Genomic DNA, 132,186 nt, shown 5'->3' with positions numbered 1-132,186 from the left:
ACGATTTGTATAAGGTCTACAAAAAATTAATTCTCCTAAGCGTCTTCGATGTATACCCGATTTTTCACTTTAGATTTAAGGCTCTCCCACGCCCTTCTTCCAAGGCAAAATTCTTAACCCAGCAACAGAAGTCTGTACAAAGGCTCTTGTCCAAAAATAATGTGGTATTGCCTGGTAATTTTTTGAAGTTTTCCCAAAGCCATGTTTTCAAATTCCCATGCAGAATGTAACCTTCCTTAAATGCCTTGTGGCAGAAAACTGATCAAACTTCCACACTCAGTTGTCTTGAAACAAAATTTTGAATTTATTATCTAGGCCTACGCCCCCTTTTCGGTAACTTCCCGGTCCGTCCTTCTTCCGGTTACCATGACAAGCTATTAGGAGCCTATGAAATATTTGGCAGCAAATCAGAAACAAGTTGAATAAAATTACGTTAAAGGCACTACACATGTTTTTTAAATTTTGTCAAATACCAGTATTCTCACCTTGTGTATCCCAACAGTATGAATACAAAACTAACAAACCGGTGAAATTTTTTGCTCAGTAGTTAGTCAACAAATTTGTAAGAGAATAATGTAAGAAAAAAACATCCTCGTTGCATAACTTTGTGTGCTTTCAGATGCATTAGACCCAGCAGTTTACCATTGAGTTAGAAATTACCTCTGTCTCAAAAAAACTACGTGACTTCAGAGGGAGCCGTTTCTCGCAATGTATTACATTGCCAACATCAGCTCTCCATTGCTCGTTACCAAGTACGCTAACAATTATTTTGAGTAATTACCCATTTCGATTTCAATTTCAATTTCAATTCACTTTATTATCCACGATGGGAAATTCATTTCGGCCTTTAATACAACAAATTTACAAAATGTACATAAAATTATTATCTACCATAAAACAGACAAAAAACACTACAAGCCACACAAGTCTATAAAAATATATATATATATATATATATAATGAATAGGGTAGATGGCCTTAGCTTTCGATCCAATCCGGACCTTCTTCAGAGGCATAAAACAAGTACAAACAAATACATATCCATTTATAGAAAGAGAGAGGGGGAAAGGGATTAAGGGAAGGATCCAGAAAGAAGCGGGAAAATAACAGCCAATCAAAGTTTCTATTTCAGAGACAATGTTGGTGGCTATGAACCAATAGGAGTGAAGTGGCGAGGACAAAGGATGTTTAGAATGAAAGGATGGGTTACTGGACCATAAAAGTGGTAAATGTATTGTTCGACAACAATGCAGGGAGACATGAAAGGGTAGGATTAGAGAGCAAGTTGCATCATGATGCAACTAATATATATATATATATATATTACATGAAAAGCTGAATTTTAAAAGATTTATTTTACAAAAATATTACAGAAAATCTAATTATGTAAAAAAATAAACCCCAATTATAGTGTGAAGTGCCTTAAATAGTGTCCAATGCCTTTAGTGTCCAGTGCCTTTAACAGGAAAAGAGTGATAAGGATTCAAGGTTATGCTGAAACATGAACAATGCTTCTACGCTCTGCTAAACATAGCCCTATTCATGTCATTTGTCACGTTTTGGGTGTTTCCGACCCGGATGCCTTTTCTGCCTCAGTAGTGTTAGGCCGTGTCCGAAACGACGACTTCGGCTACATCTACGTCTAGATCAACGCGTCTACCAGTGTTGAAGAATAGGCAGACGCGCGCGATCTAGCCGTAGCTGTAGTTCGCAAAGTCATCAAGAAACTGTGAACTCTTCAAACCATTATTTCTGGATGGGGGAGGTCTGTAGAGCAGGATATAGTAGATCTTGCGTCCTGTGTTTGAAATGATTGTGTACTTAAAAGTAGCGGATTTGAAATTGAATGGTATAATCTGAAAAGTGATTCGTGAGTAAAGTTTTTCCCATAGAAATTGGTGTTCGTGCAATTATTATGTACATGCATAGTTTTGCCTCTTTTGAAACACGATAACCTTTACTTTAAAATTTGACAAAATTGTTCGATGTCAATTTGAATGTAATGATATTGACAACCTCATCATGGGTATTTGTATTTGTTTCATTTCTGACCAAACATGTTCTCTTCAAAATATATGCCTCTTTTGTGTTCATTTTGAAGAGAACATGTTTGGTCAGAAATGAAACAAATACAAATACCCATGATGAGGTTGTCAGTATCGTTACATTTAAATTGACATTGAACAATTTTGTCAACAATGTTAAAGTAAAGGTTATTATGTTTCAAATGTCATTGAATACCGTAGAATGGTGCGTTACAATTCGATTAGCTTCCCTGATGGGTCGACCCGGTCTGCCCCTCAATGTTTGAATAATGTGTAACATCGTTAGGAACAGCAGATATGTTTTTGGTTTGCATTTATGGTTTGCGTTTATGGCTTTCCATAGTAATTTCCAAACTCGGTTGACAGAAACTTGGGCTGGCATGTGACGACACAATGGGGAAAAAAGTTCGGCAACCTATAACGAATCCATTCCAGACGTCAGACACAATTGGGCTTTAACTTACAGTTCCAGACAAAACAACTCTAGCACTTTCCACAATACACAAAACCCTTTTGTGTGTGTAGTCCGGGATTGTAGGAAAACATTTCTGATTTTGTAAAGTTGTTAACAATGGATGGGGTCACAACACTCAGAAAGATCCGGGTTTGTTAAAAAAATAAACCCCAATTATAGTGTGAAGTGCCTTAAATAGTGTCCAATGCCTTTAGTGTCCAGTGCCTTTAACAGGAAAAGAGTGATAAGGATTCAAGGTTATGCTGAAACATGAACAATGCTTCTACGCTCTGCTAAACATAGCCCTATTCATGTCATTTGTCACGTTTTGGGTGTTTCCGACCCGGATGCCTTTTCTGCCTCAGTAGTGTTAGGCCGTGTCCGAAACGACGACTTCGGCTACAGCTACGTCTAGATCAACGCGTCTACCAGTGTTGAAGAATAGGCAGACGCGCGCGATCTAGCCGTAGCTGTAGCCGAATTAGCCGTTTCAGACACGGCCTTAGTTTGGACAACACTGCGCACCTGTGATAGATTAAACCATAAGCCAAGCAACTCTGATGCAAAGTGCTCTGTGTGTGTGCTCACTCAGTGATTGAGCACCAGTTTTCAAACAACTGGAAACTTTTGCGACATTTTGTATTAAATTGGCATTTACACTACACTTATTGTATGCCGTTGTAAAATTTTCTGAAGAAATAACATTTCGAAGACTTTCAAAGCTATACAAAATATTTAAAACATAATGCAGAATCGGGCGCAGTCCACGTTTTCGAGCGAAAAAGTTATCAGCGAGGTCTACGGCAAAGAACTTCTAGGTCGTCTTCTGGGACAGGGCGACGGGCGGGCGAAATGTGTCGTCGTTAACGCCGAGACAAACTGGACTGATCTGGAGGAGCAGAACCCGTGGCTAAATAGCAATGTAAGTCTGTTTGTAGTTACATTTTCTGAGTCACTTATCTAGCTTGTTTGCATTATTTAGCCTAGACCTCCACCTACTCAAGGTTATTTAAAAAAAACTTGTAAAAAACAAATTAATGTTCTCCCATGATGTAAATCCAATAGTATAGAGTATGCTACTTTGTAATGCGCCAAAATCCACCAAAATTAAAGTGCCCCATCAAGGCGCAAAGAGTGCCATCCTCGGCGCACAGTAAAGAATGAGGAAAATTGGACAAAGAATAACCGACTCGGTTTTTAGTAAGTCATATCAAACAAGCAAGTTTTCAAAATAATCTTAAAGGTCTCAACACTAGAAACATTAAGAACTTGAAGTGGTTAAGTCATTCCAGAGTGGGTCCAGTATGCGAAACAGCCCTGTGATGGTCACCAAAACACTATGCCTTTATTGGTGTCGACCTACCAAATAACGACGGTCTACATCGCATTACGGACCACTTGATTTTTTTCTATCTCGACATTTTCCCCGTAAAAATTATTGTGAGATGAAAAGTAAAACAAAATTGCAAAAAGTTCGTCGATGTTCGTCGAAACTCTGCTGATCTACGATCGGTGGGGACGGCACACTCACGGTTATTAAAAAAAATAATAATAATAATAATAACGGGAGGAGGCCAGGGGGATCTAGGCCTATACGGGAAATTGCATTATAATTGCCATCTTCAACAAATTCCAGATGTATTTTTTGTAAGGATTTCCTTTTTTTAAATCGATTTAGAAAACACAAATTCTCCATTGAAAATCACTACGACAGTGACAATCACAGACACAAAATTGCGCTTAGTTAAGGCAGTTTAATAGGTTTTTTTTGGGGGGGGGTGTCAAGCCTGCACAAGCATTTAATTAGATAAATATACAAACTTTAATCCTACAAATCTTATAAGTTGACTGGAAATATTGATGAAACATGATACATAAACGGGCACACAGGACGTACAGATGTCAGGCCCAAATGTCCCTTCTCCCCCGGGACCTTATCCGTTACCTAGCCCCCTCATAAATCATGCGGAGCTAGGATTAGGGCCCGGCGATTGAGTTGAAACTTCATCTGGTAGTGACAGCGCCCTCATTTGACTAAACTCGGCCTAGCCTTGCAACTTCTTATTTTTACGTCGTTTGGTTTGCTCTCGAGTGAGGTGTCACGTCCTTGGGTGAGAAGTCTTTTTTAACTTTTCAGAGGCATTTCATTTCAGGATATGTGCCGTAGGGCCAATCCACTTCTTATCATCGTGGCTCTATTTATGGGCATGTTTGCTTGGGAGTAACTATAGAATACAGGTACACTCGGAGCTCTATCTGTGCCTCTGCGGAGGCGGAGTCGCGGTCACGTACGTTTTAAGTAACTTGGTCGTAGCATGGAGGAAGAAAATAGCTCTTTACTACTTGATTGTATTGAGTGCGATTGATGAATACAGCAGATAAAATGTTAGGGTCGTAGGGAGTCAAAGTGTGACGTGAGTGGTGAGGTAGGTGAAGCAGCCGATAGAGGGTGTTTTAGGAAGACGTGCATAGACCTTATCGCAAACACCAATGCGCAAGCGCAGACTGTTGAATGAGGTGCATTGTGGGATAGATATGCATCAAATTTTGCTACCAGCTAGACCACAATGCACCTAATTCCAAGCTTTACGCGCGCGCCCCGGTATTTGCGAAAAGGTCTATTTGATGCAATCGTGAAGACGCGAAGCTGGAAGCGTGGAGGCGCGGAGTCGCGGAGTCGCGGTGTTGACAATGGCCGATAGAGGGCGTCTTTAGGAAGACGAGCATAGACCTTATCGCAAATACCAATGCGCAAGCGCAGATGGTTGAATGAGGTGCATTGTGGGATAGATATGAATCAAATTTTGCTACCAGCTAGACCACAATGCACCTAATTCAAAGCTTTACGCGCGCGCCCCAGTATTTGCGAAAAGGTCTATATGATGCAATCGTGAAGACGGGGAAGGTGGAGGTGCGGAGTCGCGGTGTTGGCAATGGCCGATAGAGACGTTTTTAGGAAGACGGGCATTTGATGCAATCGTGAAGACGGGGAAGGTGGAGGCGCGGAGGCGCGGAGACGCGGTGTGGACAATGGCCGATAGAGGGCGTCTTTAGGAAGACGAGCATAGACCTTATCGCAAATACCAATGCGCAAGCGCAGACTGTTGAATGAGGTGCATTGTGGGATAGATATTAATCAAATTTTGCTACCAGCTAGACCACAATGCACCTAATTCCAAGCTTTACGCGCGCGCCCCAGTATTTGCGAAAAGGTCTATATGATGCAATCGTGAAGAAGGGGAAGGTGGAGGCGCGGAGGCGCGGTCGGGCTTGCTTTCCCTTTTTTAAACAATCCTCTAATGGGGTCAAGTGTATGAGGGCAATATTAATAATTGTACGGAATTCCGGCTTTCTTTCCCTTTATTAAATAATCCTCTATTGGGGTCAAGTGCATTAGGGCAATGTTAATAATTGTACGGAGTTCGGGCTTTCTTTCCCTTTTTTAAATAATCCTCTAATGGGGTCAAGTGTATTAGGGCAATATTAATTATTGTACGGAATTCGGGCTTTCTTTCCCTTTTTTAAATAATCCTCTATTGGGGTCAAGTGTATTAGGGCAATATTAATTATTGTACGGAATTCGGGCTTTCTTTCCCTTTTCTTAAATAATCCTCTATTGGGGTCAAGTGTATTAGGGCAATATTAATTATTGTACGGAATTCGGGCTTTCTTTCCCTTTTTTAAATAATCCTCTATTGGGGTCAAGTGTATTAGGGCAATATTAATTATTGTACGGAATTCGGGCTTTCTTTCCCTTTTTTAAATAATCCTCTATTGGGGTCAAGTGTATTAGGGCAATATTAATTATTGTACGGAATTCGGGCTTTCTTTCCCTTTTTTAAATAATCCTCTATTGGGGTCAAGTGTATTAGGGCAATATTAATTATTGTACGGAATTCGGGCTTTCTTTCCCTTTTTTAAATAAATCCTCTTATGTATTAGGATTCGGCCTTTAATTTTTTCCCTTTTGGAAATAATCCTCTTTTGGGGTAATATGTAGTACGGCAATATTAAAAGTTATTAATTATTTGTACGGAGTTCCCATAATTATTTAAATAATCATCTAATGGTCTTGTGAGTTATCGTATAAAATAAATTGACATCACAGCGCAGTTGTGTATCTCGAGCCTAATGAGGGCGCTGTTGTGCATCTTTCAGAGTGCCCCCTAGGTTGCCAAATATTTATAGTTAAGCAACAGAGCGCGACCTCAACTCCAGTGTACTGTGTACGTATGAACGTCACCGCGACTCCGTCTCCGCGGAGGCGCAGTGGAAGCTTCGAAGTGTACCTGCATTCTATAGTTGTGCCTTTGCTTGAACACACATAGCCTAAAAAATGACTCAGCAAGTTAACAAAGTTTTCATCATCATTTCAATTTTTTTTTTAACAATAATTTGAATAAAAAGTCATAAATTTATTTATGTTTATTGTTAGTCAGTTTAGTAGGGTTTTTTGAGCCGGCGGACTTACCCTTGCTGTGCTTATCCGTACACTTGTCTATCTTCCATCCGTTGGAATTTATGGAATTTGTTGGGAGAGTTCGCTAACTTTTTGAATGTTTATTTGCAAGAAAATGTGTGAGGATTCCATGTGTGAACCACCAAACGATTTTGCTCTCTGCTATTGACTGACTATTGTTTACAATGTTCTCATTCTCTTGGGATCAAAATAGTACTTTTCCACGTTGTTATATATTGCGGGATCGAACAATGCAGTCACTAACCTGTGTGGGCTCGACACAAAACTTTGTCCGGTTCTTTGACATTGACAGTCCCAGTGCACAATGCATAGCATTAGCAATGTAATTTTTATGTAGGGGACAGTTAATACATTTTTTTAAAGGAATGTCTCTCTTTAGTCATAACCAGAAAGAAACAAGAAAAGTATTAATTGTGTACAAATAAACAAATGCATTGTTAGCATTAATTTAAAGATACTACAGTACAACTTGCAAACTAGAACCGAAGCTTATTAATTTGAACATAATTAAAAACAAATGCACAAAATTAAGTGATTGTATATTATATAAAGGCAGAGTAAAATTAATACCAGTTGATTGTCCGGGTGTTTCCAAACAGGGGGAATGGTGGCCTTTTTATTTTTTATTTCTTTCAAATGGTGACCACCAATTCTTCAGTTTTAAATCACCATTTATGCTCGTTACAACTCTAAAGATTAGTTAGTGTGAAATGAGAAATACACAGAAAATGTGTCTTTTTTAAATTTAAAGTAAGATGTAATGTAAGTTATAAAATAGTTTAAAAAAACATGGATGTGGCCTCAAAAAAGGATTGGGGAGGGGACAATAAACTGGATTTTCTTTAATATATGGCCTTACAGGATTTGATATGATGCTAGTTCAGGGCTTGATTTCACAAAGATTCATCTTTAAAAATTGTACAGGATTGTTAGAGCTGGCAAAATAGTCGCAGACAGTGTTCGTGTTTTGTGTGATCAACCGCATTACATGGAATAAACCAGTGAAAGTTTTGGGCAATCTGCAGGAGAAAATTTAAAAAAAAACATGAAAAACTTTCTGTATTGTATCACCATACATTTTTTATTTTTGTTATTATCTTGCAGGCAGGTTTAGTGGTGAAAACAGACCAATCCATCAAACGAAGGCAGCACCTTGGGCTAATCAAACTCAACGTAGATTACCAGACAGTGAAAAAGTGGATTCAAGAAAGATTGGGCTCTCAGATTGAGGTAAGCAGAGAGTGGGTTAAGTCCAGGTCATGGCAATTGTATCCTTGAGCAAGATACTTTTACTGTAATTGCTTTAGTTTGCTAATGGGAAATTAAGTTGTAGGTCCCCCAGTACATGTACTATGATGATTGTTTTTGACATTGCAGTTAAAGACACTGGACACTATTGGTTGTCAAAGATCAGTCTTCTCACTTGATGTATCTCAACATATGCATAAAATAACAAACTTGTGGAAATTTGAGCTCAATTGGGCTTCGAAGTTGTGAGAAAATAATGAAAGAAAAAAACACCCCTCGTCACATGAATTTGTGTACTTAAAGATGGTTGATTTCGAGACCTTAAATTCTAAATCTGAGGTCTCAAAATCAAATTCGTGGAAAATTACTTCTTTCTCGAACACTATGTCACTTCAGAGGGAGCCGTTTCTCACAATGTTTTATACTATCAACCTCTCCCCATTACTTGTCACCAAGTAAGTTTTATGCTAATCATTGTTTTGAGTAATTACCAATAGTGTCCACTGCCTTTAATGAAGTGTGTAATGAAAGCACAATTCCTTTGTATTTATAATATACCAACAGATTGATGGTGTTAAAGGCATCCTCAAGCAGTTTTTGATCGAGCCGTTCCTCCACCATCAACAAAATGAAGAGTTCTACTTGTGCATCTACTCCAACACAGTTTCCGAGGATCTCATCCTGTTCCATCATGAAGGAGGGGTGGATGTTGGAAATGTGGATGAGAAGGTTTGTGTTTCGAAAACAACGATTTTTTAACCAATCCTATTTAGTTCCTATTAAAGACAGTGGACACTATTGGTAATTGTCAAAGACCAGTCTTCTCACTTGGTGTATCTCAATTCATATACAGAATATATAGCTTCCCTGGGTCGAACCCGGTGTGTGGCGTTTTTTTCTTCCAGGACGAACGTGGGTACCTATCTGCACACGTACGCCCTGGGAAAAGAAACCTCACACACCGGGGTCGACCCAGGGAAGCTAAACGAACGCACCCAAAGCATACATGTCTGTTTTGGGACAGATTTGCTGAGGGTTTGGTGGGAGATGTAGATCAATTAAAGCCAATTTTGAAATTTGAGTTTGACTTTTGATTTCTAGGGTGTTCGTCTACCACTGGGGTTGAAGAACAAGCCAACAGACCAGGTTATCAAAGATGTACTGCTGAAGAGTGTTGACGATGCAAAGAAACAGTGAGTAATTCCAGAAGATGCATTATGACCTCAGAGTTAACTGATGATTGGTAGTGACGATGGTACAGTTATGAAGGAAATTTGATCATTATCGTCATGGTGAAGCCTGTACATGCAGTGCACTTAGTGACTACATGTTTATTGTTCGTTTCCATTGTTCAGCATCTTTAGTGACTTGGTGAATATTTTCTTGTTACCGGTTTGTTTTGTCTCCTTGTCTGTAGTTTGTCTGTTTAGGCTCTCTTTCACAAGTCTTGGCTTAATCTGACAGCCTCATACTCTCTTTATTTTGGTGTACAAAATATTAATAATACATAACCCTTATTTTTGTTATCTTGAATCTTTCAAAATTTATCTTTATCCCAGGATGTTGAGCAATTTCATTCAATCTCTCGTTGAATTTTTCCGAGATCTTCACTTCACTTATTTGGAGATCAACCCATTAGGTAAGATTTTGTTAGCCTTTTTTAGAGACCTCCCAAATAAAATAATAGACTTGCCTGTTTAGCCTCACCCCCTCCTCAAAGGGAAGGTAATCACCCATTGATTAGAAGCCTTCGAAAGTAGAACCTTTTGAGAAACATTTCATTTTAAAATAATGTGGTTATGTAAAAAGATGTCAGTTGTTATGCCCCAAAATTTGAATCTGGATCTATAATTGCTTCGTAAAAAGTTTGAAAGGTAGTGCATTTTCCCATTTTGCTCTACTAGCCGCCCCTCGTGGATGATACACATGCCTACATCCTTATGGACTGTAAAGAGGGTAACTAGAAGTATGTGGCAATGTGCGCATGGTGGTAGATGATTTGGGTTGCAAGCTCAAAATCAGTTAAGTGTAGCCCTCGCCTTTAAATGGTTGTCCGGTCTTGTGATTTGCAATATCTCATTAAAAAAAAAACTAAAAGGTCTATGTCTTTCGTTTATTTGTTAACCTTATATACTTTTGCAACTTTGATTCTTTTTTTTCATGAATATGATAGTGGTGACAGACTCTGCGATCCATGTACTAGATGTTGCAGCCAAGCTGGACGCCAAGGCAGCCCCTCTGTGCAAGAAAGAGTGGGGTCAACCTCAATTTGCTCCAGCACTGTCTCGTGAACTTCTTCCCCAGGTAATCTAAATTTCCACCAAAAAAGAAAAAAGGCCTTCGAGAAAGACTCTCTGCTAGGGTCGAAACATCAGACCATTAATTATTTTTTTCTTTTATACCCTCGGTCCTTTTGGTTTGTAAGTTGTTTGCAACAGCTTATTCTATTTTTCACAAACAAAGACAAAGAAAAGATGAACAAACTTGTGAGTTAAACATCTGGTTTTGACCGTGTAAGAAAGAAAACATAGTTTTCTTCATTCACATTTTCCAAAGCGTGTACCAGTATTCTGACAGTCTTTGAGGATTTAATGCTCAATTTGGATTTGAACTGAAAAAATTGACTGGTGCAAGATTGTTAACCAACAACCTACGGATTAACGTACAGGCGCTCTACCAATTGAGATATCTAGCCCTTTCATGGTTCAAATCTTACCCCAGTCAATTTGTCTTTGTTCAAATCCAAACTATTTTTAAAAAACTTACCCAGTCAGTTTCCGTGGTGGTTTATTATTTGATTTTATGTTCAGTAAGATTTGTATTCCTTGGTTTTTGTTCCGATTACAGGAACTAGAAATCGTGAAGCTCCAAGCTGGCACACCTTGTGCCATGAATCTGACCATCCTGAATAAGGCTGGTCGCATATGGAGTCTCATCTCTGGGGGTGGCACCTCCCTGGTGATTTGGTATGTTGAATCGAGGGCCCAATATCATTGCGCTGCTTAAGCACAAAAAGTAGCTAAGCATATCAAAATAATGCTTACCATAACTTGGTTACGTACCAGCCAAAATGGCATTTCTCATGTACAATCTGTAACTGGTATCCTGCTATGTTTGCTTAAAGCCATTGGACCCTTTCGGTACAGAAAAAAAAAAAATCACAGATTTACAAATAACTTACAGGGTTTACAGAAGGTAGTGGTGAAAGACTTCTCTTGAAATATTATTCCAGGAAATGCTTTAATTTTTGAGAAAAAAAATCAAACAATATCAATTCTCAATTACGAGAATTACGGATTTATTTGAAACACATCTCATGACACGGCGAAACGTGCGGATACAAGGATGGGTTTTCCCGTTTTTTTCTTCCGACTCCAATGACCGATTGAGCCTAAATTTTCACAGGTTTGTTATTTGATATAGAAGTTGTGGTACACAAAGTGTGGGCCTTGGACAACACTGTTTACTGAAAGGGTTCAATGGCTTTAAGCACAAACAGTAGCTAAGCATATCACAATAATGCTTACCAGAACTTGGTTACCAGCCAAAATGGCATTTCTCATGTACAATCTGTAACTGGTATCCTGCTATGTTTGCTTAACAGAAACTTTGTAAGCAATGTTTCTCATCAGGCAGCTCTTTGAAATTGAGCCCAGTTCTTCTTCTTCCTTTCTAGTACACATGATTGAAGATAGTCGCACTGCCAGGCCAAACACCCAAGGCAAATCCCTTCTTTGCGATAAGTGTGTACTGGGTCTTTTACATGTGTTGATAGATTTGTTTTTACACACGAGACCTACATTTGTTAGTGAGCAATTAACAACAGTCCGTTAACAATCACTGATTTTAATTGTAATACAAGAATAATGAAATTGGTTTGTTTGGTTGACTTTTGTTTTCTTAAGCGCTTTGTATCGATTTTGTAAAAACAAATTCAAAAATAGTTGATATTGTTATTATCAATTGATGCAGCATATGTTCAAAGTATTCTGCACCAAAATAGTCGCTTTTCAAGATGCCACTGCAAAAAAAAGATAGTTAGGCTGTGCTACCTTAATTAGTACATTGGAAAGTCATGCCAAACGATTTACATTCATCTACGATAGGACCATGTATGCTAAATTTTGTGGGAATTTGTTGGATATGCCTCATTTAATCTTGTAAATATTTCTTTCAATCTTACAGCGATATAGCAGCAAAGTTAGATGTTTTGGATGAGTATGCTTGCTATACACAGATCTCAGGGAAACCCACAGCCGACCAGTTATACAAACTCAGCAGGACTCTGATCGATCTGATGTTGGAAGTGCCACACCCTGATGGCAAGACGCTGATCCTCAGCAGCGTTAATGTCGACCTTATTGTCATGATTAAACTCAAGATTGGACCTGTCGTGGTAAGGCAAACCTCCAGTATTTCCATTTCCATCTTGAACACAATTCTACATGAAAACAAATGAAATGAGAAAATAGAATTAGCTGTTGCAAACAACTTGCCAACCAAAAGGACAGACCTACCAAGTCTCACGCATTAGGCGTGAGACTCACGCATTTGGGCTCTGTCTCACACTCACAAGCACAGCAACCATTTTCTCACGCATAAGGGCCAGACCGGGAAAAAAAAAAAAAATTAGCGTCATGCATTGCCAAATGGCGCTCGTGTGTACAAAAAAACGCAATCTACAATGTTTGCACAATCTTCAGATTGCACGCAGTTTATCAGAATCATTATTTTTTTTGTACAAACTTTGTACAAACAGAGCACAAATTAGTAGATTGCGCACGCTTTTGCTCTTCCAGCAGGTTCAACTAAAATTCGGCAGAGCGCAAAACGCTTATTGCGCATAAGTTTTTCCCGATTCACTTAGGAAACTCGTTAAATGCGCTACACTAGCGAAGACACAACAGGCAGAGGAAGTGAGCGGAGGATTTTGGACATCCTTTTTAGTCAATTTATTTTTAGTTTGGAAGGAAATAATCTGACACAATCGTACCTCCACAATAACCATCAACATATTCTGTGTACCTCATTTTAGTTTTAATTATTATGAAGAGGTTCTTGATGCATTTCTGATTATTTAAAAAAAAAAAAAGAAAGTTGGGCGGCGATTTCGAATGGCCTTCTAAAACTGGCAATTTTTTTTTTTCGGGGGGGGGGGGGGGTTGAGCTTTGAAAAATCTCACGCATAGCTGGCCTCTGGACTTGGCATCTCTGGAATTGTGTATGGTTGTGCATATTCCCATTGACTTGTGTATGATTGTGTAGTTTCCCATTGACTTGTGTATGGTTGTGTAGTTTCCCATTGACTGGTGTATGGTTGTGTCAATTCCCATTGACTTGTGTATGGTTGTGAAGTGTCCCATTGACTTGTGTATAGTTGTGTAGTTTCCCATTGACTTGTGAATGGTTGTGTAGTTTCCCATAGACTTGTGTAAGGTTGTATAGTTTCCCATTGACTGGTGTATGGTTGTGTCAATTCCCATTGACTTGTGTATGGTTGTGAAGTGTCCCATTGACTTGTGTATAGTTGTGTAGTTTCCCATTGACTTGTGTATGGTTGTGTAGTTTCCCATTGACTTGTGTATGGTTGTTTAGTTTCCCATTGCCTTGTGTATGGTCGTGTAGTTTCCCTTTGACTGGTGTATGGTTGTGTAGTTTCCCATTGACTTGTGTATGGTTGTGTAGTTTCCCATTGACTTGTATATGGTTGTGTAGTTTCCCATTGACTTGTGTATGGTTGTGTCAATTCCCATTGACTTGTGTATGGTTGTGAAGTGTCCATTGACTTGTGTATGGTTGTGTAGTTTCCCATTGACATGTGTATGGTTGTATTAAGTGTCCTATTGACTTGTGTATGGTTGTGTAGTTTCCCATTGACTTGTGTATGGTTGTGTAGTTTCCCATTGACTTGTGTATGGTTGTGTCAATTCCCATTGACTTGTATGGTTGTGAAGTGTCCAATGACTTGTGTATGGTTGTGTAGTTTCCAATTGACTTGTGTATGGTTGTGTAGTTTCCCATTGGCATGTGTATGGTTGTGTAGTTTCCCATTGACTTGTGTATGGTTGTGTAGTTTCCCATTGACTTATGTATGGTTGTGTAGTTTCCCATTGACTTGTGCATGGTTGTTTAGTTTCTTATTGACTTGTGTATGGTTGTGTAGTTTCCAATTGACTTTTTTAGTTTGGAAGGAAATAATCTGACACAATCGTACCTCCACATTAACCATGAACATATTCTGTGTACCTCATGTTAGTTTTAATTATTATGAAGAGGTTTCTGATGCATTTTTGGGGGGAGGGGGGTGGGGGGGTTGAGCTTTGAAAAATCTCACGCATAGCTGGCCTCTGGACTTGGCATCTTTGAAAGGACTGAGGGTATTAATGCAATAAAAATCCTTAATGGCATGACGGTCACAACAGCGCCCTCAAGAGTCCTCTATTCTGTTCTGAAAGCTGTGTGGCCGTGCGATCTTTATTTTTTCATTTTACAACTATTTTTGTGAAGGGATTTAGACCGACCGCCAATGACCAGTCAGCTTAAGAAATAATAATGTATTCATAAATACCTCGGACAGTTTCGCTATTCCTATTGGTGGAGAGCATGTCACGGTGTGTATAAACCTTTATGACCAGTAAAAAGGGTTGAAACATGTGCACCTGTGCTTCTTAGACAGTTTGTTCATTCCTATTGGTCGAGAGCAACGGACTGTTGTGCCACATCACGCGTTACGCGTACAGCATTCCCTTATAAGGAGTTGTTTACCCGAGGGCCTTACCATTTCATAGCTGGAGGGTCGTTGTGTTGAAAGAAATCATTGAACAATTATAAATTTTTTGCATTTATTTTACTTTTTGACTAAAAAGTGTTGATGTTTTTTTACTGAAAAGGTTTTTATGAATGGGAATCAAAGTGTGTTGAATCGGTTTTCAACTAGTGGTTTAAACCCGCCGAGGCCTGGTTCTTGATAATTTACCTCAACTTCGTCTTTGTAAAATTATCAAGAACCAGGCCTCGTTGGGATTAAACCACTAGTTGAATACCTCTTCACCACACATTGATTCCCTTATTTATAACACGCCTTTTTGCCAAAGGAGACAAAGGGCCAAATAATTACTGCAAGGTGACTGGGACGAAGTTTTGAGTTATGAAACCTAATCCTTAGCACCATTTAATGGTTTACAAGGTGCTTTCGAACATGCTGCCAATCCATGTGTTTTACAGGTGCAATCCATTTGAGTAAGATAACAAAATGCCTAATGCTTCAAATGCGGGATCCATCAATGGAATTTGATTCTGGAGATTTGGAGTCGTCATTGGAAACTGTAGTTGAATATTGGTTTGTTTTTTCCTCATCCAGGGACTTGTTAAAGCTTTGCTGGAATCCAAAGAAGAACTCAAGGCCAACAAGATATCTTTGGTGATCCGACGAAATACTGTAGCATTTACACCCAAGGGCATCCCCACAGGGCTGGAAGAGCTAGGTAAACACTGAAAAGTGGATTATTTTCCCTGTTTATAGACCGTTTTGATTAACATCTTTGTTGCTATGAAAGTCGCTGTCTTGTAGGGCAAACCGGGCGTCTAAACGCATACATCAATTATGCATGCAGCAGTCTCGGTTTGATTTCTTTGGTGTTGTCTTGTAGGTTGTCTCAGTGCGTGGACTATCAGGCCTGTAATTACACACAGGCCACACGGGCCATGGCCCATGTTGCCCCTGGTCCAGGCTTTGGTGCCCCTTCCAAAGTTTCCAGTTCCAATGGAAGTGCCCTCTGCAAAATGTAAATGGCCTTGCCCTCTTTCAAGGATGAAATTCCAGGCGTGGGCTATGTGCATGTATTTATTTTGTTTATGTTTCGCGATCTAGGATAGCACCTAGCTATATAACAACCTAATTTTGTTACTATCAGTGATTTCAAAGAATTTGTCCACAATCCCGGCCATATCTCGTTGGGCGTCCCGTGCCCCCTTTCAATGTTGGTTCTCATTGTGGCACGGTTTTCTTCTGTGTTCCAGTCAACATTGAGCGGGGGGACGGGAACATAATGTTAATTGTCAGGGGGAAATGAACAGGTAATGTTTATTGTAACGTGGAAAATGGGTGGCCCAAGCATTTTGGCTGGGATTGTAGATCACTGTGTTGAATCTCATCGTGTGTTTGATCTCCATCTCGGACTTCAATGTCTTGTCTACACGAGAGCTTTATGATTCACATTTGCCATTTTGATCATCCTGCAGGTATACCCATTCACGCAGTCTCTCTTGAGGTCAACAAAACCCAAATCATACAATTGGCTCTGGGATTAAAAGCTAATCCAACGCAAGAAGGTGATTCAACTAAGATCGTGTCTCCGCCACACAAGGTAAGTCCACTCACATGTCTGATTCCCCAGTGTTGCTGTAAGGCCACATAAAAAAAACTAGTTTTTCATCCCCTCACTCATCCTTTTTAGAGGCCACATCCTCTTTTTTTTTTTCTTTGTATTTTTCTTTGTTTTCTTTGTTTTCTTTGTATTTCTCATCTTTTAAGAACTTGTAACTACACAAAGTAACTTGACCTTATGTCTAATGGTGAATAAACTGACGAGGAGCCTGGCTGTTTTACCAACCATGGCCCAATTACATACAGCTGCCTAAGCACAGAAAGTATCTAAGCACAACCAAATTATGCTTACCAGAATAAGGTTACCAGCAAAACTGCCGTATCACATCGTCAGCGTTTTCACGAAGTAGCACTCTACGTGCTTAAGTTGTTTTTTTTTACATTTCTTACATTTCTGTTGATAATGCATGAAGACCTACAACTCCATAAAGTTTCAAAGCTCAGACAGCTTTACTTTTTTAATTAAGCTAATTAGTGTTTTCAATTTTTGCACAAATGTGGCATTTTTGTTTTCACGAAGTAGCACCCGAACCTCTGTTTACCAATGTAATGCATGACGCACTCAAGTCAAAGCGAGGTAAAAATGTTTTCACAAAGTAGCACGCAAGTTGTGTGAGTGCACGCGCACTGACCTTGTTTCATAAAGTAACACAACATGCTGTGTTGAAGTATAGGCGCGTGCTACTTCGTGAAAACGCCAAAAAATACATATTTTGCTTTGTTTGTTTTCACGAAGTAGCACGGATCTTCTCTCGTGTCTACTTCATAATTAATTATGCAAATGAGTCAAAATAAGATTAATTGATAAGTTCAAGTCATCAAGTATCTACATTGAGAAATTTAAATGGAAATAGTTTGAAGTTTTAAAGGGAGGCGGGTTTCTAAAAAGTGTTCAACTTCAGAGTCCGTTTTCTCAGATTGTTATTTTTTGCTGGTATAGCAATGAGTGCTACTTCTTGAAACCGCTGATGACATGCGCAGTCTTCGATTGATATCCTGCTGAATCCTTGCCTAGCACAGAATTGTTAGGCAAAATCGTCTGCTTGAGCGGCTCTATGAAATTGGGCTCTGACTTATTTTTGGGGGCTGTCCTTTTATTGTTGGTTTATCACAGCATGCAAAGAAATATCACTTCTTTTTCCTTTGTGCAAAAACTCCTCGAGTCGGGCCTTTTGGTCTTGGTCTTAGACCTTTGGTCTCAGAGCAATGATGTCATTCATTGATAACAAGTTTCTCTTTGTATGTCTTTTGCAGATGGTTGAAGCAAGTGGCATGTGCACCGATCACCATGAGAAAAAGTCAGTAGATGTCAACAAATACAAGGATCTATTCACTTCAGAAACTAGGGTTAGTGAGTTTACAATAAAGTCACCTTTCTTCGCTTTTAATTTTACGTGTTCTTTGAAAAGTTGAACTCGCAGTATGTAAACAAAGAGATTTTCTGAGGTTGTTGCCAATTCCATTCCCCTCGCTACTTCGGCACCAGACAGACCCTAACATTTCACAAATTTTTAAACAAAAGTCGCATAAACTTATGACCAATGAGAGGCTCAATTTACTAGAAAATGCTTGGGGGTTATTACCCATAGGTAGTAACTCTGCTAGAAATTATTTTTCTATCAATGTCCAACTTACGTGGAATATTGGTTATTTGTTTTTTACTGATCTTATTACAGGTGATTGTTACTGGCATGATGGTCCAAGTGGTACAGTCCATGTTGGATTATGACTTTGTCTGCGGACGCAAGACTCCATCAGTTGCTGCTATTGTTGATTCAAGCTGGTAAGAGTCAGGAGTCCAGACCCAATTAAAGTTACTTTATATTGGTAATCTCTGAAGTAACGCAGTTTTCGAGAAAGAAGTACTCTTTGACGAATTTGATTTTGAGACCTTACAGTTAGATTTTGAGGTCCCGAAATCAAGCATCTGAAAGTACACAACTTTTTGTGACAAGGGTGTTTTTTTTCCACCGTAATATTGCAACCTCGACGACCAATTGAGTTCAAAAATTTTCAGGTTTGTTATTTAAGTGCATATGTTGAGATACACCTAGTGAGAGTACTGGTCTTTGACAATTACCAATAGTGTCCGGTTTCTTTGAAGGCAGGGTATACTTTTGGTAATTGTTAAAGACCAGTATCCCCAGTTGCTGTGTCCCGACAATTGCATAAATCAATTAAATTAAATTAAATTTTTAACTTTTTGACTTGCCCATTCACGTGTCAATTTTTTTGTATAATAGTGTTGATGGCCAAGAGGAATGGTTCTTATGGGATGAAGGACGTGTCAGCATTCCAGGTAAATACCTTCAAATGTGTTTTCCTTTTTCTTAGCCCTTTTTTACACTACTCTATTCTCCGGGGTTAATAATGGCCAACCTTTTCACACTATGATCTATTTCGGCGAATGAATAACGCTGGTGTTTTTGTTTTTTAAACAGTTTACAACAACATTGACGCAGCATTGAAGAACCACCCAGACTCCAGCGTGTTCCTCAACTCTGCCTCAGGCAGGGATGCTTTCCACTTTGCAATGGTCGCTCTGAAGTGTAAACAGGTATTAAAATGATTTACCCATCGTTAAAATTTGCTTTGGTGTAATTGTGAGCTTGGGAAGTTGAAATAAAAAGTGTATGTAACAACAAACTACAGTGGGTGCAACACAAGTGTGTAATACCCTTCATGAACAAACGATTATTTTACAGTATAACGTAAGCTGCACTTCCATTATCTATAGGACTTTTCCTGCTTTATTTTCAATGGTCCACTCATAGACAAGTGAGATTTTTGGCGACCAAATCAAGCAAAACTAATAACAGTAAACTAATTATATTCATTTTAGTTGGCTATTTCTCCTAAGTGAAACGAAAACAGTTTGAGCATGTACAATGGATTCACGCGACTCTCCTGAAAACATTGCTTTGTGATTTTCACTTGTTTTTCTTAAAAACTTTATGACTTTAAAAGGCTTTATGAGGCTGAAACTTCTACAGTCAAATTATATTACATACATCTTCATTCACAGTGAGTAGGGATTCATGTCATGGCCAAACACTTGATCTACAAAAGGTAACGAAACCCTTCATCCCAAAGTTTTCCGTTTTAAACCAACCCCGACACAATGACTTTTTTTCAGATTCGCTGCATTTTGATGATGGTAGATCACATTCCAGACCAACAAATAAGAGCTCTGATTCTGATGGCAAAGAACAATGACTCCTTGATGATTGGTCCATGTACGGTAAGCATGCTCAGATCAAACTTCCAAACTTTGGGTCCAGCTGTGAAGAATCCTGGGGAAAATCCTGAAAGCTGCTTGTATGTTTTTTATTAAAATTTTTATTGTGGCTTTCTGTTAAGGTGGTTTTAGGGGAGTGTATATTATCTTGTTTAAATGCTCTACCTACTGTAAATAAGGGAATAAAAGGGTAGCGACGAGTTCTTAAACTGCCGTTTGAAACGGGCAGGGTCGTTGCCATGCGATAAAGGCCCGAGCCTTTATCAGGATGTTTTCTATTGTTTACTTTTTTGTTTAATCTCCCTGCACTTGTTCCTTTGTTACTTTGTTTCGTTTGTCATGGCCAAATAAAGAACAATAAATTAGAATAATAGTGTGATGATCTTGGTACTCTCGGTCCGTTGCTTAGATCGTCTTGACAATCCCTTTGTTTCATACTCTGTCAAGATGGTCAGGTGGTCGTCCATGAGTGTCGGGTCATCCTGTTTCATCTAATTCGTGTTGATGTACTTTGTATTGTAATTATAATATATGTTTGAAGTTTTTGTTTAAATAAATAAATAAATAAATAAACAAAAGACACTGCTCTAGAATTGCAAGGGTCGTGGGTTCGAATCCCACCCGAGTAAAATGCCTGTGATATTTTTTCACAGGACTCGGAAAAGTACTGAGTATACAGTGCTAACACACATCAGTGTATGGGTAAAAACCAAAATTAATATTTTTTATCTCCTATGCAAATTTAACATCTGTTATGAATATCACCTCTGTACACAGCCGGATCATCTAATGCAAGTCAACTTCATCAAGCCGGGCGGTTTCGGCTGCAATAAATTTGGGACTATCGGCGGCAGCTTAGACGATATCTTGTCCATGAAGTTGTATCGACCGGGAAGTGTTGGTCTGGTAACCCGCTCTGGAGGCTTGTTCAGTGAGTTGTTCATGGCCATCGCAAGGAACACAGATGGCCTTTACCAGGGTGTTTCACTGGGTGGTGGCAAGTGAGTTATAGTGTAGGGCTGTGTCCTAAACGGCGACTTCGGCTACAGCTACGACTAGATCACCCGCGTCTGCCTATTCTTCAACACTGGTAGACGCGCTGATCTAGACCTAGCTGTAGCCGAAGTCAGCGTTTCGGACACGGCCTAATAATCTTGGTTAGGTTTGGGGCCTTCTTCCTCACGTACGTAGTAGTAGTAAGTTAATCGGGAGGGCTTGAACTTTAACTTGATGTCGAATAATTAAAGTTCGCCACAGAACAAACAAATGACACAAGTTGAACTCGAAAGTAAGTTGATGTCACAATACACGATTTTATTAAGAGTTCTCTGCTCAAACCCTCCTGTTCTCCAGTCTAGCTCAAAACTAAACTCTTCTTCTTACATTCCTTTTCTTTATTCCAAACCTTGTTATTAATTACCTTCTAAATCACAATATTCTTAATTCCAAACCAACCACGCTCGCGCTTAGTATTTTGCCCGCGCTTTGCAGTTGGTTTAGGGTAGATCACTACAATAATAATAATTTATTGAACTTCTATTGCGCTCTCTCAAAATGAACTGGGTAATGAGCGATGGAGAGTGCATAACAAAAACAATTCCAGTAAGAAAAATGAAATTATAAAAAATTAATCCATCCGAAAACAATTAAACCAATCAAATTCGTAAATCCATCCGAAAACAATCAAATGCGAGTTCCGCTACTATTTCCCTTTGTGTCACTGTAATATTGACTTTCTTGGTTGAAGGCACTGTACACGTTTGGTAATTACTAGCATGAAACTTTACTTGTACGGTATCCAGCAACGGAGAGCTGTGTTGATGGTATAAACAGGCATGCAATACTTCAGCGTTTTCACGTTTTTTGTGTTTTTTTATGTGAAAAGGAAAAAAAAAAGGCAAAAAACACCTTTTTTTTTCTTTCTTTTTTTCCCGTTTTTTTTTTAGCCTTATATATGCCTTGCATTAACAGTGTACAACTACAATCATGTACAATAAGCCTAGTACATGCTAAAAATGCACCTAAGAGCATAATAAACCTCAACATTTTCTAGGGTACCATTGTGGGTATCATGTCCCGTGGCGTTACAGCTGCCTCGCTCCACACTTGCGTTGTGCTTTTGGAAATGTTCCTGTTTAGGGGAGTTGCATGCCTGTATAAAACATAGTGAGAACGACTCCTTTGGAAGTAACATAGTTTTTGAGAAAAATCATCTTTTCGTCTCGTTTAATTAGAGCATTGAGAATATTTATCAACATAATATTGAATGATTTAGGTACATCGGCTCAACCATGATGGATCACCTGATGTTCTTGGAGAACACTCCCGATGTCAAGATTCTGTTGGTCCTTGGAGAGGTATGTTTTTTTTTTAGATGGTGTCCTTCCCGATTTGATTGAAGTTCATAGCTTTAAAGGCATTGGACACGTTTGGTAATTGTCAAAGACCAGTCACCTCATCTATGAATAAAATAACAAATCTGAAAATTTGAACTTACTTGCTCGCACAAGTTGTGTGGTGTCAGATGCTTCACTTCAAATATTTGAGTGATAAATTGTTTTCTTTCTCAAAAAAATATGTCACTTCAGATAGAGCTATTTCTCACACTGTTTTTATACTTCCGACAGCTCTCTGTAGCTCGTTACGAAGTAAGTTTTTATGGCTAACAATTATTTTGAGTAATTGCCAATAGTGTCAATTGCCTTTAAGAACCTGCAGGGTTTGCCTTTTGACTTTCTCAGTGACTAGCCAGAAAGTTGGAAAGGTTTTGCATTCTGCTCTACCAGCAAGGCTTCTAGTGGATGACACCCATGCCTACATCCTTACCGGGTAACCCTGTTTCAGCCCAAGGAGTTGGTGGCAATGTGCCACGGTGACAGTTGATTTAGGTAGACAGCCCAAATTAGTTAATTCGTCGGTCGTACCACAAACTGACCTAACTGACTCAAATCACACATTTTTGCAATTTTTTTTTTTAAAACAAATTATTGACAAACTCAATGCTGTTAACATTATCAGCAAGTTTCAGTGCCTAATATGTAATTACACTAATTAGTAAGAACGACGCATCGCTAGATTTGCCATTTTGTCTTTTACAAAGTGACCTATCTAGATACGTTGATTTACCAATGGTTAAACTATGCGCTACAGCGCGCGCGATTGTGGCGCGCGTGAACATTTTCGTACCACGAAGTGACCTAACTGGGGAGCGTAGTATTTTCACAAAGTGACCGATCTGTTTGGGAATTAATTACTAATTAAAATAGTTGTAGGGATGAAAACACATTGATAGTTCTGTATGAATAAGGTATTCAGCTTTGTTTTTGTCATAAAACAATACACGTCTCGGAACACGTTTTTTAAAACAGTGAACGAGTTAGGTCAGTTCGTGGTACGAACGACGAATTGTAGCCCTCACCTTGAAGTAGCCATCTAGCCTTGTGATGTAAGGCGATCTCTCACCAAAAAAAAATCTTGATGGGTAGTATTTTTCGGAAACAAATCCAAATTGGCCCTTGAATGATGTACACATTTTTAGATTGATTCAAAGTTCAATTTACATCTTTTGACCTCTGTGTTTTTCAAATAGTTCGGAAGCTGTACAGAATATGAGGTTTGCGAGGCCATACGCAGCGGCAAGATCACTAAACCGGTTGTTGCCTTCTGCATCGGGGAAAGTGCAGAATTGATCAAAAATGAAGTAAGTTATGTAAGAGTGAATTGATTTAATTTCAAATAAGGGCCCAATTTCATAGGGTTGCTTTTAAAGCTGGAAATATTGTTTAAAGGGAAGGTACACGTTTTGGTGACACGTTACATTGTGATTTGGCTGGTTACTCTGGTAAGCACAATTTTGTTGTGCTGAGTTATTTTTTGTGCTTTTAAAAGCAGTTCTATGAAATTGGGCCACGAATTGTAGTTTGTCAAAACGACAAATTGAAAATAAAAGAGAACAGCACCAGGCAGTGCAAAACTTTGTGCTGTTTTCCGTTTTCCTTGGCTCAAGGAGAAACTTAGCTCCCTTTTTTTATGTATTTTTCTTGTTTTCTATATTTAGAGATCTTATTGTACCATTTTCTTTGAGTTTAAATGCTAGTTGTATATTTCCAGACTTTTATACAAGCTGCTTTTCCATTGTTTTGTTTGAATATTTCTTTTCTAAATTGTTTAAAGTGTATACAGCAAAATCTTGTGCAATATTTTCTTTGTATAAGTGTATTTAATCCAACTGTTTTTATATTAAGGTTGCAAATAAAACTGCTATTCTATTCTCCCTCATGCCCAGCTCCCCCAATGATCATGAGACAACAAAAAAATGCACAAATGAATAATTTGGTACATTAAAGTTCCCAAATAAGCCATTTGTGTGTTAGATTTTAATATTGTCTGGTGTTGTTTGACTTGCTTAGTCACAATGTACTTGCTCGCCCCCTAGCTGTAGTATATTAGTCTTTTGTAGTTGTGTGTGCTTTGTATAATCGCGCCCTGTCACTGTCTGTGTCTGGACTGCATAATACCTGCTGGTAATAGTAGTTTATTTACTTTTGCAGCCCCCGACCCACATGGCTTTGCTGTTTTGTTGATTGATCCATTTGTTTTCAATCCACAGTTAGTTGCATTAATTGCTGTTTTGTCCCTTTTAAGATGTTTAGACTCTAAGTGTTTCTGTTCATTTTGTTTTTTTCTTTTAGTTTATTTTGTTTGCTTTCTTGCTCATTTTTTGTCTTCAGATTTATTATTATGTGCATCTATTTATTTACTGTACATTTTGTGATGTTTTGGCCAAATGAATATTAATTACAAATGAAAATGAGTGAATATGTCAGACTGTTCTATAGCATGTAACATGTACTAATGCAAGGGATCTTTGAGATTACAAGTCATCTTTAATGGCAAATCAAAGATGTAAGCAGTCTATTCGTTCAAACTAATGATTCTTCCATAAATACTTTTCCCTTTTTTGTCAAATTCTACCAGCCGGGCAATTTTGGTCATTCTGGAGCAGGTTATGATGTTACCATGGAAACGGCAGTTGCTAAAAACCAAGCATTAGCCGAGGCTGGTGCAGTTGTTCCAACATCTTATGATGATATCCCCAAGAAGCTTGCGTAAGTAAAGATGTTAATGAAGGCTCCCGCGGGGGAGTCCCAGGGAAATCTGTCTATATGGGAAATTAACATGGGCTGTAGGAGGATGATTCAAAAGAGGGCGCTATCAGAAGTAGTTTATACTTGTACCCTAGAGTTATATTTAAGAACTAGAGGGCGCACTGGCCTATATACGCGACACGGCATGCCCGCAGGCGGCCATTTTCTAAAATAGGCATTGTTTAGCGCGTGTTTGTGCGGCCATTTTGTAAATTGAAAAAACAGCATCGTGTAGCGATCAATAAACACAAACTTCAACATGTGTTTCTTATTTAACACGCGTGCAGAATGGCGCGCTCATGTCTCCTTGCGGTCCCTTCACGTTTGTGCAAGAAGCATCACCAGTGCGCCCTCTAGTTCTTATATATAACTCTATGGCCTGTACACAGTTTTTTTTTCCGGCCACACCTGGCTTTTAACTGCCACCACAAACAGACCTATACATAATGCATCTTCTTGTATACTATGTACATATACTTTCTTTTTTTTCTACAGCAGAACAGATTATTGATGACTCTCTTTAAAACCAGGGCCCAAGGCCCAATAATGAGCAGTATATTAGTCACAAATTGTACATGTGACATTGTATTTAGGCTATTGTGTTTAGCATAATTTTGTTTTCCTGAGCTTTGCTTAAAGGGATGGTACACATTTGGTAGTTACTCAAAACAAATAGTAACTTAAAAACCTGACTTGGTAACGAGCATTGGAGAGCTGTTGGTAGTATAAAGCATTGTGGGAAACAGCTCCCTCTGAAGTAACGTAGTTTTTGAGAAATAGGTAACTTCTCAATAAAATAATAAAAGACTTCTAGCTAGAATTCTTTTATTCCTATCTGAAGGCACACAAATTTTTCCAACAAGGGTGTTTTTTCATTCATCATTTTCTCGCAACTTCGATGACCAATTGAGCCCAAATTTTCACAGGCTTGTTATTTTATGCTTATGATGGGATACACCAAGTGAGAAGACTTGTTTTTGACAATTCCCAATCGTGTACCTTCCCTTTAAGCGAAAAAAAAGTAGCCAAGTTCAACAAAATTATGCTTGTAAAATAAGGTTACTAACTAGCCAAAATACCATGTCACATGTCCATTTATGACTGCTATTCAGTTCTGCATGATATTTTTGCCTAGCAGAAAATTTTAACGAACGTCTGGATTTTTGTTCTCTTCTTAGCGAGGTGTATGTGCGCCTAGTCTCCGAAGGCAAACTGGTACCCAAACAGGAAGCACCACCACCCAGTATTCCTGCCAATATGAGACCAGTGAAAGGCAAGAAGAAATGAAGTGACAATTGATCTTGGTCAATCTTGCTCCGATGGCTGCCATTTTCTTCCCGGCATGGCTTGTTTTAGATCATAACTCATGTAATTCAAATGTGTACAAATATGACACCGTTTTATATGATGCAGTTAGTAAAGTGTAGGCTGCAATCCAAAGAAATTTCAAGCACCTGTAACTTAAATTAAAACCTTGAAAAACTTGAACCTTTCATACAACTGTGCTTCACTGGGGTTTTGAGTGTCAGTTGGTTTTTGGGTTTTTAATCATAAATCTCGGTCAACTTCTTTTTGACTCGCACTGTAATGTAGAAGTTAATGGTTGTTCTGCCATTATTGCCATATTTGTATTGACGAGTACATTTTGTGTTTTCACATCTAATTTCTCTACCTCTATTGCTGCTCTTAAAGACACTGGACACTATTGGTAATTGTCAAAGAATGAAAATATTAGTCAAAGAATGAAAATATTAATGAAAGTAAAAAACACCCTTGTCGCACCATGGTCACACGAAGTTGTGTGCTTTCAGATGCTAGATTTCCAGACCTCAAATTCTAAATCCGAGGTCTCGAAATTAAATTCGTGGAAAATTACTTCTCTCTCGAAAACTAGGTCACTTCAGAGGGAGCTGTTTCTCACAATGTTTTACACTATCAACCTCTCCCCATTACCCGTAATCAAGAAAGGTTTTACAATAATAGTTATTTTGTGTAATTACCAAAAGTGTCCACTGTCTTTTTAAATGTATTGTAAATGTGTTATTTTGAAAATCTTGGTTTTTTTCTCCTTTTTTTCTGGGTTTTACCCATACACTGATGGATATTACTCTTGTGTGATTCCAACCCGAGACCATTGGTTTTCTAGAGCAGATGTCTACCACTATTAACACTAGACCACTCAGATTGCCTAATTGTTGTAAATTTGTGTGTTTTATGTTAAAAAGGTACCATACTTTGTACGTTTGTATTGTCTATATTTATATTATGTATATTTTAACACAATATGAAATAATGATTTTTTATAATATACGAATTGACTTATATTCAAAGGGTTCCAGTAGTCACGGAGAACTTTATAAATAAATGGGTGTCTTAACTACAACCAAGACATGACACAGTAGGGGGCCTACTGACATGATGATACTTAATATTTTGCTAAGGCAGAATTTCATTTTGCATATCAGCGTACTATTCCTCAAGATGCTTCAGGGCTCAAATTAAATAGGCTTGTAGATGAAAAAGGGGGAAAACATGATCATGCTTGAAGGAAAAATTCCTTTTTTTTTAACCATTCAATTGTTTTAATCCGATATAAGTTATATGAAATCTAACATGATATCACCCAACTTTTTGAAGTGGTTTATAAGCGTCGACGCAGGAATAATCCAAAATTGGAAAACACAGTCTGAGAAGGTTGTAAATAAACCAATATAACTTCTTTTACTTTTTTAATGGTAGGTAATTTGTAAATAGTTTGTTACAGTGTGTGTTTAACTTATTAAATGAATTTCTATGAAAACACAGCCAATACTCACGTAATTTTTGTTTATGTTTCGACTAGTTTCAATAGTCATCCTCAGAACGAGTGTAAGTTTACATGTATTTATTATTTATTTGTCTCTGCCGTGACTGTCAAGCCATACAGTTTGAATTCTTTACAATGTATAGACCTTATGCACATGACGTCATTTCAGTACGGCGCCCCCGCATTGAGGTCAAAAGGATGTTGTTCATTGGCCAATCTATGTGCGTTTCGATTGTTTCGTCACCGTTTGACCTAAAAGATGGCGGCTGGATGACGTCAATGCATAAGGTCTATTGCATGAAATACTGATGACCACAAAACCTTTCATTGAAACCAAGAGGCTTTTATTGTACATTTTTGTATTACAAAACATTCTACCACAATGACTGACCACCAGTGGTGTAACTAGCATGGGGTACATGACACCCCCCCCCCCCCACCCCATTGATGCCCATGCACCTTGGGGGAAAAACCCCACTTTACTTATACATCAGCCTAGTCGTCAGACTCACACTGTATTGTAATACGGTTTGCACCACCCCTTGAAGAAAATGGTTTATTCCTTCAATCATAAAATTGCAAATTAGCTGTAGTCCACAAGGTATAATAAACCCACCATAAAATAGACGAAGTGAACAGTGCTGTTGACCACTTAAAATTGTATATACAATTTACCAGTTAGCAATAAACTGAACATTCACTTGTCATTATTTAAAAAACACAAGACCACTGAACTTCCAAGGGGCAAACTACAAACCGCCCACTGAAATAAAAATAATTGCACAATTTGTAACATGAAGAAGGTGCGTTAAAGCTTTGTTCAACGATTACCTTTGTGCCCCTTGGTTTTTGCCTTGGTGCCCTTGAAATGCTACAGTAGAAATTTACAGATTCCTCTTAGGGTGCCCTTTACCAAGGAGAACATGCCTTGCGACCCTTGAAATGCTCCAGTAAGAGCAAGAGCAAGACCACTTACTTCCAAGGGGCAAACTACAAACTGCCCACCGAGATAAAAATTGCACAATTTGTAACAAAAAGAAGTGTTCAACGATTGCCTCAGTGCCCCTTGGTTTTTCACCTTGGTGCCCTGCAATGCTCCAGTAGAAATTTACAAATTCCTCATAGAGTGTCCTCTACCAAGTAGAAAAAGCCTTGGTGCCCTTGCCCTTCAATTAACGGATCATACAGGCCTGTACACCAATCACCTGTCTTTGTCCTCCTTGCTCAGTCGGTTAAGGGCTTGAGACAACTTAGTTACTCGCTCTAAAATTTTACCCCGGTCGTCCTCCACTAACCTACTGCCACACTTCTGCATGAATTTATCCGGATGCCATAGAAGTTGCTGAGACCTCATGAACCTCTTCATCTCCGTCTCGTTATTCTTGTCCACGTCGCACATGAGAACTTCCATCATTTTATCCGGATCATCATGACGACACGGCCAAGGTAGATTGTCATATCCTATCGAGTCTAAAACCGTATCCTCTCCGTTAAACACTTCCGCACATCTTTGTAGATACTCCTCCTTCTGTCTCAAAAGTTTCTTGTGGAGACGTTCCGAGCGCCTCTGTCGGTACCGCTCGTGCTCCGCCTGCAACTTCTCTTGGAATTTCCGCTTCTCCTCTTTGTGCTGATCCCTTTCCTTGTCTCTTTTGGTACGGTGGGTTCTTCTTGATGGGTTGAATTGTTGCTGCTGTTTCTGATGGTGCTCTGAGGCAATCCTGCTGGCCCATTCATCATATGATTCTTTGCTTTGACCATTATATCCTATAATAATAATAACAATAGTTAATTTTTTATATAGCGCTTTTCACGCCCGAAGGGCATCCCAAAGCGCTTTACATTGTTAACCCTGGTCAGTTGGCCTTAAATCATTCGTTAAACCATCTCAGCTCCATGGGGAGTATACAGCCTTGTGCAATAAATTTGCGCTACGCCACATTTTGCAAGAATTTTCTCATTATTTGTTTTTAATTAAACACTCGCTGAGCTATAAACTCCAAACGGGAAATTAGTTTTTTACTTATTTCTCATTAAATATGACATATCAGACAGAAATATGTCAAGAGATGTTTTCTACTTTCATCTCATTAGACCGTGTAATTCTGTGATCTTAGACAAGTTTTTTCTTACAAATACTGTAAGTAATGTTCCTTTTAGTATCATCATGTAGTTGTCAATACCAAACAACACAGATTCATATTGATTGATTGATTGATGTACCTTGTTCATCCCAAGTGGTGTTTTCTTCCCACATGCCTGCCGTTTCCCACTCTTCCTGTACTCTCGCCCGCCACTCCGCCTCTTCCTTCCTCTTAAGCTCCTCCTCACTTGCCTCTGCAGAATCTTGGCTCAGGTGCTGTTAAGAAAGACAATAGTCATAAACTTTACTATACATACAGTTGAATCAAAATTTTAAAGATGCACATTTTTTCAAGTTGGTTAAAAATTCATAATATTGTTTTTACAAGTAACTGAAAACAAAGGTTAAAAAGTCTTATTCACTGGTTTTCTTTTCTTATTTATTTAAAGTTCTTTTATATTCCATGGTTAAATTTTCTTTTCCCACAAATACTATACAATTTGTATTGCCATAATCTACATTATACTAAAGAACTGGAAGAAACAGAAATGCCCAAAATTAAAACTCAATTATGGTTTGGGTCAACCTGGTCCCGGAGGTTCAATACTATCGCAGTCTTACATTGATGGCCATGAGAGATAGCGAATTGAACATTAATCCCCCTTTGCCCCAACACAACTCAAAAGAAATTTAGAGTTTTCAACCACCGTTTCTTCTCAGAACCAACACTACCCATAAGAGATTAAGACTTGGTGCTGCTGCAAACAACACCTGACTTTGATTTGAACCAGCATGATTTTGATTTTAATTTGATTTTGAATGGAATGTTCACCCAACCAAGGTCACTGACCCTGTTCAAATGGGTATCAAAACCATCGCAAAACTAACAAAAAATGTTCTTTGCAATGCATACTTCACTAGATTCCTGTTGCAGTTGATCAGCATCCCTAAGGAGCTGTCTACAAGTGTGCCCTCGGTTGTTAGCTACATCAAGGATGTTTGGCGGGCAACTTTTCAAAATTGGTATCACCAGGTCTTCGAAAGCTGCAACAAAACAACAACATCATTGTGATTAAGTGAACATTCATCATTGTTTAGGGGCTGGGCAACTAGTATCGAAGTCATGACTTTTGATTTCTATGTCCAGTTGTGACTACCAGTACCACTTTTAGTTAACTAATACAGTTAGTAATTGCACTGCCACTATATTACTAAAAATAATTGCACCGCCACTATATTACTAAAAATAAATGCAGCGCCACTATATTACTGAAAAAAATCGTTGCAATTCTAGTGTCAAAGTCGCAACTATTAAAGGCACTAGATACCTTTGGTAATTGTCAAAAACTCAAAGACCAGTCTTCTCACTAGGTGTATCTCAACATATGAACAAAGTAACAAACCTTTGAAAATTTTAACTAAATTGGTCGTTGAAGTTGCGAGACAATAAATAATGGAAGAAAAAACACCCTTGTCACACGAAGTTGTGTGCTTTCAGATGCTTGATTTCGGGACCTCAAAATCTAATTTTGAGGTCTCGAAATCAAATTCAAATAATATTTTAGTGAAAAAATACTTCTTTCTCGAAAACTAGATAACTTCAGAGGGAGCTGTTTCTCACATGTTTTATACTAACAACTGCTCTCAATTGCTTGTTACCAAGTAAGTTTTAAATGATTTATCCCATCATACAAAAATGACATATAGCAGCTTACCATGTCGGTGGCCATGTAACACTCTTTGCAGAGCCAGATGTAACGGAGTGTCACCCTCGATGTCCTGGACATCCACCCGGGCGCCGTGCTTGAGCAGAACGCGTAACACCGCATCGTCACCGGAGGCACAGGCAACATGAAGAAGCGTTCTCTGTAGCCGAGAAGTAACGACATTCAAGTCAAACCTGTGGTGCCTTTTCAAGAACGATTTCACTTTAATGACTTTGCCTTGAGAGACATAATCAAACAATCTCTCCGCTTTTGTTTTCCCCATTCTAAAAGCGTAGTAATTGTAAGGTGAGACAACCGGTACATACACAATCATGACATCGACAACAAAAACACAGTTCGATATCGTAACTATTGGTGGCGCTCTTCATACACAGCTCTGATTTATCGGTTATCTCCAGTCTGGGGGTTGCGCCCAGGTGTTATATCTTTTAAGTGTCCACGGGGACGAGCCTCCAAGGGAAAACCAATCAGATATATTTTCACACAAGTAAACACAGTTTCCTTTAAATTTGTACATACACATACATCAATAGAGTAAGAACAGATACTCAAGATACATCCAAACAACAAAAATAGTTTGTAAAGCGCCTTCATATCAGATCAAGGGCGCTGAAAAGAGATAGCAGCACATGCACTGGTACACAAGATGACCATGAGGCATTTCTCCCATTCCAAAGCCAAATTAATAGCCTCTATCCTATCAATTCTCAAAAAAGTTTAAAGCCACTGGACACTTTCGGTAAACAGTATTGTCCAAAGGCCCACACTTCGTGTATCACAACTTTATAAAATAACAAACCTGTGAACATTTAGGCTCAATCGGTCATCGGAGTCGGGAGAATGTAACGGGAAAACCCACCCTTGTTTCCGCACGTTTTGCCGTGTCATGACATGTGTTTACTATAATCCGTAATTCTCGTTAATTGTCGAGAATTGATAATTGTTTTAATGTTTTCTCAAAAAGTAAAGCATTTCATGGAATTATATTTCAAGAGAAGTCTTTTACCATTACCTTCTGTAAACCCTGTAAGTTATTTGTAAATCTGTGACCTTTTTTTCTGTTCCGAAAGTGTATAATGGCTTGAAGCTCCAGGTTGTGATACGTTGTTTTAATTACACAGTCTATCTAATAATTGCATGGGGAAACGTTTTAAATTATTCAACAGATTTTGAGGCTATAAAAAGTATGATAAACAGCTTTGCGGCGCGTGAAACTTTATGATTCAGTCAGTGGTGCAATGGAGATCAACTGGTAGTGCACCCTACCCCTGTGTGATACCATAGAGTTTATAGGTCCTTACTCTACATTGTATATGGTGATACGAACATCTGTTTGTAGGCTGCCACACCAAAATAAACTCTACCAATGCTAAATTACTATTAATAAATACTCGCACATTAATAATTAAAAGTTTCTCAGCCTCTTGACAATACTATCAATATTATATTATCAGACCAGTATACTTCAGGCTTCGTTTCAATTTTGTTTGGCAGGACAGCTAGCCGTTTGGGATTTCTGCCGAAGCCTGGTTTGGGTTTTATTAGTTAAAAGTTTAGGCGGTTTCCACAGTAATTAGAGGCCCTATACAGGCAATACATGTTCAAATAATAAAGTATAAGCAAGTTGGGGAAAATACTCTTTTATGAGAATGTATGTGAGCTCACTAAAGAAGCAAAGCTTGTAAGCTTGAGCACCAAACAGGTACACCCGTTGAGCCCAAACCAACCTACTGGTTGGGTAAACAGTAGAAATAAACTGCGCCAATAAAGTATCTAAACACTTACAAATTGTCAGATATATCGGAACCTGAAATAGTATGCCAAAAAATAATTATTCATTTCGAGTCACCGTTAATTTCTGCACATTTCGACACATTTTGTGTTGCGCTACGATGTTGTTTAGTGGATTTATGGACACTTGAGTGGCTTAAGGTCGAATTTCAAAAGTTGTAAAAGCCCCTATTCAAGCTAAATCGTTGTATTGTGACGAGTAAGATCAGCGTTTCTTTTGCCCACCTTTTATAAACGATTTTTTTTGTCGCTTGTTTGATAAATCGGTTGTGATGAACATCAGCAATAATTGTCAGTAACCAAGCAAAGGGGTCAAAGATGGGAGGCATACAACAAAATGGGTTAAGAGCCAGAATCCCTGATTATGATGAGATAGGGAAAGGTGGTTCAAGACAACAGGAAAGATGGCTCAAATGATCAAACAGGAAAGAGGACGGATCGTTGGTTTGATAGAAGCCGGTATGTCGATGCGAGCTGCAGCTCATGGTTACAACGTCACCAGCGACAGTCAGTAAATGATAAAATGACTACCAAGCTCAGGGAAATGGGGACGTTCTGTCAAGGAGTGGCCGTCCGAGGGTGACTTCTGCAGCAGAAGAAAGTGAACAAGTCCATAAAGCCTTACACCACTCTCAAGGGATTGCGACGCTTCTTGATCAGGAAATGGCAGGGAATTGACCAGGTACAGATCAGAGGTCTCATTGGGAGTATGAGAAGACGACTCCTTGGCGTTCAGGACAGTGATAGAGGACACACTAAGAACTGAGGATAGGATATCAGCAGTTTTAGAGTTATAGACACGGTCAATAAATTTCATGGTCAAGTAAACGAAACGAGTTTGTGTCTTTTGTCTTGATTTTGTCTGTGTGTGGTGCTTGTGCGAGTTCCCTTCTGGAATTGGGGTGAATAGGGGCTTTTGCAACTTTTGAAATTCGACCTTAAGCCACTCAAGTGCCCATAAATCCACCCAACAACATCGTAGCGCAACTAAAGATGTGTCAAAATGTGCAGAAGTTAACGGTGAATAGAAATGAATAATTATTTTGTTGTATACTATTTCAGGTTCCGATAAATCTGACCATTAATTTGTAAGTGTTTAGATACTTTATTGGCGCAGTTTAGTACAAGATTGCTGGGCTTAAAGCTAAGGGGTGTGCATGTATTACATTATTACATACATTGTGAACTTCACGGAACCCGGAGGCTCTATTTATTAGAGGTCATTTATTTAGAAAAGAAGACAAATCTTGTATAATAATAATAATAATATTCCGTGAAAAGAAAATCTGATTTATTCCCCAAAAACGAATTAGGCTACTTCACTGAACCTGTGTGAGGTATAACCAATATTTCCAAGTCAGTGCTTTAGCTGAAACCATTAGCCTTTCTCAAATAATGGTGGACACTTTAAGAGTACACTGTTTGTTTAAGGCAGTAAACACTATATTGGTAGTTACTCAAAATAATTATTAGCATAAAACCTTACTCGGACGAGTAATGGAGATCTTTTGATAGTATTAAAAAATATTGTGAGAAACGGATCCCTCTGAAGTAGTGACGTAGTTTTCGAGAAAGAAATAATTTTCCACGAATTTGACATCGGGACCTCAGAATTAGATTTTGAGGTTTCCTCCACGGGGACAGAATCTCCAGCACACGGAATTCTCTGGGACACCCTTGTTAGTTTAGACATTATTCAAATGATTGGCATCAACAAACAAAATTAATGTACATGTATAATAAATGATAAATTTGCATCGGGGAATTAATTTTGTTTTTTACCCATACACATGTGTGTTAGCACTGTATACTCAGAACTTTCCCGAGTCCTGTGAAAAAATATCACAGGCATAATCATCATCTATCATACTGTAATCCACCATGACGTAGAGCCGCCCAACCAAGGCAACGTTTTCCCTTTAAGGAGATAAAGTAAAACCTGCTTTTCTTGTAACAGAAAAGTAGAATGTATCACAAAACGTTCCCAGTGCTTCCAGGTAGCAGAAAAGTAGGCTACTTTTGAATGATAACGTTTTGGTGGTCATGCAATTTCGTGAAAATACTGGCAGCAAGTCGGTTTGGGAAGAAACACATGATTTCAGGGGTGTTTTATTCGTGGGATAATTAGCAAAATTTCAAAACCGCCGATCTGCCAAATAAAAAAGAAGTTTAGTTGTCAAAAACATGATTATTTCGAATAATTGAACCTTCAACGCCCTCTGTTGATGGTGCTATGCCCAAACTGGAGAGAATGTCAGACAACTCGTCCGTCGGACAACTCGTCCGTTCGGACAACTCGACGGTTCAGACAACTCGACAGTTCGGACAACTCGACTTTGAGACAACTCGACGGATGGCCAAGACAAGTCGATAGTTAATGTTGATCATTATTATTTACCAATTATTATTTATCACAAGAAGTGTGGTGTTCCAGTGAAGCCATACTTGCAGAATTATCTGTTAAGTGACTATCTCGAGACTTTGTGTAAAAAACAGATTATGAGATGACCATGGTATGACTCTATGTGTAGCCAGTTAGCAGTTGTCTTCAATTTATTCAAAATAAAAGATTAAAAAAAACACAATTAAAACATTAAATAAGTAAAACATTATACAGCTCTATTATTAGAAGATTTACTTTTATTTACTTTATTACCAACAACAATAACAACTCGATCATTGCTCTATGGTACAAGCAATGAAAATGCAGCGGGTTATGGTAAAAAAAAAAAAACCACCCCATGCCGCTTTTTACCCATCCCGCCCCGTGCTGAGCCCCGTCACGGCCATCCGTCGACTTGTCTTGACCCCAAGTCGAGTTGTCTGACGGTTGAATAAATCATCCGTCGAGTTGTCCGAACCGTCGAGTTGTCTGAACCGTCGAGTTGTCCGAACGGACGAGTTGTCCGACGGACGAGTTGTCTGGTCTCCACTGGAGATTCCCCAAACTAGCCCTGGGAACGAAGGGGATGGGTAGTCGCTAAAAACTTGCAGCTGCAATGTCGAATTTTACAAGAAAATTGTGGTATTTTAAATCTTAAAATCATTATTGAGGTGAGCCGCACTGTTTCAATATGACGTCGACCCCAAGGAGTTGCGTAATGCTCCAACACTTCTTTATTTATAATTCAACTCTTGGGCCGAGAGAAGGCGAGGTGAGATCATTAAAAATGTGTTGCATCTATTTCGTGAAAAAACTTTGAATCGGTGTTTATTCAAATTGTTATGACAGTTCCATGATCAAGTGAGAATGGGGGTTGGAAAAGTTTCCGTATGGCGCCACCACTTTTTCATTCGAAATAAAATAATATAGTATCTAATTTACCTGATTGATATATCCCTTTTTGTAAAAATGAGTGAAAAAGTGGTGGCGCCATACGGAAAGTTATCCTGGGGGTTTCAGGAGAGTGCCATTAATTTACTTACAACCCTTTTTAAACACACTTTGCCTTACTTGTTCAGCAAAACATGCCAAGAAGTTCTTGGCATGTTTTGCTGAAGCCCCAAAAATCGTATGCATTTAATAACGTTACGTAACCCTCCTGCGGGCTGAGCTGCCGATGATGGCGAAGACGAAGGGTTGCTACTACAACGAGCAGACGAGCCAGTTTCGAATCGTGCAGGGCGAAATGGTCAAACACGCTTCCTCCGCTGTCCTGTTTTCATGGTATTAGGCCCCTGGCTTTTTCTTTGAATTGGAAAAAAAAACACACGAAGTGCAAGTGTCTTGTTTAAAGGTTGGATCAATGATTAAAAAAGGAGTTTAGTTTTTGACACAGGATATCATAAACAATGCACTTCTTTACAATTACAAACAGGAAGAGAAGAAGATACTGTACTACTACCCAAGAAACACGTCCATCGATAATCAGATTAAGAACGTTGGCTTATGTGAAGCAGTCATCAAATTCACTGAGTAAGTATAGTTTTAAAGACAATGCTGTCGATTTCATAAAGAGTTAGGACTCGTCTTATCTCGTGTTAGGACGAGTAGAGTAACGCGTCCTAACTTAGGATTAATCTTAAGGTCTGCATGCTACAGTGCAGGGTTGGGACTCGTCCTAAGTCCTAAGATTAGTCTTAAGTTAGGAAGAGTTTTGTGAAATCGACGGCTGGACACTATTGTAGTATTGGTAATTGTTAAAGACCAGTCCTTTCACTTGGTGTATCTCAACATGCTTAAAATAACAAACCTGTGAAAATTTGAGCTCAATTGGTTGTCGAAGTTGCGTGATGATAATGAAAGAGAAACGCCCTTAACACACAAAGTTGTGTGCTTTCAGACGCTTGATTTTGAGACCTCAAAATCTAATTCTGAGGTCTCAAAATCAAATTTGTTGAAAATTACTTCATTTTCAAAAACTATGTGACTTCAGAGGGAGCTGTTTCTCAACCTCTCCCCATTACTCGTAACCAAGTAAGGTTTTATGCGGATAATTATTTTGAGTAATTAAAAATAGTGTCCACTGCCTTTAAATGAGCCAAATTTACTAGCAACCTAGTTCTGCAAATTCTCATTGAGATGTTTACACAAATTGCTTTTTGAGTTACGAAGACGATTGTGTACATTTGTGTCATCAGTGCAAAACATTCTCCTAAAACAGTACTTCCGCTGGGGTGTAAAATTGTCAAAATGTTGTATAGCTTAAAGTAGCCTAGATGTACGGCCATTTTGGTACAAGTCGCCTGTCGCTGCTATGGTCTCGTAATGATTTAAAAATCAATCTTTAATTATTTTCTTTTCATTCAATCTTGCAGGACTTTTGCCGATAATAAGCCGTGCGAGTCAATGCATACACAGAAGACGAGACACCTGTTTCTTCAACCAGAGAGAGACTTCTCAATGGTTATGGTAAGTAAAGCTGTCAAAAACGGCTCCAGAAAATACAGTAAGTCGAAAAAGATCAACTGTTGCAGTCTTTCGGAACGACTCTGGAGCGCCTTGGTTTCAGACGTCGCTCTTGTCATGAGCTGAGCCGATGTAAATGTTATGTTTAGTTCACTTGTCTGAAACCAAAATTTATTTTGGTTGACCTAGAGTCGCTCCTATTTTAATTGGTTTGGCATGACTCTAGCGGGCCTGTCTGGCCCCTACGCTTATATATAGTTTGTGTTTTTTTGTCTGTGTAGGCAATAACTGTCCCTTTCAGTGAGAAGACAAAAGATGGGAAGACATATCACGAGTATCATGAAGAAGACATCCAAGACTCTGTATACTCGGCAGTCCTCAAACATGCATATAACCTCTTCAAGGTAGGAGAACTTAAAGGAACATTACAGAATTGGTTTTGGCTGGCAGTGTAAGCACTTTATGTTATCCACCATATACATAATACTGACAAACCTGTAGAAGTTTGAGATCAATGGGCCATCTTGGTCACAAGAAAATAGTGAAAAAACGATTACACATTTTGCATGACATCAATTTAAAAAAAAAACTGAGCGATAAAACTACATGTACAAGCGGCAAATAAGTTTTATGTATTTCCCATCATGAAATTTCAGAGAGAAATAATTCAAGGGATGTTTTCTAATATCATTATCTGTGTAAGTTGTATATGAATCTGTGATCTTGGACAAGTTTTTTTTCTTACCAATTCTGTAATGTTCCTTCAAATTGAACGATTTGCATTTATAACTTTTATAATGGGTGTTGTAGAATTTATAGAGCACCTGCTACAATTTGCCCAGGAGAGGCTATTGGCAAGATCTTGGTTGTTACATAGTAGTATAGCACCCACTTCATGTACAACGCCTGTCTGTATGATGTTGGTGTGCATGCAGTCAAGATACAGTGAATTACAGTTGTTGTGGTCTGTAAATATGTTTAGTAAAGCTAGGCCGTATTTTTCTCTGACTGTGTTTTGTGCCGTGTCGTGGTTGAGCGGTATAGTTCATTTGAGTGGTCTTGTTCATCGGACCCAAGCTCTGGTGTTGTCAGCAGCGGAGTGTGGGTTCGAATCCCAGTCATTCAACAACATTTTATTTCCATTTCACAAAAATATTACAAGTTTCATACAAAATGGAGAAATCATTTAACACAGAATAAACTAATGATACTTGACGGAAAACTTGTGCCCTTGAGCCAGGCACTTTTCCCCCTTTTTTTGTTTTACCACAGATTACTTACAGGTAAGCAACGGCTCAATTTCTTTAAACTTTGTATTTTTAAGCAGTTTTTGACGGCTAAATATTTTTAAACATTTGTGCTTTTGTTTGCAGCTTTTCATGGGGTCTTTCACAACAATAATGGAGAATAACGGCATCGACCAGTTGAAGCACAGACAAGAGCACTTCTACAGTCGGGTATGGACAGATTCATTTTGAGTAACAACATTTCAGACACCTCAAATATGTTTTCTTAAAAGCTATCTCAATGGTTTATCAATACAAACCGGGACTGTTCTTGCTGAACATAAAACTGTTCATTCTTTAGGCGACAGCCGTTCCCTAATGCAGCTTCCAGACTTTTGAATAAACTGCAATCTCAAGTCAGATTGTTAGACCCTATTCAATCACTCAGGAATGGCTTAAAGACACACTTATTCTCAACCCTGTAGTATTGTTGCGTAATAATATTAGATCATCCTTTTTCTTGAGTGTTCTGTCTATCTGATGAGGTTTGATGCTTGTCACAGCATTGTGATCTACAGGCATGATGTTCTTCCTACTTGTGCTTCAAAAAATTTCCAACTTTGTTGCCTTTGAAGGAAAAAAACAGGACAAAAATGTGATTAAATAGCTTGAAAAGTGTATTGCAGCCTGAACCATGTGTATAAATAGGTCAGGCTTTGGACTCGATAAAATGTCCCTATTTCTCAAAGGACAAAATATCATGCCTGGACGTATATGACATAGTGCTTTTTAAGAAATTGCTATTGTTGAAAAAATTGTTTGGTGTAGAACTCAAACCTTCTTATGTACATCTTACCTTGTTTGTCTTAATAGTACCTGACTACATTGAGGCTGGGACACAGTGACATTCTTGAGATCCATAATGGCATCTTATTCCTCCCGCTTGACAAGAACACCTACTTGAGGATGCAGTGTTTTATCAACCTGGTGGAGGCCTCTTTCAGGTAAAACTTTCTTTATGTAAATTTTTTCACCTTTTGGGGGTGTATTGGTTGACAGAACTAACGTAGGTCAACAACAAAAACAGAAAGAATGAAAGACTCAAAACACGTCTTGCCGCTGTCGCTTCTTGTGCAGGAATGATTTGAGTTAAGCACTACCAATGCAGGATAGCTGCACACCACATCCTTAACGTCTCAGCAAACTGCAATTATTCTTCACAAACTGAAGTTATTCTGAAAGTTGAGAACTTATAAGGAAAGGAATTCGATTAATTAAAATAACTACGTAATCAGTTGACAGGGTACCTCCGAGTCAGTTGGTTACAATATAATTGCTCCAACTCCGCAGAAATACCAGTCACAGAAACCAGTCACAGATGGTACATGTGACATGCCATTTTGGCCGGTAACCTTATTCTGGTAAGCATAATTTTGTTTTGCTTAGCTACCTTTTATACTGATGAAGCAGTTCTATGAAAGTGGGCCTTGGCGGGGATTGATCATGTTTGCCACGTTCCTTCATTTTTTTTAAAGACACTGGACACTATTGGTAATTGTCAAAGACAGGTCTTCTCACTTGCTGTATCTCAACATATGCATGAAATAACAAATCTGTGAAAAATTTGAGCTCAATCGGTCATCGAAGTTGCGAGATAATAATGAAAGAAAAAACACCCTTGTCACCTGAAGTTGTGTGCTTTCTGATGCATGATTTCGAGACCTCAACTTCTAAATCTGAGGTCACAAAATAAAATTCGTGGAAAATTACTTCTTTCTCGAAAACTATGTGACTTCAGAGGGAGCTGTTTCTCACAATGTTTTATACTATCAACCTCTCCCCATTACTCGTTACCTAGTAAGGCTTTATGCTAATTATTATTTTGAGTAATTACCAATAGTGTCCACTGCCTTTAATACCTTGTAAATTGTAAAGTATTTTGTGTTTGCTTGTTTATTTCAGTCAAATCAAGTATACAGCCTTCCTATACAATGACCAATTGGTTTGGTAAGTCTCTTACTTTAAGGGCTTGGGTACTTTTTTGTAGGACACAAAACACAATTTACAAATATTGTTATTAAATTTACACAGATTGAAGTTGATGGTGGTAGATAGCTTGCCTTAAAATATTACTTACTGAGGTGCTGTAGTTTTTGAGAAATTACTCCGACAATGCAAAAAAATCATTAACGTATTTTACTTATACTGGTATTTGAATACCAACACTGGGAAATATGTTTTACATGCTAAAATAGTTTTTGAGTTTTGTGTCCTACAAAAAGCACCCAAACCCTTTGAGTGTTATATGTTAAAGGAACATGTTGCCTTGGATCGGATGAGTAGAATATAATGATCCACACAAGTATCATTCAAAATTGCACGGTTTTCCTTTTACGTCCAGGCATGCAACTCTTTCGCGTTTCCACGTTTTTTGTTTTTATTTTTATTTTTATTTTTTGAATTTTTTTAAATATGCCTGGCAACAACAGTGTACAACTACAATCATGTAAAATAAGCCTAGTAAATGCTAACAATGCACCTAAGAGCATAATAAACCTCAACATTTTCTAGGGTACCATTATGGGTATCATGACACATGGCTTTTCGGCTGCCTCCCTCCGCACTGGTGTTGTGGCCTTGAAAATTTTCCAGTTGCATGCCTGTACGTCACGAACTAACACACTCGGCCATTTATGGGTGTCAAATGGCGGACCGTGTTAGTCATCGAGGTAAAAAGAAACCACGCAATTGCGAGGCATATTTGTGTAGATCATTGTATTCTACTTTTACAACGTCTTTCTAACCATACGCATTTTATAACAATTGGTTACAGAATGCTTTTCAAAGACCAGCTCGACCAATCCAAGGCAATGTGTTCCTTTAAGTTCTAGTAGTGTAACTGGTGGTGGGGGACAGAAATCTAAAGTTACGAGTAATCTAAACACCATATTTTTATGTGCCTTTTAAGTTGTTGCTTTTTGTTTCCGCCACAGGCTAACTAGATTTTGAGCAGTCAATTGACTCGGACGTGTTCCAGTAAAAACACAGACATTACAAGCATGATTTGAACTGCAAATTGGTTAAACATTATGACCAGAACTTGCTCTTTGATAACGCACTATTTTTGAACTTGGTAGTATTATTATTTAGTAAACCATTCACGCTCTGTCTGTGGCAAGATTTGTTCTTTATTTTCTGTTTATGTTTCTTTTCTTTACAGGAGTGGTCTTGAACAGGACGATATGAGGATTTTGTATAAATATCTAACCACTAGTTTATTCCCTTCATCGTTAGACACGGAGGTGAGCATGAAACAATAACACCAGTTTCCAATTATCCCTCTGAAGGCCCGGTCCCAAAGGCCCTGATAACGAGAACGAAAACGAGAACGATAGAAATGCACGCCCTCGATTGGTTGAATAAGCACGGGCAGATTCTGCGTGGAGCAATTCAACCAATCGAGGGCGTGCATTTTTATTGTTCTCATTTTCGTTCTCGTTATCAGGGCCTGTGTGATCAGGCCTTTACTCTTGCTAAGCACATTTCCTGTGAGTAGACCAACCGCTTGAAACCTCTCAATTGTAGGGTCTGTGTTGGGTGGAGTGACTGTGGGCACAGATCTAAGCAGTGTACAACTGCCTGATCAAGATTTTCCATGTCTCTTAAATTTTGAAACAAATTATTTTAGTACTGCCATATAATGCTACCAACAATGTGTTGTGTTTTAAACGAAAATTAATAAATGTGTGTACTCTGTTGGTCGTCACAAGATAGTATCATATAGACGGTGCATGTCTTGCATGTGTTTGAACACTTTTTTGGGGGACCACTTTGGTACTACTTATGTTGCCTCACGCTTAAAGGAAACAACTCATGCATTGACTGGTGCCAATGTTATCTATCATTCAAAATCATAAAGTGGATGATACCAAATTTCCAGACAGAAGGAGGGTTGACTGTGTACTGTGTAGATGCATTCACCACATGATATCATATTGAAGGCTGGCATAATAATAATAATAATAATAATAAGACTTTTAATGCGCACATATCCACCCTGCTGGGTGTTCAAGGCACAGACATAGATGCCCGGTAGGGGACTTGAACCCCTGACCCTCAGATTAAAAATCTGATGCTCTACCAAATGAGCTAACCGGGCAAAAAGATAATCTCTTACTCTAAAGGCTGGGTCACACCAAAGTGTTCACTCCATTTGCACACATTTCAAGCTATGTTCAGCTACGTTTTTTGTGTAAAAATGAGTTTGGTGTGATGGGGCTTTTAACCTCAATGGATGGTATTGAATGGTCAGACAGTTGATCAACTGCGTTTTTTGTTATTTTATTTTCCAGCTTAAAGAATCTGCAATCAAGGCCAATCAGACATTAGGAAGTACTCACTTTGGCAAGTAAGTTAGCCCGTATCCAAATTAGCGGCTACAGCTACAGCTCCAACTGTTGCTAAGGACGTCCTATACCTCAACTCATGATGACGTTGACATCTAGCCGTAGCCGTAGCTGTAGTCGCAATTTGGACTCAGCCTTATTAATTCTAACCTTCTCAAATCCTTCAAAATCCCATTCGGGTCCAGAAAATTAATGTTTTCTGGTTCATGAAATGTCTGTTCTTAAAATCAACCTGAGTTTTTAAGGAGTGCTGGTCTTGTTTTGCACTCCACAGACAAGGTTTATTTTGGAGTTCGCATTAAACAAGTGAACACGTTAATATTATTATTATTAATTGAATTATAAATAATAATTATAATATCGAAGTCTTATATAGCACACGTATCTACCATATAAGGTACTCAAGGCGCTGAGAAAGATAGGTTGTTGCAGTGATGGATTCTGAGACCCAATTATGTAGCATCTTATAAGGGTTTACAAGGTGCTACGGTGCATACAGCAGCCACAGCCAGGAACACTGGGGCGAACCCCTTCTCTTTTTTGATAAGTGCGCTTGGTTCTTTTACATGCATTACACAACACATGGGACCAACGGCTTTACGTCCCATCCGAAGGACGGAGTAATAGTTAAGTGTCTTGCTTAAGTGACACTCCGCTGATCAGAAAACATCAAAGTTTGAATTCGGTGCTCTTAACCTTTCGGCCACAACACTTCCATGTTGGTCTGATGATGGTATCTGTTTTTTTCCGTGATGACAGATTTGTGACGGGGCCAACGGATCCAAATGATCAGCAGTCCTCCAGCCAGGTCAGACCACCCAAAATCTTTGTCAGTAACGGATCGCATGTTGAGGAATTACACCTTGTTGTATATAGGGTACGTAAATATATGATAAAGACAGCTAAATGGGTAAAACCGAAATGAATATTCTTTCTCCTGATGCAAGTTTTACATCCATTAAAATGATAGCTATTTGATGATGTTCTTGGTGTGGTGTGGCCCTGTGTATATCAGGCATGTGAGACTTCCTCTTTTCAGCTGATTTCCTCTTTTTGGGTTTTGACTTTCCTCTTTTTTTCTTCACTTTCTGTGTACAAAAGTGTAGGAAATGTATCTTTTCCTCCTTTTTTTCTTGTCCAGTTTTCTCTTTTCCTCTTTTTTTCATGGATAGTTACTCACATGCCAGGTGTATGATATCCTTATCATCCCATTTTAAGGTGTTTTTCATTTAGGTTTTAACCTTTCTTGTATGCCCTTGTATAGGTATTTTTATGAGTACCGGTATTAAAAAATTTTTAATATATTTTTATAATTTATATTTCAATTTATCGTTGTGCTCTTTATGACCAGCTGGAGAGGAGAGCCACCTGAACAGGATCTGTGTTTCTTTTAGGCAATCCTTCGGGCTCGAGCTGTTTCTTTTTCCTGCCTCTGTACAAACACAAACATTTATACATTTTTGTTTTTCAATTTATTGTTGTATTCTTACGTACCTGGTGGAAAAGAGAGCCTCTAGACAGGAACTGTGTTTCTTTTAGGCAATCCTTTGGGCTCGAGCTGTTTCTTTTTCCTTCCTCTGTACAAACACAAACATTTATACATTTTTGTTTTTCAATTTATTGTTGTATTCTTACGTACCTGGTGGAAAAGAGAGCCTCTAGACAGGAACTGTGTTTCTTTTAGGCAATCCTTCGGGCTCCAGCTGTTTCTTTTTCCTTCCTCTGTATTTGAATTGCTGTTTAATAGCTGTTTCTTTTAATGTTTTTACCTAATTAATGTGCACTATTTTTCTTTTTATCTACCCAAGAAATGAAATAAATATAAGACATAATTATACAGACAGTTTTTTGTTGATGTTGTTGGCGTGTCGTGGCTGAGCAGTCAAGTGCACTGGACTCATGCTCTTGTGTTTCCGATTAGCAAAGTGTGGATTCTAGTCTCCATCTTGATCCAATTGTGTCCTTATAAACCATTGTTGCTTAGTCCTTTGAATCGGATGAAAAGCTGTTAACTCATGTAAAATAACCCAGTTACACTTATTACTATGTGATGAAGGGGTTTGTCCCAGTGTCTCTGGCAGTGGCTGCTGAGTGCGCAAATGTCAAAGGTTTGTGCCCAGTTAGGATTTCTCTCTCAGCTTTAGACAGAGTCTGCAAAACTATAAAGATTTATAAATTCACCATGCAATGTCTCGTGTGTTTTTGTATACAGGCCCTGAGTGCAACTGTGTGTTTAATGGTAGATGGTAAGAACACTTATTTGCTATTATGAAAACTGATCATAACAGTCAAGACCTGGTCTCCAGTTTTTGGAAGGCTTTTTAAAAAGAAAATGAGGTTAAAAAAAAATTGTATCACAAATGACTGATTATTTAGGGTTGATCAAAGAAAAGTTTACTAGAGCAGCATTGGAACCAACAACCTCTGGTTTAACGTGCCAGCGCTCCACCAACTGATGAGCTATCTAGCTATCTATGTTGGACGTCTCGCTATTTTGTCAATATCTTTGTTAGGGGATTCCCCCCAGAAGTCATACAACCATTAAAACTACCATGTAGCCGGGGCGGGGATTATAACTGAAGCGGCAGCCAGGGGGTCACTTTATTTCAGAGTTTAGATAATAAACCACAAGGAAAACTGATATTGACAAAATAGGGAGCATGCCAACATAGCGATAGATTGCTAGGTTGTTAGAGGTTGGCACGTTAGACAAGAGGTCGCTGGTTCAAATCCTGTTGTAGTATTTTATCTTTGTTTAACCTGTAATCATTTAAAATTTACCTAGTGTGATTTTGTTGCAGTAGTTTTCTTGTTTGGAGTTTTGGGTTTTTAAGCACTCGCGTTTTTGTGTTTTTTATATTAGGGTCAACGATACCACCCTTAGATTGGTATAAAAACATTGATGCCTTCATCGGTCCCCAACTCAGTAGTCTAGCGTCAGACATTGGTGAGCAGTATGCAAATAGGAAGGGAACCAGGTAAGAACAAGGTGGTTTGTAAGGAGTAATTGGGTGTCGTGACTGAGCAGATAAGAGCACCAAACACAAGCTCTGGTGATTTTTGTTCAGCAAAGTGTGGGTTCGAGTCCCGGTCATGACACTTGTGTCCCTGAGCAAGATAATTAACTAACTAACTAATCAATTCAAATTGCTTCTCTCCAACCAGGGGTAAATGGGTACCTGTTGGAAGCGTTTTGAGACGCCCTTCGGGCATAAAAAGCACTATATATATATAAAAAAAAATTAGTAGTATAGGAGAAGATATGTGACCATATATACTTTGGGTTTGAGCAAAAGCAAAAAAACTAGAGCAGGATTTGAACAAATGAACTCCATCTTAACTCACCGGGGGTCTATTGGTTGAAACTATGCCCCAGTAACCTTTTCAACTCAAAATTATTCAAAATTTACCCTGTCAGTTTACCTTGTGGTTAATAACTTGACACATTATAATTTGATGCTAATCACCCCTAAGGTCTCTCAAATCGGTCTCATATTTTGAGTAAAATTGAGGAGAATATGGTACTGTACCCCAAAACCACACACTTTTTAGATTCTCCCCTACTGTTTATGCTACTAGATAATAACTTGTAAGAAATGATCTGCATTGTTACATTTTGTAATTGTAATTTTGAGCTCTATTTAGAGATCAAGGTTTCAAAGAGGCCTTAATGATGTTGTTTGTTTCTTCCCAGTAATGCAAATCAAGACTTCAAGTTTGTCTACTTTAATCAGATGAATCTTGCCCAGAAAACCACTGTGCACAATCGCAAGACGGCCAGCGCTACCATCAGCCCAGAGATGGTACGCCTCATAAGCGACATCAACGCAGATTTTACAAGGTAAGGGAACTTAGAGTTGCTTAAGCACATAAAGTAGCTAAGCACAATTAAAACTATGCTTACCAGAATAAAGTTACCAGCCAAAACACCATTCCACATGTGCAATCTGTGAATAGTATCCTCATCATATTCGCTTAGCAGAAACATGTTGCTTAAGCAGCTCTATGAAGGTGGGTCCCTGCTTGTTGCTTTGAACTTAATGATGAGGCTGTCAAGTGTGAGCAGCCCTAGGAAATGGTGTGGTGCTCGTAAACTTGGTCCAATCTCAATTTAACTGAGTTGCTTAAGGGTATATGGACTTTTTCCTAACAAAAAACACAATGTCCACAGATTTACATTAAAACTTACACAGTTTGAAGATTTTGATTGTAGAAAGCTTCCCTTGAAATTTTACTTACTGAGGTGCTGTAGTTTTTGAGAAATGAGTAAGAGTAATAATTTTTGTCTCAGTTTAAGCATGTAAAAACGTATTAACCAGTTATGCTATGGTTTTGGTATAATATCATTACTGGTTAAGGGGATTTTACATGCTAAAATAATTTTGGTCTCATGAGACCAAAATTATTTTGTGACTTGTTTTACTAATTTCTCAAAAACTACACAACCTTAGTTAGTTATATTTGAAGGGAAGCTTTCCACTGTCATTATCTTCAAACCCTGTAAGTTTAATGTAAATCTGTGGACATTTTGAAAAAGTACCCGAATCCTTTAAGCAGAAAATTTTACTATAATAATTTTCTGCTGAGCAAATATGACCATGATACTAGCCACAAATGGCGCATGTGATTTGGTGTTTTGGATGGTTAGCTTATCTCTGTAACAAAATTATGCTTTACCAGCCAAAACACCATACTACATGTGTATTCTGAAACTGGTATCCTGCTCATATTTGCTTAGCAGAAAATCTGTATGCACTATTTTTCGTCGGGCCCTGCTCATTTCCTGGACATGGGGCTGTTCCAATGTGAGCAGCTCTTGGCAATTGTGTAGCGCTTATTAACTTATACTTGTTTTTATGGATTTATTTTGTTTTTATATACTTGCAAATATGGTTGCTTATTTACCTGTTTAGTGATTTTGACTATTTTATTGATTTTTATTGCGTGTCCAGACTGTTTAGCTCCTTTAGGGACTGCTCGCCAGGGCAACTATGATTAATGCAGTCACTGATGATGTGGACAGCTGTTTGGAAAGCAGCTCCACATTTGCAGGCTGCTTGGTAACCGTTGTGGTTGATTGTTTGAAATTGCAGGTTTGAGGAGGATGGGGAAACGTTAATGAAGACGATATCGGACTGTTGGGTCGTAGGGAAGAAATCTGACCAGCGAGAATTCTACGTCGTCATCAATCAAAAGAATGCAAACCTTATAGAAATCAATGGTGAGTTTATATTAGAAGCAATCCTGGATTATTACACAGTAAAACAGTTTTATAATTTGTCCAGCAAACAGGTGTATTGAAGGCAAAGTATACAGGGTTCTGCCCAGGATTTTTTAGTGGTGGAAATGTTTCCCTGAAAACCTTTGCGAGATGAATCAGTTACATGGTAGATCATGGACTCAAATCAAAGAAGTGCTCAAAAAGAATGGCTTCGGGTACCATTTTTACTGGTAAATATCCAATTTTACATTTCGTTTAAAAAAAAATCTTTGTAACGAAATTTGCAAGTGTAATTTAAAAATCTGGAAAATGTGATATTGGGAAACAGGAAATTCTTCCAGTGGTGGTTTGGGAATCCTGAGTGGGAACCCTGAGTATTCCTTATGGTTTTTGGAACCGTTTGATTGTAGTAATCCTATATAGAGGTAGATGTATACAATAAAAACTGACATGTGCAAATTTCATTTCATTAGTGGTTATGTTCTTGAGATACGGCCGGAAATCTGGAGGGATTTATGTCCACTCAGGAAGAATAACCCCTGATAGGAGTATGCAATCTTAGAAACTGCACTGACAGTTTTGTTTCTCACGAACAAATTTTGGTGTGTAACAACTGAAATCTTTACACATAACCACATTAGTTTTTCAATGGTGTAAGCGTATGCATGGTGAGGGTGTTGCTGAAGGTTAGCAGGAAGATTTTTGTCTTGTAAACTATGTTTTAGTTTTAAAGAAACTGGACATGATTGGTAATTGTCAAAGACCAGTCTTTTCACTTGGTGTATCTCAACATATGAATAAAATAACAAACCTGTGAAAATTTGAGCTGAATTGGTCGTCACAGCTTCGAGATCACTATGACAGAAAAAACACCCTTGTCACACGAAGTTGTGTGCTTTCAGATGCTTGATTTCGGGAGCTCAAAATATAATTCTGAGGTGTTGAAATCAAATTCGTGGAAAATTACTTCTTTCTCAAATACTCTGTCACTTCAGAGGGAGCTGTTTCTCACAATGTTTTATACTATCAACCTCTCCCCATTACTCGTTACAATTAAGGTTTTATGCTAATAATTATTTTGAGTATTTACCAATAGTGTTTACTGCCTTTAATTGTGACTTTACTGATATCTATGCATGAGCTTTAATATCATTTTTTTTTCTCTCCCGCACCCCCTCCGCCCCTTTTACAGAGGAAGTGAAGAGATTATGCGCTGCACATTTTACCAACATCTTCTTCCTGGACTAAGGTAACAAATTAAGTACCATGGGACAAGCCTGGTTTGATCTTGTGTTTTTCATTTGAATAAAATACCTCATTGTGTAATATTTTTTGGAATAAATATTTACTGTGAATGTGATGATTATCTGTCAAAAGTATCGAAGTACACTTTACACATCTCCCCGATTGCTTTAAATCAAATCATTTTTAATCTGGTATTGTAAAATAGATTCTGGTCCAGTAAACATTTTGAATAATATATTATTCAAAATATTTACCTCATATAAAGAATCCTCTAATCTGATTGGTTAAAATGGAGTCATGGAAATAGCTGGACCCCCTTTTTCTATCAAGCTGGCGTCATAGTTGACTATGCTTGGGGCATAGCAATCGACTGTGCCCGCCCTGAAAATAACAGTCGCAAATAGGTTGCTCGTGCGTACTGTTTGTACGACTAGCGCTCTGTGTCCATTAGCCAGGGTTTATTATCTTTATTCGGTATATAAAAGAAATATTGACTGCTTAATAATCTGGGCACAGTTAATATTATAGGCCCTCTACTCGGTGATGTCAAGACAATGACTATCGCTCAGCTTAGCATTGGTCATAGTCGTGGTTTTGACATCAACTTGGGCCTATAATTTTAACTGTGCCCCTCAAAGCAGTCAATATTTCTATACTACAAGCCCCTGCAGTCTTGTGGATCTTCACCCACAAGTTCAAGCCCTGAACACCATTAGCAACAGTCAAAGCTGTAGCCATAGCTGCTAATAGACCAACCTTGTTCCTAAGGGGTAATTTATCTCACCGCGCCATTTTTTTCCCAGTATGCCTTGCTCGATCATAACCCCTGGAAGTGTGACTTTAAAATATCTAAATATATTGGATATTACAATTAGTCCTGTGGTTGATATGTTCTGTGTTGGGCGTAATCACGCACAGGCTGGATGCGCTGTGTGGAAAGTTGTAGTATACATACCATGGTAGGTCATAAACTTGGCGAATAGTGTTGCATAACAAAAAAGTGAATACATACATCTTTATACGCACGCGTTTCAGCATATAGAGCTTTTTGAAGACGCACGGCGTTTACAATTTTGCGCAAATATGATAGCCAATCAAAGACACAGATCGGAGTTTCCCTCCCAGGGGTAAGAGATGTGCACAGAGCTAGCGGGTGATACAGAGCGCTGCCCATGGTAGCGAGGTTGCTAATAGACCTTTATCACGCTGCCACCATCTTGGTCATGTTCCCTGTATCCAACATCAGTATTGGGATGCTAATGTACAAAAAGGAACCAGACCAATTTTCCCTTCCAGCCTCAGTTTGCTTAAATTGATTTGATTTGGATTAAAAACAAGATGGCCGCACCATGATAAAGGTCTATTCTTGTTTCCAAACACAAGGCTTGTTTATTGATCGGTCTGTAGAAGTAAACAAATGTGATACAGGCTTTTTACGGATGAACAAAAGTGGACAACCCATTTTCCCCAAAATCTGGTAGAGTAAAAACAGAATTTATTTCCACATACAGTCTCTTTTCAAAATTTTCATTTTCTGCCATCAGATATTTGGATTTTTACACTTCATCGTACACCGGCAGTCCAAAAGTGAACAAATGCAAATTTCCAAATGTCTACTAGCAGAAAATTGTAATAAAATTTTGGTCCAAACCAAGTTTCCAAAATTGGAATATTGGAACGAACATTTCGGTCCACACCAAACTCAAAATTTTGAAAGGGGGCTGTAGTTGAACGTAAATTTAGTTTTTACTCTTCCGGATTTTTGGGGGAAATGAGTTGTCCGCTTTTGGTCCTCCATAGTTTTCTTCTATGTTGATATTGTACATAGTGTACATAATGTATAATACAATTTTTTTATTAAGATATTAATATACGAAGTACAATATGATGTGCAAATATGATAACATCATCAGAAGGTTATATGATGATGGTGAATCAATTACTACATCGAGCCATATTGGCTCTACAATGTGCCGGTTCGCTCACTCACTCGGAAACAAATCTTTGTTTGGTTAAAGGATTTGGATAACACAATGTCCACAGATTCACATTAAACTTACACTGTTTGAAGCTAATGATAGTAGAAAGCGTACCTTAAAATATTAGTTGCGTGAAAATGTGGGCTCAATTTGTCATCGATTAGTAAGAGAATATTTAAAGAGAAAACACCCTTGTTGCACAACTTTGTGTGCTTTCAGATGCATAACAAAAGGCTTCAGCCGAAGTATTTTTTAATTTGAGTGAGAAATTGTCTCTTCCTTAAAACTATGCTACTTCAGAGGGATCCGTTTCTCACAGTGCTACAAAGTTAATTTTTAAATGATTTTTGGGGTTGAACGAAGAATTGACTAGAGTGGGATTCGAACCAAGCAACCTCTGGATTAATTGCATGCGCTCTACCAAGTGAGCTATCTAGCCCTCTGTTGGCGGTGTCCCGTGTGGTTTATATTGATAAGTAAAATGCCAACAATTATTATGAGATATTTCCAATGGTGTTCAGTGTCTTTAAAGATTATCTCAGCCTTTGTCTTCTTTTTTTTTGTCATTAATCAAAAGTCATTGTTTTTTAGGAATGGAGAAAAACTCAATTCTCTTAAAACTTTTTCATTATTTATTGATGATGAACAATTGAATTGAACAGAACAATTGAATTGAAAATACGCTTCTCATAAAATTAACTGTTACATAAAGTTGATTGTCATCCTTTCACTGATGTGTGCTAAGAACGGTACGTGTATACTCGGTGCAGAGTCAAGACATGTAGGAGACGGGATTTGAACCCCTGACCCTCGAGACCACCACAAATTCCCAGTGATGAGAGACCAGCTTGAATCCTGTAAGGTATCATAAAAGATTGGTAGATCTGACAAAATAGTCGCAGACAGTGTTCATGTTTTGTTTGATCAAACAGTATGCATGAAACACAAGGGCCTGTGCAATTTTGTCTAATTGGTTGTGTGAGCCAGGCGAAAAAAAAAAAAAACATGCACAATTTTCAGCGTGAAAGTCATTGTCCTTAATTTTGATTGCAAAGACCAAAATCAGCTGGTGTTTAAAAAGATTTTCAAATAAATTGTTCTTGAATATGATTTTGTTTCTGAGGGAAATATCGACCCATCACAGAAAAAGAGGAACTTTCTAATCAGTAACTTTTAGGCTAAAGTTAAACAATGATGTGTTTTATCCTTACCCATCCTCTACAATACCTTTAAAGACACTGGACACTAATGGTATTTGTCAAATTTTGTACACTTGGTGTATCTCAACATATGCATATAAAAACAAACCTGTGCAAATTTGAGCTCAATTGGTCGTCGAAGTTGCGAGATAATTATATAAAGAACGCCCTTGTCACACGGAGTTGTGTGCTTTCAGTGGCTTGATTTCGAGACCTCAAATTCTAAGCTTGAGGTCTCAAAATCAAATTCGTGGAAAATTACTTCTTTCTCGAAAACTACGTTACTTCAGAGGGTGCCGTTTCTCACAATGCTTTATACTATCAACCTCTCCCCATTACTCGTTACCAAGTAAGGTTTTATGCTGGTTTTTATAGTGTCCACTGCATTGAAGCACCAATTAGTATAGAGTACTAACTACTTATCACACATTGGTATATGGGTAATAATCAAGGTCTTACCAAAGATCCTCGATGCAGCTATAACATGATTACAAAAGAGAAACTCCATCAAAATAGCCAAATATGTTCAGTTATAACAATACAATGGTCAAGTAGGATTTGAAACTTTGCATGGTGGAAATATGATATTTTAAGGTTTGAGGCAACACCATGTAGTGGTATAACTTCTATTCGAGTTGGGGTGGTTCTAAAAAGAACCACAGGTTTCAGAATTGTGTTTATGTCTCTGAAGAAGGTCCGGTTTGAATCGAAAGCTATGGCAATCTATCCTTCTCATTTTATATTGTATTATACATAGTACAATAGTTACTGGATATTATCTGGATATAATTTTGTTTGACATTTTCTTGGGTTTAAAGTGTGCAATAGAGCCTCAAAATGTGAAGACGAACACGATGTATCAATAAAATACTACTTCTCTTTTTATCTGAAGAAAAACAATTGGTGTACCTACTTGTTTTATTTTTCTGCCTGACCATCCATTTTTGTTCAAGAAATAACTATTGCTTTTTAAATCAATTCATTCATTAATTTTATACATCATGTAAGTACAGATAACGTATAATTTGTTCTTTGGTCAATTTATTGTTATGAATAATTAATTTATAATACGTTAGATCCACAGGATAAAAAAAAACATCCTAGCAATAGGAAGATAATGTGTTGTCTAATTAGCATGGATTAATGTTTGGAAGGGGTTGAGGTGTCCAATTAAGTTGATTATTATTCAACTTACGTAACTACTTGTGTTTTGTAATCTATAAATCATGTCACATTATTTACAAATTAAAAGAGACTGGTTAATGACATAGTATGGAAATCTACATAAAAAAAAATCAGCCATTCTTCCAACGAGCTGTGCAGGCCTAATACAACTTGTGCCTGCAGGAAGTCTAGGCTTTGCCTCTTTTGTAAAAATGTCACACACGTAGGTTAAATAGTCCGTTGAAATGACCCTGTATTTTCTTGATAATACAAACAAAATGGAAAACGTTAAATTTTTGAGGCTGGCAATTCTGCACTACAGGAAAAAAATGCGTTCAGACTAGAGCGAAAGTTAAACACCACTTTTGTTAACTTTCGTAAAACACCATTTGATTGTTATCGTCGGGTTCCATTGGTATCGATTCTTGTGCTGATGTGAGTCAGCCAACTATCCATGTTATGGTCGGGCTTCATTGGTATCGATTCTTGTGCTAATGTGAGTCAGCTATCAATTGTCGGGTTCCGTGTATCGACTCTTGTGCTAATACGAGTCAGATATCCATGCTATGGTCGGGTTCCATTGGTATCGATTCTTGTGCTGATGTGAGTCAGGTATCCATTTTCTCTACGTTTCCGTCGCCTCCTCTCGGCCGACGACGGATAGTTACGATACGAACAGAACACAATCACAATCAATACGATAAACACTATCGCCAGAGTGGTACCGACTGTACCGGCAATGATGGCGGTATCGCGGTCCTCTGGACTCAGAAGTGTCACACTTTGAACCGTTGAGGCTTCCCGCCTTTTTCTACTTAACACGAGTTCAATTGTCGTCTGCTCCATGCTTGATACTGCACTGCGTGTTGCGCAGTCTGTACTTTGACGGACTACAGGTGAACGATAATGATGGACGGGTGGCGTAATGCGCACGCTTTATCGCGGCAATGTATATTTACCAGGAGTGGGACCTAGGCGTGCACAATCAGGTGGTCTGCCAATCGGTTCATCTTTACCTTTTTCGTCTTCGTGGAAATTCTTGTGTCTTCAGTGAACCACGGTTTTGCCTTGAGGAGAACAGGAAAAACCAACGTTAAAGTTAGCGTCAGAAATATGGTTATAAGGGTTGTACTCTGGTTAGACTTGACTCAAGTCCCAATCCCGTGCCATCTCCAGAAAACTACTGTTTTGTGATGATCTGCATTCCCAAGCCTGTTCCGCATTCTCGGGACCACATTTTGACCGTGTTGTTTGATAGAAAGTTGGCGTGATATGCTGAGGGACCTCTCACACGATAATAAGACTTGAATCAAGTCTATACTCTGGTGGGGTCGAATCCGCTCAGCCACGACACGCTATCAATTAATCTTGGGTGAAGTTATCTGAGTTTTTGTTACCTTCACTGTAAATTTCCAATGGCGATAAACATACTGTCCTATCAAAGTGAGATGTTATCCTCATTTTATCTTTCAGTCATATCGATATTTTCTCTCTTCTTTTTAACAATCGTTTTTGCTCGAGTTCTCCGGATGGTCAGTGGCACGGTGTTGTTTGTGTAGCTCATAATTCATGTAGGCCTAAATGGGAGGCACTGGACACTATTGGTAATTACTCAAAATAATTGTTGGCATAAAACTTACTTTGTAATCTCTGTAAGTATGATCACAAAATTGTTGTATTCATTGCTTTATTGCCTACCAGTGAGTGTTCTAAAGGTTAACCATGCAAATATAGATCTTAAAAAGAAAAAAAAAAGAAAGAGAAAAAAAAATGTTTTGTTTTTTTTCCACATTAAACTGTCCATATAACTTAATAATGCATTGGGCGACATCTGACTCATTTTCACATAGTGGGTCACAAATACAGTTACAAATAGAGTCGAGGCTTTCATGCAATATGCCGGGTGGTGCGACAAATGTTTTTCCACTTCTAATTCATTTATATGAAGGGGGAACCCCTCCCCATTAAAACTATGCTCATAGATTGGCAATATTCTCAATCAAGTCTTGTTACAACAAATAGTCATTCTTTTGCGTATAGATATGTAGATTCAATAGGGACAGTGAATACCGTCAGTGGAGGTTCCTACTCCATAATACTGGGGTTCCATATAGCTTGTCTTGTACACACAAACTGCCCGTAGCTGCAGCTCGATAAACATCTATTTTGCATATAAATTATACGCGCATCTATAGTTACAATACAATTTCCATGATAGCCATCGCCGTTACCTATATGCAAACACCTTTATATGACTGCATAGCGTAAATGTCAACCACAGAGTATTAAAGTTATATTACAGTATATCTTATAAATTGAACATCTGAATGTGATAAATCAATGATGATATGTTGTGTGGATTTACTGGGATTTAGTCGCCAAACATGAAGACCCCACCACTTAGGTCACTGAGCATCTTTATTTGTCAAGTACTCCTAAGTGCTGCGGTTACAGAAAACTACGTCACTTTTTATCAAACAAAAATAAAATTTGAATATTATAAAAGAAGCGTTATCGGTAGCGTCTAAGAAAATGTTTAGGTGTATAGGGATTATTGTTTCTGTGTTGACATATTCTTGCCGGATATCCGGCGATTTAAAAACGCAACCACCTTTTGAAATCAAATTTCAATGGGTAAGTTTGATTGTATATTGCTAGTTTATTGCTCCATGATGTACATATTTAAAGGATAGAAACATTCGAGGGGTCCAAAAACGTATACAGACCATTTACAGGGAAAGACTTGATAATATACAACGTAAATAACGCATTTTTCAAATGTCATCAAAATTACAGCTCATTGGTACCCGTTGATATTTAAAGCTTGTGACATTTAAAGACTAACAATCGACTTGGTTCAATCTCATCAAACATGAGAAGAAATGGCGATTTCTTTTTATATGGCACTTACAAGCAGAATTTACAGTTTGTATTTGAGGTGCATGCTTTACCGTATAAAGCAAAGCAAAAGGTATAGCGTAGCTTGCAGGCAGTTCTTGTAAGTAATGCAAACAAAACCACTTATGCTTGGCGCATATTTATTTTTTACCACGTCTTGATCCTGGCAGAGTATATCTCACCTTATACGAGAAGGACTCGAGACGTCAGGAAGAATTGTTGAACTATTTATCTCATTCTGGCTCTTAAAGGCAGTGGACACTTTATAGGTTATTACTCAAAATATGTATTAAAACATAAAACCTATACTTGGTAACAAGTCATGGGGAGAGTAAAACATTGTGAGAAACGGCTCCCTCTAAAGTGGAGTAGTTTTCGAGAAAGAAGTAATTTTCCACGAATTTGATTTCGAAACCTCAGGTTTAGAATTTGAGGTCTCGAAAACGCACACAACTTCGTGTAACACGGGTGTTTCTTCTTTCATCATTATCTCGCAACTTCGGCGACCGATTGAGCTCAAACTTTCACAGGTTTGTTATTTTATGCATAATGTTGAGATACAGCAAGTGAGAAGACTGGTCTTTGACAATTACCAATAGTGTCCAGGGTCTTTAAGCAATATAGCTGATTTTCCGACATAAAAATAATGGACAATGTTTTAATGGCTTAAAGATAACATTGTCCTTAGGCGTTTTACACAAAATTAATGTAAACACGTAAATTTTAGTCTGTTTTCAGTAGTGTCGTTTAATTTTTGAGTTGAACAACCCACAGGTTTGTTATTTTATGCATATGTTGAGATACACCAAGTGAGAAGACTGGTCTTTTACAATTACCAATTTTGTCTAGTGGCTTTAAGTAATTAACATCAAAGACCTGCAATATTAAATGTATTCTGTTTCACAGCAAACATTGCTCATTGTAGGCTATTGAATATAGAAATAAGCCGTACAGAAGGGGGAAAAAAATATACAGACCAAATCGACACTTATGTATCTTTTATAGGAGAGGTGTATACTGCTCGAATAGTCAGGGTCAGTGGTTAAGAAAATCATGAAAAATTCACAGAGACTTGTGTTGGTAATAATTTTGTCCTTTTTGTTGGGAAACAACAAACATTGAAATCCAGATAGGCCTACGCCTAAAACAAGCTGTTCATGATGTATGCACATAGTTGACGACCGAATACACTTCCATGGCTACATTTTCTTGGCTTTAAACTAATAAATTATTTAGAATCTATAGACTGTTTCAGAATCTCAATGCTCATGCCTACGCCTACTATAAAGCTACGGCGAGTTTATGTGCACAGCACCATAACTACCACTGACTGTTCACTGAGCATTCCTTTAAAACCGAGGGAGCGCCCCGGGTAATTCGACTTGTTCAAACTCCGTCTGTTCTCAAAATTTAGAAACACGTAAATCACGACTAATTAAAAATGTATTTTTATGATATATGTCTACTTCTTACCTTCGAGGAAAACGTTTCACATACATGAACTGGTTATCGACTTTAGAGCGCTGCTCTTTGTGAATGTTGCAGTGGACCCCTAACCGGTAAACCAGGATACCCAATTGCTATCTTCATAAGATAGCACGTCACAAACAAATGCCGTCATCTCTCCCACTTCATAGCACCTATGAGTCATACTTGCGATGTGATACCGTAGTCACAGTTAAGAGCAGCAAACACACATACACACCATATTATGCACACCGAAGACATGCACAGACGACAATCCTATATCCCACTTAGTGTGAATAATTATTTGGCGCGAATAATACAGTCTTGCAGACCTTTTTTTCTCACGTGTGTGTGGGTGGGTCATGGTACTGATTTAAAGGGGATTTCCGGCTTGAGCGACTTAGAGAAAGAGAAGAAAATGTCAACTCAATGAAGTCACCTTTCTTGAAAACGATCTCACTGACTCAAAGGATTCAGGGTTATATCTACTTTGAACCATGGAGGTAGAAATAATTCTACCTCCATGTTTGAACTGTAAGCATTTCGTTTATGCACCGTGGTCCCTTTTCCCATCCTTAATCACACTGAGTATTCATCGTGATATCTGAAATTGGAAGGATTTTATTTCTGTAACTTGTATTTTTGTTTCCTTTTTGTCTAGAATTTGTTTTGCCTCTCTTGTATGTATTCTCCTTATACACAGGGAAGTCAAGTTTCATGACTTTTATCATGACAATAAATAGTTTTAACCTTGAATTAATATGCATCATAAATAGATATTGACACACTTTGTGCATGTAGGTATTTTATGTAGATTTCTTGGATTATCTTTGTTTACTGATATTTTATTACTATTAAATCATGCCATCTTGTCTTGCTTGAAGAGCAACCGTCCTTTCCTCTTGTCCATCCTGCAAAGAAAATATCTTTTAAAAATAAATTAAAAAAATATCGGTAAAAAGTGAACAGGTTATTCCATTATTAATGACAATCTGTGCGCCTCATCAGTCTGATTATTTAAGGTCACGGATTTTGTTTGTCCGTTGGCATCGCAACCGTTTGGCTATTGTTTGTTTAATTTGGCTCACTTCACTTTTAAACAATACCAACAAATTAGGACACTAAATTATAATAGAAGTAAATGAACACTTTCGGTAAACGTGTCGACGGAAAAAAAACTACTTGCTGTAGGCCTCTTGTTGTTTACTCCACGTACCTCAGTGAAAGACTGGACTTGTAAGTTTTTACATGACATAAAACCAGAGTTACTGTGGAGTGTGGTAACAATGTTTCTTCAAAGCATGATAACTATTCTGTTTCATCTCTTGGTGTTGATGACAATGCAAAGCATTGTTATCGTCCTCTCCTCCTGTCCAACTGGCTGGGTGAAATGGCGCCAGTCTTGCTATATCTTACTCCCTGATAGGATGAACTGGATGCAAGCCGAGGCGGCATGCAAGCGACTAGGGAGCAACCTCATAGTGCCTGATTCAAAAGAAGAAAACGACTTCATCTTCGAGTGGGCAGTGAAAGGGAATGACGGTATGTGGATCGGCTGCACAGATGCTGCTCAAGAAGTAGTTTGGCTGTGTGGAGGTCAGCCTGCAAGATTCACCAACTGGTATCCAAGCCATCCACACAACGACGCAAGTTTGAACTGTGCCCGAATGACTGTATACGATAGTGGGGTTTGGTCTGATGACGTAAAATGCAAGACTGGTAAATTAGCTGCATGTGAGATGCCGGTCCCTATCGTGCCAATCTACCACACCTTGCTAGGTCCCGATGGGCGTGTCTCTCAATACTGCCCCCTCAATCACGTCGTCGACAACCTGGCCGTAGAGGGCGTGATTGCTTGTGGCTGGGCGTGTACATCAGATCCTCGATGCCGCTCCTTTAATGTTTGGCAGAGCAGCGAGAAAGAGAAGAAATGTCAACTCAATGACGTCACCCGTCTTGAGGACGATCACACCGACGACAAAGATATTAAGGGTTGTGTCTACTTTGAACTTTGAACATTTAAAATTTCGTCAACCTTTGTTTCCTCTTCTCAATGACGTCTCATCACTGACATAGAAACATGAAAAGGGACTATCTGCGGTTTGGTTTCTTTGTCTGCGGCTGTAAAATAATATAATAGATAATAATTTGTACAAATGTATAACTTTCTTCGGACATCGCCCTCTTTTGAATCATCCCCCTTCTGCCCATGTTCATTTCCCATGAGGGGCACAGACTCTCGGGGGACGTTATTTCCCTCATGACAGCGGCATTTTAAGAACGCCACTTTCCCAAAAGTACATATGCGGGAATCAACATGTGTTACATTGCAACACGGGGTTTGATAACTCACATAATAATGTGAAGACTCCCTATGTCATGAGACTCCCTATTTGAGATGATGTAGTGAAAGCCGAGGGCCGCTGAACTACTGAAGTGGAGACTAGACCTAACGTCATCTGTGTGATGTCATTGACTGCGTGTCACTCATCGTGCCATTCATCGTACGTGAACGTACAGGGAGACTAGAGACGAGCTACCGTAATTTGAAGTATCAGTAATTTTTATTCGTTAATTGATTGTACATATTTGTTGGGGTTGCTGGATAAGTAAACCCATACACTGAGAAGTGGAGGCTTCGAATGAAGAAACTTAGTTGATGAGGAGCCAAGCAAGTGATATGTGAAGTACTGTTTAAAGATAGGACTATTGCACGATTTTTAGATTGCTTTAGCCAACTGAATTAAGTGATTTAATTGACTGTGGGTTTAAGCAATGATTACTCCGATTTACCCACTGAATGTTGTACAATTGTAAACAATTGTTGTAGTAAATATATTATCTAAATTCAACATGGTCTCATGTAGTCACTTCTTCGTGTATTTTATTTAGTTTACTCGGGGTCATCACTCATTAATACTTTTTATATAATATTGTGGAAAGTGGTGACAAGCGACCAGGGAGCAACCTCATAGTGCCTGACTCAGAAGAAGAAAACAACTTCATCTACGAGTGGGCAGTGAGAGGGAATGAGGGTATGTGGATCGGGTGCACAGATGTTGCTCAAGAAGGAGTTTGGCTGTGTGGAGGTCAGCCTGCAAGATTTACCAACTGGTATCCAAACCATCCACACAGCGACGCAAGTTTGCACTGTGTCCGAATGACTGTATACTATGGTGGGCGTTAGTCTTATAGCTTAACATGCAAGAGTGATAAACTTGCTGCATGTGAGATGCCGGTCTCTATCGTGCCAATCTACCACACCCTGCTAGGTCCCGATGGGCGTGTCTCTCAATTTTGAACTTTGAACATTTATAAATCACGCCAACTTCATTTTTCTTCTCATTGACATCTCATCACAGACAAAGACAGACATTAACCGAGAGAAAGACTATATCAGCGGTTTGGTATCTTTGTCTGCGGCAGTAAAATAATATATAGATAATTGTACAAATGTATAACTTTCTTCGGACATCGCCCTCTTTTGAATCATCCCCCTTCAGCCCATGTTCATTTCCAATGAGGGGGCACAGTCTCTCGGGGACATATTTCCCTATGAACACCCCCTTTCCCCCGAAGTACATCTGGCAATCAACATGTGTAACAATGCAACACACGGGTTTATAAACTCACATAATAATGTGAAGACAAAAAGTCCATTATGCACATGGTGATTATAATTATGCGATAATGCACTCATGCACAAGCATCCAATATTATTGTATTATTCTTCGTAAGAAAGTGAAGAAATTGATTGTTAGTGTTATTATATTTTTAGGCCACTCTCAACAGTATGATTATATCACTTCACTGGTTCTACGCTCCCGTTGGCACAGCAATCGTTAGGTTTTTTTTTTTCTTCAACTTTTAGTCACTTGACTCTAACAAAACCAACATATTCAGAGGCTGACACAGAAGCGGTTGGACTCGATGAAGGTGACGACGGAGGATAAAACTACCTGCTGTAGCCTCGTGTTGTAGAACTACTCGTTGTACCTCGCATGTTTAACTCGATGCGTCAGTTTGTAACATAGAATCACAGAGTTAAGATCGGCGTATAACATTAACAAATTTCTTCAAAGCATGAATACCATTCTGTTTCATCTCTTGATATTGATGACTATGCAAAGCATTGTTATCGTCCTCTCCTCCTGTCCAACTGGCTGGGTGAAATGGCGTCAGTCTTGCTACATCTTACTGCCTGAGAAGATGCACTGGATGCAAGCCGAAGCAGCATGCAAGCGACCAGGGAGCAACCTCATAGTGCCTGACTCAGAAGAAGAAAACAACTTCATCTACGAGTGGGCAGTGAGAGGGAATGAGGGTATGTGGATCGGGTGCACAGATGCTGCTCAAGAAGGAGTTTGGCTGTGTGGAGGTCAGCCTGCAAGATTTACCAACTGGTATCCAAACCATCCAAACAGCGACGCAAATTTGCACTGTGCCCGAATGACTATATACTATGGTGGGGTTTGGTCTTATGGCGTAACATGCGAGAGTGATAAACTTGCTGCATGTGAGATGCCGGTCTCTATCGTGCCAATCTACCACACCCTGCTAGGTCCCGATGGGCGTGTCTCTCAATATTGCCCCCTCAATCACGTCATCGACAACCTGGCTGTAGAGGGTGTGATTGCTTGTGGCTGGGCATGTACATCAGATCCTCGATGCCGCTCCTTTAATGTTTGGCAGAGCAGCAAAAAAGAGAAGAAATGTCAACTCAATGACGTCACCTTTCTTGGGGACGATCACACAGACTACAAAGATATTGAGGGTTGTGTCTACTTTGAACTTTGAACATTTATAAATCACGCCAACTTCATTTTTCTTCTCATTGACATCTCATCACAGACAAAGACAGACATTAACCGAGAGAAAGACTATATCAGCGGTTTGGTATCTTTGTCTGCGGCAGTAAAATAATATATAGATAATTGTACAAATGTATAACTTTCTTCGGACATCGCCCTCTTTTGAATCATCCCCCTTCAGCCCATGTTCATTTCCAATGAGGGGTCACAGTCTCTCGGGGACATATTTCCCTATGAACACCCCCTTTCCCCCGAAGTACATCTGGCAATCAACATGTGTAACAATGCATGCAACACACGGGTTTATAAACTCACATAATAATGTGAAGACAAAAAGTCCATTATGCACATGGTGATTATAATTATGCGATAATGCACTCATGCACAAGCATCCAATATTAATGTATTATTCTTCGTAAGAAAGTGAAGCAATTAACTGTTAGTGTTATTATATTTTTAGGCCACTCTCAACAGTATGATTATATCACTTCACTGGTTCTACGCTCCCGTTGGCATAGCAATCGTTAGGGGGTTTTTTTCTTCAACTTTTAGTCACTTGACTCTTACAAAACCAACATATTCAGAGGCTGACACAGAAGCGGTTGGACTCGATGAAGGTGACGACGGAGGATAAAACTACCTGCTGTAGCCTCGTGTTGTAGAACTACTCGTTGTACCTCGCATGTTTAACTCGATGCGTCAGTTTGTAACATAGAATCACAGAGTTAAGAGCGGCGTATAACATTAACAAATTTCTTCAAAGCATGAATACCATTCTGTTTCATCTCTTGATATTGATGACAATGCAAAGCATTGTTATCGTCTTCTCCTCCTGTCAAACTGGCTGGGTGAAATGGCGTCAGTCTTGCTACATCTTACTGCCTGTGAAGATGAACTGGATGCAAGCCGAAACAGAATGCAAGCGACTAGGGAGCAACCTCATAGTGCCTGACTCAGAAGAAGAAAACAACTTCATCTACGAGTGGGCAGTGAGAGGGAATGAGGGTATGTGGATCGGGTGCACAGATGCTACTCAAGAAGGAGTTTGGCTGTGTGGAGGTCAGCCTGCAAGATTTACCAACTGGTGGTATCCAAACCATCCACACAGCGACGCAAATTTGCACTGTGTCCGAATGACTATATACTATGGTGGGGTTTGGTCTTATGGCGTAACATGCAAGAGTGATAAACTTGCTGCATGTGAGATGCCGGTCTCTATCGTGCCAATCTACCACACCCTGCTAGGTCCCGATGGGCGTGTCTCTCAATAATGCCCCCTCAATCACGTCATCGACAACCTGGCCGTAGAGGGTGTGATTGCTTGTGGCTGGACGTGTACATCAGATCCTCGATGCCGCTCCTTTAATGTTTGGCAGAGCAGCAAGAAAGAGAAGAAATGTCAACTTAACGATGTTACCTTTCTTGAGGACGATCACACCGACTACAAGGATATTGAGGGTTGTGTCTACTTTGAACTTTGAACATTTTGTTATGCAGTGTTCCCTTTCCCATCGTTAATCACAGTCACCTGGAAGTGGTATTTTGTCAAGATAAAGCTTTTGTCACAAAAATATGTGTTTTGATGAGTAGAATATGAATAAACAGTTAACTAAGGTTCTAAAAATTTAGTTTCCATTTTATTAACAAATTTAAAAGTAGGCCCGACCCGAGAGGGCGCTGTTCGTGACGTCAATCGAGACGCGATATTTGAAGCACGGCGGCTCGAAGTGTTTGCGGCACAGTGCTGGAAAAGACGTCGGACCGGACCACTTTGCAAACTGTCCCCATTTTTAGTTGTTTTGCTGCCTCAAGCAGCAATACATCAGCAGCAATACACGTGGTCGACATTGCCGGAAAAATGCAAGAAATAAACCTTTTTTCGAAACGTACAAACTCACGACTAGGACTTGCATGTACTTGCACGTACGTGTTTTCAATGTTCGATCGAGGCAAATTCTGCCTCGATTGACGTCACAAAATGGGTAGGCGGAGTCACCCCAAACAACTTGATCTATTTGTTAAACATATAAATCGTTACAAACAATTACTAAAAAAAAAAATTGTTGTTCATTAACATATACTCTAATGTTTGAAAAAGAAAAAAATCTTTTTCCAAGTGACTTTTTAATCACACTTAAACAAACTAACCATGCAATGCAGTAAACAACCGAGTAAACCTAGTAAAGTATATTCATCGTTATGTCTGAAATTGCATTTTTGAAGGATCATTGTGTCTCATTGATAGATATTGACAGACTTTGAACATGATTATGTAGATTTCTAAGACTCTCTTTGTGTATTGGAAAGTCTCGTAATAGACCACTTTGGTCCCACGTACATTGCTTTAAAATCGCGCACTTTTTGCACTTTAGTTGAATATGAGTGAGACTTGCACAGTTTATTGTGATTATGGTAATTATGATGTGGTTATAAATATTTAAACATTGTTGTTTTTTTTAATAATATTCTGCCCTCTTATAGGGAGAGTACCATGGATATTTCATGAGAAGATAAGCATATTCGAGTTTCAAACTTGAGTAAAAATCACTGCAGCTGTAGTTGGAACATGATTCTGGGTTTATAGCCTATAATACCGTAAAGTGTTATGTAAAACTCTCCCTATAGGATGGATTGAAGATGATAGTTCCGATTTTTGGCTGATTTTAACGGAAAATTTAGGTTAATAAACTGTTGATATATATACTTCAGTTGATTCAAGAAAGTTGCATTTAGTGCCCGTAAAAATCTGTCAACAAAATCTGTTAATGATTTGTGGTAGTCACTTCAAAACTGAAAATGAATTACTGTCAGGAACCTCCATCATCCATTTACAACAAATAGTGTGCATGTTGATTGCACATTGTTAGCGGCATATGCGAAAGTTTAGGTTAATTTTCAATATTTTGAAACAGCGAGCTCCATCTGTCAAAATTCGTTTACAAACATCTTTACCAAAGTTTTCAACTCTGTTGAATGAGCAAAGATAATTATTTAAAGGCAGTGGACACTATTGGTAATTACTCAAAATAATTATTGCCATAAAACCTTTCTTGATTACGAGTAATGGGGAGAGGTTGATGGTATAAAACATTGTGAGAAACGGCTCCCTCTGAAGTGCCGTAGTTTTCGAGAAAGAAGTAATTTTCCATGAATTTGATTTCGAGACCTCAGATTTAGAACTTGGTCTCGAAATCAACCATCTAATTGCACACAACTTCGTGTCACAAGGGTGTTTTTTCTTTCATTATTATCTCGCAAGTTCGATGATCGATTGAGCTCAAATTTTCACAGGTTTGTTATTTTATGCATATGTTGAGATACATCAAGTGAGAAGACTGGTCTTTGACAATTACCAATAGTGTCCACTGACTTTAAGATGTTTATTCACTCGCTGCTCGTCATGACCTAGGGTCAATTTCATGATGAGGGTAGGGGCACAATACCGAGAAATGCGCAAACACAATTCCTTGGAAAGACAAGTTGTGTTTTGTAGGGAGGCTGAATGAAATCTATAGTTTATTGTTACACTGTAATTTACTTTAGTTAAAATCCGTACCAACAAATAATTTGTTTAAAAAATTATCTTCTCTGTAAAAAAAAAATGAAGACAATGCTGTGAAAAAATACAGATAAATACATTCAAAGCATCCCCAAAAAGACATGAATAAATTGTATCATGAACTAATTTCCAAATTACTGTTATCAAGTATCAGATTTCGGACTTAACTATTAACTACGACTTAAGTTAACTATTTTCAGTGAACGATTTCGTGGTATAGCAGAGCAAAATGCTAAGCAAAATGTATCAGTTGCTACTCAAAAATCATCATTTGCTACTCAATATTGGCATTCAGTGTGCACAAAATCTGTTCAATCAAAATATTTTGCTAAGCAAAATTGCCAGATGAAACCGTTCCCTGATTTCATTCGTTTCTCAGAAACTATAGCATTTTGTTTTACCTTAAAAGGTAAAACAATATTTAAAATGTTGCCAACTTGGCAATCTACTTTACTCCATGTAACATTGTGTTAATCTAGGAATACTTCATTTTTACAATCTTTATGTTCTTGTATGCATTCTCCTTTACTTTTAATAATGGGAGACTTTGTGACGCTAGGTGGCAGCAGACTTACCAGGTAAATTTCCATTGTTTACGTAGTTCTGAGCGTGCGCACATGACCGAGAGCAATGGATTTTACCTGGCAAGTCTGCTGCCACCAAGCATCCCAAAAGTCTACCATTGACTCTATCTCTGTTGGCCCACTAGTATATTCCTCATCTAGATTTAGGGTTGTTCATTACAAAATGAAAAGAATATTATTACTTTAACCTGGGTTCTTATTTTATAAAGCTGTTTGCCAGTTAGTAAGCAAATTTTGGAGATTACTTTTAACAGAAAAAACATGTGTAAATGAGATAGTAACATCGTGCTTGTGCGTTCACAGTGGATTTGCAAAGTTACTTCGCTCATCTGGGCCCAATTTCATAAAGCCTGTAAGCAGAGACAAGTATTGCTAAACATAAACAGGTTACCAGCATAAATTACATACTGTTTACAATGAGGTGACTGGTGCCTAACTCAATTTTTGCTAAGCGAAGACATTTCTTAAGCAGTTTTTTCCTGCTTCACAGCTTTATGAATTTGGGCCCTGCTTACAACAACCACTGGCAAGCTAGTGTGTTTTTATTACTTTGCTTACTGTAAATATTGTTTATGAAACAGAAACTCTGGTGAGGGTTGCTCTGTAAGCAGAAATTGTCTGCTTACAATCTTTATAAAAATTGACCTTATTTTTTACCGCAACAGGGCTCTTCATTGGCTATTTGCATTACATCACAATATAGAGTTGTTTATTATTTTGACTGCCTGTATGTTACTTTCTTGTATCCATGGTTGAATTAATAATCATAACAAAGATGGAAGAGCTAGTTCATCTCACTAGTTTTGCATCAAGTATATTTGGTCCACACCTGACCTAGACTTGTGGACAAGTCGTTAATGGTCTGTCGCAGTGAGATAGTCGAGCCGTAGTGGTGGTGTAATGATTCAGGTTTCCGTGATCAAACACTACTTTCGCGCGATCACTGCTCTTGCTCAAAACTGCTGGCTGCTGACTACTTCTCCCCCATTAACCGTAGTCATGAAAGCAGTAGTCTCGCGGGGGCCAGCATTCTCGCGAAAAATACCGCCAGTGTCGCAAAGAATCACGGAGAGAGTCGGAACGTTATCATTTAACGACTTGTCCACAAGTCTACACCTGACCTCACACAGTAAAATCTACTGCGAATTGGGCCCTGTTCACTTCCTGAGCAACACAATCCGTGTTTGGCTGTATTTTTGCTGTCCTCGGTCAGTTATAAGCTTTCTACTTTGTCTAACTGAAGGTCCAGAATGTTGTCGTGACCTTCGAACTTGAAATACCCTTTGAACTTTTTCCCCTTGAGTAACCATGGTATCCACAATTTATCATCTGGCCACATGTCCTTGTATGGAATGCCGTCGTGTGGAAACCATTGAGGCCTCATTTCTGTAATTAAAGGAGAGATGGAATCATAAGTGGATATATTATTGATGACAAAGGATTATTACAGAATTGGTGCGAAAGAAACTCTTCTAAGATCACAGATTCACATAAAACTTACCTGGTCTAATGATGATGATAGTAGAAAAGATCCCTCAAAACATTTCTGTCTGAAATGTCATACTTGATGAGAAATAAATAAAACTAATTTCCCATTTTGAGTTTATTGCTCAGTGAGCAATTTAATCATTTTTGTTTTGAATCGATTAATCTCAAAGTTCTACAGGGTTTGTCAGTTTATGTATATTGTGGATTACATAAAAAGATTACACTGCCAGCAACTGTTTTGTTAGCAAAACCAATTCTGTAATGTTCCTTTACTATGCATTTTTATGCATTTACTATGTGTTTTTATTCCTTCACTGACAAGTGTACTTGCCCGGAAGCTAGAGGCAGTTTCATTTTTTCTTTTAGCAGCGGGCACCTCAACTATTTACTAGATATTATATTGCAACTGTGTATGGGTAAAAACACAAAGAATAGGGTAGACACAGTCCCAAATTTCCACACAAAGTGTAAAGTCGCCATCTTAACGAGAACAGAACCTGCTTCAATAACATCAAACGTTCTAATAATTGTTAAGGGAATAAAAGGGTAGTGATGAGGTCTTTAACAGCCGTTTAAAACCGGCAGGGTCGTGGCCGTGTGATAAGGGCCCGAGCCTTTATGGGCTAATGGCGAGGCCAGATCTGTCACCTCGGGGAACAAGGTTGTGCGCTAAACTGCACAAATGCTATCTGAAAACAATCGGTTGTAAACCGCTCAAGCTGGTCCTTATCAACCGTTTAAACACCCCAACGTGACGCACTCTCCACCAACACGAAGAGCGAAACTGTCCGAGGCATTTATGAATATAAATTTAAAAAGACAGTAAAACAACATCTCTCCTCTCCATCAATGGATACCTTCAGTTTCTCTTGGTTCTCCCTCGTACTTGTCACCTCTGAAGACGTGGACCTCCAAGATCTGTGGCTCTCCAACAAACTCAAAGTCTAGTCTCCCAACTTCCTCAAATTCTGTCAGTATAAGTCCGCATTCCTCCTCTACTTCCCTACAAACAAAAAAAGATTATTTGAGCACTTTCTTCCAAAAAGGGGTTAAGAACCCTCCTACTGATACACCATTCACAACCATTCAAAATTCACTAACTTGTACAACCCCATCAATTTTGTACACACGAGTGACATGGCAGTACCATTTGTGCAGGGTTGATGATAAGCTGTACTACCACTCAAAACCATAGCGTTATGTACCAGCTGCACCACCATTCAATTGAATGGTTTCAAATGGTGTATCAACTTGTTACCAAATGTAAGAGGGTTAGGAATACTATTACTTAGCAGTTAGGCAGTTGGAATGTTCCATTTCGGGAAGGTCTTACCCTCTCTGGTTGCAACCCACAATAATAAAACAAACAAACAAACAAACAAACTTTATGAGTTCTCCCCTGGATCTGATGCGGGTATCCGTTTTTATCGTAGTACAATATATCCAGATATTGCAAAACTGTCGGCATTCTGGACCCAAATTTTGAAGTTTGGCCAAAGCATACTAAATCGAACCAAATGACCTTGCAATGTTTTCTGCTTATTTATATTTGGTTTAAAAGAACCTTCTAAAGAAAGCAATCTTGGGCACTCTTAATGAGTTTATATCTAGAATGGTTTTTGTTAATTTGAACAGACATCTGAAAAATGGTTCAATTATGAACTTTATAATCAGTAAGCTTCCAGACTAAACTTAAACAATTGTTTATGTGTAATCACCATTTCTTTAGAAAAAGTTAACCACTTTCAAAAAAACTTGTCCATGTTTTTAAAGGAAAATTTATTCATACTATATGAAGAGTTTTCCTAAAGTCTTTCAAAACAAGAGGACAATGGGAGGATAAATAGGGAGATGGTCCTCATTCTTAAGATACAAACCTTTTGGCACCTTCTGCAATACTCTCCCCATGCTCAACTTTCCCGCCGAAACCGTTCCAACGATTGACACCAAAGCCTCGTTTCTTCATCCCTAACAAGATACGGGCGTCTTCCCTGATCATTACTAGCGTCAGTACTTTATTAGGCACTGCCATAATGCTCCATCAAAGGGTTGAGGATTACACCATCTGAGAAATTAAGCATTGCATTAGGTTTTATTGATTGATACCCGCATCAATGATGTTAGCTGTTGACAGACAGACAGCGCTGTGACCTTTGTGGGCGTATCGGTCGCACACACACAGCAGACTTGACTGCATGACAGAACCACGACGTCACTACTCAGCAGTATGCCCATAATTAAAGGTCACAGCGCTGTCTGTCATGTCAGCGGCATGTACAACAGCTAAATAAACATCATGAATGCTTGTCGGTACAAATTCTGATCCGTTCCGCCTCTGATTATCTTCATAAATTACACCTAATAAAAGGAGGACACACATTTGCATAATATTGTGCATGTAGTAATGAGGTGAGCATAGTGACTGACATCTGGGGAAAAAAATCTAGGCATAAAAATTGTTGGGTTCTCTTCAAAAAAATGTTTTTACTACCCTGAACTTCCGAATGAAGCTACATCATACATAGGCGTAGTGCCAAGAAGCGGAGGGAGCCAAGCGTATTGGCACATAGGGCTAATGTAGAGAGCATCGGACCAATGACCGACCCCTGTGGCACACCAGATGAAACTGTGCTACTGTTATTAATTAAGTTTATTAAAAAGTAACTGCTCTGTGCCAAGTAACACATGCATCGAAGAGTCGGGTACGTTATCGCAACTACTGCATCATACATACAATTTTGAGCGCGCTTGTTAAATCATATTTTACTTAATTGTACTACATTCTGAAACTCCTACCTATAAAAATGTACATCACTTTGATAAACGAGCAGATCTATCTTGCCTTTCCTTGTGTTGTCAACAACTTTCTCATTTTAAGCGCGACATAAATTTTACAAGGACGCCCTCAAGTTAGACCCAGTAACTGGGGCGCTGTACTCCTTTTCAACAATTTTTGACTTTATCTGTCGTACTAGCGCCCCAGGGAATGGCACAGAATTTTAACGAATACCCAGTTTTTCGCGACACCCAGCCACAAAAAATGCCTCAAAATGACAAAATGACCAAACAAACTAGCTCAAAAATCGCCTACTCTATTCTCGATACGTCTAGGATGTAACATCAGGCATTTAATTGTACTCACGATCATTTTTTAAACTCCAAATCGATGATTTTTAACTCCGCATCGTGGAGCGATCGACAAGTCTGCGATTTTCGGATGTGTATGGTAACGAAACATGGCGTCGCGTTGTGGGTGGATGTCCATCAACGGCTGTTTAATGCTACACTTGTTACAGGCGTTGCAGCGAATGCTATACATTGTACACGGGGATGGGTACAGGCGCTGCAGCTAGCGAGTGCCCACGTGCGTTCAATCATGGGCAACGTAACTTACACGGTGCCGGGTTGTTGGAAAATTATCAGAAAGGGGGTGAAAGGTTCTCAGAAAGGGAATATTGTCTGAAAGAGGGGATTTTTCTGGTCATCGCCCCCCCCAAAAAAAAAAGAAAAAAAAAAAAAAAAAGGGGGAAAAATATGATAAATATGATTTTTCTGGTCTGAAGTCTGCTGGATGAAGCTGGATGGTTCTGGATGAAGTCTGCTGGTCTGGATTTTTCTGGTCATCGCCCCCCCCCCCCAAAAAATAAAAAGGAAAAAAAAAAGGGGGAAAAAAGATGATAAATAAATAAAAAAAAAAAATTCTACAGTGACACTGGCAGCACTAAACATTATAAGAAGCAATTTAACCGTGCACAAAAATCGTAGGCCTAGATGAAGTACAGCGGTTTTTATTTATTTATCATATTTTTCCCCCTTTTTTTTCTGTGCCATTCCCTGGGGCGCTAGTACGACAGATAAAGTCAAAAATTGTTGAAAAGGAGTACAGCGCCCCAGTTACTGGGTCTACCCTCAAGTGATTTCTTTTTGCCTCAAAAAAATGTTCGGTGGAGGGCGCCCTTTAAATGACTGCTCCTAGCTAATTTCACTTCTGTCTCGCTCCGAAACTCAAGTCATATTTGGGAGCAAAAAAAAAGCACATAATTATCTTTTCGGTGGGTTTTAATTCCTCAGAAACTAAGCCAGTCTTCAGCTAGGGTTAAAGTTTGGAGACTGAATATGCCGCTTCCTATCCAAATGTTTGGACCGCAGGTAAGCCGACATCAGTAGTCCATGACTTAAAAAATAAGTTGTCCTTTAAATTTATTTTCTTTCTTCAGTCAGAGGTCCCTTTCGAAACCACGGCTTCGGCTTTGGATTCGGCTCAGGCTAGCTTGGCCCCGCAGTTGTTTTGTGAAAATTTTGCATACGCGCTCGGGTTTCAGACAAGAGGACGGAGCCTGAAGCCGGTCGAATCCAAAGCGGAAGCCGTGGTTTCGAAAAGGGCCAGAGAATCAGAAAACAGGAAAAGAACATGACGATGTTGTGAAGTGAAACGCTGAAGTGAATGACGGCAGTGTGTTGTGAGGAATTCCACGAAGTAGCCCATGAAAACAAAGGGTCCCGGTCAACTCGGTCCCGGAGTAACTATAGAATACAGGTACACTCGGACTCTATCTGTGCCTCCGCGGAGGCGGAGTCGCGGTCACGTACGTTTTAAGTAACTTGGTCGTAGCATGGAGGAAGAAAATAGCTGGTCGTACTATACTACTTGATTGTATTGAGTGCGATTGATGAATACAACAGATAAAATGTTAGGGTCGTAGGGAGTCAAAGTGTGACGTGAGTGGTGAGGTAGGTGAAGCAGCCGATAGAGGGCATTTTAGGAAGACGTGCATTTGATGCAATCGTGAAGACGGGGAAGCTGGAGGCGCGGAGTCGTGGTGTTGACAATGGCCGATAGAGGGCGTCTTTAGGAAGACGAGCATATGATGCAACCGTGCAGACGGGGAAGGTGGAGGTGCGGAGTCGCGGTGTTGGCAATGGCCGATAGAGGGCGTTTTGTAGGAAGACGGGCATTTGATGCAATCGTGAAGACGGGGAAGGTGGAGGCGCGGAGACGCGGTGTGGACAATGGCCGATAGAGGGCGTCTTTAGGAAGACGAGCATATGATGCAATCGTGAAGAAGGGGAAGGTGGAGGCGCAGAGTCGCGGTGTTGGCAATGGCCGATAGAGGGCGTTTTTAGGAAGACGGGCATATGATGCAATCGTGAAGGCTTATTTCCCCTTTTGAAATAATCCTCTAATGGGGTGAAGTGTATTATGGCTATAATAATAAATGTACGGAATTCGGGCTTTCTTTCCCTTTTTTAAATAATCCTCTAATGGGGTCAAGTGTTTGAGAGCAATAATTATTAATAATTGTACGGAATTCGGGCTTTCTTTCCCTTTTACAAATAATCCTTTAATGGGGTCAAGTGTATGAGGGCAATATTAATAATTGTACGGATTCGGGCTTTCTTTCCCTTTTTTAAATAATCCTCTAATGGGGTCAAGTGTATTGGGGCAATATTAATAATTGTACGGAATTCGGGCTTTCCCTTTCCCTTTTGTTTAAATCCTCTAATAAGGTCAAATGTATGAGGGTAATATTAATTATTGTACGGAATTCGGGCTTTCTTTCCCTTTTTTAAATAATCCTCTATTGGGGTCAAGTGTATTAGGGCAATATTAATTATTGCACGGAATTCGGGCTTTCTTTCCCTTTTTTTAAATAATCCTCTAATGGGGTCAAGTGTATGAGGGCAATATTAATAATTGTACGGAATTCGGGCTTTCTTTCAGAGTGCCCCCTAGGTTGCCAAATATTTATAGTTAAGCAACAGAGCGCGACCTCAACTCCAGTGAACTGTGTACGTATGAACGTCACCGCGACTCCGTCTCCGCGGAGGCGCAGTGGAAGCTTCGAAGTGTACCTGCATTCTATAGTTGTGCCTCGGTCCCAAGCCAACTCGGTCCCAGCCCAGTCAACTCGGTCCCAAACAAATCGGTCCCAAGTCAACTCGGTCCCAAGACCGCAACCCAAGTTATTTGAACAATATTATATTCGTTTTTTTTTTTTCGACCAAACATTATTTTTTTTTTTTTTTTTTTTAATAATTATGTAATTCGTACTGTTTTTATATTATTTAATTTTAAATGTAAGTTACTGGAAAAGAAATTAAAGAGGATTCAATTATTAATGTTTGTCAATTAATGAATTGTTGAGAGTCATACAGAAAACAATATTCTGGTTGGAAGCAAAGAGACATTTGAAGACATTTTATTTAGTTGAAAATTATTGGCCAACACAATCGGTAATTTTCAATGTTGAATACAGAAACAAATGTGTTTTGAAGGAATCGACTATTTATACCCTGAACATCGGTGCACACTTATCCCGTTTCATGTACAAAGTCAAAGGACATATTTTTTTCCAATTCAAAGAAAACACAATTACTTCCCGTCAACCATACGGACCGAGTTGACTTGGGACCGAGTTGACTTGGGACCGAGTTGACTGGGACCGAGTTGACTTGGGACCGAGTTGACTCATAAGCAAAACAAACCTTGCCCAATACTGCAATAGAGGCAAAATTTAAAGGGCTAGCTGGGGAGCTGGGGAACTTGACAAGGAGGTCAGGAGAGCGTCGTCTAATTTTTAATTTTTTTTTGCTTAGGTCTCAATTGTGAATGTAATTGCTTTGTTTGTTTGTTTAGATGATCTTCCCATCAAGGGAACTCGGCAAACTCCCACAAGGTGATATAAACACCAAGCTGGCAACAACCAATCTCTCTCACAAACATTGGTTTTAAAACGTCTATGATTATGAGTTGCACAAATCAAGAAATTGTGATTCAGTAACTAGACGACAATAATTATTCTTGTCATTGTGAAATCAGCAGTTAGCTGGGGGATTCGAACCCACAACTTTGTGATTGCAAGTCCTACAGTCTTTTGAAGATTTGGTGGGATTTGGAATCTATGAGGGATTGTTGCAGATTCAGGGATGATGAGATTGTTCAGAATTTTGGCTGAATTCAGACTTTTTGTGTGGGCCCGGTGAAGAAAATCAGACAATATTTTTGTCCACAAATAAATCAATCCTGCTCATTGGTCTACTTCTCTAGTGCTGTGGATACTATTTCCAAAAGCTCCTTTGAAGGAATAACCACAGGGATTACCAAACGGTAGAAATGGCATAATTTCAACATACCTTTGAATTTGTATCAAAGACCAAGTTTCAGACTTTTTCGTTAGTAATGACTCTCACCCCTGCAGATTATTCCATAATTTCAGTGTACTATTATTCCATAATTTCATTTCGTAGATGATGAGATGCATGGTATATTGAGCTGATTGTCGTTGCCCTTTCTTGACCTCTGCGGTTTTGATTCTAAAATGTGGTTTGCAGTAAAACCACATGATTAAAATTCTTTTGAGCTGTGTTAGTTCTGAAAAGAACTGTACATGGCTTGTACACACCTTTGCCAATACATGTACATGTACATCCCGACTTACAGACATTGTTGAGTATCACGTAGAAGTAGAAGTAGTAGAGGACGTAGAAGTGTGACTAACGACTCAACGTTACGATCAGTTTGCTCTGAATCTGATGGCTTCGGGAGAAAAGCTCAGAGCATACAGATCAAAAAGGTTGAGCCATTAAAACCATCCATTCTTTTCAGAGTCAACACTATCTGTTGAGATATTTACAAGGTGTTCAAATCACAAAACTCTTTTATTTCTACTTCATCAATGCAAAGACTAAAATCCTACTTAATTTGAGGACATTTATTAAGTGATCAACTTGTCTTTGTTCAAGTTCAACACTAAATTATGTAAGAATTTACCCAGTTAGTTTCCCTTGTAGTTTATTGCTGGATATTTGAAATAAAAGTTGCATCCATTAACAGTGATCCCTATCTGCTGCTGCTTCACAGGTTGTATCGCAAACTTGGGGTCCTACTACTTGCCGTCAACTTGCTCGTTGCCGTCAACTCAACCAATATTTATTTAAAATCCACAAAAGAGGCATAGAACTGTAAAGTATCAGCTAAAAGATCATTTTCATAAGTTTTAGGTTACAGTTCGGTTATTTTTACTACATTTAATTGAGTTTTGTCCTCGTGAAAAAATGATCGCGAAGCTGGAAAGCCGTCGGAATCCATCTTGCTTTTTCACAGGGTTTGTACAACATGGACAACAGAGGGTGCTTTCCTGAAAACAGAATAGTCTTGGCCCAAGACGTCAATTATGGATATCGCATAGTGTATTATGTACTGCGCTTCGTGTAAATTGATAGTTGACGACTTGGGTCAAGACGTAGTGGTTGAGTTGACGACGAGTTGACGGCACAAGTGAGTTGACGGCGAGTTAACGGCAAGTAGTAGGACCGCAAACTTGGATGTGATCCATTGCTATATGGCATTCACAGTACCGGGACTGTTGTTCTTAAAAAGATATTGACAAAACAAGGAGACTGGCAATGTTAGTGCTAAAATAGATAGCTCAGTTGGTTGAGCACCGGCATGTAAATCTCAAGGTCCCAGCTCCAAGTCCTGCTTTAGTAATTTAGTCTTTGTTTAACCCAAAATTATTTTAATTGTATCCAGTCAGTTTCCCTTGTGGTTTATTTCTTGACGGTATTGGTTGTTTGATTAATTCTACAGGGTCAAGTGGAGGCAATGCAGGTCGACATGCAGCCGGAGGGGAGTGACAGCCCTGAAGAATTGACCTACACAGTTGACAATCCCACAATGGTAAAATGTTATTTTGTAAAAAATGCAAACATTGTAAAAATTGTATAAAAAAAACCAGTAGACCCAATGCAAGAATTGAAAATGAAATGTAAAAAGCCAATTTCATGGAGCTGCTTAAACAGATACAAATGTTTTAATGGTTCACCAGACAGAAATGAACAGGACACCAGTCAACATTAACATGTGACATGGTACCTTGGCTGGTAACCTTATTCCGGTAAGCATAATTTTGTTGTGCTTAGTTACTTTTTGGGCTGAAGCAGCTCTATGAAATTGGGCCCTGTTTATACTTCACATGTGCAGCAAGCCACGCTCCACCCATCCCAGTTTAGCCAAACGTGTGCTGCAAAGGGATCACCCTGCTCAAGACCACAAGACACCCAAAGTATCACTTGAAATTGCGTGGTTTTCCTTTTATCTCGCCGACTAACACGGTCGGCCATGTATGGGAGTCAAATTTTTGACTCCCATAAATGGTCGACCATGTTAGTTCGCAAAGAAAAAGGAAAACCACGCAATTTCGTGGCAAATTTGTGTGGATCATTGTACTCTACTTTTAAAACATCTTTCTAACCATATGCATTTAAACGGTTACAAATGCTTTTTCAAAGACCAACTCGACCGATCCAAGGCAACGTGTTCCATTAATATATGAACATAATCAATGTTCTGTCATCTCAGGATGTGGATAGCTATGCGATGTGGTACTCTGGACTGGCTAAGATAAATCGCTTACTGTTTGTCGCTGCTCACTGTCCGACGCTGAAGATTGAAGCTTTACGATTGGCGCTGAGTTACACCCAAACCACCTACAACACACAGATGTATCAGATCATCCAGAGGAAGTTAACAGAAGCTGTGTAAGTAAAAAGAAATTCTCTCCTTATGGACTGAAGTTTGATTAGGGTTCGGACATTTCACCGATGAGCAGTTTAACCATAAGCCAACGGTGAAATCTGTTTCCAAATTTCTTTAATGGGTTAATCAAAGGGTTTTGATACCTTTTGTAAATCAAGTGTTTGGCCATGACATGAATCCCTACTCACTGTGAATGAAGATGTATGTAATGTTATTTACCTGTAGAAGTTTCAGCTTCATTAGTTGTCTAAGTACTTGAGAACAAAAAGTGAAAATTACAGAGCAAATGTTTTAGGAGCGTCTTGTAAATCCGTTGAACATGCTTAACATGCTCTCACTCACTGAGATGAAAAAAATATTTAAATATTTTAAATAGTTGTAAAAAATAACAAGTATTTTGAGTATTAAAAGCACTGGACACTATTGGATATTACTCAAAGTAATTGTCAGCATAAAAACTTCCCGGGTAAAAAGCAATGGAGAGCTGTTGATAAAACATTGTGAGAAAAAGGCTTCCTTTGAAGTAACGTAGTTCTTGAGAAAGGTAATTTTCACTCAAGTGAGAATACTGGTCTTTGATCATTACCAAACGTGTCCAGTGTCTTTAAAATTGAAAACTGAAAAGTTGTCAAAAATTTCTTGATCTTCCACAGATCCAGTACCTCCATTCTCCCAGACGCAGTCATAGGGGTCGTTCACAACGTACCGCCATTCGATACCCAGTGGGTTGAATCGACCAATAAGAAGGCAGCATTGAAACTTGAGAAACTCGACACAGACTTGAAAAACTACAAGAGCAACTCCATCAAGGAGAGCATCAGGTCAGTCACGACTTACTGCTTAAAAAAATACCTGCTTAGCAATAATGAGCAGGATCCACCAGTCACTGTACATGTGACACATGGTATTTTGGCTGGTAACCTAAATCTTATTAGCATTATTTGTTTTGCTTAGCTTATTTTTGTGCTTTGGGCCTTGTGCCCACTTTGTCGGCACTGCAAACCACAGAGAACTCTGTGCTTGCAACACATTAGAAAACGCACAATTCTATGGGCCATAAGTTCGAATTCCACCCTTGATCATTTTATAAAGCACATCAAAGAACCCAATTACACTAATTCAAAACTTTCTCTCTTTGTTGAAACATATATTGCACATCAAAGAACCCAATTACACTAATTCAAAACTTTCTCTCTTTGTTGATATAACAAAATTGTCTGATGTGCAATTCTTAAAATTTTATAATTTTAAACATATTTGGACACAAATTCGCCAGTTATGGCAGTTTTGAAATTGGAGTTTACCAAATAAATATTGAATAATGAAAATTATACGCCATTGTTGTTATTGTGTAAACCTTTGGGTTTGATTTCTCTACAGGAGGGGACATGACGACCTTGGAGATCACTATCTAGACCAAGGTGACCTGAGCAGCGCCCTCAAGTGTTACTCGAGGGCCAGGGATTACTGTACGAGCGCTAAGCACGTTGTGAATATGTGTCTCAATGTGATCAAGGTATTTATAATTTTAAAAATATATCCATATACACCAATGTGTGTTAGAGCGGTATACTCAGTACTTTCCTGAGCTCTGTGAAAAAAATCACAGGCATGTTAATACTCAGGTGTGATTTGAACCCATGACCTTTGCAATTCAAGAGCAGTGTCTTACTAACTAGACCACCGAGGTTGCCGAGGTTCAAATCCTTTTTTAGCAGTGGGTACCACAACGATTTCATGGCTTGAGATTTGCATCGGGATATTAAAGAATGTTAATTTTTTTAGTGTTTTTTACCCATATAAAAAATGTAAAACAAAAAACATTGTCTTTATCCTGATGCAAATTTCCATCCATTTAATGATCATGGTATGTTTACTGAGCTACAAAATTCCTTCACTTCATAAATACCATCCAAAAGTCCAACCATGTTTATTTTGACACTGTGCCTGCAGTATGTATTCCTATGGATTTTTAGTGACAAATTTTGATTTGTTACTTCTAGAAAAATAACAATTTAAAATATATAGATCGTTGGTTAACCCTGGCAAATCACAGAAACAGTTATTGATTACAGACGTATAAACTCGCCCTGCCTGAATGTCAAATTAATTTTCTCTTTTCAAAAATGTATATTTGTGTATTTATTTATTTGTTGTTGTTTTTTTTTGTTTTTTTAGGTCAGTATTCATCTGCAGAATTGGTCCCATGTGCTGAGCTACGTCAACAAGGCAGAAGCCACTCCAGAAATATCAGAAAGTCATGTAAGTATTTCTAAATTGCAATTTACTTAGTGTGTCTGCTGCCACCTGTAGTTTCAAAGTCGCCAGTCATTGACCAGGTTTGTCTTTTCATAGAGAGCTGCTTAAGCACAAAAAGGAGCCATATCTGAAACACAACAAAATAATGCTTCACCAAAATACAATTCCACATGTACGATTTTGAACCCATGTTTACTTGGCAAATGTTTGTGAAGTTTGTGGGCACAGAGGTTAACCCATTTTTTCTGGTTCACGTAGCAAGCAGAAGCAACTTTGTTAACAAGTTTCCACAGACTTGCGAGCTTCAGTGATTAAGTTCACTTATGAGGCATCCTTGGTTTCATTACCAGAAATATATAATAAAAACAATAAAATGCAAAGACCAGGGCCACAGAGGCTGTGGCCTCTTTCACGTAATTCCTTGCCTCCAAGAAATAAGTCAATAAACCACTTTTATTTTGTTTCATCGACAGAGAGAGTCCAAAGACAATCTGACCATCGTCACTAAACTGAAGTGTGCTGCTGGTCTGGCTGAACTCGCTATGAAGAAATACAAACCGGCCGCTAAGTACTTCCTTCAAGCAATATTTGATCACTGTGAATTCTCAGACGTGAGTCTCTCGAATCACTGAAAGAAAATTATCATGTTTTGCCATGACTGTCTATGATTGTTTGTTGTTGATAGTGGTTAAAACTTAATAAATATATAAATGGGTTTGCTAAAGCAGAAATTACTTAAGGACCATTACTAACATTGTGCATTTATGTCAATGTTGTTTTTCTCTCCCAGCAACTTTCTCCACAATTTTCTTTAGAAAATGTTTGCTTCAAACACATTGCACTTTATTTAGCTGGTAATCCGCTGGCTCAGTTTGCATTGCTCAAAATACCTCCTGGTTCACTGGTAACTTTCTTGTGCCTTGCCATACGGGAATGAAACTGCAACCCTCGTATTTAATTTCTTGTTTCTGTATTTTCCCCCTGTTCAGTTGTTATCTGCCAACAACGTAGCCATGTATGGTGGACTGTGTGCTTTAGCTTCGTTCGATAGACAGGAACTTCAGAAAAATGTCATTTCCAGTAGGTCAGTATTAATTCATTAATGCTACTCTCACACTGTGGCGAATATTCTTGCGAATATGAATATTTGAAAAAGTTGCGATTGGATAGTGAGTATGTTCTCGGTCGTCCCTCAACCTCTCCTTACCAATATCTTACTCATAATGCGCAGGCTTTACTAACAGAACCAATGGTTTACCAATGCTTAAGAATCGATGGCCAATTACCATCTTCACAACATTCGCTTAAATTTAGGAAGTGCTTTGTATTGCAAAGATGAATATTTTAATTTCACGTTGAAGTGTCCAAAATGGCATTTGGATAGTGAATATTTTCATCTCGGTCTCACCCCTCTGTCGTCCTCGGTCGGCCCTTCTCCTTACAAATATATTACGAATGCTTACCAACGCTTGCCAATGTCTTTACAATTTTTGGCATCATCTATGAACCTAAAGCTCTTGACGTTCCTTTCATCAGCCACCTGCTTCACAAGAACAATTAGAACAATTCTCCTCGTGTAACCAATCCCTCCTGTTTTATCCGCTCAGCTCATTCAAATTGTTTCTTGAGTTGGAACCCCAACTACATGACATCATCTTCATGTCCTTTGAATCTTCTTGTAACTAACCATTCTTGTTTCATTCATTCATTCAGCTCCTTCAAGTTGTTTCTTGAGTTGGAACCCCAACTACGTGACATCATCTTCATGTTCTATGAATCCAAGTACGGGTCTTGTCTGAGACTCCTGGATGAATGTCGAGACAATCTCCTCCTAGACATGTACCTCGCTCCTCACGTCAACACGTTGTACTCCCAGATCAGGAACAGGGCCTTAATACAGGTAAGAAGAACGCATATTGATGGTCAGGATTTTTCTATAGTTCAGGATATATTTTATGAATCTCACTCCAGGCACTGGACATGCTTGTTCATTGTCAAAGACCAGTATTCTCACTTGGTGTTTCCCAACATATGCATAGAATAACAAACCTGTGGAAATTTTGACTCAATTGGTCATCTAAGTTGCAAGAGAATAATAAAAGGGAAAAAATCCTTGTTGCACAAATTTGTGTGCTTTCAGATGCCTATTAAAAGGCTTGAAGTATTTTATTATAAGTTACCTCTTTCTACGAGACTTCACATGGAGCTGTTTCTCAGCTTATGTTTCTTAACAGCTCTGCATGGCTTGTTACCTAGTAAGTTTTTATGTTACAAGTTATTTTGAGTAAGTATCAATAATGTCCAGTGCCTTAATACAGGAATAGGAATATGGCTATTGTTGGTCAGGATTTTGCTAGACTTCAGGATATTTTATGGATTTTGCTTTGGGATCAACATTTTTTGAAAGACTACGTGAATCTAACATAGCCGACTGTTTACTGTAATTCTAAATATCTCCCTGATTGTTTAACAAAATCTCCATGATTGCAAGATTCAGATGTTGGCAGCGCTGACATAGCCTCATTTGGCTTGTGTTGGCTGAATAAACACACCAAAGTCAAGCTAAAAGACGCCTATCGTTGGGAGAAAAAGGAGATAAATCCACTGTGTCTTAAGTCGGATCTACACAACATCTGTCCGAAAGAGGACTTAAGCGAGTTTGCCAATTGCCAACAACGGAAGCACCTTCAGCCAAGTCTGTCATGAATCTTATAATTTAGCAGCAGTTTGCAACAACAGAACAGATTCAAATTGCTGCTAGTTTCAGGCAAGCTTTATTCTGTTCGGCAGAGGACATAAGCGAGTTGACCAATTGCAAACAACGGAAGTACCTTGAGCCAAGTCTATCCTAGCAGTGGCTTGCCACAACGTGATAGGATTCAAACTGCCTTTAACTTCAGGGCAAGCTCAGTGGCCTAGTGGTAAAACATCTACTCCAGCTGCTCTAGCTTGGCAAAGGTCAGGGTTTGAATCCTACCCTTCAATATTATGTCTGTGGATATTAAGTTTTCAAAGAATTCATGAAAGTACTGAGTATGCTTAACACACATTAGTGTATAGGTAAACAAAAGTAATATTATATGTGTTTATAGTTATGTAGAGTATTTTAAAATATTGTTATTGTACGTTTTGTTTACTCTTGTTAATGTTAATCTTTATTCATTTGTACCTTCTGAGTATTTTAGTCCCTACGTGTCAGCCGATATGTCCTATTTAAATTTTCTTCTTTGGTACTTCTCAGTATTTCAGTCCCTACGTGTCAGCCGATATGTCCAAGATGGCAACCTCATTTAACACCACCATCCCTGAGCTAGAGGATGAGTTGATGCAGCTCATTCTGGATGGGCAGATCAATGCCAGGATTGACTCGCATAATAAGGTCAGTACAGTGGGTCAGAAAGGTCATATATCAGAGTCAAATCTTGAGGGTCAAATACGTAAAATCAAAGTCAGTTTTAGGGGTCATGTACATCATCATTCTAGAAAGTGGGTTTGATTTGTCAGATCAATGCCAGGTTTGAATCGATAGGGTCAGTATTGTGGGTCAAATTTGTCAAACCAAAGTTAGTTTTGAATGACAAATTAGTTGTGTTTAGTTCAGATAGTCATATGGATTAATAGTCAGATCTATGCTAGGACTGACTAACATGGTCGTATTAGAGTCAGTTTTGAGGGTCAAATAAGAGCAAGGTCAAGTGTGCACAATGGTTAACTAAAGGTTGACTATTTGACTCCGATTCCAGGCTGGTCGACCATTGGTTGACTTCTTGGAACCAGCCTCATGGCCATAGTTTCTTCACTTCAGCCTGTTCCAAGCTAACATGTGTAAAGTAGAGGGGACCCATTGACACTATGAAAATTCCGAAGGCAATGGAGTGTTGATACCAGTTGTTGACTAGGCTTCAAAACACTCATTTCAATGAGTGCGTCACTACGCATGTAAGTTGCTGGTAATGTCACACTAGAACTTGCTCTTGGCTATGGTAAATCTGAAGGGTCAGTTTGATTGGTTAGATCAATGTAAGGATTGACTCGTAATAGTCCACAGTTGAGTCACACATGATTACATTCCAATTGACCAGGTCTTGTAACTATTTACTTTTTCTCGCTTTTCGTTTGTGTCACATATTCATTCTGTATAAACTGCTGTTCTATCATTTTTAATGCTGAATGTAAAAGCTTGTTTACTAAACGAGCTATTGTTTTGCTTGATACTTTTTTGATACTTTTTCAATAACTAATATTGTTGTTCCTAAAATGTTATTAATTCACTTATTTACTGAATGGACCAGGGCTCGATTCCACAAAAAGCTATGATTGTCGCCATTTGTATCTATTTCATTATTATGAATCGTGTGCTAGCCATGCTCTCTGTGTAAATGATTAATATTGTTTGAACTTTCAATCTTTTACCATTCTCTCCCTATATACTATGTTATTTTTTTCAGGGGTTTGGTTATTTTTTGTTTGGTCTCTTTTGTTTTTAACCTCATTTACTTTTGAGTCGTTTACTGCAACTAGACTGTTGTTGATTCCAATTTTAATGTGTGTATTGGTTAGCCGGAATCTTGCTGTTTTGACGGCAACTGGTTTCTGTTTATTCTATCTTGTTTTAGAGTTACCTATTAACTCTTATTTGCCTTTATTTAGCTTATAACTGCAGTATGATATGTGTACGATGGTGTAACCTGATGTGTGTGTATAGTTTCAATTGTTTTGTTCATGACTGTTTATACAAATGTTCTGTTTAATCTTGTAAGATTTATCTTTTTGGTATGCACTCAGTTTTTTAAATTATTATTCATATAAAGCTTTTCCTATTGCTTTACTATTACTTTTTACCATTGTATAAGGGCCCTCAGGATAGCAGTTTCAATACTAATAAGTCTTAATAAATAAATTAGTTACAATCAAACAGAGACAGTTTATCTAGTTGTGATATGTATGAAAAAATACACACAAAAAACAAACAGATGTTAAATTTGCATCAGGGATAAAGAATATTAATTTTTGTTTTACCAATTTACACCGATGTGTATTATCACTGAATACTCTGGAAAGTACTTAGTATACAATGCTAACACACTTCTGTGTATATGGGTAAACCAAAATGAATAAACAAATTATTATTTTTATTTATTTGGGGTGTTTTTTTTTGTTTTAGATTCTGTATGCCAGAGACGTTGATCAGAGGAGTTCCACTTTTGAGAAGTCACTGGCCATGGGTAGGGCATTCCAGAGGAGGACAAAGGTATGTCATCAATAGGAGCATTGGGGTCGAGAGGCGGCAAGGACATTTCTTTGATTAGTCTAATCTTTTCCGTACATCATGTCTAAAAATAGGTTTTGGTATAACAGTCTATTACACTGAGCTCAAGCTCTAGGCTCAATTTCATAGTTGCTGTTTAAGCAGAAAATGTTTGACAAAAACTTTCTCTTGCGCAAAATTAAGCACGATACCAGCCACAGATGGTGCATATGTGACCTGGTTGTTTGGCTGGTAACCTTATTTCGGTGAACAAAATTCTGTTGCGGAGAATGGACGAGAAAGTGTAGGATGTATGAGTCGAAGGCGAGAACATTGTATTCACGAATGTACACTTTAGAGTCTATTCTCTGTCTTAAACTATTTCCCCCTTTGGTTATGTAACAGGTTTAATGAATTTGATTTCTCAAAAGTAACTACACTAGTTATTCTATCTAATTTTGTACACGTTTTCAAACGACGGTTAGTGACATTTTATAATTATTTTTCAAAATACATTAGGCATCTTGCAACACTATCGAGTACAACGTCAGCTTGCTCAGCTAAAAAAATTGTGTTACTCGAGTGATTTTTCTAAACTGGAATTTTTTTTCGTAAATTGAAATATAACATATTTTCAGCTCTGTTTTGTTGCACTTCATCATGCTATCTTTCAGTTTGGAAAGACACTAATTTTTAAGTTGAACTATTTAGGCCTACTTAAATTTGTAATGAATCTACACTCAACTGTAGATTATGTTGCGAATCACAGAAATGGTTTAAGATATGCTTTGCTCCCTTTTGCATTTTAGCAGTTCTTGGCTAATTTTCATACATGTAGTTGTGCTTCACCAGATAAGAAATATTGTTCAACAAGGCCTAAGCAGTTTGCTCGTCCTTTTAATTTAATCATCTTCTTTGTTCTTTCACAGGCGCTGATTCTCAGATCTGCAATGCTGAAGAATAACATACAAGTCAAGGTAGGCACCAATTACTCATGATTGCATGCTTCAATCTTAAACACAAGAATCCCTATAAAATTCCCTCACAGTGGTCCTGATGGAGGCTTGGAGTCCTAATTTTTTTATTAGTGTTCTATTTAAGAAACTATTAATAATTGTCCAATGTAATTCTTATTTGTAAATTTATTACACTGTCCCCATCTTGTTTTTCTTTCATTGGGTTTAATCCAACTAAAATGAGCCTGGAAGAAACACCTTTTTGTTATGATATCAAGTTATAAATCAGAACTTGATATTTGAAATTAAAAAAGTTGTGACTCCATCCCCTGGCTGCAGCTTCCCATGATGTATGGTAAATTTAGGTGTGATCCCTAGCTATAAAGGCAGTTACAGGTTGAATAGCTTCTGACTGGCACCCCGAACAAAGATATTGACTGATAGGGAGACCCCCTACAAAGAGCTAGATAGCTCAGTTGGTAGAGCGCTGGCACATTAATCCGGAGGCCGTTAGTTGAAATCCTGTGCTAGTAAATTTTTCTTTGTTCAACCCTGAATCTGTTTTATTTTTATGAGAAGTAATGTCTTTGAAGAAAGATGAATGAATAAGATGGATGCAGCCAGGAAAAAAATATCTTAAATTTTTTTTTATACTTTTGTTCTTTCAAAAGGTCATCCATTTTAGGTTGCATTTTGAGATAACCCTGTGGGTGTAAAAAATAGTGTTTTTAGTATGTGCAATTCAATTGAGTTGAGTTGAGTTAGATGAATAATGACTGAGGGAAAACTATTATTTAAGTTTTGGTTTTATTCATGCTTTGGCTTGGCTTGTGAAGGACGCCCTCACATGCCATACTCTTCAAGGATTTTAATCATTGCACAAACATTCTCAGTCTAGATTTGTTATGATCTTTCTTAATACTTCCTTCCTCAACCCAAGATGTTTAACTTAGAAAACATTGGCAAAGGGCAGTTATTTTTCTTTTAAGTTTTCTTGAATGTAGAAAGGAATTAACTTTTAATATTTGCTAATAGCTGCTGTATCTGGGAATCTGTTAACAAATTTGTTTGTTTGAAAGGCTGTTAACTATAACATTGCTGTCCAAACTTTAAGACTAAAAAAACTGACTCCGATGTATGATTAGGTATTGATTTTAAATCAATTTAGTGATTACAAATTGTAATGTAATAAGGTTGTTATGTGTTTTTTGGAGAAAGAAATAATGCCCCAAAATATATTTTGACTTTTCTCAAAGAATGGAACAACTCAATGTTATTTAAATTTCCTGCAAGTTAGATTTCTGTTTGTTTTTTTTAGTTTTTTTTTTATTATAAATAAAAGCCCTTTCCCCTATAATGGTCTGCCCGTTTATCCTTGAAACAAGTTGACCACCCAATTTAAATCATTCGACTGCATGGGATGCGTATGGTGGCACAACTGTGCCGCAAACTAACTGTGTACTTTGTAGATGCATTCTGCACATGATTTCATTTATCATAGGCTGGCCTAGTTTATCCATCATTCAAAACCACGGTAGATGATATTAAATGTTCACACAGTAGGAGGGTTGACTGTACTGTATAGCTACATTCACCACACGATACCATATTGCAGGCTGGTAAAGTTACTATGTCATTCAAAACAACATTAGATGCTATTGAACAGTCACTCATACAGTAGAAGGGTTTACTGTGTACTGTGTAGATGCATTCACCGCATGATATCATTATTCTAGACTGGCATCTATCCTTCAAAACCTCGGTAGATGATACTGTATGGTCAGACAATAGGAAGGTTGATTGTGTATTGTGTAGATAAATTCACCACATGATATCATACTATTGTAGGTTGGCATACTTTATCCTTAAACCCACAGTGGATGATATTGAGTAGTCCAACAGTAGGAGGGTTATACTATAACCAACCCCTACTCAAGCAAAGCACAGTTGTTACAATTGTTTCACTGAACCTTTTGTGTGTTTCCACCCACTTCCCGTCTGCTGACCTAATATAGTTTGCTAATGTGAGTGTGAACGGAGGTGAGCACATATCCATTCTCACAACCCCGAACCCTTGTTGTTCATCTAGGGGTGTGGCCATGTGACCTAAATACAAGGGGACATTAGTAACCCCACTCAAAAGCATATGTTAATTAGTCTTTGATTAATTTCAAAACAGATCTTTTGGCGAAGATATTTTTGGTAATTCGTTCAGTAGAAGAAAACAAAATTGCTCAGGAAGTTTATTTGTAAAGTAAATTTATCTGCTAAGCAAAAGAGTTTCAGTGCACCAGTTATAAACATTAAACTTTATATTGCCGGTAACCTGTTTCTGCTAAGACGAAAATTGTGCTTTACTTGAATTTTATGTGTCAGAGCTGTTTAAGCACAAACAGAAAGAAATGTTCTTACCAGAAAAGAGTTGTCGGTCGAAGCACTAGGAAAACGCCATCATATGTATTGTGTGCAGTTTGTTTCCTGCTTATTTTTGCTAAGTAGGAAACTGTCAATAAGCACTTTTGGCTGCCTGAAGCAGTTCCATGCGTGGGATGAGATTGTTAACAATATTGGTACCATAGAGTTATATATAAGAACTAGAGGGCGCACGAGTGATGCTTCGTGCACGAACAAAACGGGACCGCAAGATGACAATCGCGTCATTCTGCACGCGCGTTAAATATGCAATACACGTTTGTTCAACTTACAAAATGGCCGCACAAACACACGCTGTGAGATAGCTGTTTTGTCAACTTAGAAAATGGCCGCCTGCTCGCATACTGGGGCGCGTATATAGGCAAGTGTGCTCTCTAGTTCTTATATATAACTCTATGATTGGTACCCACCCTATCACTTTGGAATCAACATGGCCGCACTCATATAGATATTGGTGTAGTTATTGTATTGCATGAAGTTGTTTAAGTTCAAAAGTGTCAAGTTGGAGAACACTTCAACTGCTAAATAAGTGTTAATTGTTGTTAACTAAATTGTGACTATTTTGGGAAGCACAGAAGTATCTAGCTTAGCATAAAACTGCAGGATTGGAACTAGTAGTTTGCAGTTGAACCAGTAATACTCTGTGATGTAACATGTGTAGAACGTCAGTTTGTTTTGAGACGATGTCTTTTCCTGTGTGTTGATTTGTTATCCCTGTGACTTTCCTTCTGATTGGAGTTCTTTGAAAAAATCTTCCCCACCCCAAACATTTGTCATAGTGACTTCTTGTAATGAATGTATTCCTGTGTTTGTACAATGGTGTGGTTTGTTGTGGTTCAGTCAGTTATTCTATCTATCTTTGCTTAAAATGTGTCAGAGCTCTGATCCTGTTTTAACAGCTACTTTAGCAAGACATTTTTTTAAGGGAAATTTATTTAAACTTGTTTAAAGAATGTTTTAATTTATCATTTAGTTGTAATTTTGATATTTTTTACACACTTTTTGATATTTTTGAGCACTTATTTGCAATAATCGAACAAACATCAGGCTCCAACCTCAAGGTTTTCAAATGGTTATCCAGTAGAATGAGAATCAGTATTCAGTGATGCTCTAACGCACTGGGAGTAAGACTGAGTATGGCGGTAGCATCATCAACTTAAAAATTTTTTTTTATAAATTAGAGTGTTGAGTCTTTGCAATACATTCATTCAAACGTACTGATGAAATTTCAAATTCTCCCTGCAATTTCTAAAGCCTCCCTTCCCAAGTAACTTCACAGCTTTCCTAACCACTTTCAAAGAAAACAAAATTCCTAAGCACTACTTCCTTGACTTTTCTGTAAAGGAAGAACAGAGCAGAAGTCCTTTCTGAAGCACTTAACCACAAACCTAATTAAGAATCGTATTCAGTTTCATAACTTGGCGTCACTGTACATTATGACAAAATTTTTAGCCGTTCAGATTGTCAGAAAAATGTTCATGGCCAGACTTGATTGCCGTTTTATTAAGTTCTACTCCTCTGCCAAAGTAGCAATTATTACACCCACTAGACGCATCATGTCTTAGTTCTTGGAACAGAATCCCACTGGGATTTCTTTAAGACACTTCTGCTATCATGGGTAAGATTTTTCTGCAAGTTTGAAGTAACCATTTGGGTCCATTCAACTTAAAGGGTTCTGTATGGTATATAGTTTTGTATTGCTGTGTATATAATGTGTGTTAACCACATCATATTGTTGGCATAGTTTGTCTATCATTCAAGACCTTAGTGGGTTCCATTGATTGGGCAGGCAGTAGGAGGGTTGACTGTGTGCTCCATAGATCCATTTCGGACATGCATTGTACTGCTGGCTGGTATAGTTTATATATCATTCAAAACCACAGTGGATGACATGATTGGTCAGACAGTAGGAGGGTTGACTGTGAACTGTTTAGATGCCTTAACCACATAATATCATATTGCAGGCTGGTATAGTTCATCTATCATTTAAAACCACAGAGAATGGTATTGAATGGTCGACAGTAGGAGGTTTTAGGAAAAATTGATGCTCTTGATTTTCCATAGTTATGAAAAAATTAGTTTAAAAAAAATTGTATTTTCTACAAACATAAACAAAATCAAACTCAGAATATTTAGACCCCAAAAGCTCAATAAAAAATTAAAATCAATATGTATGAAAGATTTTTTAATGTTTATAATTTGAGAACCATTTTTTTTATACTAAACTTTCAAGCATCGTCAAACTTCTTTATAAACACATCTAAATTTATATATTTTTTGAATTGTGTTGTTGGGGAATGGACACTGTAACAGTTACACAAACACATCTTCAAGTGCTTGGTAAATGTATGCATTATTCGAGAAACGTGATACAGAGAACTGCTTCGGGCAAAAGGGTAAAGTATCCAAGCAATATTGACTTATTCTCCCACTTACCTGTGGCGGAAAAAGGGCCCCAGGTCTAAATCAAAAAATTTATCGTCCCCATTTGCTACAAATTCCTCATCACCGGTTGGTCAATACACAAGGTCCGCTTGAGGAATTTTATGTAGAGTGCTGGTTTGTACTTGAACAGGGTGTGTGTAAATTGCCAGGGATGTGATTTCTCAGTTTTTTGCTGGAAATCATAGTCAGTGTTTTCTTTTTTTAAACCCTCGCCCCGCAAAAAAAAGGGGGAAAAAATTGTTGTTGTTGTTTAAGCTTGTTTTAATTTTTTTATTATATATAAGATCAAATTCATGTGCGAAAATCATAATGGAACAACCCAGATTGCCCAGAGTAGGGCTTTCAAAGCCAAAGATAAATGTACGTTAGCAGACTACGCACTAGGAAGCTTTCACGCTCAGCCTATCACATCCCTGAACTGCTAAGAAACCACTGTCGTGATATCCTTGTGTGTTCTTGGTCATGGTGATGCGGATTACCCGACGATAATTGATCTATCACGGTGAGGTTGCTTCAAAAGGAACTGCGCAGTCAAATTGACTTTACTTAGGTGTGTGCTGTGTGCGATTAAATGCGGCAAATTGCTGCCCGGCTATCGTGAAGCTTTTAGTAGTTATGTCAATGGTTGTGTAACCTGGAATGAAAGAGATGTGATGGCTGGGGGAGGGAGTGAAGTCTAAGATAAGGTACAATTTTTGTTCAAAGATTAACATAAAACTTTACTTAATAGTTGGGCAGATAGTGGAAATGTTTTCGGGGATTATGCTTTTGATGATCAACATGGAATTTGGCATGGGGTCAGAGTATGTCATGAGAAAGTGTTAGGCTGTAGGGTTGTCACGGATTTGTCCTTCGAAAAAATATAGGAAGTATAGACCTATCTTTTTTAGCCCACAGACACAAGTGCTGCACGCTGACCCGCCACTGCTGGGATGCTGGCAGTGCAAGATTTTACACATAAATATATGGGAAAACAATTTACCCAAGCCCCAATGCCTACCTCCCGAATTCCCTATCTATACCCCAACCCCAATCTCCTACCTCCCAACTCCCCTAGCCCCTAATCCCAAATCCCCTACTCTTACCCAAACCCTGATCCACTACCTCCCAAATTCCTTACCCTCGCCCAATCACCAACCCCCACCTCAACCCAAATCCCACTCATTCCAAATCCCCTACCTTCATCCCAACTCCCATTACCAACCCCCAAATCCCATACCCTCACCCCATCACCGATCCCCCTACCTCCCAAATCCCGTAACCTCACCCCAATCCCTCGCCTCCCAAATCCCCCATCCTCATTACCAACCCCATCCCCCAAAATCCACTACCCTTACCCCATCCCGGATCACCTACCCACCCTACACTCCCCCTTCCCCATTTTCTGTCGCCTCCTTCCTACCTCCCAATTCTCGCACCATCATCCTCATATTCCAAATCCCCTACCCTCACCCCATGCCCCAATCCCTACCCTCACCCCAAACCTTCCCTTAAAAATCCCCTACCCTCACAACAACCATCATCAACTACCCACCCTACACTACTCTTCCCCCTCCACAATACTACCTCCTCCTTCCTACCTCTCCCCTCTCAACCTACTCCCTCATATCCCATTCCTCTACAAACCCTCCCCACCCCCCTTAATTTGCCACACTCTTTATTGATCTACAAACCTGACACTGCAACTGTACTGCAACCCCGCCGGGCTCCAATTGTGGGGAAAACTCCAAAAGCCCTCTGGGCTTGTAGCTTAAACCTGAGCAACAGAATCAAAATGGAAAAAAAAAAACTAACTACACAGCTTAAGATGTAAACTGTTTTTGAACAAATAATCTTTTTTTGTTTGAAAAAGTAAAGAGAAAATCTATATCATTTATCTTAAGAACAATTGTAAATCAATTTCTAAAAGAATTGAAAGATGTTTATCAGAATGAAAATCCACATTTGAACATTACAACAATTGAAAAATGCAAGACTGCCCAACTCATTTGTTAACTGGCCCGGGGCTAAAGTCAATGGCCTTAGACCTGCGGTCCAGTGTTAAATTTTAAGCCCTACCTGGAAATACTGAAACACATGTAGCTTCTCAATTCCTCAGTACTGAAATATTCAGAAATTAATTACAAATATGAAAAGTGTTTTTTTTCATGTCAAAACACTAGGGGCTAAAAATTTCTATTTTAATCCATCCCTACCAGGAACATGTTAAGATTGCATCTGTCTGAATCTGATGAAGATTTGAAGATAAAAAAAAAACCTTGAATACTCATACCAAGAAAAGAAAAAAAAAGAACAAAAATAAAAGAAAAATAGTCTCAATTTATAGTCATAGATAGGATCAGATTCCCTGGGGAATGGGAAGTGTTTGTTTATTCTAAAATGGCTTTCTCTGTATGTTTAAAGCACATCATTTTTTATTTTGAAAATGGCAATGGCTCTAAGAGAGTTCCAAAAATCGTTAGCTGCGTCCAATATCATGCCTGTGCTCATGTAAGCTTACAATCGTGTTCTCACAAAAATTTAATGCAGTTTTTCTGCCCAACTGCGAGAAAGAGAAATGTCAATGCAAAAGTTCCATTCCAACCTGTAAAATACATTTGCACTGGATTTTTTACTTGCTGGTAAGCAGAGCCATACAATTGATTAATATTACTGTTTTAAAGGACAGCATGTTTGCTTAGCACAGACAATTTTGTTTAGCAAAACTAGATTACCTGACAAAGTACTGTGTAATAATATTTATACATTACCAGTGACTGGTTCCCAGCTAATATTTTCTAAGGAGTTGTTTTCCAGCTTAGCAGGTTAATGAAAATGAGCATTGGGCCCAATTTCTTAGAACTGCACAAGCTGAAATGGTTGCTTAACAGTTTACTGCTAAGCAAAACAAAGCAAGAAACCAGTTATAGGTGGGACCTGTGATGTGTTATTTATGGCTGGCAGCCTTATACTTTCTGCTAAGTAAAATTGTTTCATGCAAATTTAAGCGTGAAGCGCAAAAATATACACCTTTTAAGTTTTAACGCTGAACTATCGCGAGGATACCCTGTAGAATTGCTGCCCGTCATCTTGGGTGAAATTTGACCCATTTTTTTCTGCTCCTCAAGCAGTGATGTTTTTGCGGAGTTGAGTGGTGAGGGAATTTAGACTAAATGCCAGGCCATAGATCGAGTGCCGTCTGGGGCTCTAAAGTGCTTTGCCAGGTTACGTACTTTTTTTTCATCGACAAGTTTTAGGGCGAAGATATGTAGAGTAAATCAGACATTTTCGGAAATTGTTATATTTTATGCATACATAAATGTTTCATTTCATTTTTTTCTGGTAGATTATTTTTTGTTGTCATTAAGGGTACGTTAACTTCTTACAGTTGATTGATGCAGTTTCAGTTAAAAAATGTAAGCCTGTTGCGTCTGTCGGTAGAGTTCCTTGACCCTCCTTCTCCTATTCAATTTACCGGTAGAGAAAATAGAACTATATGTTGCAAACTGCTTACAGCCAAACAGACTATCTAGTTAATGGGCTGACGTTTTGACCATAGAAGAGTCTTTCTTGAGGTCTTAACTCGAGAAAGACTCTTCTGGGGTCAAACCTCAGGCCCAGGCCTGATAACTTCACGGAGGCAACGAAGGCGATTGCCTCTGTGTCCCTTGGTCATTGCCTTGGTGCCCTTGAAATGCTCCAATACCAAGAAGAAAATGCCTTGGTGCCTTTGCCCTTTCAAAAACGAAGCATACAGCCCTGCAGGCCATTAACTGTTTGTTTAACTTATTACTAGTCGATTAACTAGACACGTTCTACATGATCTAGTGAAAAATCTACCCCGCATGCTTGATTAAAATCGCAAATTGAAATAAGGTTGGCTCACACAAACTTGCTCATATCTTTCCTAAAGTACCTTACGAGACAATTTTAAAGAAATCTACAATTTTGGTTTAGATTGAAATATTTCCCTGGAGGATTCCTACCCGAACAATCTTTTTATAACCCTGTGCGAAAATTGCAGAAATACAGAACTCTAAAAAAAGGCCACACACACTACAGGAGCACTTTCATGGGTCGCTTGTCATGATTATCTCTGGATTAGCAAAGTAGACAAGAAAATGCCCACGCTAAGTGAGTTATTAAGTCGGGATTGTAGTGAAATGTTATTGATGAATATCCCCGAAGCGTTTAGATCTAGTGACATAATTATTACCATGGAAACTGGGAGCTCTTGGATTTCTTTTTTGTCAACAACAACAGCATTTATTTCATACTGACGTAGGGTAATGATTCATTTTCGATGATAACAGGTGACTTATATAAAATAGATGTTAAACTTGCATCGTTGGATAAATAAATTTTGTTTTTTTACCCATACACCGATGTGTGTAAGCACTGTATACTCAGTACTTTCCTGAGTCCTGTGAACAAATATCACAGGCACCTAAACGGTGAACACACACACGTGTATCCCCTCGAACCCATGTCCACCACTTGTAATATGTTTATCGACACGTTGCGCCGGGTGTTTTCATCTTGGCTTTTTAATCGCATCATCACATTATAGAAAAAAGGGTTCTAGTATGAGCGCCATAATCAGAAAGGTTTCAGACTGAAAATAAACAGAAAATAGAATCAGCTGTTGCAAACAACTTACCAACCAAATGGACCGATGGGATCAATGCAAAAATAAACGGTGATGTTTGTTATTCTAACCTGTGTAATACCTTTAAAATGAAAACAGCATTTCAATCATTCAGACATAAAAGGAAACAGACAAACGACGTGTTGTTAAAAAAAAACATAGTGGCAGCTTCCATGTTGGTACAGATTAAATTCTAATCAACCCACAAACACACACACACGTATCCCCTCGAACCAAACGTCCACCACTTGTAATATATTTATCGACACGTCGCGCTGTGGTGTTTTCATCTCGGCTTTTTAACTGCATGATCACATTTTAAGCGGCAAAACAAACAAGCAAGTCAATACTACTACCGTGATGTCAATATATATTAACGGATACGACCAGCATCCACTCTGATGTGAAGATGGGTCTGAGGACCGCATCGGTGTTGAGTGACGGGTGAATCAATACTGGTACCCCGTCTACTATCCCTGGTTTACCAAAGCCCAGGCCAGACAAGATGAGACGACTGTTTTCTCACGAGCTTCGGAACTGTTTTGTCGAGATATATTCGTTTCCTCAGGAGATGGAATTATGTTGTGTATTCTGATGAGACCAGAGTACAAGTCGCCGGTTCAGTACTCCAGAATGATTGATCCATTTTCGGGGAAAAAATTAAATAATGGATTTTCGTTTTTTAATTTATTGACACAGCTGATCTTAAAAGGTTGTAGTAAGGTTTTATGATGTAGTATTATTTACCAAAAAAAGAGCTAATGGGCTGACGTTTGGACCCACCAGAGTCTAAGGCTGAACAAATATTTCAGCCCTCGATTTTGTTGGCCTTCGAGAAAGACTCTGCTAGGGTCGAATGGTCAGGCCACTAACTATTTTTTGCATTTATACCATAGGTCCTATTTGGTTTGTGAGCAGTTTGTAACAACAAATCCTATTTTCCCGTATTGTTGTTTGGATTTGGAAAAAGTAAAATCGATTTATTTATGTATTCATGTTTAAAACAAGCATGCCATTGTTGTCTAGAAAATCTTTCAGTACTAAGACACCAACTCGGAGAGCCAAATTCCTGGATACTCGGCTGTTGGACTCAGTACTTGAATATCAGAGTACAAAACACTTCTTGTACTTGATGGCCCACGGAAAAACAACACACTTTAATGGGCCCCAACATTCAATTTCACACCAGACTTGCGCCTCTATAATGAGGCTATTAAACCTTTGGACACGCCCCCATAGCTGAGGTCAAATAATGCGCGACTATCAGCCAATGATGTCTCTTCTTTGCAAAGAGGGAACCATTTTTACGCTTTTGATCGGCTTTCGTTATAACGCCTATGTGGGAACTTCTAAGGGGAAAAAAAATCCTTACCATGGGTTGAAATAAAATCAATGACCTATGTGACTGCACAAGTGAAAAGACTGCTCCGCATTTACATGTAACACTATCAAAAGATCATGCTCACACATTAGAGTTGCCTTCAAATGTGCAAATATCCAAATGAAATAGCTTAACTTTACTCTAGCGCTGTTGTGAAATGTATTAAGTAATAATCATCCCATAAACCACAACAGTTTTCGCATTTGTTTCCAAAGAAAAGTCAAGCGGATTCTGATTCGTCTTGTTGGTGGAAATTCAATTTAACTTCATCAATATTGTTTTTAAACAGACGTTGACAGTTTTGGTCTGAGAATCTGTTTTGCCATCTCAAAATAGTGTTTGTGTAAATAATATGTAGTGACATAACTAGGGGCACAGGAGAGCCCCCCTACCACTATTGATGTTTATTGCCAATTCCCCTCATTGCCCCCTACCCTAACCCAGTTTGAAATCTGGACTTAAAACTCAAAATTACTCAAAAAATAAGTTACATTTTAGGAGCTTTTAAGTAGTATTTTCAGTGGGTTTTTTTTTTTTCGCTTATGTTTTTATTTACATGACAGTCAATGTTAAGAGTGCTGAAAGAGTGGCTTGTTAGGAATGGAAACTAGTTTCAATTGGCCGGATGTGCTCCCCTAGGAAAAAATGGTGCAGCCCCCTTGTGCCCCCTCGTAAACAGCAAATTTTTTCCTGTTCTGTATTATTATTACTATTATTATTATTATTAGTAGTAGTATTTATTATTTTTTCAGTTAAAAGCTTCTTGTTTTCTTTTTGCTTGTTTGCCTTTCAGTTGCTTTTGTTTTTTAGTTTGAGGGGTTGTTTCCTTTTTTTGTTATTTTACAGATTCAGCCCCAGGGTCAGGCACAGTCTTGAAATCAGAGTAAAAATAACCGGAAGTAAGTTCAATTTGTGTTTTTTTCTTTTCTTTTGCTTTTCTGTTTGTCTTCTGAGCTTTTCCCTCTTTTTCTCCAAGAGAATTTGTAGATATTCACTCAATAATTGCCCCAAAAATAAATAATGGCCCGACATTTCAACCCTAGTGGAGAATTTCTTGAAGGCTGAATGACAACACAACAAACATGAACAGATATAATAATTGTGACAGAAGCAGTATAAAGTGCAAAAACATGAATAGGGAAAGAAGGGGGCATAGAGCACACATAAAACAGCAAGGGGTAAACAACCAATAAAGATACAGTGGGGGTTGGAGGGATGGGGCTGGTTTGACCAAGAGTTAAAAACACAAAGTACCGAATCAAAAGTGGGGTAAAGGGAGAAAAAGTAATACATCAGTGAATGAGGCAGATATCTAAAATGGAGGATATCTGTGGGAAAAGGAGAAGGCAAAGACAAAAGGTTATTGTTTTAGTCATTTCCTTGTTGGATGTTTAGACCATGGGGTTGAACGGTCTGAAGGTGCCTTATCCTCAAATATCTCCCTTACTCAAACAGTCTTAATTGTCACTCGATGATTCTTACATTTGTAAAAGTTTATTTAGTTAATGTCAATTTATTATTATATGTCAAAATGTAAGTGACCTTTTATCTTTCTTATCTCTCTATGGTATGTATTTCCCCCGTTGGCTTTCGTGTACATGTACCTAAAGTTAAGTGGTCTAGATTCGAACATGACAGATATTTGGCATTTCGCTCCTGTTTTGTCAGCCTTTTTGTCACCTTTTGTGCTTCTCGACTCGTTCCGGGAGAAGTAAGCCGCAGGTGTGCTGCTGCTGAGCGATTGGACTTAATTCAATTCAGACAGAAACACAATAAATCCTTTGGGGAAGATAAAATTGAATCATTTCTGGTACAACGACTTCTTCGTTGGTCACAACTGAATGGGGATGTCGTATTCATCAGATTACATCTAGTGTTGTTTGTGTGTCACGTGGCTCAGCTCAGAGCAGGACTTTTTGCATAGCAACAGCCAGACGTTTTTTTTTATGCAATACACATTCGTCGAAAGGCCTCAAAATAACCCATGGCACCAACGGCAATTCACGTGGTGCCTTGTGCTTTTGCTTGACCTTTGCAAAGCTCCAAAACCAATTTAATGTATCATCGGCTTTGTAATCAGGGAGTTCCGTACTTAAGTCAAGCGTATTACATAGATGTTTGCTTGTGCACGTGCATACTTCGTGCTACTAGGCATTAAACGCTTACCCAGCTAGCAAAGAATATTTGGCACTGGTACAGTAAGCAGAGAATGATGGTTGTGAGCGCAGAATTTGGCGGTAAAGCAGAATTGGGCCCTGGTCCCACTGGATAGCCGCTGAAATTGACAAAGTTAAGCGCAAATCTTGATCTGACATTACTAGTCTGGGGGGTTTCAAAATGAAGCATTCTGTTGTCACCAAACAAGTCAGTGTACCAGACATTATTCAAATTTGAAGGGATGAAGAGTTTCATTAGAACTTTTGCGGTGATTTACGTTTCATAAATTTTCTTCAAATCTACACCCACTCCATGAATGATTTAGGAAGAAGATATTTTTAAAGTAATTTTGTTCATGATTTGACATGAGCGAAGGTATCTTCACCGTCGTCCATCCTCTTAGAGTTCTACTTTTACTGTCGGCAACGTTGGACGGAATCAATTGAAAATTGCAATCCCCTGGAGGATTCGGGGGTTTGGCAAAATTCAAAGTCACGTCGCTGTAGCCGTGGCATATTTACAATGGAAGACGGAATTGAATTTGTGGAACACTGTATTGATTTTTACATAAAACGTCGAGCGTCGAGCGTATGTGGGATTAGAAAAATTTAATTTTAGCGTCAGGGCTCAAAGTGTGTTTGGTTTTTCAGTTAAAGATCCCACTCAAGGTCTTCTGATAAAGAACAAACAAAATCACCAAACAAAAGCTGGGTTCCTTTCTGTGGTAAGACTTAACAAAAATATTGTGTGTGGATAGTATTCTATGGTCAGAATGTATTAATTTGTCACAAGCAATGGAGAGCTATTGATAGTGTAAAACATTGTGAGAAACAATTCCCTCTGAAGTAACATAGTTTTTGAGAAAGAGGTAATTTCTCACTAAATTATTTGAATCTGAGAAAGACTTCAGGCCTGAAGCCTTTCTCAGGTATCTGAAAGCCCACATATTAATTGTGCAACAAGGGTGTTTTTTTCATTATTTTCTTGCAAATTGGATTACCAATCAAGCCCAAATTTTCACCGATTTGTCACATTTTATACATATGTTGGGATACAGCAGTGCGATTCTTGGTCTTTGACAACTACCAAAGGTGTCCAGTGCCTTTAAGGTTTTGTTTTACTTCAATCCAAACTCTGTCATTTGTGGACGTTTATATCAGTCACTGACGTACACATTGGGGGGGGGGGGGGGACTCTCACAACAGTTTTCTCCTGGTTGTTCCACTTCAGAGGTCTACCTATTTGTTTGTCGCTGTATTTACAGGATTCTGTTGCTAGGTAACAGTCAAGGATACCACATAAGGCCTCCGGGGAGGCTATCAATCTCTGGTAGAGGCTTTTGTCCGGCTTCGTTGAGACGGTGGATAAACCACTGATTGCGAGGTCTAGTTGAAACTGTACCCCTTCATCCGAACCCGGCTGTAGATTGGTCTCTCTATGTCTTGCTGTTAGGGACCCGTATCCAGTCTCAGGCGGGAATTGATAATCAAAAAAGTATATGTAGATCTAGCTGTAGTGGGATTGGGAACTCGGGAGAAGGTGATTTTGTGGAAGGTGATGGGACAGAAGAGAAAATTGGTTAATCTTTTAACAAAGTAGTGGTGAATTTGTAGCAGGGGCTAAATGCACATTACGGCATTTTAAACCAAGATAAACACCAAGTAGAAAACATTCCATAGACCTCATTTCAATTCAGCGGCCTTTACCTAAACTTCAAAAAATTTGCTCCAGAATGCCCCACAGTTTTGAAAAATTCTTGGGAGCACCCTGATGAGTTTCAGGCTTGGATTTTCATCTTTGAGAGGGCAAGGTCGTTCATTTCACTTTGCACGGGCCGTCCACTTTAAAACCAGCAAGATGGGACACTTTTGAAGGGACACAAAGGCCAAGACCAGGGGCAGTAGAGGCAGTGGCCTCCTGGAGTTTAACATAAAGTAAATAAAAGACAGAAATAACACCCGTAGAAATCACTCTATTGTGGGAAACTACAAACATTTGTTCTCTATATCTTCATCTGTCTGTCAACGTCTTCCTTTACTGTCTGGAAACCTCCTTTGGGGTCCTATATCCCACCATGGTCGACGTGCAAACAAGCAGGTGCAGACGAAACCCAAGGCATACAAAAAGTCCCAGATATGTAGTGCTAGTATATGAGCGTTTATTTAGTATTCTGGCTCTACTTTTTTAGCGTTCCCAAAGAATACAAACATTCACATTATGAGGGGTAGAAGCCACTGCCCTAGAGCTATCTGCACTGCCATTCAGTTAACTTTTTTAAAGGGGCTAAAAAGCACTAAACTTAGAGATCAAGCAGTGGGTTGTACTTAAGCCTTTTTGAGGTATGGCAGACGGGATAAGAGTGTATGTTTGGTTTGGGTGTATACAGACAAATTCACCCAAACCTTATAGTGTTGTAGCATTGTGTCCGCCATATCTCAAGAAGGCTTATAGCAGCCAAGAGGACTCCACAATACTTTCAAAAGACAGTATTGTCACACCATCACTGAGGATGTTGCCCTTTAAAGTATGTTTGTTAGGCCCGTCTAACCTCGTTGCCAAAAGGAAGACTTGTACTAAGAATGGATTTATTTACCAAAGTGGATTTCATAATGGAGCCGGATATGATTAACATTAAAACAAAAAATTGCTAGGTAAGTTGACCCCCTTTTTCCTGTGGTCAGAGACCCTTCAGTATCCACTATAATACTCCAATCCATAATAACTCAACACCCAGTGTTTGGACTTGAGGAGCAATTGTTCATTTAAGCCCAAAACTCTCATAATCTAAATCTTCTTTTACTTCCCATTTGTGCTTTTCCCCTGCACCCCGCACCTGTACACAGTATGACCGACAAGCATTTACAAACAGTGCACCGACAATCTATATGTACCTATTCACATTTATTAAAGCCATTGGACACTTTCGGTAAACAGTATTGTCCAAGGCCCACACTTCGTGTATCACAACTTATATACAAAAATAGCAAACCTGTGAAAATTTAGACTCAATCGGTCATCGGAGTCGGGAGAAAATAATGGGAAAACCCACCCTTGTTCTCCGCACGTTTCGTTGTGTCATGACATTCGTAATTCTCGATGTCGAGAATTGATAATATTGTATTAATGTTTTCTCAAAAAGTAAAGCATTTCATGGAATAATATTTCAAGAGAAGTCTTTTACCATTACCTTCTGTAAACCCTGTAAGTTATTTGTAAATCTGTGAACTTTTATTATTTTTTTCTGTTCCGAAAGTGTATATTGGCTTTAAGCAACGGGCCTGATCTCATGAATCCTTCAAAGCTATGTTATGTGTAATTTAAGTTAAATTTAAGTTAATTTGATTCAGGTTAGAACTATTGTTGGTTGCTCTTTGCAATATCCTTTGTAAGTTCAAATTAGGTCGTTTAGAAAAGCACTTTGAAACCATCGTAAAAGGCAACCTATAAATGTTTAATATTTATAAAGTGCCTTTATTATTGTGGTCCATATGATTATCTACTGATTCTACTCCGCACCAGTAAAATATTAAATATGACAAATTCGCAAAAGAACATAATCTACCCAGCAAGTAGATACACACATGGTGTTGTCGCAAACCAATTTTTTATATAAACCTCACCATGCAATGTCTCAAAACCCATAAAATATTATTATTGTTATTTAGCAGTGACATATCCTACACATCCAGATAACTTTCTGAATTGCATTTGGATGATCAGGATCTTTAAAGTAAATACTTTTATACTGGTTGTATTATTAAAGGAACACGTTGCCTTGGATCGGTCGAGTTGGTCTTTGAAAAGCGTTTGTAACCGTTTTTTATAAAATGCATATGGGTAGAAAGATGTTGTAAAAGTAGAATACAATGATCCACACAAACATGCCTCGAAATTGCGTGGTTTTCCTTTTACCTCGTCGACTAACACGTCGGCCATTTATGGGGGTCAAAATTTTGACTCCCATAAATGGCCGACCATGTTAGTTCGCACAGTAGAAGGAAAACCACGCAATTTCGAGGCAAACTTGTGTGGATCATTGTATTCTACTTTTAAAACATCTTTCCAACCATATGCATTTTATAAAAAACGGTTACAAACGCTTTTGTTTTGACCAACTCGTCCGATCCAAGGCAACGTGTTCCTTTAAAATATACCCCATTAAAGCCATTATACACTTTAGGAACAGAAAAAAAAATGTTCACAGATTTACAAATAACTTACAGGGTTTACAGAAGGTAATGGTGAAAGACTTCTCTTGAAATATAATTCCATGAAATGCTTTACTTTTTGAGAAAACATTAAAACAATTATCAATTCTCGATATCAAGAATTACAAATTTTATTTTAAACACATGTCATGACAAGGGTGGGTTTTCCCGTTATTTTCTCCCGACTCCGATGACCGATTGAGCCTACATTTTCACAGGTTTGTTATTTTATATATAAGTTGTGATACACAAGGTGTGGGCATTTGGACAATACTGTTTACTGAAAGTGTCCAATGGCTTTAAAAGCACTGGACACCGTTGGTAATTGTCAAAAAAGCTTCATATTCAGATTCCTTCTCTAAAACTACACTACTTCAAATGAGTTTGTTTCTGACAATGTTTTGTAATATCAGCAGCTCTTCAGTGCTCTTTATCAAGAATGTTTGTTGTGTTTTCCTAAGGGTATACCGACCCTTTATAAACAAATATTTGCACTGCATCTAAATAATTTCTTAAATTGATAAATTACACAGGGATTGATCTCTCTAACAGTAAAACGCCAGATATATATCAATCGTCAGAACGTGGTTGTATACAGAAAGTGTTGATTTCCGTATAGATTGCACTGTGGTGTGGATTTCTTGCTTTTTCTGCTTCAAAATTCCACTCGGAGCATTTACTTGGACCCCCCCCCCAACCCTTTCTTTGCCAATGTCTGATTGCATGTGAGGTTGAATTCTTTTCACAACCCCTTTCACAATCAAGAAAGATATTCATCGGTGAGTGACTGTGGACGATTATACCAGGAAAAAATGGAAATATTCACATTGTCAGCAAAAAGACTTGAGTGAGTGTCGCAAGTTTTGAAAGACTTAAGTGTCATGCATGTTTAAAGGCAGTGGACACTATTGGTAATTAGTCAAAATAATTTTTAGCATAAAACCTTGCTTGGTAACGAGTAATGGGGAGAGGTTGATGGTATAAAACATTGTGAGAAACGGCTCCCTCTGAAGTGGAGTAGTTTTCGAGAAAGAAGTAATTTTTCACAAATTTGATTTCGAGACCTCAAGTTTAGAATTTGAGGTCTCGAAATCAAGCATCTGAAAGCACACAACTTCGTGTGACAAGGGTGTTTTTTCTTTCATAGTTATCTCGCAACTCCGACAACCAATCAAGCTCAAATTTTCACAGGTTTGTTATTTTATGCATATTATGTTGAGATACAGCAAGTGAGAAGCATGGTCTTTGACAATCACCAATAGTGTCCACAGGCTTTAAAACCGAAAGGGAATTTCTGACCAGTCAAAGGCTCAAATTCAATGCTGTTTTGATAAAATATCATCAGAATTCAAGAATAAACAAAAAAATTATTGTACTTCATACCATATATTTGAAATGAGATGCCATCAAACGAATTTAGATTGACAACAAATTGCACTTTAAGAGTGGCATTTTACATTATTTTAAAAGACTTGTAATGTTTCCCTATTCTCATAAGGACTCTATCTGTTGGGAAAATGAGTGGATCACAGAACTGAATTTGAGCTCTTTACAGTTTTGTTTAAGGCTCTCTCGAACCTTGAAAAGCTTAAAAGCCAGTCCCTACATAACTGTCAGAAGTTTAGTTAACTCTTTATGGTTCTATCCATCCTAGGATAGTTCCATCTTTGGAGACCAATTCACGGTTTCTTTGAGTGATTTTCTAGACTTGCCACTCCGAAATTTGTCATTAGAAATAATAAAAACGCAAAACATCCCCTCAGACAGAAATCATCATGATCATTGAGGAAGCCAGGTGTCTGCTACCTTTTGTTGAGGTAACTTGAGTATTCTTGTAGTTGCCCTCCGGTTAAAATATAATGGAGACGATAATTATATCCCACACTCTAGCTCAGCACTGTACTCCAGAATAGGGTTATCAAATATCACTTTGTCATCCTGACAGGAAAAGAGAAATCTTTAATGGTTTTATCTGCATTCAGACTGTTTTCTTTTGTGTGTTTGTTGAAAATTAGTGGGGCTTTCTTTCTCAAGTTATAGGAGAGGTCATCAATAGAAGCCCTGTGGGTTTATATAGACAACCCTCCCCCCCCCCTCTCCCATAGCATTCTCCTCCTATCAATTGTCATGTGAATTTGATCGTATAAAATGCTACGAGAAGAAATCAAAAAGAGAAAATAGAATTAGCTGATTGCAAACCGCTTACCAACCAAAATGACCTATAGACCTAGTATTTGCAAAAAATAGTTAATGGCCTGATGTTTGGACCCGAGCAGCTCTATTCATTCTCCTAAATTTAAGACCGCAATTCAATGCCAGTGTCTATTTTTAAATATTGTTGAATAAATAAACCATTAATATTAAGTTATTAGCTTATATTTTAGTCAATCTCTTTTAAAAAATAGAAGTATATAGCCATTACCTATTTTTTTGCGAGTACATGTATAACTCAACTAACAAACTACTTCTTCTCTAGGAACTAGTCACGTGGATACTGTTTTCAAAAGCTCCTTGAAATATATAACTGAATCGGTAACCGACAGGGTGGGGGAGGGGCTGGTTGACTGTTGGTTGATAGGCCTTAACTAAAACTATAGGCTTCTGCTTTGCTCGGGCCTCAGATTTGTTACAGAACTTCGAACACCTGGTCTCAATTCATTACTTTAAAATCATTTTCTTCAAAGCAGAAACGAGCAGGATACCAGTCAAAAATTGTACTTGTGACTTGGTAGTTTTGCTGGTAACCTTATTCTGGTAAGCGTAATTTTGTTATGCTAAATAGCTACTTTTTGTGCTTAAGCAGCTTTATGAAAGTGGGCCCTGGATGAAGCCTAAGCCATAGTCTTGAAAACGACCAGATTCTGCTGTACAGAACATATTAATTTTCAAAATCTTGTCATTATTCTTTGAAAATGCTCTGCTGAATTCCAAATTTTTTGATGTGTTGTATAATTTGCAGTTTTAATGACTTCATATGTCTTCAGGAACATCTATTAGTATGTCTTGCGCTCGTTTAATATTCCGATCATTTAAGCCGTGTGTGGGTTGCCTGTCGCCGATTTATGCGTCAATTGTTCTTTAATTTATGCAGAGAGCTTCTTCAAATTGTCTGTTATGCCATTCTAATGTAAACTTGTTGATTTTCATCCTCAAGCCAAAATGAATAAAAAAAAATTAGCAGTTATCTGCTGATTCAGCACCTCTATATCTTGTTCCCCGTATACCATAGCAATCTTGACTACTGATTTTCATTATATTCAAAAACAGAGCCAGACTGGTATCCCTCCCAGTCATTGAATTGACCAAACAAAATGGCTTTTCCCTCGAGGAAGCTTTCCTGTTAACAAATATGAACAAAATTTGATCTACGAGACTTATTGCTCAGAGTTGTTTATCAGACATAAATATTTATGTTGATGAATAGAAAAGATTAAGTTCAAAACACACTGACCAAGCTGTCGGCGCTACACTGTCCATATTATAGCAAATGTGTATGCTTAGGATCTTCTTGATGACATTTGCTAACTGATAGTGCGGGTCGACTCTTGCCGCCGGTCCCTTTTTGTTTTGTTTGCAGACCGGTTTTAATTGAGTAAGACGGTGCGCAGGGGTTTGTTTTCGCTGCTCCAACCGGGAAATTTTAATGGCACTGCCCCCGACCGGCCGGCGTTAGATCTCGGGACATAATCTTCCCCCCAGACTGATGACATCTCGTCCTATGGGAAATGATGTTTTTATTGTGCGTATATGATCATGTTGAGTTGACTGGCATGTTTTTTATGTAAACACAGGTCCTTTATGCATTTGGCTTTTACTTATTTTTTATATTTGCGGGAGAGATCGTTGCTGACACTGTTTTTTGTTTGCACTTCTTTGATAAAATTGTGAAGCTTCACATATTGCAAGAGATGAAATTAGTAAGTGGGTGACAAAAATACTATTTGTATTTTCTGCAGGGATGAACCAGTACTGAGTTTTTTAACAGTTAATTTTACTCAGTTTTTAAGAGGATGAATTATGGACTAACGGAATTATTGCTTTCTTATTCTGGTATTTAATTTTAGATATATTCTTTGTCCATCTTTGTTATTCCGGTCTTTTTTCTCTTTCTTTTTTTCCTTCTTGCTTGTCATAATTTTGTTTTATTGTTATTTTTTTATTCAACAACTATTGTAAATTAAGTTGCAAATCATCAGTATTCTACTATGATATTTAAAAAAAGGCCCATAAACCATATAGTACATTTTACACACAAGCAATTTTGAACATGATCCCTTTCCTTTGGCACCTTTTTTCATGCAAATTGTATATAAACCAGCAACCAAGTCATGAAAATAAATACCCAAAAGGGCTAATTAATAGACCTGTAAGGTAGGTACATCTCAATATAGAACGTCTAAGACATCACACCACACTGATGTCATGGCTGATCTTTCAAATGTCTTTAATTTTAATGGCACTTCCGAGAAGTGCCGGGTTTTGTCTCAAGGCATCACAGTTCATTCAGAACAAATCTCTGCTCACGGTATTTCAATCAGTTTCTAAGGGATTTGTGTGTCTTTACGTTTTTCTTATCCAGAGCCCACCAAAGGATGGATGTAATGCAGCAGATACATTAATCACAATGAGTACAGCCACGCCATGACGACAACACTCTAAAGCTTTGTATACGATAATCAGCCCTGGTGAAGCTTTCATGTTCCAAATGGGATACAAAGTTCATTTTTTATTTATTTCCATTCTAGCAAAGACATCAAAATCACTTGAGGAGAATTGGAAATGGGGGCATAACCAGAAGAGGCCAAAGCTTGTGGTAGGAATGACCAGACAAACAAGTTACCCTGATTGGAAACTCTTTTCTCCTGGTGGGGGTATCAATGGTACCCAATCGGGGGTGACAACACTTACCCAATTTAGGCTAATATGGTGAATGTGACCCAACTATCCCAAATGGGGTATACCGTTGCCTTTTTTTTAAATTCTTGTCTCCCAGTGGGAGTATTAATGGTCACCAATTGGGAAATTTAAGTTGACAACAACACCTACCCAATTTAGGGCCAACTCTAGTAGCAGGATCATTGTCACCTAAGCTATCCCAATTGGGGTATACTGTCTCCCAGTGGGAGTATCAATGGTCACCAGTTTGGAAATGTATAGTTGATGACAAACACCTACGCAGTTTAGGCTAACACTAGTTGCAGGATCATTGTCACCTAAGCTATATCCCAGTTGGGATATACTGTTAACCCCGATTGTAACCCTTGTTCAGGGTTTCAATTGTTCCCAACGAGGTACGTCAAATGTAACCGAAAAAAATTGCCATATTAATACTAACAAGATCATTGTCTCCATACCCATCCGATTGGGATATACTTTTACCCTGATTGAAATCATTGTCTCACAGGGAGGGTATCAATGATTTCCGATTGGGGAAATTCTAACCAAGACAACAACGACCCCTTCCTAAATAATGTTAACAGGATCATTGTCACCTAAGCTATCCCAATTAGGTTCTCTTTTACCCTGTTTGGAACCATCAACCCCCAAAGAGGATATCAGTAGTCCCCAGTCAGGATTTCTTTTCCTCACTAACAATTCCTTATTTCAATTTCAAACTTCACCCTTTCAGATTGTACATAATGTATTATTAATATTTCTCAGTGTTAGACTCATAATTGTGTAAAGGGAAGCAATTACACAAACGACTTAATGAAGTGTTTGAATTGTCAAAGACATTAACGTATTATTTCAGAAGTTGGAGTCCAAAAGAAATAGCATGTTGCCTCAAGTTCACACACTGTACAGTAACACACTGGAATAGCGCAACTAAGAGTTAATGTTGATGACGAAGTTGAATGCATTAGGTCATACAGGGTTTGCCTTTAACTTTTTCAGTGACTCGCCAGCATGATCAAGTCCCAAAGCTTTTAAATTTGTCAAAATTAGGATGCTGTAATTTAACTCTGAACCGGACAGCAATTTTGACTGATCCTTGGGTGTTTTACTTGGCATTGGGCCACTGTTCCATCATTCATAAAAATAGGAATGTTTCTAACACTGGACTATCCAGCCAGACTATCATTTAAAGAGAATTGTGACAGGTCCCTCATGTGTTTTATTGGCCAGCGAACTATTAATGAAAGTCACTATTTGAAAAGCTTTGAAGAAACGAGGGGCTTGCATTTACAAGTAATGAAGGATAAAATGTTGAAGCTTCTTCAGGCAATCATTTAGGTTAGAAGCTGGAGTTTTAAATATTCATAGATACATGCCATCTCAAGTATTGATGTATTTATGAAATGACTTTCATATTCGTCAAAAGATGACAATTTAGTTGGCAAGTCGATGCATCATAGAGGTAGGCGTCTGCTGTAAATGGTTTGCGCTACTTAAGGCTCCAAAACTGGCGTGTGTTTCTGTGTGATTTTTACCCAAACTCTGTAACTACATTCTTCACTGGCGTTTCTTGTAAAAGAAACTAATAAATCTGAGAGGAACTTGCAAAAATATGTGTATAAAAAGGCACAAATATTTTCCTTTTATGCGTTCATTCTCAAAGAATCGCTTTCTATGAGTTTCTTGGCCCAATTTTATAGAGCTGCTTAAGCACAAAACATAGCTAAGCACATCAGAAGTATGCTTACCAGAATACATTACCAACCAAAATGCCAATTCTCATACGCGACAGGTATGCTTCTAATTGTTGCTTAGCGAAAACGATTTAAGCAATCTTTTCTGCTTGGGCAGCTCCATAAAATTTGACTCGTGTGATAAGTGGAGCCAGTTTGTGTGAACACTGAAATGGCTGATGTGGAATTGCGTCACACTTCATGAACAGCGGGCAGTTTCATAGAGCTGCTTAAGCGCAAAAGAACCAAATATTGCTTACCAGAATAAGGTTACCAGCCGAAGTGGTATTTTGTATGTACCAGTTGTGAGTGGTTTCCTGCTTTGTAGTTTTGCTTAGCAGAAAATGGTTAGGCAGTATTTGCTGCTAAGCTGCTCAATGATATTGGGTGTATTTGCTATTAACTGTATATTGCATAACAAATAAACGATTAGTAATGACTTCAACTCTTCTGTGCTTTATTTGTCTTTGTATTAATGGGTGTATGGAGGTCTTTTGGTTGATTTGCATAAAATGTTCCACAGATCAAAACATAAAATATTGTTTTCTAATACCAGTTAAAAGGTCCGTTTTTTTTCCTCTGTCAAATTTTGTTCTTCACCTTACTGTGCCCGAATTTCACCCTATTTTGCCTGAATTTGGGATAGCAGTTGCCTCATCTGCACCCCGGTAGTTTTTATTCTTGTGTACAGTACAACAAATCAAAGCGAACAATAAGTCTTTGCGGAGAGGGCAGAGCAGTGTTCTTAGAAAATAAGGAGATTTATTTTGAAATGAAAGATTTGAGTCTTTTTATGGAAAGAAGAGAGAGGGTTCTTAGAAAATAAAGATTTGTTATTTGTAATGGAAGATTTGAGGCTGGCTATGGTGGGAGATTGATATCGAGTAAAGTCTAAATGAACAGCTTGTGGCTAATCTCACTGTCATTGAGTGTTATTTGCTAAGACCAGCTTAAGACTCCACTCTCAAACTAGCACTTTATAAAGTGCTGTTGGTTAAGAGAGTTAAAACTGAAATTTTTAACTTGAGTGTATTTTTTTGCGATTTAATTCTTATTCATTACCGGGACAGTATATCCATTGGACTAGAGAGGAGATCACGTGGCCTTGTTGCTAATCTCACTGTCATCGAGTATTGTTTGCTATGATCCTTAAGAACCATGTCATCTGTGTTCTAATGAGCCTGTCCTTAATTGATGTGCTAATAGCATGAGGGATATGAATATTTATTTTAATCTAACACTGCTTTGTGATTAATCTCTGTATTCTTAGGCTTTATGCTCTTCAAATTAGCAATTTAAAATCTGGACTTTTGTCTTTGCAAAACAGCGCCCTTGAATGGGTTTTTTTGTCAGATACTCTATCCACCCCCGGTGCCATTAGTGTTTGTTATTTTCTATCATCCTTAAGAACCATGTCATCTGTGTTCTAACGAACCTTGTTCTTAGTTGACGTGCTAAAAGCATGAGGGATATGAATATTTGTTTAAATGATAAGCACTGTAAACTAAGGTTTTCCAGATTCCTTCAATCTTCAAACGACAGCTCAAGACTCCCCTCTTCAAACTAGCAATTTAAGATTTGGACTTTTAACTTCCTGTACCGATGCGCTTGAATGACGTTTTTTATGTCAGATACTTTATAAGTGCTGTAAATATTTGTATTATTAGTCCTTATTAGTTTGTTCTTTACACTGAGATTGTCAACTCAATTGTAATTTTATGTGATTCAAGGCTTTTTGTTGACTTCAGTAAAGCGCATTGATACGGTTATTGTAAAATGCGCTATTTTCAACTAGTTATACTAGTAGTAGTAGATGTACATGCACGGCAAACCATTCATTGCTGTTCCTTACATATTGTGCGTATTTGCCATGGTTTTTTCTTCCTGATACGCCAACAGAAATTGTTTACCGCCTTGCTGCCTCCAAAAGCCATGGGTCATCCAGTTGAGGTAGACCATGGAGAAGGGAGGAACTCCTTGACATGTGGTTAATCACTTTTGCCGAGGTTGATAGAATATTTCTAATAATGGATTTTTTTTGTACAGCAATTCCCTATATTGGTCTGTTTTGATGCTTTCGGCACATGAAAGTTATTACCCCTGGTCACTGGGCCATTTATTCCAATCCTTAAACCATCCCAGCTCCCTTGGGAGTATACAGTCTGTGCTGCCAAGTGTGTTGTGCATCAAGCTAAATCAATTACAAGAAACATCTCTGCCTATTAGGTTAGTTTGATGGTGGACATTGGATATTCAAATAGGTTTGTACAGTGAATGTCTATACTTTCTATTTCAATATTGGACATTGGACATTCGCATATAATTCACATTCAACTTTCTACACAAACCCTATGTGAATGTCCAATATTGAAACATAAAGTAGACATTCACTGTACAAATGTAATGTGAGTGACCAATTTTCAAAATCAAACAAACTTTAATGTCATTCTCTGCCCTTGCTCGCAGATTACCTTTTTCGACTGGTTTGAAAAAATATTCATTTGTTTATTCGTATATTTATATATTTTGTCTTGAATTACCAGGGTGATGACCCCATCAGTTATTAAAAAAACTGTTCTCCCTGGATACATTGCATGCCAAAACAGATTGGACAACTTTAAACTACAATACAATTCATTCTTGCTTTGCTGAGATGTAGAATCATAGAGGAAGGACCAAATGGTAGAACAAAGAGTCATTCAAACTGCTTTTCTAGTCGCCCGACACACAAGGCCTTCAAGGTGTGGGCAAAAATTTTACAGTCCATATGGATGTATTTGTAGCCTGGCCATGTGGTCTAGTGCACTGAAGTCGAGTGCTTTATGGTTAAACCATCATGGTATGGGTTCGAATCCCGGTCATTGCACTTGCGCCCTTGAGCTAGAAATCTTGGCTATAGTTGCTTCTCTACACCCAGGTAAATAGGTTCATGAGAGCGTAAAGTTGGTTCTTGTGATTGATAATAGCTTGGTGCGCTTCATACTTTGTCAGCACAGGCTATATACTCCCCAGGGAGCTGAGATGGTTTTAGAATGGAATATGTTGAAGTGCCATGGCAGTCACTGAGTGATGGATTGAGTGTTATATGAGAAGCCACTAATATTCTTACTGCATCTCTCTCTGGAACTCCTTGCATAGTGCACTTTTGATCCATCCTACAATCTAGACAGATTTAAGATCAATTCCTCACCTGAGTTATTTTCATCTTAAATTTTTTTTTTTTTTTAGCCCCTTACCTTGTTTGGGGACAAACCATGCAATTGAACCAAATATATTTCAAAAATTAGCCGAATTAAGACAGTGTTTGTCCAATATTTTCATCTAATGGTAACACCTTTCCAGAAATCTTTCATTTTTTTTCTATAGAATAAAAAAAATCATCTTTTAAGGATCACCAGACAGTCTGAAATCAACTATGTTTGTTCCTTAACCCTTTTTTTCAGAACAGAAAAGAACAGTTGCATCCCCGACTCGCATAAATCACTCGCCTCAAAGTTAACCAGGGGTAGCCTGTTTTAACTTGGGCCCTGTAAGCAAATACGCCATGTATGTACATGTTCTAGAATGTGCAGGTGATATTTGTGCACTCTACCCGACCGACTGCAAATGCATATGCATGTCGTATTTGTACGTGTAGTTGAGTAAATATTTCTGGTGTTGGCCAAACAGGATCTAAAGCCCCTTTTTGAGTTGATGCTCGGAACATTTTGAGTTGAGGGGTTTTAAAAGCAGTCTTTCCCTGGAGGATGGAGGCATGTCTTAAAGGCACTGGACACTATTGTGTATTACTCAAAGTTTCAGCTGAAACTCCCACATGTGAATTTGATTGTTTCTTTCTCTATATAGTTTTGCCTCTAAATAATAAATGACCCTATCTTTACAAGGGACAAATCATTGGTTTATGATAGCGAAATGTCTTTTTAGTGGACTTGTTTTTCAGAACATGGGGGGTTGAAGGCCCCTCCCCCTTCATTTCTTACCTCCACCCAGCGAGCAAAAACAAATATTCATAAACACGTTTAGACATTTCACTATTTCTATTGGTGGAGAGCGTGTCACATGGGTGTGTATAAACCTTTGATTATGACCAGTAAACAGTGTTGAAACATGGGCGTGACACGCCTCTGTAAAATTATCAAGAACCAGACCTCGTTGGGATTAAACCACTAGTTGAAAACCTCTTCAGCACACATTGATTCCCTTAATAATGTGAGAGGATATAACAATTTTCATAAAGGGTTGCTTACATTGATCAGGGATGTGATTTCTCGTGAAAATCCGTTTATTATAAAACAAATTATAAACAAGATCAAATTCATAAGAAAATGAAGATAAAACCATATGGAACACCCCATACTGCAAAGTAGGGCTTTCAAAACACATAGATTAAGCAGGCTTCCCACTTGGAAGCTTTCGCAAACACAAAAAGTATGTGAGAAGAGATAACATGTTTCATAAAGGATTGCCTACATTGAAGGATGCGTGGGTTGTATCCAAAAACCTTATCAAGTGTCAAGTAATTTAGCTTTAGCGAATTAAACATCGTTCCCTTTCTAATGATTGATGAATATGAACGAGGGACCCAGAAGATTGGTGAAATTTGATGGATTTGTTCAAGTCAAATTTTTATCTAGTTCCGCTGTAATTTGACACTCGATATATCAAGTGTTACTAAAGCGATCTTTGAGACTCCCTTGGGGGTGATAAAGCACTCTATAAGAACTGCTTATCATTATTAATGTTATTAAACCTTGACTTTTATTCTAACTCATAAAGTGTGTACTATCAAACCAGCATTTATAAAACCACGAAGGATACAAATTTCAAATAGCTCAGGTTCTCTTTTATGTTTAAAGGGAAGCTTAAAGCTTTTTGCTCCCTGTGTTGATTTAATTCTATTGTAATCTTTGTCCCTGAATTTTTCACTGAAAATTTAAAAAAATCTCAGATAATGAGAAAAGTGTTGTCCCTAAGAATAGGGTGTCTGCTCTCAGTTTCAACACCCTATGTTCCAAAACTCCTATGTTCTGAGAATCGTATGTTTCTAAAACCCCTCATGATGCTATGGTTAGAGCATGGATTTCTTCCTTAATGGTTGGTTGTAATTCTAGGAACATGTTGGGGTGTCGGAAGCTAGGGGGTCAGTACCTAAGGGTGTCGGTACCTTGGGGTGTCATAACCTAAAGGTGTCAGAGCCTATATGGGTGTAAGTTGACGGAACCTAGGGGTGTTGGTACCTTGGGGTGTAGCAACCTAGGGGTGTTTGACTCAGCACAGCAGATCTACCATAACTCCCTGATTCTGCAGAAATTTTCCTGAAAATAAATAAATCTTTCTATTTTCTGATGGACAAATTTGACAATATCCCTGATTATGGAAACTTTTCCCGTTATATTGAACGTAACTTTAAATATCTCTCTGAATACTGTAAAAAATCATCATGATGGCAAGATGCAAATGTTAGCAGTTCTGACATAGGGGTGTAACCAACACTAGATATTGAACCATTTTGCACATTTAATTATTGAAATAAAATTTAAAAAACAGAAAGATCACTGTTAATCTGTTAAAGATCATCTTCAGCAGAACCACTCTTCAAGATAAACCTTTCTTTCTGAAATACTTGGCAACGTTGAGTAAATAACATCTGTAGACTCAACCTATTTTTCTTTATTTCCTTCTAAAGCGTGGTCCTAGAATTTGATGAAACAGAGGCCAAGACCAGGGGTAACATGGGCCAAGACCAGGGGTAACAGGGGCCAAGACCAGGGGCATCAAGGCCAAGGACAGGGGTAATAGAGACCAAGACCAGGGGTAACATGGGCAAAGACCAGGGGTAACAGGGGCCAAGACCAGGGGTAACATGGGCCAAGACCAGGGGCAACAGAGACCAAGACATGGGGCACCAAGGCCAAGACCAGGGGTAACAGAGACCAATACCGGGGGCACCAAGGCAAAGACCGGGGGTAACAGGGGCCAAGACCAGGGGCATCAAGGCCAAGACCAGGGGTAACAGAGGCCAAGACCAGGGGTAACCGGGGCCAAGACCAGGGGCACCGAGGCCAAGACCAGGGGTAACAGAGACCAATACCGGGGGCACCAAGGCAAAGACCGGGGGTAACAGGGGCCAAGACCAGGGGCATCAAGGCCAAGACCAGGGGTAACAGAGGCCAAGACCAGGGGTAACAGAGGCCAAGACCAGGGGTAACCGGGGCCAAGACCAGGGGCACCAAGGCAAAGACCAGGGGTAACAGAGATCAAGACATGGGGCACCAAGGCCAAGACTAGGGGCTACTTAGGCCTGGTCGTGTAAATTTTCTTTTAAAAATCCCCACATGTAACCGATGCCGTAGAGTGTCTTTAATGTGACTGTGCGATTTATTCCTTACACAGCGTTCATGTTTATCTAACAAATTGAACTTTGTGAGTGCAATCAACGCAGAGAGAGGAATCAGCGTGGTATTTTGCCGTAATGCCTTCTCAGATCAAAGATAAGATTGTACCATACAGCCACAGATCATTATATGCTTAGTCATGCTTGGCCTTTTATCACACCACTTGACAAAATGTACAAGTGATATTCCTTTAAAGGCAGTGGACACTATTGCTAATTACTCAAAATAATTATGAGCATAAAACCTTATTTAGTAACGAGTAATGGGGAGCTGTCAATAGGATATACATTGTGAGAAACAGGCTCCCTCTACTCTGAAGTAACGTAGTTTTTTTTTGAGAAAGAAGTAATTTTCCCTTACTTTGATTTCAGACCTAAGAATTAGATTTAGAGAAACAATTATAGACAGTTTTTTTTTTTTATTTTTTTACAGATTCTTTAAATGTAAGACTGATTTATGCAGCGCAAGGGTGCTGTGGTGCATTTAGCAGCCACTGCCAGAAAACATCCAGGCAGTTATTCCTTTTCTTAGCTATAAAGTTTAATTGCCAGCATCGCTTTCCACTTGGGGTTGGGAGGGGGGCACCAATTCCAACAGGAGTAATATTCCTCCTTAAATAATTCATCCACATCTTGCAAAATTACTGCCCTGTTCAATACTAGGTGTTTTTTTATAATCAGTGCTCTGACTCAAAATAAGAAAAAGCAACTTAGACATCCCTGTTTTGACCAGCACACTCAAACCACAAAGGCTTGATAAAGTTTATATGCATATAAAAAACTTGCAAATAAATGGGTTTTTTTCCCCTTGTGTTTTCACATTCAATGATGCTAAGACTAAAAGTCTGTATGTGCAATAAAGAAAGTTTTTTTTTGTTTACCAGCATTCTCAAATCATGACACTTAAAAACTGTACAAGTAATATTCCTCCCACAGCCCGAGCTACCCTTTATTCCCCATCACCTCACCATGCAATGCCTCAAAACCCATCAATATGATTCCATCGCTAAATTTCCATAGGTAGCAAATTCGCTGCCCTCTCGGGATATAAGTGCATTTTCGGCCATTGTTTTTAATCTGTAGTGTTGGGCTGAAGGTTGTCACGAAATCCCACTTGGGATTCATAATGATTGTTCTGACCACTATTTGACAAAGTGACCATGAGATCGACAAAAGAAGAATGGTCTGAAATGCAAGTTGAGCACAAAGTTATTAATGGATGTTTGTGTCATTAGTAAAATGCATTAGACATGCAAGGTTGGGTTTATGGGACAAACAAATGAAAGACTACTTTTGTTACAGCATTTTAAAGAACAAACAAACAACAAGAAAAACAAGACAAAATGTCCTTTTACTGGCAGGATATTCTTCCTTTTTTTGTCTGTTTCTGATGTTTGCCCTTGGAAAATCAGGAAAAAATGTTATTATTGAGGTCTTATATAAAAACTACATGTAGGTCTACATGTAGGTCAGCCCTCGTACTCGACTAAATATTCCTGCTTTTTACCCAAGGACCAAATATATAGCATGGTTGTATGTGTAATCACATTCAGGCCTGTATGCTTCGTTTTTGAAAGGGCAAGGGCACCAAGGCATTTTCTCCTTAGTAAAGGGCACCCTATGAGTAAATTGTAAATTTCTACTGGAGCATTTCAAGGGCACCAAGGCAATGACCAGGGGACACGAAGGCAATCGCCTTTATTGCCTCCGTGAAGTATCAGGCCTGTACATTTCATTGAAGAGTAAAACAGCTTTTGTATAAAGGTAGTGCACACTATTGGTAATTACTCAAAATAATTGTTAGCATAAAACCTTACTTTGTAATGAGTAATGGGGAGAGGTTGATAGTATAAAACATTGTGAGAAACGGCTCCCTCTGAAGTGACGCAGTTTTCGAGAAAGAAGTAATTTTCCACAAATTTGATTTCGAGACCTCAAGTTTAGGGTGTTTTTCTTTCATTATTATACCGCAACTCCGATGACCAATTGAGCTCAAATTTTCACAGTTTTGTTATTTCATGCATATGTTGAGATACACCAAGTGAGAAGACTTTGTCTTTGACAATTACCAATAGTGTCCAGTGTCTTTAACAAAAAAAGGGAAATGAATCTTAGCCTTTTGTTGAAAACAACAGCGAGGCAGAGCAATGGATGCAGAACTCGAGTCCGATGTGCTTAGACCACTCAGCCAGGACTCCCACATTTTAAAACCAATTTTGTTAACAAAGTGAGGTTCGAAAGATTAGATAAGAAGAAGCATACAGCACAGGAGACCCTGTGCCAGGAAAATAGATGCTTTCAAAATAACATGATTGTGGGAGGCTGAAAATGCCAGAGACTTATCTTCTTCCCTTGAAAGGATTCTTAGCAAGATAAGATGAAATGAAAGATTTGTAACTGTTTTGATTGTAAATAAGTCACAATGGAATGGCCAATGCCATTCATATTTCGTCGAGTTGAAATCAAAGGTTCTTTTCAGAACCACCCCAACTCATTAGAGATAGTCATTATATGGTGTTGCAACAAACCTTTCCATATCATTCATATTTTGTTTTGATGCATCTCTTCTCCACTTTTTATTTACATATACACCACAAAAAAAACAAAAAAAAGTATACCGAATAATTCTATGAAAAATAGTTTTATTTGTAATTTGAAAAAAACAAACAAGCACACTGATGAAATGATCAATGGTTACATCTTTGTTTTCAATGAAAATTTCAAGCATTTATTGTTGTTAACAACTGACAACTGAGTACTAACTTGAGTACTGCTCTTATATACATTAAACAATATAAACATGTATGTTGCACACACACAAAATAAAACATTTTTTTTCAATACATACACAAAATAAAAACATTTGTTCAATACATTTCCTTTATAAGTAATAAACTTTTATATTTACAGTATATTGTATGCGTTACTATATGATTATTTATATTAAGTCATAATAGCCCTTTTAATACCAGACTGCTTTTTCCCGTATGATTTCTGAATCTTTAAATGGTGTGGAAAATAAGAAATAACCAAGTGGGTACAACCATGGCCCAATTTCATTATGCCTGTAAACACAAAAACTCTCTAAACACAGAATAGTTTTGCTTAGCAGAACCAGGTTATCAGCCCAAAACTACATTAAGGTTGCATTGCTGTGGATGGTGTCCGGCTATATTTCTGCTTAGCGAAGAAATTTGTCAAGCAGTATTTTTTGCTTTATGAAATTAGGCCAATGTGTAGAGTCTCATTTGGGAGGGGTGATGGCTCTGAAAAGAGCCAGTGTGGTTTATCGAACAGATACTCTACTCACATTCTCCTGAACACGAGCAGCATGAAAATGGACACCAACCCTCAGAAATCTGACAAATTATTAATGAATGATTCAACGATTTGAGATGAAAAACTATCCAAACCATAATTACCTTCCCAGGGAAATTCTTTTTCAAAATAGTTTATACTATCAACAGCTGCAGTGCTTCTCAGTTTTTATGGTCCTTTTTTAGTGCTGGACCAGGGCCCAATTTAATAGCGCTGGTTAACGGCCGATTTTGTGCTTACTGTACAATTTCCATTTCATAGCGCTGCTAAGCATAAGTACACGAAGGCATGCTAACCTTCCGGTGCTTACTGCATGAAAATTAATGATCAAACAATGCTAACCCACGGTGAATGCGGATGATAGCCGCCGAATTTTCATGATAACCTTTGAAATATGCAAATTTTCTGCTACAGTTATCACAAAAATTTGTTCACTGTTAAACAGCACTATGACACTGTCCCCAATCTATGGCCATACCTTTAATGGCGATGGCAAATTAAGTCACACTTGTCTATCTAAAAGCGTGTCAAAAGTGGTTTAGATTTAAGTGCACGGATAATGGACAGAGAGGAAATTAAACTACCTTTTCCTCAATTCGGCCGCACCTTCAAACGTAAAGGTCAATGGCTTTTGATGCAATTTTCAAGGTGTGTACATATTATGGACAATATTTACCAAACACAACCCTTGCATCTAAACAATGTAATAACTTTACTCCTTTTCTTAATGGTCTCCTGAAGATTCCGTAGAGGAAATTTGACTACCTTTTCGTCATCTGCCCTGTTGTACAAAGGCAAAGCTCAATGGCTTTTAATGCAATTTTCAAGGTGTGTATATCATATTACAGCCAATATTTACCAAACACAACCCTAGCACTCAAACAATGTAATATTAACTTCACTCCTGTACTTAATGGTCTCCTGAAGTCATTTATAACACCTAAGCAAACAACAATTAATGGAGTCAGAATAGAAATGTTATAAAAACAACAGCTTGTAGGACAGACCTGGTGATGAAAGCCAATTATTTGTAGGTAATACCTTGTGATTGGGTTAAATATTTGAGCAATCTGATTGGAATTATCATGAAAGAGGAAAATATTGGTTCTGATAATTGTAGGATATTTTAAATCCGCATAACAGAAAGGAAAATATTGGTTTGGGAAAGCAGAGGATTTGTAATTCCTCTAATTTCCAGGAATTTACCATGACTAGAATTTCATCACCACATTGGTCAAACAATTTTGTGAAAACATAGAAAAGTAAACAGTGTGCACACTTGTCGTTTAAAAAATAAAAACAAGAAAAGTCAAATATATTAAATTAAAGAAGAAACAGCCATTCAATACTATAAGTCAATCAACCCAAACACCTCCACTTAACTCTATCCCAGCTCGAGCAAGCATCAAACATGTTTTTCTAACACAATCGCCAAATCTTTGATCTGACAGTTCCACAATGCGAAACAGCGAACAACTTGAGCGGGGGTTGTAATTATACTAGAGGTAGTGGCAGCTGGCTCCCTGGTTCCCCCGGTCCCAAGTGTCAATACCTTCCTATGAACCGTCCGTCAGGGATTGAAGAAAAGTGAGATTAGTGACAAGTCTCACTCATTTTGACTTTTGCATGACTTGCCTTTAACGTCAGGGTTTATAAGTTATTCATGAGATTCGAATGCTTTTATATCTCTGAAAACGGATGTCAATCGACCCGTGCATTTGTGTTTGTCCCAAGGTGCATCATTAATAGTTGAGAATTTTAAATCGTTTTTTTTTCCCCCCCGAGAAGGTTAGGTGAAGTATATTGCACAGGAGGTTTGCATGGATTAAAACAATTTATGAACAAGAGTTGTGCGAAAAAGAGAGCAAAATTCCTAAATTGAGTTGTCTGTATTTATTTGTTACACATCAAAAAGCACAAATAACAGGATGAGAAGGGAAATAGAAGAAGTGTTCAATTTCAGGTGTGGGAGGAAAAGCCCAAATTGGGTGGGAAAAAAACATGGGGAAAAAATTCATTCTTGTTATATTTCGAATAAATATGACTTTAAAGACACTGGACACTATTGGTAATTGTCAAAGACCAGTCTTCTCACTTAGTGTATCTCAACATATGCATAAAATATCAAACCTGTAAAAATGTGAGCTCAATTGGTCGTTGAAGTAGCGAGATAATAATGAAAGAAAAAACACCCTTGTCACACAAAGTTGTGTGCTCTCAGATGCTTGATTTCGAGACCTCAAGTTCTAAATTTGCGGTCTTGAAATCAAATTCATGGAAAATTACTTCTTTCTCGAGACTACTCCACTTCAGAGGGAGCCGTTTCTCACAGTGTTTAATACTACCAACCTCTCCCCATTACTCTTTACCAAGTAAGGTTTTATGCAAATAATTGTTTTGAGTAATTACCAATAGTTTCCACTGCCTTTAAAGGACGAGTATACCTTTGGTAATTACGAAAACAGATAATGACCATAACAACTTTCACAAGAAGCACTGCAGCTGTTGATGATGTATAACATTTTGAGAAACACTTCAAGGAATGTGGTTTTAGAGAGAGGGATTCATAAACATTTCAATCTGAGAAACATTTCTGCATGTAACATTTCTTAGATTGTTGAGTAAGGAATTTCAAAAAAGGTTATTTCATTGATCTTTTCATTCTTCAACAAAAATATAAAACTTTATTTAGAACACTTCTTCAAAGTACTTTCCACATAAATACACTGCACAAACAAAGAAAACTGAAACTGAAATAAAAATATGGATCCAAAACCAAAATTTGAAAAGAAACAGCAATCCACTGATTTTTTTCTAACATTAAATAAATATATTTGAATAACTCTATTCAATTTTCAAGAAAGGACATGAATGAACTTTCATTGTCTCTTTACAAGAGGGAAAATGCCAGTTATTATTAAAAATCATGAAATGAGAAAATATGTCACTTTTAAGTATGTCCATCAATGTATAGTACTTAGAATAATAAGCTTCTTTGCAGTTGAGAAAGTCAAAGACACTTGCTAGCTATGACCAATCCTCTAGAGTTCTATTTGCGGTGATGTAGAGAGGCTGTCAACCTCTAAATATAGCACCATGGATATATTTTAGGGTCAAAAAAAGTTTGTAAATCGGAGTTCAAAATACTCTGAGCCAGATTCCAGGTCAGTCTGACTCAGTTATCAGGTCACATCGAATGTGGGTGTGGTCCACTTGAATTCTTCCCCACATCGAACCATGTGATGTTTTCAAGTTGAATGGATTAAAAAAAAAAAGAAAAAAAAGAAGCAAACTGACCAGAAAGCAGCAGCTGTATACACACTCAAGCTCAAGTGGATTACAGGCATAACATTGATTGATGACTGATTTCATAAAGCAAGTAAGCACAAAATTGTGCCAAACTCAGAAAACTTTTGCCTTTAGAAGCAAAAATAGGTTACCAGCCAAAATATGGTAGATTTACCTTTCCTGTGATTGGTACCTAACTCATTTCTTGCTCAGCAAAGGCACTTGCAAAGCAGATTAAGCATGGAATCACAAAAACTTGCTAAGCACAGAAAATGCTTGCTTAGCAAAAACCAGCCAAAATACTGTACTAGTCACTACTACATGTATCTGGTGTCCCACAAGTGTCTTGCTTAGCAAAGGAATTTTCTGCTTAACAGCTTTATGAAATTGGGTGCTGATCTATCCACTCAGTCAAACTCTGAACCAATCGTGATGCTGATCTTGCCTGGATGAATGCGTGTCGTATGATACCACTGGTTCGTATCCAGCACAACTGTAAGAAAGACAGACAAAGGAGTAAATCATACATTGTTAATTTGTGTCCACAAAAAGTCATTTGAGTTAGTTAGGCTGATGGGGAAAATATATTAGAAAACAACTTTGGTGTAAACACCCCCTTAAAACAAAACAGAGGGTTGGTTTGGGGTTTTTCATGGGGGGGGGGGCCTTTGAGCCAGAAATTGTGAAACAAAATCTTCAAAGAGTCCTTGGTTTTTGGCGAGTGCTTTCTGTCTCTCTCTCTCTGTTCATTGAATCCTCTTACTGCTTCTATTATATGTTGTTTATGTGTTATTTGCACTGCTTATGTGTTATATGCAATATTTACTGTTTTAAAGCCATTGGACACTTTCGGTAAACAGTATTGTCCAAAGGCCCTCACTTTGTGTATCACAACTGATACAAAAAATAACAAAACCCTTGTTTCCGCACATTTCACATGTCATGACATGTGTTTAAAATAAATCCGTATTTCTCAACAACGAGAATTGATAATTGTTTTAATGTTTTCTCGAAAAGTAAAGCATTTCTTGGAATAATATTTCAAGAGAAGTCTTTCACCATTACCATCTGTAAACCCTGTAAGTTGTTTGTAAATCTGTGAACTTTTTTTTTCTGGGCCGAAAGTGTATAATGGCTTTAAAACAGCTCTAAGAAATTTGGCCCATGATGTAAATCATTTAAGATCCCGATCGTGATTTTTGTTAAAGGCAGTCAATAATGATAACTTATTATTGTTTTGATTCAAGGTAATTAGATATTGCATATTGACCCATTGCGGTTTATGATCACTAGTGCCTACTGTCTGCCCATTGTCTGTCATTTTGGGAGTCAAATTGCGAGTAAATATATGATGTGTGTCTATCCGTGCACAAATTGCTATATTACAGTTTGCAATACAAATTAACCCATGGAGATTGTACTCCCCATACGGCGCAACCACAATTTATCATCGATGATGACGCCATGCGAATTGGGTCAATTGCATAATTTAAACTGGCTTTAAAAAAACTTGACAATCGCACGATTTGCCTTTAATTTACAGTTGTTATAACAGTCTCCTGACGATGACTATAGAGCAAGCAGTCGAAACGTTGAATACAGTATGTACTTGCTTAAAAAACCCTCTTACTTCGAAAGGAAAAAATAGTTAAATACTATCATTAGGTGAATTTCTTCTCTCCAAGTACGTTTCTATGGTCATAAATTTTTAGCAGAATTTTTACACCAATATATGAGCCTATACCTTTAAATAGAAAAACATTTCATTACTTACTCTTGTTTCTTTTAAATACTAGAGGATTTACTCAGCATTCCCCCACCCCCCCAAAAAAAAAATTAATAATAATAATAATAACAATAACAATAACAATAACAATAACAATAACAATAACAATAACAATAACAATAACAATAACAATAACAATAACAATAACAATAACAATAACAATAACAATAACAATAACAATAACAATAACAATAACAATAACAATAACAATAACAATAACAATAACAATAACAATAACAATAATAATAATAATAATAATAATCCAATAAATAGTACCTTTCATCACAATTCTTGCTTCCCCAAGTAAAATAAAAAACCTGCAAAGTGGCGTGATTTCTGATCCTGTTATTGCCTGACCTAAACATGGCCTTCATGTCGGCGCAGCTAAAAAAAGAACCTCAATCGATATATTTTTCCTTTGACAAAACGAACTAAATACTGGACAGATCGTCAGAAGGAAAAGCCTTTCTTCTCGATGAATAATGTATTATGCCCAGAGTATATAAGGAAACACACTGCGAATATATTTTAGCAATATGAATGCAGGTGCATGAGCCAACATCACTAGAAAAAAACAACCACGGGGCAAGTTTGGAACATTTTACACTTCAGTTAAAGTCGTCAAGAGATTTCAGAAAAACCCCTGACCATTTCGGTGCTTCTCCAGATTGGATTTTTTTCCCCATCATCTTGTCAGTAGATAATAGCCAAGTGCCTACTTGCAATTGTCCCTCTTTGTCTCGGATTGTCTTCTCTGCTTGATCCTGACGTTGCGAGAGTTATTGGGAAGAGCGAGGGGTTGTCACGTTCGCTTTATTTGAAGATTAGCGCACTGTGTCGCAGACAGACGCCTTTCAGGAAAAAGATATATCACCTGCCTTTGTTCTCAAAAGGTTAGCCACTAGAGGACTTTATTTATACAAGTATCAAGTTACTGTGCGCAATAAAGTCAAATTAAATTCTACGTTTCGGGTTGGAGTTTTGTTTTGTTTTGTTTTTGAAAAGGGGAAGTATTTTCTTTGCTGTGTAAATGCTTTCATAGGCGCACTCATTGTTTGTTTTATTTGTGAGAGGGCTATAAATCAACCGAGACAAATGTAAAAGCATGAATGTCAACTTCATTCGACTACTCCGATTTCAAGAATGGCGATTACAATTTAAAGTTCAGCCAGGAAAGTTGCAATTTCTTGAGGTTGTGTATGAGGGCCAATCACTTTAGAGGGTGCTGTTTTGAAAGGGCATTTTGAAAAATGTTTAAAATCTAAAATCAGAACTAAATCACCACAAATTTACTGTTTCTTAAAGTCTAATTATATTGCAGTTATTCATCACAAAATAATAACAAATCTGAGAGGCTCCCCCACCAAAACCCGTCTTTGAGAAATATTAATTAGAATTAGGCCAGTTTTTCCAAAACACTTTCTGTTGAATTGTCTTTAAATCACATTACGAGTTTTTGTTTTAAGTGGCTGTATGTTTGATTCTAAATTTTAAGAATATGAATATTAAAACCTTACTAATTTGTTCTTTTTCTGCTAAAGTGGCAAATAATTGGTCCTTTGCTTTTATCTCAAACCACAAACAAATAAAATGCTTGTAATGCATGGTCTAATATGAGGTTGCTCCCAATTCTTGTGTTGTACTATTACTTCGTGGTCATTTTTAATTTATTTATTTGATTATCCAACAGCTCAATAAGCGCAAACAATGTCCAGGGTGAATAGGAAACAAGAAGAAAAAAGTTTCAGTTGTAGATTTGGGAGGAAAACCCCAATAAAAGCTATTATGAGATATGGCTAGCAGAATTCACTCTGTACTGATGTTTCTACCCTTTCTTAAATCTTTCAAGACAAGACGAGAAACATATATTTTTTGTTGAATGGCCTCATAATAGGCTACCTAATCAAGGAGTATGAAACCCTAAAGTTTCATAAAAAAAATTCAGAAACAGGCAGAGCAGTCAGTGAAGTGGTACATGGTACCTACTAGCTTGACTTAATTAAGCAACTACACTTAATGAGATTTGTAAGATAACGATCAGTTGTTGTTTGTTTGTTGTTGTTTGAGGAGTTATTTAGCATTATATTTATTTTGTTTTGGTGCTCAACAAGTAGACATGCCTGTATTAGGGGAAAACTTTCTCAAACTGATTTTCATTGTATCTTTCTTGATAGTTTTGCCTTTGCATTTTGTTGACAAAACCCAATTTATGACCATACCTTTAGGCAGAAATGAAGCTTAGCAATTTATTCTGCAAATAATTATAAGCAAGGAACCCAGTCATAATCAATAAGAATTTAAATACAGGCTGATAAGCTGTTTTTGCTGAGCAAGATTTTTTTTCTGCTAAGCACATAAAGCAGTTTATTTCTGCTGATTGGCTTCGAGCCCACTGTAATAGACCTAGGCACAAAAAGCAGCTGAACACAACAAAATCGCGATCTTCAGAAAAAAGGTACCTGCAGCAAAAATGTGTGCCATTTTGTGACTTGTCTCCTACTTAATTTTGCTTAGCAGAAATGTGTTCGGTAATGTTCTCTGCCAGTTGAAGCTTTACGAAATTAGGTTCTGATTTCAATGCAGACTCCCACCCTCTAAACAGGGCCCAATTTCATGGCTCTGCTTACTTCCAAATTCTGTGCTCATGATCATGCCCCACTTTCTGCTTGGAGGCAAGCGCTAATTTTCCACGCTAATTATGTGAGCGCAGAATGCCTAGTAACGTTGAGTACGCACAAGGCAAAATTCCCTGCTTACCCGTGAAATAGGCTTGACGTAGGCGCACAATTCCCTGCTTCCACAAGCACGATTCTATGCTTACGGTAAGCAGAGCAATAAAATTGGGCCTATAAGTAACCACAACGCAAAGTACAGATGTTCCCCACTTTGGCACTTCCTGTCCTTTGTAGCTCGCCTCAATTCCTCCTCTTGATTCCAATTAAGTTTCCTTCCTCCATGATTAAACTAAGAGACATGAAATCACGAGCCACAAACCACAAATCCTTGAACCTCCGTCCAATTTTATAAAATATTGCCCTCGGGTTCCCCCTTTTACACATAGATCTCTCGCCAAATTGGGCAATGTACTTACTTATATCTCCCGTGTTGACAGTAACCTGGAGTTCGTGACAGATATTTTCACATTCAGGCAGGGGGAGAAGTGTCCAGGTTTTTTTGCCGGAAAGCTGGGCCTGCCAAGATGGTTTCTCCACATTATCTAACTGTAAATTAAAACATATTTAACAAAAGGAAAAATTCAGGACATTTTGTTATTTTTCATCAATCTTTCTTTACTTCAGAAAGTGCTTACACACATTGGTGTAAGACTTAAACCAAAATTCATAAATACCTCAGACAGTTTCGCTATTCCTATTGGTGGAAAGCGCGTCACGTGGGTGTGTATAAACCTTTGTTTATGACAAGTAAAAAGTGTTGAAAAACATGGGGGTGACACGCGAGCTTGCACCTGTTCTTATAAGACAGTTTCTTCATTCCTATTGGTCATTAATAATCATAATCCCCCATGCAAATTAAACATATATAAAATCGTGAAATATAGGATTCTAACTTCCTCTATCTATTGGGCAATCTTGGTGGTTTAGTTGGTAAAACTAGAATTTCTAAGGTTGTGGGTTCCAATCGCACTCGAGTAATATATGCCTGTGAGTTTTTTCAAAGAACTTGGGAAAGTACTATTTAACAGTATTCAGTGCTTGTAAAACACATCGGTTAGTAAGGGTAAAATAAAAATTTGTATGCCTTTTCTCATTTCTTTTGTTTTGTTGATTGAAGAGTGTTTTTTATCGAAGTACATTTGTTTGCTTAAATTAAAAGCTCACTACTACAGGTGCTTGGATTGTTTCTTTAAGAAACGATGTCACTCCATGCCTGACTAATGATTTAATTAATTCCTTAAAATTAGATGATTTTTAAACCAGGAGATAACTTTGTGTTGGATTGAATGACACTGTCACATCTTGTTCATATTCCATACAAAATTATGTTAAAAACAGTATTCCTGAAAATTGATTTGTCCTCTCCTGCCTTTAATATGTATAATATTAAAGGTAGTATCATAATGATCAGCAAAAACACTCTATCTGAAACCCTACTTGTTACAAAGATGGTAGTAAAAGCATCCTACAAAACAATTTCATCTGAAGTGCCCCCATTGATCAGAAGTCGATGAAAGCGCGTCAACAAATTTGAATCCCTAAAGAATGCCCGAAGGCGACTTTTTGAGATTCAAATTGCCTTGGTGTCTGCTTACAAATAAGCTGCTCGAGATGCGGTTTATACCCGCAATCACCCCTACGTAACATGGTTGGATTTGAAGTTCTTTATGAAAATACCGTGACAGTTTTGTCCTTTTTTTTTTTTTTACAAGTAGACCCTGTAGGCTAGTCCTATAGGCCTGATACTTCACGGAGGCAACAAGGGCTATTGTCTCCATGCTCCCAGGTCATTGCCTTGGTGCCCTTGAAATGGCCTAGTAGAATTTTACAGTTTCCTCATATAGAGTGCCCTTTAACAAGGAGAAAATGCCTTGGTGCCCTTGCCCTTTCAAAAACGAATCATACAGGTCTGGGCCAATATAACTGAAACTTTCACAGGTGACTTATTATATAGTTCTTTTTTTGCCAATATATCAGCATTACGTTGACAAAAACAAACTGACAGTCCTACCTCTAAGAAAAAAGACAAGACAACTCACTTACAGTGGAAACATGACACCACACAATAAGTGTTTTACCCTTTCAAAAATATCAACCTTAATTTGCATGACATTTTTTTCCAGGCAGGCTTCAAAAAATGTTTTTTTTTTTTAAACTGGACAAACTGCGAAACTCTTACCCCTGCAAAAAAAATCAATGCAGTGCTGTCCCTTTAAGAGAATTTTGTCTCCATGGGAGTAAAAAAAATCGATTGCTCAGTATGTGGAACACCCAGAGCATCAAATTTTGATGAGCACTTTCAAGAAGCAATGTTTTTGCTGGCGCGACATCTGACGCATCAGTTCGTAGAGTGTATGCGGGATATTTTGGATTGAGGCAGCAGGTCACATAGCTTACGTACCACATGTGGCTTTTTTACTCTACCTGTAGGTGTTTCATTAATGAGAGCTCTTAATTGTTAATGAGAAGGGCGGTAAAATGCGGAACATCAACTGGTTAGTTAAAAATATTACCACGGTTGAAAAATAAAAATTTAATATAGTAAATAGGCCGGGTTCTTGTCACCCTGACTCACATTTTCCTCCATTTTTGTTTTGTTTTGCCAATTCAGTAAAACAAACTGCTAATATTGAATTGTTTTCGAAAACCTATTGTTTGCAAAATTCTTTTTTTTATTGGTGAGGGATTGCAGTTTTTTTATGGGGAGGGGGAGGGACCACAAAATTAATGTTTTCTGTGGGGTTTGGGCTACTTGTAAAAGAAAGCCTTCAGCATCATAAGCTTCATACAAAAATGCATACTAATACTAAAGTAAGAGTAATATTGGCTAGTTCTTATATAATTGCATATCTAACTAATGTGCTTTACATTAGTGCCCTGGCCATTGGCCAATAGTAAACCTGTAATCTTTCTCAGCCACTAGGGATTATACAGCCCTGAGGGCTCTGATGGCTCCGCTTTTAACATCGGTCTCATCACTGTCACCATTGATGAGACCGATGTTAAAAGCGGAGCCATTAACAGCTCAACAAGGTGGGCTACCCAATTACTTAATTGCAGGGTCTAATTTCATAGACTTGCCTTTAAGCACAAAGAATGCTTAATAAATGTCTGAAAAGCAAAAATAAGCAGGGAAACAGTTACAAACCATACATATAAATACTTTGGCTTGTAACCTCTTTCTGCTTATCAAAATTGTGTTGTGCTTAGCAGACTGTTTTTTACTGAGCAGATTTATGTGCTCAGCTCTATGAAATTGGCCTTACGCCCCTAGAAATTAAGTTTGATGCTCTAAACCGCTCAGCCATGAGGCACAACAGAGGCGAGAGTTGCAATTTTCACC

At 38.2% G+C, this 132,186-nt stretch overlaps 8 protein-coding genes, 1 non-coding gene and 1 pseudogene across 11 annotated transcripts in view; 6 read left to right on the top strand and 4 right to left on the bottom strand.

Moving 5' to 3' along the window:
• The first annotated feature begins 2,919 nt into the window (after positions 1 to 2,919).
• On the top strand, positions 2,920 to 27,800 carry LOC139944222 (ATP-citrate synthase-like). The gene is made up of 20 exons (XM_071941196.1): positions 2,920 to 3,421; positions 8,084 to 8,209; positions 8,792 to 8,956; positions 9,329 to 9,420; positions 9,787 to 9,866; positions 10,401 to 10,531; positions 11,075 to 11,193; positions 12,413 to 12,623; positions 15,588 to 15,711; positions 16,469 to 16,593; positions 17,868 to 17,960; positions 18,290 to 18,396; positions 18,857 to 18,912; positions 19,055 to 19,170; positions 19,750 to 19,854; positions 20,629 to 20,852; positions 22,127 to 22,208; positions 23,441 to 23,551; positions 24,829 to 24,959; positions 26,177 to 27,800. The coding sequence occupies exons 1-20, from the start codon at positions 3,245 to 3,247 to the stop codon at positions 26,283 to 26,285; spliced, it is 2,484 nt and encodes an 827-aa protein (XP_071797297.1). The 5' UTR covers positions 2,920 to 3,244; the 3' UTR covers positions 26,286 to 27,800.
• Positions 27,271 to 31,913, bottom strand: LOC139944223 (NF-kappa-B inhibitor-like protein 1). Its single transcript, XM_071941197.1, has 4 exons — positions 31,603 to 31,913; positions 30,801 to 30,931; positions 30,028 to 30,163; positions 27,271 to 29,571 (listed from the first exon to the last, which is right to left on the bottom strand). The coding sequence occupies exons 1-4, from the start codon at positions 31,874 to 31,876 to the stop codon at positions 29,006 to 29,008; spliced, it is 1,107 nt and encodes a 368-aa protein (XP_071797298.1). The 5' UTR covers positions 31,877 to 31,913; the 3' UTR covers positions 27,271 to 29,005.
• A 4,257-nt stretch (positions 31,914 to 36,170) lies between these two features.
• LOC139943851 (vacuolar fusion protein CCZ1 homolog) lies at positions 36,171 to 54,534 on the top strand. The gene is made up of 15 exons (XM_071940697.1): positions 36,171 to 36,560; positions 37,224 to 37,321; positions 38,164 to 38,257; positions 38,536 to 38,658; positions 39,628 to 39,711; positions 40,354 to 40,484; positions 41,443 to 41,487; positions 42,701 to 42,782; positions 43,833 to 43,888; positions 44,646 to 44,763; positions 46,099 to 46,132; positions 46,750 to 46,864; positions 47,581 to 47,727; positions 48,980 to 49,107; positions 50,300 to 54,534. Exons 1-15 carry the CDS (start codon positions 36,480 to 36,482, stop codon positions 50,353 to 50,355), a joined length of 1,392 nt encoding a protein of 463 aa, XP_071796798.1. The 5' UTR covers positions 36,171 to 36,479; the 3' UTR covers positions 50,356 to 54,534.
• Trnak-uuu (transfer RNA lysine (anticodon UUU)) lies at positions 43,567 to 43,639 on the bottom strand. The gene has a single exon. It is a non-coding gene; the product is annotated as a tRNA-Lys (tRNA).
• Positions 54,535 to 60,345: 5,811 nt separating the features above from the next.
• Positions 60,346 to 61,074, top strand: LOC139943850 (galactose-specific lectin nattectin-like). The gene has a single exon (XM_071940696.1). The coding sequence runs from the start codon at positions 60,346 to 60,348 to the stop codon at positions 61,072 to 61,074; it is 729 nt and encodes a 242-aa protein (XP_071796797.1).
• A 65-nt stretch (positions 61,075 to 61,139) lies between these two features.
• Positions 61,140 to 63,856, top strand: LOC139944158 (uncharacterized). Its single transcript, XM_071941124.1, has 3 exons — positions 61,140 to 61,159; positions 62,003 to 62,094; positions 63,102 to 63,856. Exons 1-3 carry the CDS (start codon positions 61,140 to 61,142, stop codon positions 63,854 to 63,856), a joined length of 867 nt encoding a protein of 288 aa, XP_071797225.1.
• Positions 63,857 to 64,001: 145 nt separating this feature from the next.
• Positions 64,002 to 65,379, top strand: LOC139944157 (aggrecan core protein-like; annotated as a pseudogene).
• A 2,089-nt stretch (positions 65,380 to 67,468) lies between these two features.
• Positions 67,469 to 72,767, bottom strand: LOC139943849 (oxidized purine nucleoside triphosphate hydrolase-like). 2 transcript variants are annotated; one of them, XM_071940695.1, is made up of 4 exons: positions 72,644 to 72,767; positions 71,379 to 71,566; positions 70,359 to 70,504; positions 67,469 to 69,399 (listed from the first exon to the last, which is right to left on the bottom strand). In XM_071940695.1, exons 2-4 carry the CDS (start codon positions 71,531 to 71,533, stop codon positions 69,227 to 69,229), a joined length of 474 nt encoding a protein of 157 aa, XP_071796796.1. In that variant the 5' UTR covers positions 71,534 to 71,566; positions 72,644 to 72,767; the 3' UTR covers positions 67,469 to 69,226. The 2 variants fall into 2 exon arrangements, with proteins under 2 accessions (XP_071796796.1, XP_071796795.1); XM_071940694.1 differs by lacking the exon at positions 72,644 to 72,767 and adding an exon at positions 72,298 to 72,392 and having other exon boundaries at positions 67,475 to 69,399.
• Positions 72,768 to 73,464: 697 nt separating this feature from the next.
• LOC139944237 (COP9 signalosome complex subunit 1-like) lies at positions 73,465 to 111,827 on the top strand. 2 transcript variants are annotated; one of them, XM_071941212.1, is made up of 14 exons: positions 73,465 to 73,650; positions 78,092 to 78,181; positions 78,863 to 79,041; positions 79,693 to 79,860; positions 80,420 to 80,555; positions 81,218 to 81,301; positions 81,772 to 81,909; positions 82,288 to 82,382; positions 83,012 to 83,198; positions 84,540 to 84,677; positions 86,463 to 86,549; positions 87,476 to 87,523; positions 99,235 to 99,287; positions 109,333 to 111,827. In XM_071941212.1, the coding sequence occupies exons 1-13, from the start codon at positions 73,618 to 73,620 to the stop codon at positions 99,262 to 99,264; spliced, it is 1,413 nt and encodes a 470-aa protein (XP_071797313.1). In that variant the 5' UTR covers positions 73,465 to 73,617; the 3' UTR covers positions 99,265 to 99,287; positions 109,333 to 111,827. The 2 variants fall into 2 exon arrangements, with proteins under 2 accessions (XP_071797313.1, XP_071797312.1); XM_071941211.1 differs by lacking the exon at positions 99,235 to 99,287.
• Positions 111,828 to 120,479: 8,652 nt separating this feature from the next.
• LOC139944498 (uncharacterized) overlaps positions 120,480 to 132,186 on the bottom strand; it is a 13,883-nt gene continuing 2,176 nt past the window's right edge. Inside the window, exons 3-4 of the mRNA XM_071941532.1 lie at positions 129,260 to 129,389; positions 120,480 to 124,875 (exon numbers count right to left, since the gene is read on the bottom strand). Coding sequence (XP_071797633.1) covers positions 124,790 to 124,875; positions 129,260 to 129,389 — 216 coding nt within the window. The 3' untranslated portion in view covers positions 120,480 to 124,789. The remainder of the gene's footprint in view (positions 124,876 to 129,259; positions 129,390 to 132,186) is intronic.

This window comes from Asterias amurensis, chromosome 11 (genome assembly GCF_032118995.1).
Source record: "Asterias amurensis chromosome 11, ASM3211899v1".
In the NCBI taxonomy this organism is placed as follows: Eukaryota; Metazoa; Echinodermata; class Asteroidea; order Forcipulatida; family Asteriidae; genus Asterias; species Asterias amurensis.
This window is presented reverse-complemented; position numbering and strand designations above follow the sequence as displayed.

What these genes read in the sequence shown, in the direction of transcription:
- LOC139944237 (XM_071941211.1), top strand. Translation starts at nt 73,618, where the DNA reads ATGCCGCTTCCTATCCAAATGTTTGGACCGCAG. An exon ending in GGATTGACTCGCATAATAAG is followed by an intron (nt 84,678 to 86,462) that starts GTCAGTACAGTG and finishes TTTTTGTTTTAG; the next exon opens with ATTCTGTATGCCAGAGACGT. An exon ending in AGAATAACATACAAGTCAAG is followed by an intron (nt 87,524 to 109,332) that starts GTAGGCACCAAT and finishes TTTCTTATCCAG; the next exon opens with AGCCCACCAAAGGATGGATG.
- LOC139944223 (XM_071941197.1), bottom strand. Translation starts at nt 31,876, where the DNA reads ATGGGGAAAACAAAAGCGGAGAGATTGTTTGATTATGTCTCTCAAGGC. An exon ending in TGCAACAGGAATCTAGTGAA is followed by an intron (nt 30,164 to 30,800) that starts GTATGCATTGCA and finishes CTTTCTTAACAG; the next exon opens with CACCTGAGCCAAGATTCTGC. An exon ending in CACCACTTGGGATGAACAAG is followed by an intron (nt 29,572 to 30,027) that starts GTACATCAATCA and finishes TTATTATTATAG; the next exon opens with GATATAATGGTCAAAGCAAA.
- LOC139943849 (XM_071940695.1), bottom strand. Translation starts at nt 71,533, where the DNA reads ATGGCAGTGCCTAATAAAGTACTGACGCTAGTAATGATCAGGGAAGAC. An exon ending in ATTGCAGAAGGTGCCAAAAG is followed by an intron (nt 70,505 to 71,378) that starts GTTTGTATCTTA and finishes TTTTGTTTGTAG; the next exon opens with GGAAGTAGAGGAGGAATGCG. An exon ending in AGAACCAAGAGAAACTGAAG is followed by an intron (nt 69,400 to 70,358) that starts GTATCCATTGAT and finishes CTTTAATTACAG; the next exon opens with AAATGAGGCCTCAATGGTTT.
- LOC139943850 (XM_071940696.1), top strand. Translation starts at nt 60,346, where the DNA reads ATGTTTCTTCAAAGCATGATAACTATTCTGTTTCATCTCTTGGTGTTG.
- LOC139943851 (XM_071940697.1), top strand. Translation starts at nt 36,480, where the DNA reads ATGACGTCGACCCCAAGGAGTTGCGTAATGCTCCAACACTTCTTTATT. An exon ending in GCAGTCATCAAATTCACTGA is followed by an intron (nt 37,322 to 38,163) that starts GTAAGTATAGTT and finishes TCAATCTTGCAG; the next exon opens with GACTTTTGCCGATAATAAGC. An exon ending in CTGGTGGAGGCCTCTTTCAG is followed by an intron (nt 40,485 to 41,442) that starts GTAAAACTTTCT and finishes TGTTTATTTCAG; the next exon opens with TCAAATCAAGTATACAGCCT.
- LOC139944158 (XM_071941124.1), top strand. Translation starts at nt 61,140, where the DNA reads ATGAAAAGGGACTATCTGCG. An exon ending in ATGAAAAGGGACTATCTGCG is followed by an intron (nt 61,160 to 62,002) that starts GTTTGGTTTCTT and finishes TATTGTGGAAAG; the next exon opens with TGGTGACAAGCGACCAGGGA. An exon ending in GGCAGTGAGAGGGAATGAGG is followed by an intron (nt 62,095 to 63,101) that starts GTATGTGGATCG and finishes ATAGAATCACAG; the next exon opens with AGTTAAGATCGGCGTATAAC.
- LOC139944222 (XM_071941196.1), top strand. Translation starts at nt 3,245, where the DNA reads ATGCAGAATCGGGCGCAGTCCACGTTTTCGAGCGAAAAAGTTATCAGC. An exon ending in GTTGACGATGCAAAGAAACA is followed by an intron (nt 9,421 to 9,786) that starts GTGAGTAATTCC and finishes TCTTTATCCCAG; the next exon opens with GATGTTGAGCAATTTCATTC. An exon ending in TTCTGTTGGTCCTTGGAGAG is followed by an intron (nt 22,209 to 23,440) that starts GTATGTTTTTTT and finishes TTTTTCAAATAG; the next exon opens with TTCGGAAGCTGTACAGAATA.